Source organism: Myotis yumanensis, unplaced genomic scaffold (genome assembly GCF_028538775.1).
Source record: "Myotis yumanensis isolate MYYU_CA2020_CCGP unplaced genomic scaffold, mMyoYum1.0.hap1 SCAF_5, whole genome shotgun sequence".
NCBI classification, from domain to species: domain Eukaryota; kingdom Metazoa; phylum Chordata; class Mammalia; order Chiroptera; family Vespertilionidae; genus Myotis; species Myotis yumanensis.
Genome location: NW_027223756.1, coordinates 98,928,548 through 99,066,240, shown reverse-complemented (window position 1 = coordinate 99,066,240; position 137,693 = coordinate 98,928,548). Strand labels below are relative to the sequence as shown.

General features: G+C 50.7%; 9 protein-coding genes and 1 pseudogene across 24 annotated transcripts; 6 read left to right on the top strand and 4 right to left on the bottom strand.

Moving 5' to 3' along the window:
* Positions 1–6,553: 6,553 nt before the first annotated feature.
* On the bottom strand, positions 6,554–9,510 carry LOC139009985 (CD209 antigen-like protein C). 5 transcript variants are annotated; one of them, XM_070414113.1, is made up of 8 exons: positions 9,378–9,510; positions 9,213–9,290; positions 9,002–9,088; positions 8,630–8,689; positions 8,283–8,348; positions 7,880–8,031; positions 7,346–7,458; positions 6,554–6,954 (listed from the first exon to the last, which is right to left on the bottom strand). In XM_070414113.1, exons 1-8 carry the CDS (start codon positions 9,484–9,486, stop codon positions 6,813–6,815), a joined length of 807 nt encoding a protein of 268 aa, XP_070270214.1. In that variant the 5' UTR covers positions 9,487–9,510; the 3' UTR covers positions 6,554–6,812. The 5 variants fall into 5 exon arrangements, with proteins under 5 accessions (XP_070270214.1, XP_070270215.1, XP_070270216.1 ...); XM_070414114.1 differs by having other exon boundaries at positions 9,423–9,510; XM_070414115.1 differs by having other exon boundaries at positions 9,456–9,490.
* A 27,267-nt stretch (positions 9,511–36,777) lies between these two features.
* LOC139011523 (large ribosomal subunit protein eL36 pseudogene) lies at positions 36,778–37,328 on the top strand (annotated as a pseudogene).
* A 4,935-nt stretch (positions 37,329–42,263) lies between these two features.
* Positions 42,264–75,653, top strand: EVI5L (ecotropic viral integration site 5 like). Of its 5 annotated transcripts, none has more exons than XM_070416689.1 (20): positions 42,264–42,411; positions 53,802–53,985; positions 58,431–58,620; positions 59,052–59,276; positions 59,390–59,464; positions 60,132–60,257; positions 61,705–61,848; positions 61,969–62,058; positions 63,130–63,227; positions 63,311–63,371; positions 67,399–67,452; positions 68,317–68,349; positions 69,386–69,526; positions 71,305–71,433; positions 73,084–73,224; positions 73,326–73,481; positions 73,574–73,720; positions 73,803–73,898; positions 73,975–74,070; positions 74,210–75,653. In XM_070416689.1, exons 2-20 carry the CDS (start codon positions 53,834–53,836, stop codon positions 74,486–74,488), a joined length of 2,433 nt encoding a protein of 810 aa, XP_070272790.1. In that variant the 5' UTR covers positions 42,264–42,411; positions 53,802–53,833; the 3' UTR covers positions 74,489–75,653. The 5 variants fall into 5 exon arrangements, with proteins under 5 accessions (XP_070272790.1, XP_070272788.1, XP_070272787.1 ...); XM_070416687.1 differs by lacking the exon at positions 42,264–42,411 and adding an exon at positions 44,108–44,133 and having other exon boundaries at positions 69,392–69,526; XM_070416686.1 differs by lacking the exon at positions 42,264–42,411 and adding an exon at positions 44,109–44,133.
* Positions 75,654–78,015: 2,362 nt separating this feature from the next.
* Positions 78,016–82,455, bottom strand: PRR36 (proline rich 36). 2 transcript variants are annotated; one of them, XM_070414111.1, is made up of 6 exons: positions 82,289–82,455; positions 81,470–81,747; positions 81,257–81,368; positions 80,860–80,972; positions 78,970–80,766; positions 78,016–78,788 (listed from the first exon to the last, which is right to left on the bottom strand). In XM_070414111.1, exons 1-6 carry the CDS (start codon positions 82,309–82,311, stop codon positions 78,277–78,279), a joined length of 2,835 nt encoding a protein of 944 aa, XP_070270212.1. In that variant the 5' UTR covers positions 82,312–82,455; the 3' UTR covers positions 78,016–78,276. The 2 variants fall into 2 exon arrangements, with proteins under 2 accessions (XP_070270212.1, XP_070270213.1); XM_070414112.1 differs by having other exon boundaries at positions 81,257–81,353.
* Positions 82,456–88,149: 5,694 nt separating this feature from the next.
* Positions 88,150–96,426, top strand: LRRC8E (leucine rich repeat containing 8 VRAC subunit E). 4 transcript variants are annotated; one of them, XM_070414106.1, is made up of 3 exons: positions 88,150–88,209; positions 91,393–91,535; positions 93,287–96,426. In XM_070414106.1, the coding sequence occupies exons 2-3, from the start codon at positions 91,398–91,400 to the stop codon at positions 95,528–95,530; spliced, it is 2,382 nt and encodes a 793-aa protein (XP_070270207.1). In that variant the 5' UTR covers positions 88,150–88,209; positions 91,393–91,397; the 3' UTR covers positions 95,531–96,426. The 4 variants fall into 4 exon arrangements, with proteins under 4 accessions (XP_070270207.1, XP_070270211.1, XP_070270210.1 ...); XM_070414109.1 differs by having other exon boundaries at positions 88,187–88,209; positions 91,397–91,535; XM_070414107.1 differs by lacking the exon at positions 88,150–88,209 and adding an exon at positions 90,992–91,066.
* A 1,388-nt stretch (positions 96,427–97,814) lies between these two features.
* Positions 97,815–108,259, top strand: MAP2K7 (mitogen-activated protein kinase kinase 7). 3 transcript variants are annotated; one of them, XM_070416681.1, is made up of 13 exons: positions 97,815–98,013; positions 99,793–99,840; positions 103,668–103,809; positions 103,984–104,050; positions 104,160–104,273; positions 104,361–104,480; positions 104,630–104,737; positions 104,814–104,993; positions 105,095–105,175; positions 105,288–105,430; positions 105,986–106,031; positions 106,149–106,279; positions 106,358–108,259. In XM_070416681.1, exons 1-13 carry the CDS (start codon positions 97,890–97,892, stop codon positions 106,410–106,412), a joined length of 1,359 nt encoding a protein of 452 aa, XP_070272782.1. In that variant the 5' UTR covers positions 97,815–97,889; the 3' UTR covers positions 106,413–108,259. The 3 variants fall into 3 exon arrangements, with proteins under 3 accessions (XP_070272782.1, XP_070272783.1, XP_070272785.1); XM_070416682.1 differs by having other exon boundaries at positions 106,149–108,259; XM_070416684.1 differs by lacking the exon at positions 99,793–99,840 and having other exon boundaries at positions 106,149–108,259.
* A 113-nt stretch (positions 108,260–108,372) lies between these two features.
* TGFBR3L (transforming growth factor beta receptor 3 like) lies at positions 108,373–112,230 on the top strand. The gene is made up of 7 exons (XM_070416685.1): positions 108,373–108,925; positions 109,748–109,884; positions 109,964–110,254; positions 110,649–110,657; positions 110,890–111,010; positions 111,112–111,270; positions 111,400–112,230. Exons 1-7 carry the CDS (start codon positions 108,856–108,858, stop codon positions 111,543–111,545), a joined length of 933 nt encoding a protein of 310 aa, XP_070272786.1. The 5' UTR covers positions 108,373–108,855; the 3' UTR covers positions 111,546–112,230.
* Positions 112,231–113,020: 790 nt separating this feature from the next.
* SNAPC2 (small nuclear RNA activating complex polypeptide 2) lies at positions 113,021–115,325 on the top strand. Its single transcript, XM_070414105.1, has 5 exons — positions 113,021–113,229; positions 113,686–113,805; positions 113,941–114,009; positions 114,325–114,583; positions 114,675–115,325. The coding sequence occupies exons 1-5, from the start codon at positions 113,047–113,049 to the stop codon at positions 115,004–115,006; spliced, it is 963 nt and encodes a 320-aa protein (XP_070270206.1). The 5' UTR covers positions 113,021–113,046; the 3' UTR covers positions 115,007–115,325.
* Positions 115,326–117,594: 2,269 nt separating this feature from the next.
* CTXN1 (cortexin 1) lies at positions 117,595–119,031 on the bottom strand. Its single transcript, XM_070414104.1, has 2 exons — positions 118,880–119,031; positions 117,595–118,548 (listed from the first exon to the last, which is right to left on the bottom strand). Exon 2 carries the CDS (start codon positions 118,526–118,528, stop codon positions 118,280–118,282), a length of 249 nt encoding a protein of 82 aa, XP_070270205.1. The 5' UTR covers positions 118,529–118,548; positions 118,880–119,031; the 3' UTR covers positions 117,595–118,279.
* A 429-nt stretch (positions 119,032–119,460) lies between these two features.
* Positions 119,461–136,418, bottom strand: TIMM44 (translocase of inner mitochondrial membrane 44). 2 transcript variants are annotated; one of them, XM_070416679.1, is made up of 13 exons: positions 136,349–136,418; positions 132,575–132,676; positions 130,062–130,232; positions 129,031–129,111; positions 128,154–128,282; positions 126,484–126,623; positions 126,109–126,194; positions 125,356–125,448; positions 125,124–125,248; positions 123,659–123,709; positions 121,293–121,382; positions 120,389–120,499; positions 119,461–120,019 (listed from the first exon to the last, which is right to left on the bottom strand). In XM_070416679.1, the coding sequence occupies exons 1-13, from the start codon at positions 136,391–136,393 to the stop codon at positions 119,900–119,902; spliced, it is 1,344 nt and encodes a 447-aa protein (XP_070272780.1). In that variant the 5' UTR covers positions 136,394–136,418; the 3' UTR covers positions 119,461–119,899. The 2 variants fall into 2 exon arrangements, with proteins under 2 accessions (XP_070272780.1, XP_070272781.1); XM_070416680.1 differs by lacking the exons at positions 120,389–120,499; positions 121,293–121,382.
* Between the last annotated feature and the right edge of the window lie 1,275 nt (positions 136,419–137,693).

The window sequence follows — 137,693 nt, the reverse complement described above, 5'->3', positions numbered from 1 at the left end:
AGGGAGCACATCTTAACATGATAAAGGCCATATATGACACACCTACAGCAAACATCATACTCAATGTACAAAATCTAAAACCATTTCCCCTAAGAACAGGAACAAGACAGGGATGTCTGCTTTCACTACTCTTATTCAACATAGCACTGAAAGTCCTAGCCACAGCAATCAGACAAGAAGAAGAAATTAAAGGCATCCAAATTGGAAAGGAGGAAATAAAACTTTCATTATTCACAGATGACATGATATTGTACATAGAAAACCCTAAAGACTCCCCCAAAAACTACTAGATTTAATAAATGAATTTGGCAATGTAGCAGGATACAAAATCAGCACCCAAAATCTATGGCTTTTTTATACACCAATAATAAATTTTCAGAGAGAAACTAAACAAACAATCCCATTTACCATTGCAACAAAAAATTATGATACTTAGGAATAAACTTAACCAAGGAGGTAAAGACTTGTACACAGAAAACTACAGGACAGTGAAAAAAGTGATTAAGCCAGACTGGCGTGGTTCAGTGGTTGAGCATCAACCTATGAACCTGGAGATCACCATTCAATTCCCAGCCAGGGCACATGCCCGAGTTGTGGGCTCAATCTCTAGTGTGGAGAATGCAGGAGGCAGCCAATCAATGATTCTCTCTCATCATTGATGTTTCTCTCTCTCCCTCTCCCTTCCTCTCTGAAATCAATAAAAATATTTTTTTAAAAAGGATAAAAAAATAGAGGAAGATATAAACAGGTGAAAAATATACCAAGTGTAATGGATTTGTAGAATTAACATCATTAAAATGTCCGTACTACCGAGACAATCTACAGATTCAACACAATCCTTATTAAAATACCAATGGCATATTTCACAGAGCTAGAACAAATACTCCAAAAATCTGTATGGAATCAAAAAAGACCTGGAATAGCTGCAGCAATCTTGAAAAAGAAGAACAAAGTTGGAGAAATCAAAATACCAGATATCAAGTTATACCACAAAGCCACCATAATCAAAACAGCCTGATCCTGGCACAAGAACAGGCATATAGATCAATGGAACAGAACAGAGACCCCAGAAATCAACCCAAGCCAATATGCTCAATTAATATTTGACAAAGGAGGCAAGAGCATACAATGGAGTCAAGAGAGTCTCTTCAATAAATGGTGTTGGAAAAATTAGACCAAAAAAATGAAACTAGACCACCAACTTACACCATACACAAAATAAACTCAAAATGGGTAAAAGGCTTAAATATATCTTTTTAATATATTGCTGGATTCAAGCAGCAAAATCTCAGACATCTCTTGTAGCAATATGTTTATGGATACATCCCCTAGGGCCGTGGTCGGCAAACCGTGGCTCTCGAGCCACATGCTGCTCTTTGGCCCTTTGAGTGTGGCCACGAAGTTTCAATTGCACTGTACGTGCTTGCCCGCACGTGGTATTTTGTGGAAGAGCCACACTCAAGGGGCCACAGTTTGCCGACCACTGCCCTAGGGCAAAGGAAACTAAGGAGAAAATAAACAAATGGACTACATCAAAATAAAATGCTTCTGCATTGCAAAAAAAAAAAAAAAAAGCCATCAACAAAAAGAAAAGGGAGCCTGTTATATGGGAGATCATATTTGGCAATGATACATTTGATAAAGGGTTAATATCCAAAATATATAAGAAACTCATACAACTTAACAAAAGGAAGAACAAAAATGGGTAAAGGACCTAAATAGACACTTCTCCAAAGAGGACATAGAGATGGCCAAGAGACTTATGAAAAAATGCTCAAAGTCATTGATCATCAGAGAGATGCAAATTAAAACTACAATGAGATATCACTTCACACCAGTCAGAATGGCTACCATCAACAAACCAACAAATGACAAGTGCTGGCGAGGATGTGGAGAAAAGGGAACCCTAGTACACTGCTGGTGGGGATGCAGACTGGTGCAGCCACTGTTGAAATAATTTTTGGAGTTTTCTCAAAAAATTAAATATGGAACTGCCATTTGACCCAATGATCCCACTCCTAGGAATATATCCTAAGAAACCCAAAACACCAATCAGAAAGAATGTATGCACCCCTATGTTCATAGCAGCACAGTTTACAATGGCTAAGATCTGGAAACAGCCCACGTGCCCATCAGTAGATAAGTGGATAAAAAAGTTGTGGTACATTTATACCATGGAATACTTAGCAGCAATAAAAAAGAAGACTCTCTTGCCCTTTGAGACAGCATGGAGGGACCTGGAAAGTATCATGATAAGTGAAATAGGTCAGTCAAAGAAAGACAAGTATCACATGATCACACTCATATGTGAAATCTAAGTAACAAAATAAACTGATAAATGGAGTGGGTCCAGAAACATGGAAGCATGGAACAGAGTGCGGAATCTTGGAGGGAAAGTAGGGGAGGATGGGCAGATGGGGGGTACTCAACCAAAGACCTTGTATGCATATATGCATAGCCCATGGACACAGACAATAGGGTGCTAAAGGCCGGAAGGGGTGCGGGGGCAGCCTGGAGAGGATCAATGTTTTGGGGAGGGGACATGTGTAAAGAAAAAAACAAAACAAAAATTTTAAACATGGGTGTTGGATTTTGTCTAATGCTTTTTCTGTGTTTATTGATATGATCATGTGATTTTTGTCTTTCAATTTGTTTATGTGATGTATCACATTTATTGGTTTATGAATATTGCACCAGCCTTGCATCCCCTGAATAAAGCCCACTTGGTCATGATGTATGATCTTTTTAATATATTGCTGGATTCATTTTGCTAATATTTTGTTGAGGATTTTAGCATTTATGTTCATCAGGATATTGGCCTGTAATTCTCTTTCTTTGTAGTGTCTTTATCTGGTTTTGGAATTGAGGTCATGCTGGTCTCATAAAAAGAACTTGGAAGTGTTCCTTCCTCTTGGATTTTTTGGAGAAGGTGAAGAGGGGGAAAGGCAGTTGTATTTTTTTTTTTTACTCCCTTAACAAATAAGCCAGCCGTCTCAAAGTGCTTTTCATTAATTCTGGGAATGCCACAACAAAGTAAAAAGGGAACTTGAGAATTAATCTATACCAAGATATTCAACAGGGGAATTTTGATACCTATAGACAGGAGGGTATATAATGCCTTGAATCCCCACCCAACTCGCTCCTCAGATTAGCTGAATGATACCTATCTACACTCCAAGCCGGATGAAATGAAATAGATTCACTTGCCTTCCCTCTTTAGTAAATTGCTTGCTTTAATAAGTTGGCATTATCACAGCACAATCAGAGTCTATTATTTAAATTCATTTATTCAAGAAGACAACAACAGGAAGGGGATAGCCCTCTCCCTCTGACTCAGGCGGCTGTCCAATGACACCCTTTCTAGAGTCTCTGAGCTGCCTGTAACAAAGCCATCGTATTGGTTACTTTAGGTCATTGAGTTTGTAAGGCCGCCATGCAGGCCTCCCTTGAGGTTGACAAGTTTAGTATGTGGCCACACTATCTTGCACCCAAGTAACTGCTGTTGTTCCAGAACTTCAGGAGGAGGTCGGGGAGAAGAGAGTACAAGGACATGATTAGTCACTCTTAAATGTCCCAATCTGGGCCCCAGTCACTGAGCCACTGCTGAGAACTCAGCAACCTTCCCCTGCGCCCCCCTCACGTTCTGCCTGCTCCTTCACACACACACACACACACACACACACACACACCCTCTACTTCAGCCTTCCACCAGCTGTTCTACCAAGGAAAAGAAATCATGTCATATGTCCGCTATCCAGAACCTCCACTCTTTCAACCCCTTTGCTGATGCAAGTAGGGCGATACACCCAAGTTACTGCTTTTGTTCCAGAACTTCCAGCCAGCCCTGAGGATTATACTCGTTCAAGAATTCAACAGGAGCATTTGAGATCTTGCTCCCCAGCATATGTCATCAGTTTGGCTCGAATAAACTCTTAAGAAATCCTCAAAAAAAAAAAAAAAAAGAATTCAACAGAGAAATCGCAGAAGACCCTTACTATTGTCCAAGGGCTCACTGATGATTACAATCAAAAGAAACTAGTTGAGACATTTAAGAAGAAAATTGCCTTCAATGGTACTGTAATTGAGCATATAGAATATGGAGAAGTAATTCAGCTACAGGGTGACCAGTGTAAGAACATATGCCAGTTCCTCATAGAGATTGGACTGGCTAAGGACACCAGCTGAAGGTTCCTGGGTTTTAAGTGCTTTTGGCTCACTGAAGCTTAAGTGAAGGTTTCCTTGCAATGAGTAGCATTTCCCTTCTGTCCCTTGTCAAAAGTTTAAAAACTCACAGTTTGTATAATGTAACCATTTTGGGTCTGCTTTTAACTTGGACTAGTGTAACTCCTTCATGCAATAAGCTAAAAAGAGCCATAAAAATAGATAGATGCTGAACCGGTTTGGCTCAGTGGATAGAGCGTCAGCCTGCGGACTCAAGGGTCCCAGGTTCGATTCCGGTCAAGGGCATGTACCCTGGTTGCGGGCACATCCCCAGTGGGGGGCGTGCAGGAGGCAGCTGATTGATCTCTCTCATCGATGTTTCTAACTCTCTATCCCTCTCCCTTCTTCTCTGTAAAAAATCAATAAAATATATTTTTTTAATAAAAATAAATAAAAATAGATAGATGATAAATCAGTGATGGCAAACCTTTTGAGCTCGGCGTGTCAGCATTTTGAAAAACCCTAACTTAACTCTGGTGCCGTGTCACATATAGAATTTTTTTTATATTTGCAACCATAGTAAAACGAAGATTTATATTTTTGATATTTATTTTATATATTTAAATGCCATTTAACAAAGAAAAATCAACCAAAAAAATGAGTTCGAGTGTCATAGGTTCACCATCACTGTGATAGATGATAGATAGATGATAGATAATAGATTATAGATAGATAGATGATAGATAGATAGATAGATAGATAGATAGATAGATAGATAGTTAGATAGCTATCCCAGTCTGGAAATGACATAGTTCATCCAGTCTCTGCCCATCCATTCATCAGGCATGGTTCTAGCCCACATAAACACATAAACACAACCTGAATTTACTTCAGTTCCCCTGGATACTGAAGACAAGGATTTCAATGCAAGCTGTATCATCCTCAGACAACACCAGGAGGGAAGTGGGAAAGTGACACAGGGAAGAGAAGGACACCATAAGAAAGAATTGGCATTATTGAGCAGGTGACTGCTAAAGGCATCTGGGGCAATCATGTGGAACATGCCTCGGAGTTTTCTAGGTCAAGAGCAGAGACTGTTGGGTTCTTGTCCCCTAATTCACATCTGTCATTGAGATGTATCCCATTCAGCACAACAATAATAACACAATATGGTGAGCAGAATAATGTCCCCCTAAAGATGCCCATGTCCTAATCCCCAGAACCTGTGGATGTGTTAGCTACATGGAAAAATGAGAGTGAAGGTTGCAGATAGTGTTATACTGTAAATCAGAAGATGCCTTAATCAATAAGCCAAATTTATTTGGAGTCCTATTCATTTTTGCTAGCCCTAGCGGGCCCAGAGGAACTCTTGCTTCTCAAATTCTGGGACCCAATATAGTGGAAGTCTTTTCCATTTATATGTTTTTCAGCTCTTTGTTTTCCAAATTTGGAATGAGACTTCCGGACCTTCTGAGAAAAAGTCCTGTTTGCTGGGACAGAGCTGTGAGACCATATCTCAAGGCCTGGCCTGGCGCCAGCACTGACAACTCTGTCTGGGGCATATTTTATGGCCTCTCTGGAGTGGGGAGTAGTCTTATTTTACCTATTATTTAAGCAATCAAATGTTTACAAAGTAGCAGGGTTAAAATTTTAAACAGCAATTTTTACCCAAGATGGAGGTGACTATACTTCAATAGAATTAGGGTTCCTAATCCACTGACCTTAAAATAGTAAGGTCATATGAAATTATCCAGTGGCCCCAATGTAATAGCAAAGGTCCCTTAAATGTGGAAGAGGAGGCAAAGGGTCAGTGCAAAGTAAGAAAGATCCATGTCGTTGTTGGCTTTGAAGGTGTTGGAAGGGGCCACCAGCCAAGTAGCGCAGGCCGCCTCAAGAAGCTGGGAAAAGCAAGAAAACAAATTGTCCCCAGAACCTCCAGAAAGAAACACAGCCCTGTCAACACCTTGATTTCAACATTATCAGACTTGTTTGGGTCTGACTTCCAGAACTATAAGATAATGAATTTGAATTGTCTTATGTCAGTAAGTTTGTGGTGATTTGGTACAGTATCAATTGAAAACGAATGCACATACCTGAAATAATGTTTTTTCAAAATGCATATGAAGAAAATCATAAAATTTTGCTGAATAATATTTTAAAGGTACCTGAATAAATAACTGGTTCATGAATGAATGAGTAAATAGACAGTCAGACATATACATACACATGTATATCCCCCAGCAAAATTGCAGACTGATTCAGAATTGTATCTAGGAAATAAAATGCGCAGTAGTAGAAAGAAACATTGAGAGAAGACAATGTTGTGGTGTAAATCAACTATATTATAGAACTGTAGTAACTAAAACATTGGCGAGTAAATTCAATGCAGGCATAATGCAATGTGTGACTTTATTAAGAGGATGTCGTGGGGGCTGACTGGGGGCACTAAGACTATCAATAGAAGAGAGATGGTCTATAGCTTTTGGAGGGAGAAAGGGTTCTTAGAATCTCAAGATCTCAAAGATTTCAGTTCAGGAGGAATAAAAACAAAAGTGGGTGGGACCAGAGAGGATCTAGCAAAGGGCATGGCCAAATTGCCTGATCCTGGGGACTGAACAGGGGGCAGGGGTGAGAGTGGGGGACAGTGGCCCTCAGAGGCCTGGGCACAGAGCAGAGGGCTTCTCGCAGATCCAGAAGAGTTCTTCACTACATCTGTTATCATTCCAGCCATCACCGGACAGTTCCACACAGTCCTCCTCTCCTTGATTGTTAGGTTCCCCTCTTTTCCAGAAGCTGTGAACACCATCAAAGCTATGAGTTCCCTCCCCGACCCAAAGCCAACTCCCCAACCCACCCTTAGACCAGCTGGTCCATGGCCTTTGGTAACAAATTTCTAAGAATCAGCTAGAAAGGATGGTGAATTCAGAGACAGGGTTTTCAAAATGTGGGTTCAAATACCACCTCCCTCAATCAGTGCTAGCAAAATAAAAATACAGATTCCTGGGCCCATACATAGACTTAGAGAATCAAATCCCCCACCCCACCATGGTGGACTCAGGACTCTGCATCTCAACCCACTTTTTCGGGTGATACTTTCCAACCCCAGAGTCTGAGCAACCCTGGCTTTAGGTGCAGGTCTCTTCCCTACCTTCCCACTCCCAGGCCATTGTTGCTGGCAAGTCACCTGAGATGTAAGTGGGTGTTGTCCACCCATTGCCAGGACCCTTCATTGTGTTTGTCACTGAGGCCGATCCAGGTGCTTTTATCATTTCTGATATCCCAAGATTTCAGGAATTTCTAGGGGTGGGGGAGGGATGGGGTATCAGGAGGAAGATTAGTGAAGGCCACCCATCCCATGTCTGCCCACATTCTCATGGTCCCCTGCCTCCCACAGAAGTCTTTCTGTGTCCTAGACTGCATCCCCTACTTAAGTTGTATGCATTCACATGTGCATTAATGCTGTGGATGTGTGGAAATGTATTAATTTATTTCTCAATTCACTTATGTGTCAAGGGAGAAATTACTCTGAGTTTCCTTTCTTTACATACATAGACAGCACTTTTACATGACCTTCCCAAGTCCATCATGGTTTCTCCTCTAGGAAGCCTTCCCTGACTGCATCACCCCCCAAACCTCCATCTCTCGAAGGGCAGAAGAGAGTGGCAGAAGGCTTTTTGTTGACCTGGCCCAGCCCAGACAGGAACCTTGCCTGGCATACCTGCTCCTCAGCATTGTTAATGACCACTAGCTGGGCCCTCATGTCCTCACAGGCAGAGACAGAAGCATCCCAGGTGCTCTGAATCTTGGAGAAGATATAACAGCTTCCCTGGAAGAAGTCCCAATTCCAGGGGCAGCGACGGCACAGGCCAGCTGGGGAGCAGGGACGAGGTTGGGACAGTTGGGGAGACAGGTTGCTAGGCTCCCAGGCCCCCAACACAGGCATCAGATATGGGAAATCCAGGGCCAGGCCCCTTTGTCCAGCTATCAGCTCAGTCTCCAAGAAACCCATGAGAAAGACCCCATTCTGCCCTGCCATTTTCAGAATGGCAGCCACGGGAGGTGAGCCTCAGCCCCACCTATGACCCCCCACCTCCCTCCTGACCTTGATGTCTGAACCTTACTCAGGGTGGCATTCATCCTGCTCAGCTGATGGAGGATCTCCTCCAGGTCTGATTGCAAAACAACCACTGGAAGAAGAAGACTTCAGTTATTAAGCACCTACTGTGTGCTCGGTGCAGAGAGGGCCCCGTGATTTCTGCATCTCATGGTAACCGCAACAGCCCATTATACAAACAAGAAAAGTGAGCCTTAGGCAGTGACTTCCCAACATCCTGGCCCCCGGGACCGCACACAGGGATCCAGTCTCCTCCCCCACTCCTGCCTGCCCTCTACCTCACAGCGGTGGCTCGTCCAAGGTCACGCAACTCAGAGCCCTCCCCATTCCAGAACCCAGCCTCCAACCCCTCACCCGGGCTGTGGCTCTCCTGATCATCCACCTCTCTTGGCAGGGATTGTTGGATCCTGGAGACTACAAAAGAGCAGAGAATTCCCCTTAATTGAGTGTCTACAGTATGTCTGATCCTGTGCCACCTTTGGTTTCAAGATCTGAGAACTTAACCCTCACCCCACAAACCCACCTGGAGGAAAATGAGCTGCATTTCACAGATAAGGAAAAAGGCTCAGAGAGAGGTAGTAACCAGCCCACAGTCACACAGGAGATGACAAAGAGTCCAAATATCCCAGCCCTAGTGGTTTTGAGGACTGTGGAAAAGGGAAAAGTCCAACCCAGAGGGAAAACCCCAAGAGGCTCAGGACTCGCAGCCTCTAGCCCCAAACTCACCTTGAATCAGGGTGATCAGCATGAGCATGAAGAGACCCAAAGAGATGAGGAGCAGTATCAGAAGCAGAGGGGCCCGGGTTAGACACTCTGTGACGGAATGGGCAGAGCTGGGAGCTAGGGACAGAACCTGCCTCAACCCACCCATGCTGGAGGTGGCCTCCCAGCTGCCCCCTTCCCCAAGTGCTTGCTCCTGAACCACCCATCCCTGTACCTGGCAAACTTCTTGAGCTCCTCAACAGCCCAGGGTCTTTCTCAGATGATCTCTGGCCTTGAAATATCTCCCTCTCCTCTGAACAAGACAGAATGTATTCATCTGAGCTTCAAAGCCCTAATGGAGACCATACCCTCTTCCCTCCTTGCAGGCTGGAGGACAGACCTGGACTCCCCCAGGACCCTGGATCCCTGGCCTCCCCACCATTACCCCATAATGGGGGCTCAGCCTCATCAGGGCCACCTGGTTCCTTGGGGACACACATCTCTGCCATCCTCTTCTCCTCTCTGTTCTTCTGTCCAGCTCCTCCCTGGACTATGGTTTTTATAACCTCATGAATTTCCTCAGCAGCCCCTCCAGGGGCTATTCCTCCCAAAGTCAGGAAGAAGAATGAGGAACTATGTGGGGACACCACTTCCTCTTGGAAAAGTTTCGGGTAGAGATGAAATGCCTGACACAGCTATGAGAGAAGTCATTTAGGGTGGGGCAGAAGCTTGAGGTCAATGCTAGTGTCAAAAGGCACTGCTCCAACCCCCACCCAATCCTGGGAACTTCGGCCCCACCTTATCAGAGCCTGTTTCCTCATCTGTAAAATGGGACAATTACTCTGCTTCATACTGTTAATGTGAAGTTTAATACAGTGCACTAGTAATGGTTATAAATTTCCTATCTCAATGATAAATACTCAGTAGTAATGGCACTTAGCACATACACACCCCAGAACCCTGTGCTGTCCATTCTACCTTGCTGCAACAAATAAGAAACCACAGGTGTGCTCCTGGTGGTCTTTGGTTGAGGAGCACTGACAGAAAAAGGTAGTTATTATCCTGCTTTAGAGATGAGGACAGAAATAGAAAGGGCAGAAACTGCCTGAGGTCACACCGCCTATAAGTGATGGGCTGGGAGTTAGAACCAGGCAGGTGGACTTCTGAGTCCCTGCTTAACCACTGCACGGAGCAGGTACTCTTTCCATTTTGTAATTACTGTCTTGTAGAGAGTTTCTTTGAAACTATGTGTATCAAGTTTCAAATTTATTTATGTATGGACTCCTGATTTCCTATCTGACTCAGTCAGTTTTATGTTACTATCTTTAATTTTTTAAGTATACTTTTATTATTGATTTCAGAGAGGAAGGGAGAGGGAGATAGAAACATCAAGGATGAGAGAATATCATTGATAGGCTACCTCCTGCATGCCCCACTCTGGGGATCGAGCCCACAATCCGGGCATGTGCCTTGACGGGGAATCGAATCATGACCTCCAGGTTCATAGGTTGATGCTCAACCATTGAGTCAAATCAGCTGGACACTATCTTTAATTTTAATCTAAAGTGAATTTCTTTGTCCAATAGTGGGGCAAAGGTGTAATGGCTACTATAAGGAGAAGTTCTCTTCAGACCAAAGAACACAGCAGGCAACTCCATAGAAATAACAATTTATTATAGGATTATTTACTTACAGGGAGATTAGGCTGGAGCAGAGCAGACAACCCAGCAGTCTGTGCAAATTATTCTTTATGTCCTAACCGGTTTGGCTCAGTGGATAGAGCGTCTGCCTGCGGACTGAAAGGTTCCAGGTTCGATTCCGGTCAAGGACATGTACTTTAGTTGTGGGCACATCCCCAGTAGGAGGTGTGCAGGAGGCAGCTGATTGGTGTTTCTCTCTCATCAATGTTTCTAACTCTTTATCCTTCTCCCTTTCTCTCTGTAAAAAATCAATAAAAAATATATTTTTTAAATTATTCTTTAGCCCTAACCAGTTTGGCTCAGTGGATGGAGGGTCAGCCTGCAGACTGAAAGGTCCCAGGTTCGATTCCGGTCAAGGGCATGTACCTTGGTTGCAGGCACATCGCCAGTAGGAGGTGTGCAGGAGGCGGCTGGTCAATGTTTCTCTCTCATCGATGTTTCTAACTCTCTATCCCTCTCCCTTTCTCTCTGTAAAAAATCAATAAAATATATTTAAGAAAAATATATTCTTTACTACCAGACCCCTTTCACAGTACTTTTTTATAGTATAACTCAGGTACTGATGATTGACAAGACAAAGGGACAAAGAATGCAGTAGTGCATACCTCCTGATGGTCTTGTGACAGGTGATTTCTTAAATCAGTACTATCACCAGTTTGATATTTATCTGTTGTCATGCCATTGTGGCCACTACTAACAAAATTTTATGGCTACATTTTAAAGAACACATATAATCATCAACTAGAAGGCTTTGATGTGCTTGTTAAGGATAGTGAAGTTGATCACAGCATGAAACTTAAAAATGAAATGAAATCTGGATGCAGAGATGGAGTTGGTTTTGTTCACATCTAAATCTATGTACTCTATAGACAGCATATAATTAGATCATTTTTATCCATTCTGTCAATCTCTGCCTTTGAATTGGAGAGTTTAATCCATTTATATTTAATGTAATTACTGATAAGGAAAGGTTTATATCTGCCATTTTGCTATTTGGTTTTTATATCCCCTACTAGAGGCCCCGTGCATGAAATTCGTGCATGGGTAGGGTCCTAGACCTGGCCGGCGATCAGAGGCGATTGAGGCCTTCTGGCTGCCAGCTGCTGGCCCGGGCCTTCCTTTCTTCTATGCCATCCCCTAGTGCAAGTCATAGCGAGTGATCGAACTCCTAGTCTCCCAGTCAAATTCCCAACGGGACAATTTGCATATTAGGCTTTTATGTATATAGATATCTTTTTCTTCTTCAGTTCCTCCATTACTATCTTTTTTTGTATTAAATAGATATTTTCTAGTGTGTCATTTAAATTCTCTTATTTCTTTTACTATATACTTTTTAATTATTTCCTTAGGGTTTGTCCTGGGATTACTTTTAACATCTTAATTTATAACAATCTAGTTAATATTAATAACAACTTACTTTTAATAGTATGCAAAACTTTGCTCCTATATAGTTTCATTTCTCCCCGCCCTTTATGCTGCTTTTATCACAAATTACATCTTTATACATGTGTGCTCATGAACTTTGGTTTCTAATTATTGCATTATACAGTTGTCTTTTAAATCATATGGGGGAGGAAGGAATAACAAACAAAAATGTTTTATATTTACCTGTGTAGTTACCTTTATTGGTACTTTATATTTCTTCATGTAGATTTGCATTATTGTCTAGATTCAGATTTCATCCTGAAAGACTCCATTCATTTCTTTTATTGGTAAAATACACATAACATAAAACTTACCATTTAAACTATACAGTTCAGTAGCATTTAGTAGATTCATATGGTTGTAAATGTTGTGCAGCCATCACTAGCTAGTTCCAGAACATTTTCATCACCCCAAAAGGAAACCTCATATCATTTAAGCAGTTACTCCACATTCTCACCTTCCTCCAGAGTCTAAAAACCTAATCTGTGTTTTGTCTCTACCAATTGACTTATTTTGTATATTTCATACAAATGGAATCATACAATACCTTTTGTGTCTGGCTTCTTTCATTTAGCATAGTGTTTTCAAGGTTCATCAATGTTGTCACAGTACTTTATTCCTTTCTATGGCTGAATAATGTCATTTTTCTGGATATGAAATTCTTGGTTGACAGTTTTTTTCTTTCAGCATTTCATATATGTCTTCCCACTCACTGCCTTCTGGCCTCTGAGCCCTACTGGAGACCAGACCCTCTTCCCACCTTGCAGGCTGGAGGCCAGACCTGGACTCCCCCAGGACTCTAGAGCCCTGCCCTCCCCATCACCCCAGAATGAGGGCTCAGCCTCATCAGAGCCACCTGGTTCCTTGTGTGAGAATAAACAAGTGATCTTTTCTGTCAAAGAAGTTTAGAGAGCTGCCATTTTGGCTCACGTGACTTGGCAGCCACCATGTTGGCCGAATGACTTGCAGCTCCCCTGGGGGCCGCCATCTTGAAATGTCAAAGGTCAACCCCTTCCTTTGAATTAGCCAATTGTGAAAGACTGTGAGCCTGAGCTCCAATCAAGAGTAAGGGACTGGGGGCGGGGGGCGGGGGGGGGGGAGAGACATATGTAATACTCTTTGTAATACTTTAAGCAATAAAACAAAATTAAAAATAAATAAATAAATAAAAAGAAAATAAGATTTCCTCTTCACTTTTGGGGTCAAAAACAAGAAGTACCAAATTTGCTTAAAACTGAAAATCTCACCAAACATTCTCTGTAATTGACTGTCAATTGAGTCTGGGAGAGAAGAGAAAGAGTCAGGCAATAGGCAATTTTCTCTGCTGAATTTCCACCCCTGAACGTTATCTTCCAGAAACAAAAACCCAGTCTTTCCAGCTTGCCCGGGACTCTCTGAGCCGTCCTGATCCCTCAGACACACCCTGGATGCATCTCCACTATGCCAGGACTTCACTCCACTTCCACAGTTTACTGATGCAGCCATGCACAGCCATGTTGCTCAGAGAAGAAAAGAGCATAGTCTTCTTAGAGGCACTCTGTGATTTCTCCTGCAGCTGCATGCTCTCTATCCTCTCTCATTCCATCTCATGGAACCAGGAAGTTACAGCAGTGGTACTCAAATCAAATGTCGCATACAACATAGTTTTATGACAAACCTCCAAATTTCTACAAGCAAAAGCACAAAAGAAAACTTACAGATTGACAAATAATTGTAATTGTGGTGATATATGCATCATTTGGGCTGTGTTACTCCTTTTGATAAATCAGAAACAGCCTCCTAGAAGGTGGGCCAGGGGCAGGGTTTGAGGGGTATTAGTAACTGGGTCCCCTGACCTTCAACCAAACTCAGACATTTCCCACTACCATTTGCCTCTGTGCCCTGTATACATGACCCATAACTTAATGCTAGAAAAGGCTGAATCAAATATGCCCAAGACAGCTTTTTTAAATTTTTTTTCTTTATTGATCCAAGACATCTTTTGATTAGTGTTTACTCCTTATCTAGAACCATCAGGTATACAGTAATCTGTTTTTCTATGTTTTTTATTTGATTTGGCTGCTGTGAGACTTACACGTATTTCTTAGGTACAGAAAGTTCATGGATTGCATTTTAATGCTGAAATTGCTATTGCACTAATAGATCCTCCTAGGGGTGTTGGAGAATGCTGGTGAAGAGAGATAGATATCAAGTCATTTCTTTTTCTTGTGTCATCTTAAACTTTTGGAAGAGCAAAGTGAGAGTTATTGCTATGTAGTTTCTTCATCTTCATTACAGTATCATCATACATCTGGTGCCTCTATGTGGTTATTCTATTAAGTGTGTTTTTACTAAAACTAATAAATTGATACTTTGAGAAAAAAATAGAGTAAGGGACTCGCCCAGCCAGTGTGGCCAGTGTTTGAGCATCAACCTGTGAACCAGGAGGTCACGGTTCTATTTCCAGTCAGGGTACATGCCCGGGTTGCCAGCTTGATTTCAAGTGTGAGGCGTGCAGGAGGCAGCTGATCAACGATTTTTTTCTCATCACTGGTGTTTCTATCTCTCTCTCCCTCTCTGAAATCAATAAAAATATTTTTTTTAAAAAAGCCCTAGCCAGTTTGGCTCAGTGGATAGAGCATCAGCCTGTGGACTGAAGAGTCCCAGGTTCAATTCCGGTCAAGGGCACATGACTGGGTTGCGGGCTAGGTCCCTGGTAGGGAGCATGCAGGAGGCAGCCGATCAATGACTCTCATCATTGATGTTTCTATCTCTCTCACTTCCTCTCCTTTCCTCTCTGAAAGCAATAAAAATATGTTTTTTTATCAAAAAAATAAAAAATAAATAAAAAAGAGTAAGGGACAGCTCACGTGCATCAGGTTTATAAAGCCGAGCAGACTGCCTGTTCAGTGTGTGGTGCTTCCAAACCATGTGCGTGCGCACCCTCCTGCAGGAGTAAAGATATATTTGCCTTGCTGCCTGGCTCCCGAGTGTGCTTTGTGTTCTACCAGGACCCCTGAATTTGAGGACTCACCTTGTTTCTAACACTTGGGGACACACATCTCTACCATCCTCTTCTCCTCTCTGTTCTTCTGTCCAGCTCCTCCCTGGACTATGGTTTTTATAATCTCATGTATTGCCCTCAGCAGCCCCTCCTCAGGTCCATTCCCCCAAACTTAGGAAGAAGAATGAGAAGCTATGTGGGGACACCACTTCCTCTCAGAAAATTGGGGTAGAGATGAAATACCTGACACAGCTATGAGAGAAGTCATTTAGGGTGGGGGCTGAAGCTTGACGTCTATGCTAGTGTCAGAAGGCACTGCTCCAACCCCCACCTAATCCTGGGAACTTCGGCCCCACCTTATCAAAGCCTCAGTTTCCTCAGTATAAAATAAGCTGTTAATCTTGTTAAGGATCACTTGTACATGATGAGACACTTGTCTCTTGCTGCTTTCAAGATTCTTTCTTTGTCTTTGATGATTAGGTATCTAAGTGTAGACCCTTTTCAGTTTATCCTACTTGAAATTCTTTGTAGCCTAACACTTTCATCAAATTTTCAGTTTTCAGCCATTACTTCTTCAAGTATTCTGTCTTTCTCTTTTCATTCCTCCTCTCCTTCTGATACTCACATTATGCATATGTTGATATGCTTGATGGTGTCTTTCAAGTCTCTGAATCTCTGCTAATTTTTCTTTATTTTCTTTTTCTGTTCCTCAGACTGGATCATCTCAATGGAACTATGTTCAATTTTTACTGGTTCTTGAGAGCTAAAATGGCGGCGGTATAGACGGACCTGTCCGTGCCTTGTCCTGGAGCAGATAGGGTGAGCAGCTGAAACAAGGAACATCCAGCCCGAATAGGCAGAGTAGACTCAGCTGGGAGACAGTTTGCAGCCGGGAAAGGCAGAGGCCTCCCGGAGAAAGGGGACTGTTGGAGACTGCCGGATCAGACTCCCCTAACCGGGCAGCCTCCACTGCTGCTGAAATCTCTCCCGGAATGCTGGCTCAGCCGTGGAGACCACGCCATCTTGAGTGGTTGTTATCGGAAGCGTATACATCCAGAAATCCTGCAACCACGGCATCCAGGGATTAGCTACTAACTCAGAAACACCAGATCTCAAGCAGCGCGAACACGTGGACTCAGAGGAGCCCTGCTCCTCCTCACAGAAAGGTCAGATTTCGCCTAGATAAAGATGCGGTTTGCAATTCAAGTTGGAGAGAGGAATGCACACGGGGGTAGTTTGCGCCCCACAAAGTCCGCGGACCGTTGGGGCCAGCGTGATCCGCGAGTGTGGAATGGGCCCCACAGGGCTGCTGGCAGAAGGGAACTCTAAAAATAAGCCCATAGCTGGACTGGATGCAAAAAGGCCGGCTGCTTAGTGCCAGGGGAGAGAGGACATGCGGAAGAGACTGCACACAGAGCTGGACAGTGGAGGGTTGCGAATTCGCACACCTTCTCAGGCTCTTCTTTTTTTCTCTCCCCCTTAAATCTTTGTATTTGATTATTAAACCCAATACATAGGATCGCCCAATTGGGGTCACTCACAGAGACTGCAGGGGAAAATTGTTTTTGTGGAACCTGGGAAACAGAGCAGGGAGTAATGATCAAAGAACCAGCTCTGGGCAATTGACTCTCCCAAATCAGTATTAAGTGCGATAGGGAACACAAAAACCTAACTACTGGCTAGAGAGGACTTATAGCCTCGGAGGTCAATCCAGAAACACTGCCACCCAGGGGCTGAACCACAAACTGTCTCTTCTGTAAACACAAATAAAGGCAGTCTGGGAAAGAAATACAGCCTGCTTTAAAATCAGGACTGTGGTTTACAACACAGAGGAACAGTGTATCGCAGGGAACTTCAACATTCTCGTGAATACCTGACAGAACTAAGGCATGCCAGACAGAAGAATAGAAGTGAAGGACCTTCACTACTACACATTTTTATTTTTATTTTCACCTTTTAATTAAGAAACTAATTTTTCTTCTTTTTTATCACCTGATTTTACCTTTTTAATTACTACATATTTCTTTTTAACCAGTATTATTACTACTACCATTTTACCTTTTTTTAAGTGTCATTTTATTTTCTCTTTATTTTATTTTGGGAATAGTGTTCTACATTCTATTTTCATCTTTCCTTTAGCATCATTTTCCTCTACTTCAACTTTACCTTTCTGCCAAAACTCTCTTCCTCACTTTTCCCCTTTTGTTGTCCTATTTCTCTTACCTTATTCCTGCTTTAGATTTTCCCTATTCCTTCTTTTTACCCCCTGTTAAAATTTCACCCTACTTATATATCTAATTTCCAATCCCCTGCTCTAAGTCCATATACACCTCTCTCTTATCTTTCTTCATTATCCAAATTTTTTTCTATCATTTTGTTGTTGTTTGCTTGATTGTTGAGTATATTGGGTTTTTTTATGCTTGTTTGTGAGATTGTTTTGCTTTTTCTTTTTATTTGTTTGTTGGGTTTTTTTCCCGGTTATTTTTTTGCTCCTGTTTTCCCTCGCCTCACTTAATATTAGTTGTTGTTTGTAGAATGTATTCATCTCCAGGGATCTGTTGCTAGAATTTGTTGGGATTAGTGGCTGTTCTATTGGAGTTTTCTCCCCATATAAATAGTTTCTTCCCCTCTTCTATTTCCTTCCCTTTCCTTTCTCTCTTACTTTTTTTTCCTTTTCCCAATTTCATTTTTGCACTCCTTTTTTTTTCTTTTTCTCTTCTTTCTTCCTTATCCCCTAATTCTCTTTGCTCTGGTGGTCACCTTTATTTGGGGTTGTTAGTATCGTGAATACATTTGTGTTCAGTGCATTGTGCCTTGTTGTGTTGTATTTTGTGCCTTTAAATCAACACAGCAGAAAGAGAACTACATAACCAAACACCTGGAGAAGAGAGATCATGGGGAGACGAAGAAACAGCCCGCATATGAAAGAAAAACAGGAATCACCAGAAAAGGAAGTAAATGAAATGGAGGCAATGGAGGCAAGCAACCTGTCAGAAAAAGAACTCAGAGAAATGGTCATAAGGTGGATGAAAAGAATGGAATACAAATTCAACAATATGTGTAAGAACCAAGAGGAAATGAAGAAGAACCAAGAAGAAATGAAAAATGACATCACTGCTATAAAGAACTCAATAGAAAGCATCAACAGTAGACTAGAAGAAGCAGAGGACCACATCAGTGAGTTAGAAGACAAGGTAGGAAAAAATACCCAAGCAGAGCAGCTTCTAGAAAAAAGAATTAAAAAGCAGGAGGAGAGCCTAAGAGAACTTTGGGACAACACAAAACAAAACAACATCTGCATAATAGGGGTGCCAGAAGGAGAGGAAACTGAGCAAGGAATAGAAAACCTGTTTGAAAAAATAATGACAGAAAACTTCCCTGATATAGGGAAGAAAAAACTCACACAAATCCAAGAAGCTCACAGAGTCCCAAACAAAATGAACCCCAAAAGACCGATGCCAAGGCACATTATAATTAAATTGGCAAACAGCAATGACAAAGCAAGAATCTTAAAAACAGCCAGAGAGAGACAGAAAGTTACCTACAAAATATCCCGCATCAGACTAGTGACTGATTTCTCAACAGAAACACATCAGGCAAGAAGGGAATGGAATGAAATATACAAAGTCATGCAAAAGAAGGGTCTGAATCCAAGAATACTGTACCCAGCAAGGCTATCAATCAAAATTGAGGATGAAATCAGGAGCTTCACAGACAAAAAAGGAATAAGGGAGTTTATTACCACCAAACCAGCAATGCAAGAAATGCTAAAGGGTCTGCTGTAAAAAGAAGAAACAGGAAACAAAGAAAAAAAACAGGGGTAAAGAATAAAAATGGTGGAGAGAACCAAGATGGTGGCATAGGTTAACGCCGGAGTTTGCTGCCTCGAACAACCACTTCAAAAATATAACTAAAAGACAGAGCGGACATCATCCAGAACCACAGGAAGGCTGGCTGAGTGGAAGTTCTACAACTAGGAGGAAAGAGGAAACCATACGAGACTCAGAGGAGGCGCAGTGCTGAAGTGAAATACTAAGGTGCGGAGTGCATGTGGAGCGGGCCGGCGGCGGAGGGCGTGGTTGTTGTTTTCAGTCGGGAGGGAGTTTCAGACTCTGAGCTCCAGATCTGGGCGAGTCTCTAGGGACCCAGACTCAAACGGGAGAAGCGGGAAGGCAGCTTTCTCTCCGAGGTTTGCAGCGGTTGCAGAGCCGCTGGAGACGGAACTGAGAGCAGCCATAACTGCTCGCTCCGCCCGCCCTGTAGATCCCCTCGGGACCCGCCTCACCCAAGCCCTGCACAGAGGCATTTGCCGGATAGCCTCAGGCAAAGGCTAGATTAGCACCGCCCTAGAGATTCAGCACAGAAGCTCTCCCACTGCAGACACAGCTGACTCTCATAGCCAGTTAGCCTGGAGGTCAATTCACCCCCAGTACTGCCGACAACAATCAAGGCTTAACTACAACAAGACTGCGCACAAAGACCACAAGGGGGTGCACCAAGAAAGCATAATAATGAGGAGACAAAAAAACATGACAGAAATGGAGGATATAGAGCTAAAAAATGCACTTTTAAGGGCTTTCAATAATTTTCTAGAAACTGCCGATAAACTTGATGAGAGCCTCAAGAAAACTAATGAGACCCTCGTTGTTGTGATAAAGAACCAACTAGAAATTAAGCATACACTGACTGAAATAAAGGATATTATACAGACACCGAACAGCAGACCAGAGGAGCGCAAGAATCAAGTCAAAGATTTGAAATGTGAAGAAGCAAAAAACACCCAACCGGAAAAGCAAAATGAAAAAAGAATCCAAAAATATGAAGATAGTGTAAGGAGCCTCTGGGACACCTTCAAGCGTACAAACATCAGAATTATAAGGGTGCCAGAAGATGAGAGACAGCAAAACATTGAAAACCTATTTGAAGAAATAATGACAGAAAACTTCCCCTGCCTGGTGAAAGAAATGGACTTACAGGTCCAAGAAGCGCAGAGAACCCCAAACAAAGGAATCCAAAGAGGACCACACCAAGACACATCATAATTAAAATGCCAAGAGCAAAAGACAAAGAGGGAATCTTAAAAGCAGCAAGAGAAAGAAAGTCAATTACCTACAAGGGAATACCCATACGACTGTCAGCTGATTTCTCAACAGAAACTTTGCAGGCCAGAAGGGAATGGCAAGAAATATTCAAAGTGATGAATACCAAGAACCTACAACCAAGATTACTCTATCCAGAAAAGCTATCATTCAGAATTGAAGGTCAGATAAAGAGCTTCACAGATAAGGAAAAGCTAAAGGAGTTCATCACCACCAAACCAGTATTATACGAAATGCTGAGAGGTATCCTTTAAAAAGAGGAAGAAGAAGAAAAAGGTAAAGATACAAATTATGAACAACAAACATGCATCTATCAACAAGTGAATCTAAGAATCAAGTGAATAAATAATATGATGTACAGAATAAACTGGTGATTATAATAGAATCAGGGACATAGAAAGGGAATGGACTGACTATTCTTGGGGGGGAAAGGGGTGTGGGAGATGTGGGAAGAGACTGGACAAAAATCGTGCACCTATGGATGAGGACAGTGGGTGGGGAGTGAGGGCGGAGGGTGGGGTGGGAACTGAGAGGAGGGGAGTTATGGGGGGAAAAAGAGGAACAAATGTAATCATCTGAACAATAAAGATTTAATTTAAAAAAAGAATAAAAATGGCGACAAACAAGTATCTATCAATAATAACTTTAAATGTAAATGGATTAAATGCCCCAATCAAAAGACATAGGGTAACTGAGTGGATAAGAAAACATGATCCATATATCTGCTGTCTACAGGAAACCCACCTCAAAAAAAAAAAAAGATGCACACAGACTGATGGTGAAGGGATGGACAAAGGTTTTTCAGGCGAATGGAAACGGAAAAAAAGCTGGGGTAGCAATACTTATATCTGACAAATTAGATCTCAAATTGAAGGACATAAAAAGAGATAAGGAAGGCCACTTCATAATACTAAAGGGAGCAATCCAACAAGAAGAAATAACTCTGGTAAACATACGCACCCAATATAGGAGCACCCAAATACATAAGAAAACTTCTGGAGGAGATCAAGGGAGAGATTGACAGCAATACAATCATAGTAGGGGACTTTAACACCCCACTATCACCATTGGACAAATCCTCTAAACAAAAAATCAGCAAAGAAACATCAATCCTAAATGACTCACTAGATCAGATGGAATTCATCAACATCTTCAGAACATTTCACCCCAAAGCCACAGAATATACATTCTTCTCAAGTGCACATGGGTCATTTTCAAAGATAGACCATATATTGGGTCACAGGCAAAGTCTTTTTAAATTCAAGAAGATAGAAATCATATCAATCATCTTCTCAGATCACAATGGCATAAAACTGGAAATCAACTACAATAAAAACAATCCAAAAAATCAACATTAAACAATGACTGGGTTACCAGAGAGATTAAAGAAGAAATAAAAAAACATCATGGCAACAAACGACAATGAAAACACAACAATCCAAAACCTATGGGACACAGCGAAAGCAGTCTTGAGAGGGAAGTTCATAGCTTTACAAGCCTACTGCAAAAAAACAAGAAACAATGATAATAAATTACCTAACTCTAAAACTCAAAGAGCTAGAAAGAGAGCAACAAGAAAAGCCCAGTGTGAGCAGAAGGAAGGAAATAATAAAGATCAGAGCAGAAATAAATGACATAGAGACCAAAAAAACAATACAAAAGATCAACAAAACCAAGAGCTGGTTCTTTGAAAGGATAAACAAGATTGATGAACCTCTAGCCAGGCTCACCAAGAATCAAAGAGAGAGGACCCAAATAAACAAAATCAGAAATGAAAGAGGAGAAATAACAACGGACCCCACAGAAATACAAAGGATTGTTAAAAAAATACTATGAACAACTCTACTCCAACAAACTAGACAACCTGGAGGAAATGGACATATTCCTAGAAAAATACAACCTTCCAAAACTCAATCAGGAAGAATCTAAAAATCTCAATAGGCCAATAACTATGGAAGAAATTGAAGCAGTCATCAAAAAGCTTCCAGCAAACAAAAGCCCGGAGCCAGATGGCTTCACAGGGGAGTTTTACCAAACATTCAAGGAAGAACTAAAACCTATCCTCCTCAGACTATTCCAAAAAATTCAAGAGGAAGGAACACTTCCAAGCTCATTCTATGAAGCCAGCATCACCCTAATACCAAAACCAGATAAAGACAACACAATGAAAGGGAATTACAGGCCAATATCCCTCATGAACATAGATGCCAAAATCCTCAACAAAATCCTAGCAAATCGGATCCAGCAATATATCAGAAAGATCATACACCATGACCAAGTAGGTTTTATCCCAGGGATGCAAGGATGGTACAATATCTGCAAATCAATGAACGTAATACATCACATAAACAAATTGAAAGATAAAAACCACATAGTCATATCAATTGATGCAGAAAAAGCATTTGACAAAATCCAACACCCTTTCTTGATAAAACTCTCAGCAAGGTAGGAATAGAAGGATCATACCTCAACATAATAAAAGCAATATATGACAAACCCACAGCCAACATCATAATCAATGGGCAAAAACTAAAACCATTTCCCCTAAGAACAGGAACAAGACAGGGATGCCCCCTCTCACCACTCCTGTTCAACATAGTATTGGGAGTACTGGCTGTTGCGATCAGACAAGAAGAAGAAATAAAAGGCATCCAAATTGGAAAAGAAGAAGTAAAACTGTCATTATTTGCAGATGACATGATACTGTACATAGAGAACCCTAAAGACTCTATCAAAAAATTATTAGACTTAATAAATGAATTCAGCAATGTAGCAGGATACAAAATTAAAGCCAAGAAATCTATGGCATTTCTTTACACCAATAGTGAACTTACAGAAAGTGGACTAAGAAAGCAATCCCATTTACCATCGCACCAAAAAAATTAAGATACCTAGGAATAAACTTAACCAAGGAGGTAAAAGACTTATATGTGAAAAACTACAGGACACTGAAAAAAGAGATAGAGAAAGACAAAAACAGATGGAAGAACATACTGTGCTCATGGATTGGTAGAATTAACATCATCAAAATGTCCATACTACCCAAAGCAATCTATAGATTCAATGCAATCCCCATCAAATTACCAATGGCATATTTCACAGATCTAAAACGAAGATTCCAAAAATTCATCTGGAATAAAAAATAGACCTCGAATAGCTGCAGCAATACTGAGATAGAAGAACAAAGTAGGTGGGATCAATACCAGATATCAAACTGTATTACAAAGCCACTGTTCTTAAAACAGCTTGGTACTGGCACAAGAACAGACATATAGATCAATGGAACAGAATAGAGAACCCAGAAATCGACCCAAACCACTATGCCCAATTAATATTTGACAAAGGAGGCAAGAGCATACAATGGAGTCAAGACAGTCTCTTCAATAAATGGTGTTGGGAAAATTGGACAGATACATGCAAAAAGATGAAACTAGACCACCAACTTACACCACACACAAAAATAAACTCAAAATGGATAAAAGACAAACGTAAGACGGGAAACCATAAAAATACTAGAGGAATCCACAGACAGCGAAATCACAAACATATGCCGAAGAAATTTCTTCTCTGATACTGCTCCTAGGGCAATGGAAACTAAAGAGAAAAATAAATAAATAAATGGGACTACATCAAAATAAAAAGCTTTTGCACAGCAAAGGAAGCCATCAACAAAACAACAAGAAGGCCCACTGCATGGGAGAACATATTTGCCAATGATATTACCGATAAGGGTTTAATCTCCAACATTTACAGGGAACTTATGCAACTTAACAATAGGAAGATAAACAAGCCAATCAAAAAATGGGCAATGGACCTAGATAGACACTTTTCGAAAGAGGACATACAGAAGGCCAAAAGACATATGAAAACATGCTCAAAGTCATTAATTATACAAGAGATGCAAATCAAAACGACAATGCGGTATCATCTCACACATGTCAGAATGGCTATCATCAACAAATCAATAAACAAGTGTTGGAGAGGATGTGGAGAAAAAGGAACCCTTCTGCACTGCTGGTGGGAATGCAGACTGGTGCAGCCACTGTGGAGAACAGTATGGAGTTTCCTCAAAAAACTAAAAATGGAACTCCCATTTGACCCAATGATCCCACTTCTAGGAATATATCCCAAGAAGCCAGAAACACCAATCATAAAGGATATATGCACCCCTATGTTCATAGCAGCACAATTCACCATAGCTAAGATTTGGAAACAGCCTAAGTGCCCATCAGCAGAAGAGTGGATTAAAAAACCATGGTACATCTACACAATTGAATACTATGCTGCGGTAAAAAAAGAAGGAACTCTTGCCATTTGCAACAGCATGGATGGAACTGGAGAGTATTATGCTAAGTTAAATAAGCCAGCCAGAGAAAGATAAATACCACATGATCTCACTCATTTGTGGAATATAGAGAACAACATAGACTGATGAACAGGGACAGATCCAAAGACAGAGAAACAGCGATCAGACTATCAATCCCCAGAGGGAAAGTAGGGGAGGGTGGGGGTAAGGGGAAGAGATCAACCAAAGGACTTGTATGCGTGCATATAAGCCAAACCAATGGACATGGACAACAGGGTGATGAGAGCATGAGTGGGGGGTGGGGGAGGTTGGGGGTTAATGGGGGGGATGAGGACACACTTGTAATACCTTAACCAATAAAGAAATTAAAGATTAAAAAAATAAAAATAAATTTAAAAAATTTTACTGGTTCTTTCTTCTGCCTGAACAAATCTTTTGGACTCTAGTAAAAAAAATTTTCAGTTATTGTACAACTCCAGAATTTCTATATGGTTTATTTTTATAATTTCTCTCTTTATTGATATTCTCTATTTGGTGACATTGTTCTCAGACTTTTCTTTAATTCTTTAGAAAAGATTTCCTTTAAGGCCCTGAGCAGCCCCACCACCACTGCTGACCTAGTAACCATCACACCCTTGGAGAAGCCACAGCTGTTGCAGCTGGCCCCAGTCACCATCACCACAACCATGAGCAGCAAGACCAATATCCAACAGCTGCTTACCGCCCTGACCCTCAGTGCTGCCAACACCAGCCCAGCACCACAGGCAGCAGCACAGAGAGCGGTGGCCTGGGAGACCTCACATCAGCACACCTGTGGACAGGGAAAAAAGGGTCATCACAAAGAAGGTTTGAGGAACAGTAAAATGGTTTAATGTAAGAAACAGATGTGGTTTCATCAACAGGAATGACACCAAGGAAGATATATTTGTGTACCAGACTGCCATAAAGAAGAATGAACCCAGGAATTACCATTGCAGTGTAGAAGATGTAGAGGATTTGTTGAAGGAGAAAAGGTTGTGGAGGCAGCAAATGTTACAAGCCTTGGTGGAGTTCCAGTGCAAGGCAATAAATATGCAGCAGACTGTAACCATTATAGATGCTGTCCATGTTGCAGGGGTCCTCCACACAATTACAAGCAGAATTACCAGAATAGTGAGAGTGGGAAAAGAATGAAGGATCAGGGCTGAGTTCCCTCCCCCTTTGCCGCCAGTCCACAGACCCTGGCCTGGCGGGGCAATGCTGGGTGAGCATTAGGGCCTGCGGGTGCACTGACCAGGAGCTGGGAGCAGCAGCCACGCCGGCGTGAGTGGCTGGCAGAGGCAGAGGTCGCGTGGGGTGGCCCTCCTTGCTCAGCATTATGGAGCCAAGCTTTTTGAGAGAACAAGAGCTGTTCAAAAAAACGAGCACTTTCCACTTTTGTAGTATGTTCAGTATCTTCTGAGTCATCAACATCATCATCATCGAAGAAGAAGAAAGCAAAACTAGAACATGGAGGGTCATCAGGCTCTGAACTGGTCTGTCTCGCTGGGACTAGTGATACCTAAATAATAATAAACACACTGAACATCCAGGTCTTGGTTTCTGAATTCCATACTATACTTAAAACCAACCAGGGTATGTGGTGTGATCGTGATTTAATTCATTTTTTCCATATAAATCTACAACTGTCCCAGCAACATTTATTGAATTGTTTAACTGCTCCACAATGATCTGCTGTGTCAAGTCTGCATGAAATAAAATTTCCAGTATGCTTGGATTTGTTTAAAAAACAAAAACAAAAACAAAAACCAACCAGTCTAGGCCTAGAAAAGCAGCAAAACAGATGGGTGACACCAAGACCAGCTGCAATGACTAACAACCCCACCAATCAGTGGAGACCACAACCCTGAAGGAGCACACCTAGAAAACTGATGAATGTTCTGCTGAAACCCTCCCCTAAGGCCTCCCCTAAGATTCCTGCCTGCAAGAGACATAAAAACCTCAAGACAAAGGACCCAGTTGTGCTCTCCTTCCAGGAGCATGCCCACACCTCCTCCCACCCCATCTTCCCCCACAGGCATGCATCTCCTAAACTCTAAGGGACCCCACGAGGTTTGTAACCTGGGCAGCAATGGGAAACAGCAGTTCATCCCAGATAAACCCCCTGAACCTGTCCCCAAGGCCCCTTTTCTCTGACTTCCCAGAAAGCCAAGCAGATCAGTCTACTAGCCTCATTTCCCCAGCCCTTTCTTGTTTCACTGTCATCAGCTTTAATAAACGTCATCTAAAATTCACCTGGACTCATGAAATTTTTCCTGCAATAAGTCAAGAACCCACACACTACAGGCTGGCCCTAGGTAGACCCATTCAGGAGCAGATTCCCTTTCCAGTAACACCAGGACCTCTCGTAGATAAATGGGAACACACAGACACACACACACAAATATTTCTCTATAGTTTTTTTCTAGCATATTTTATTTGTTTTTATTGTTGAGTGTGTTAGGTCTGATCAAATAATTGAAGGGACACACCCTCCCCTGGGAACTGACCTTTATATCACTTCAGAACCGACATTCCCTTTTGCTTAGCACTTGCTAAGACCACATTCCACTTGCTAAGACCATTATCTTTCCCCTCAGGACCTGCCCAGAGAATTCTCCACCCAGAAAAAGCCTGCCTAGAGTCCTTTAAAATCTCTGAGTCCCTGTCCCTGGGTGCTGGGGCCGTTTTGGGGCTCAGCCCATCAGGCTTTCCAGAGGACCTAATAAATTCATAATTCTTTATCCCTTTTGGCCTCATGCGTTCCTCCTTCGGTGAGCCTAACAGAGAGTATTACAAATGTCCCCTATTTTCTCCCCTTTGCCCTCCTCCACCTGGTTCCTGTCCCACCCCAAGCCTTCATAACACTATTGTCTGTGTCCATGGGCTATGCATATAAATTCTTTGGTTAATCTCTCCCCATCCATCCATCCACATCCACCTGCCCTCTGAAATTCATCAGTCTGGTCCAAATTTCTATGTCTCTGGATCTATTTTATTTTGTTTATTATATTCCACATATGAGTGAGATCATATGACACTTATCTTTCTCTGACTGGCTTATTTCACTTAGCATAATACTCTCCAGGTCCCTCCATGCTGTCTCAAAGGATGAGATCCATCTTTTTACAGCTACATAGTATTCCATCGTGTAAATGTAACACAGTTTTTTTATCCACTCATCTACTGATGGGCACTAGGGCTGTTTCCAGATCTTAGCTATTGTAAATAACGCTGCTAGGAACATAGGGGTACATATATTCTTTCTAATTGGTGTTTTGGGATTTTTAGGATATATTCCCAGAAGTAGGATCACTAGATCAAACAGCAGTTCTATATTTAATTTTTTGAGGAATCTCCATACTGTTTCCATAGTGGCTGCACCAGTCTGTATTCCTACCAGCAGTGTACTAGGGTTCCCTTTCCCCCATATCCTCATCAGCATTTATTTTTTTGTTGATTTATTGATAGTAGCCATTCTGGCAGGTGTGCGGTGATATCTTATTGTGGTTTTGATTTGTATCTTTCTGATGATTAGTGATGTTGAGCATTGTTTCATATGTCTATTGGCCATCTCTATGTCCTCTTCGGAGAAGCATCTATTCAAGCCCTTTGCCCATTTTTTAAATCGTTTGTCTCCCTGGTGTTGAGTTGTATGAGTTCTGTTTATTTTGGAAATTAACCCCTTATTAGATGTATCATTGGCAAATATGTTCCCCCATACAGTGGGTTCCCTTTTCATTTTGAGGGTATATGCTTCCATTTGTTTATATCTTCCTTTATTTATTTTTTCAATTTCCTATAGTTTTCCAAGTACAGGTCTTTTATCTACTTGGCTAAGTTTATTTCTAGGTATCTTTTTGTTGTTGTTGCAATGGTAAGTGGGGTTTGTTTTGTTTTTAGTTTCTATTTCTGAGAGTTATTGGTGTGTAAAAATAACCTATTTCTGAATATTAATTATGTATCCTGCTACTTTGTCAAATTCAATTATTAGATCTAGTAGGGTTTTTTTTTTTTTGGTGGAGTTTTTAGGGTTTCCTATGTATAATATCAGTTTTACTTCCTTCTTTTCAATTTGGATGCCTTTTATGTTTTTTTCTTATCTGCTCACTGTGGCTAGAACATCCAGTACTATGTTGAATAAGAGTGATGAAAGTGGACATTCCTCTCTTGTTCCAGTTCTTAGGGGTAATTGTTTTAGTTTTTGCCCATTGAGTATGATGTTGGCTGTAGGTTTGTCATTATATTGAGGTATGATCCCTCTGTTTCCACTTTGCTGAAAGTTTTTATCAAAAATGGGTCTTGGATTTTCTCAAATGCTTTTTCTACATCTATTGATATTATTGTGTGACTTTTATCCTTCATTTTGTTTATGTGATGTATCACATTTATTGATTTGTGAATATTGCACCAGCCTTGCATTCTCAGAATAAATCCCACTTGGTCATGGTATATGATCTTTTTCATATATTGCTGGATGTGATTTGCTAATATTTCGTTGAGGATTTTAGCATCTATGTTCATCAGGGATATTGGTCTGTAATTCTCTTTCTTTGTAGTATCTTCATCTGGTTTTGGAATTAGGATAATGCTGGCCTCCTAAAAAGAGCTTTGATTTTTTAATAGTTTGAGGAAGATAGGTGTTAGCTCTTCTTTGAATGTTTGGTAAAACTTGCCTGTAAATCCGTCCGATACAGAACTTTTGTTTGCTGGGAGTTTTTTTATTACTGCTTCAATTTCATTAGTTATCTCTCTATATATGTTTAAGAGCATGAGTTTACACCAACACTTTCAATTAAATACAATAGAGTTCATTGTAATTTTTTCTCTATTCATCTTTGTAACATCCTTCTCTAATGGTGAAAATCCTGAATCAATCCCCCTGTATATAACCAATCTCCTTTTTCATCACCATCCCCTACCTTGTGTGGATACCACCTCACTGTGCTTGGACATTTCGCTCTCCCACTAGGCAGACGACCCCCATACTGTTATCCTTCTTACCTCATTTGTGATCTCACAGCCCATAGTAGTAGACCATCCTCTCATGTGGATGCTCTCCTCACAAGAACTGGACTCCAATACCATTGTGAACACTTATTTACTCTAACCCTAATGGTCTCTCCATCCATGCAAGCCCACCCATACTCAGAGCCAGAGTCCGCCTGTTTCTTGGTATGGAAGCTGCCACTGTTCTTGGCTCATTTTATCTCTGAAATCCATCTCATTAAGGCTTCCTTGCATTCATCATCTTAACTAGCCCTGATGTAAAGCATGGATTTTCCTCTGGTTTTTTCTACTTGTCACCATGGAAGTGAGGGTCTTTGTGGTCCTTCTGCATTCCAGGGGTGGGCAAACTTTTTGACTCGAGGGCCACAGTGGGTTCTTAAACTGGACCAGAGGGCCGGAACAAAAGCATGGATGGAGTGTTTGTGTGAACTAATATAAATTCAAAGTAAACATCATTACATAAAAGGGTACGGTCTTTTTGTTGTTGTTGTTTTATTCATTTCAGACGGGCCGGATCCAGCCCGCAGGCCGTAGTTTGCCCACGGCTGTATCTAACCAGAGGCAGAAATCCTACCAGCATTCCTCGAGCACTTCTTTTGTGCTGAATATTTTTTGGACATGATTTCAGTTAATCCCCATAACACAGCTATTAGTGTCCTCATTGTACCTATGAGCAAACAGGCTCAAAGATTACTTCACCTGCCCATAGTCCATCAGCTTATAAATGCTACAGATGGATTCAAACCATGAACGCACATTGTTTTTCATTCACCTCTCTGCCCCCAACTCAAACCAGTTCAAAATAAAGTGGGGGTAGAGGCTGATAGTATTGTCTCTCATATTTGGGAAGTCCAAGAAAGAGAGGGAAGCGCCCAAATTCAGGCTTAAAATTTATCTGTTTACTATCTGTCCCCCACAATGCAACCGTCTAGACCCGTGGTCGGCAAACTGCGGCTCCTGAGCCACATGCAGCTCTTTGGCCCCTTGAGTGTGGCTCTTCCTAAGCCTTAGGAGTACCCTAATTAAGTTAATAACAATGTACCTACCTATATAGTTTAAGTTTAAAAAAATTTGGCTCTCAAAAGAAATTTCAATCATTGTACTGTTGATATTTGGCTCTGTAGACTAATGAGTTTGCCGACCACTGGTCTAGACCAAGGGTTGACAAACATTTTCTGAAAAGAACCAGATAACAAATATTTTTTGGCCTTGTGGGCCATAAAGTTTCTGTCACATCTACTCAACTCTGCCACTATAACATGAAAACACCACGGATGATATATCAGTGAATGAACAGGGGTATGTTTCACTAAATTACAGTTGGCCTTTGAATAATTTGGGCTTGACTGCACGGGTCCACTTATACATGGATTTTTTTTCAATAAATACCTGTACTGTTTTTTATCAACAGTTGGGAGTTCACAGGGGCAGAGGAATGACAGTATGCAATGATCTATGCCATTATTTTTATTAGGTCATTTTTTAATTGATTTTAGAGAGAGGAATGAAGAGAGAGAGAGAGAGAGAGAGAGAGAGAGAGAGAGAGAGAATCAATTGAAGAATGGACCTTGAAAGAACTGACTCCGTCCCATCCCCTTGCCCTCTATCTAAACTATAGACATCCCATTTTATTCCCATAAATTTTGTTAGGACTGACTTTCAGGCACAGATGGTCCATTAACCTGTTAATTCCAGGGTATAACTAAACCAGATAAGTAAGCTATTTCTAGCTTCTGTAAATATGCTTGCTTGAATAATGGGAAAATAAAAGGCGAGGGGGCTGGAAATCTGAGCCTATGGCGGGAATCTGGTGTACATTCTTATCAGTTTATGGTCTGCTCACTGCTCCCTCTTAAATTGTCTATCTTGGAGGACCTGTTTGCTTAATCATATTGAAAAGGCCATAAACTAAAATTCAGACGGAGTTGTCAGGGCTGGCACCAGGCCAGGCCTTGAAATAGGATCTCATAGCACCAATCCTAGAGTTTTTCCCCTCTTTTTGCCTTTATAAGCTTACCCCTAACTTCTGTTTGGGATTGTGAGGTTTAGAGTGGCAAAAAGCCCTTTGTGGTCCCGGTGTGTCAGTTTTGAAATAAAAGCTCCAAAATTCGACCCTCTGGCTGTGGTGTCTTGCTGAATTTCAATACAACACAATCAGTTGCCTCCCAAACGTGCCCTGACCAGGGATTGAATCCAAAACCTGGGTATGTGCCCTGACCAGGAACCGAACCTACCACCTTTTGGTGAATTGGGTAATGCTCCCACAAACTAAGCCACACTGGCCAGGGTGATCTATGTCATCTACACTAATAAAAGAGAAAGATGCAAATTGACCATATCTTCATGATACCCACCAGCCAATCAGGAGTGAGTATGCAAATTAACCTCATCTCCTCTGTGGAGACTGACAGCAGGGAGGAGGCAGCTCCCAGCACAGCCTGCTTGGCCATTGCTGTGGTGACCTGGGAGCAGGCAAGCACCGACTACAGGCAGCACCCAGCATGGCCTGCTTGGCAGTCGCTGTGGTGTGGAGCAGACAGGCCCCGCAGAGAGCAGAGAACCACTGGGAGCAGGCCTAAGCCATCAGTAGGACATCCCCTTAGGGCTCCCAGATTGGACAGGGTGCAGGTCAGGCTGGGAGACACACACACACACACACACACACACGCACAAATTTCATGCACTGGGCCTCTAGTTTTATATAAGAGACTAGAGGATCTGTGGATTTTGGTATCCACAAAGGATCTTGAAACCAACCCCATGGATATCTAGGTGCAACTTAGAAGTTTTGGGAAAGTCAAAGTTACCCGTGGATTTTGACTATGTAGGGTGTCAGCACCCTTAACCTCTGTGTTGTTCAAGGATCAACTGTTTTTATAAAAAGAGCTGGGGACTGGCTGTTCAGAAGGAAGAGACTGGGTCTATTTTCTTCACTGCTATACCCCCAATGTAAAGAACACTGCCCACCACATAGTAGGCACTCCATCAGTGTTTGTTAAATGAATGACTAAACAAATTATTTTTGTTTGTATGTTGTTGGTGGAGAAAAGGTGACATGACCAGAGTGAGTGGTGCTGGTGGATTTGTTGAACAGACATTGCAAGATCCAACTTGGAAATATGTTACAGGTCTTCTGGAGGAGTTTTATTCCTTTAAGAAGAGGGAAAGAAACAATTTTTATTTGGCATCTGTTTGGTGCTAAGGACCTGTTCTTTCTCATGACAGCCCTATGAGGTAGTTTTATGCCAAAGACTAAATGTTTGTGTCCTCCCAGAATTCCTATGATGAAACCTAATCCCCAATGTGATAGTATTTGGGGGTGGGGCATTTGGAAGTGACTAGGTCATGAATGAGATGGCTGTCTATGAACCAGGAAGAGGATTCTCACCACAAATGGAATCTGCCAGTGCCTTAATCTCAGACTTGCAGCCTCCAAAACTGTACAAACTAAATGTTGGTTATTTAAGCCACCTAGTCTATGGTGTTTTGTTATAGCAGCCTGAATGGATTAAGACAGTCTGTGTCCCATATTACACTGGGGAAACTAAGGCTCAGAGAGTTGAGAAGACCTGCTCCTGGCTGCATGGCGTGAGGCAGAGCTAGAGTCCCCAGCCAGGTCTGTCTGATTTGGCATACTCTTTGTGCTCGGCAAAACTTCCTGGGAGGTGGTGGCTTTTCCATCTCCAGAGGCACATCAGCAAAACTGGAACATCAATCCCTCAGGAAGGCCAAAGATGATACTCTCTCTTGGGTGTACTATTCCTACCAAATTCATTATTAACCCTTCTGCCTGGTATTCCATACCTTGTAATTAGATCCCAAACTAGCCATCTAGTTTTTCTTCCTAAGGCCCTAGAGTCCTGCTGAAAACTTTCAGTTCCTCTAGGGAGTCACGTTCTCTTTCATTTCCTAATCTTTGCAGGTGCTGACCACTCTAACAGAAACACTCCTTCCTCCACCCCATTTCAACACTTCATTCTTCAGAATGTAACCCTTACCCTAGAATGTAACCTTCTGGAAGTTCTGGCATGTTTTCCTATATCACCAAGCAATTCTAAAATTCTTGGCCATCCCTGACTGGATGTCCTACAAATTTAAGTCAATTCGGACATTATCAACCTGGTTATAGCATCAGAGCTATTTTAAAAATTCAACTGAGCCCTAGCCGGTTTGGCTCAGTGGATAGTGTCAACCTGTGGACCAAAGGATACTAGGTTCGATTCTGGTCAAGGGCATGTACCTTGGTCGCAGGCTTCTCCATGGCCTGGGTCCTGGTCAGGGTGCATGCAGGAGGCAACCAATCGATGTGTTTCTTTCACATCAATATTTCTCTCTGTCTTTTCCTCTTCCACTCTCTCTAAAAATCAATGGAAAAATATCCTCGGGTGAGGATTTAAAAAAAAGTTCCACTGAGTGAATTTTAATGATCTTATTGGCTTTATTCAATGATTTGTGAATCAAATGGCATCCAATCTAGCAGTTAGAGCTCTGAAGAGCTATGCAAAGCAAGAGATTTTAGAGAGAGGGGAACAGAAACAAGGAAGTTGTACAATGCAGAAAAAGTGGGTTGGTTATTGCAAGGTTACTTTCCCTACAGGGGATGGCTAGTGCTGATCTGGCGATTCTTGGTTAAGATTCCATTTCTGGGAGAGACGAAACTGTCATTAACTTAAGTCTCAGTTTGGTGACATAGAGCTTAGCATAAGCGACTCCATTTGGGGTCTGTTGTCTTGTTTTTAACAGATCCCTCAGTCCCACAAGACTGTCCCCAATTTCAGACACCAATTGAAAGTCCAGGCCACCCATATTTCTGATGGACTGGCTATAAATCAGAGGTTGTCATGTCACCCTCCTCAGTCCAATAATTTGTTAGAACAACTCATAAAACTCCAGGAAACATTAACTAAACTTATGTTTACTATGTTTTTTTTAATGTTTTTAATTGATTTTTAGATAGAGAGGAAGGAAGAGGGAGAGATAGAAACATCAATGAGAGAGAAACATCCATCCTGCATGTCCCCTACTGGGGCTCGAGCCCTAAACCCAGGCATGTGCCCTGACCCAGAATCAAACCAGTGATCTCTTGGTCTGTGGGATGACCAAGTGCAACCCACTGAACCACATCGGCCAGGCAAATAATTGGTCTTACTTCTTTTGTTTTTTAATGTATTTTTATTTATTTCAGAGAGGAAGGAAGAGAGCTAGAAACATCAATGAGAGAGAATCATTGCTTGATTGCCTCCTCACACTCCCTACTAGGGATTGAGTCAAAAACCCCGGCATGATCCATATAACCATAACTAATGGACATAAGACACTGGGGGGTAAGGGAGGGCAGGGGCTTGTCAAGGGTGGGGGGGAAAAAAGGACACTTATGTAACACCCTTTGTAATACTTTTAGCGAAAAATAAAAAAAAAAAAATTAAAAAAAAAAAAAACCCCGGCATGTGTCCTGACTAGGAATCGAAACATGACTTCCTGGTTCATAGGTCAACACTCAACCACTGAGCCACACCAGCCAGGCTTACTAGTTTATTACAAAGGACATGCTAACGAATACAGATAAACAGCCCGATGAAGAGGTACATAGGATGAGGTCCAGAAGGATCCCAAGCACAAGAGCTCTGTGTCTGTGGAACTGGGATGCCTCACCAGCCAGCTCATCAACTCATATTTCAAGAGTTTTTGTAGAGCTTAATCTCCAACCCTGTAATCACTTGACCAACCTAAGACTATAAAGTGGCCCTACTCTGAGTCATCTCATTAGCATAAACTCTGGTGTGATCAAAAAAGACTTCTTATGCCCTGTCAGTGTGGCTCAGTGGTTGAATGTCAACCTATGAACCAGGTCACAGTTCGATTCCCGGTCAGGGCACATGCCCAGATTGCGGGCTCAATTCCCAGTGTGGGTTGTGCAGGAGGCAATCGGTCAACGATTCTCTCTCATCATTGATGTTTCTACCTTTCTCTCCCTCTCCCTTCCTCTCTGAAATCAATAAAAATATTTTTTTTAAAAAAGAATGAAACCCCATGCTTTAACATCTATCTCCCCCTCTAGACTGTGAGTTCCACATGGAGAAACTGAGTTCAACAAATGTCTAGTGAACAAATGAAGTGAGTGAGCAAATGTTGGCTCATTCCACTGTCCAGTTAACTTCTACATTATATACAGACACATCTTTTTTAAATTTTTTTATTTATTGATTTGAGAGAGAGAGAGAGAAAGGAAAAAATCAAATTTTTTGTTGTTCCACTTATTTATGCATCCATTGATTGATTCTTGCATGTGCACTGACCAAGGATCAAACCAATTGGGCTACCTGGCCAGGGCCCAGACACATCTTTTAATACCACCTCCTCCAGAAAGGCTTCCTTCCCTATCCACTTGGAGTTCTTTTCCAAACTAGTTGAGCTGCACAGACTCTGTCACACCCTGTAAACTTTGATTGGCAGCAGGAGTTTTTCCCCAAGTCAAACTGTTAAGGGCAGAAATAGACTATTGGGGACTAACTATAATTATAAGAAATATTAATCATGCTCTATTAACCATGATGGTTCTGTTCTGATTAGGGAAAGCACATTCTCACCTGGTTGAGAGTTGTACGCCCTGGGACATGGGAGCTAACATCAGAATACAGTCCATCCTCCTGTCCCAAGAACTGCCTATAATTATGGAGAGACTTACAACCTCGTGGCTGAAAGAGTCTAGTCCCAGAGGTGCCTGCCCTCTGCGACCCCCACCAGCCCACATGGCTTGTAACCTGTAATGATTATACTGTGCCTACTTTCCCAGGCCTGTAATTCCTACTTTCCTGTGTAATCATTGTACTTCTACCCAATATAACCATCTGGCTTACAGGGGGAGGCAGAGCAGAATTTTGTGGATGACCTGCTGCTCTCCCATACTGCCCCATTTTTGGAATAAACGCTCATATATCATTCAACCCTGACTCTGCGTAATTGGCTCAAGTAGTGACAGGCAGTCTGAACTCCTCGGTTATCTGGTTACAAGACCGCACTTAACTCCTCAATTCTTAGACACAAGCCACCTGCTCCTTTAGAGGTATGTCTCTCCTTCTTTGAAATGTGAGACAGGCTGGGCTGGCCTCTCAGAAACTTGCCCACAATGGAATTACAGAACCTCAGCTAATATCCACTGATCAGAAAGAGACCCCCGTGGGGCTGTGCACAGGAATCAAAAAACAGGACAGCAGCGGTGCCAGCCCTTTCACCGTGGCAGCCATTGAGGAGCAGAAGCCATGGCTTTGTGCTACCCAATGGCCTTGGGCCTCAACAAGGGCCACATGGTGACCAAAAACATGAGCAAGCTGAGGCACAGCAGAGGCACAGCCACCACTGCACGCACCTCACCAAACACACCAAGTTGGTGCAGGAAATGATCCAAGAGGTGTGTGTGTGTGACATTGCCCCCCATGATAGGCACACTATGGAGCTGCTCAAGGTTAAGGACAAGAGAGCCCTGAAATGTGTCAAGAAAAGGGGACACATGCCCTACCGGCAAAGCTCACTGGTTGAGCATCGACCTATGAACCAGGAGATCAAGGTTCGATTCCCAGTCAGGGCATATGCCCTGGTTGCAGGCTCAATCCCCAGTGGGGCGTGCAGGAGGCATCCGATCAATGATTCTTTCTCATCAATGATGTTTCTTCTCTCTCTCCCTCTCCCTTCCTCTCTGAAATAAAATTTAAAAAAGAAAGAAAGAAAGAAAAGGGGACACACATCTATGTCAAGAGGAAGAGAAGAGCTGAGCAATGTCCTTGCCATGAGGAAAGCAGCAACCAAGGACTGAGCCCCATCCCCTCTGTGTGTAATAAAACCTGTTCAGGAAAAATAAATTTAAAAACAGGCAGCTTGTTCGGGTGTCTCGCCAGGCTAGACAGCGCCACCCAGAGGTTTGAGGTGGCTTCAACACATGTTTACAGAACAGATACCAAACTTTCCTACCTCCTTGCCTTAGCAGTGGCTAGAGCCGCTAGAACCTCTGCCTGGCATGCCGCCCTTCTCCCACCTCTCCGACATTTTACCTGTTCTTGAGAGTGATGTCACGGTCCTCCAGATTTGCTCATTTCCCTCACCTTGCTCCTTAGCCCCTCCTGGTCACTGTTGCCCTGGAGAGCCCTGGGAAGGAGGGTATGCCCAGACACCTGCCCTGCAGTAGTTGGCTCCTGGGTCAGCTGCTGTTTTCAGCCCCAAAGGCTCCATTCCTTGTGTTGCAGATGCACTGTGCCCCGCATACTGGAACAAGGAGACTTCTAGGAACTTGGTTATGCTTCTCTCATCTTTGGGGAAAAACCTCCCCAGTCCTCTAGGTGTCACCAAACAACTCAGAAAAGGGTTGTCCTCATTCCTGCCATCACCTCCTCTCTCTTTCCTTCTCCTGGCTGCTCTACCTCCCACCACTCTCCAAAAATGACCAATGACAGAATTTACCTTCCCCCTGAACAAACCAACAGATCCATTTTTGTCTTGGTCCTACCCTGATAGGGACAGCCATTCCCTTCTCCTTGCTTGAGCCCTACTCTCACCTAGGACTCTTCCTACCTTCCAGGCTGCTCCCGCTCCACCTCTTTCACAGGCTCTTCTGCCTGACAGCTAACATCATATTTCTTAAAAAAGAAAAACAAAGTCAGAGAACTCACGCTTTCCAATTTCAAGAAATAATATATATATATATATATATATATATATACACACAATATATATATACAGTAAAATCTTGGACATTTCTTATAGCAATATTTTTTCTGATATATCTTCCTGGTCAAGTGAAACAAAAGAAAACATGAAAAAAATGAGACTACATCAAACTAAAAAGTTTTGGCACAGCAAAAGAAACTATCAACTAAATGAAGAGACAACCAACCCACTGACTGGGAGAACATATTTGCCAATGATACATCTGATAAAGGATTACTATCCACAATTTATAAAGAACTTATAAAACTCAACAGCAAAAAAACAAACAATCCAATTTTTTAAATGGGCAAAGGAACTAAATAAAAACTTCTCCAAAGAGGACATACAGATGGCCAATAGATATATGAAAAGATGTTCAATGTCCCTAATCATCAGAGAAATGCAAATCAAAGCCACAATAATATCACCCCACACCTGTCAGAATGACTATTATCAATAAATCAACAAATAACAAGTGTTGTCCAGGACATGGAGAAAGGGGAACTGTCTTGGTGGGAATGCAGATTGATACAGCCACTGTGGAAAGCAATATGGAATTATCTCAAAAAAATAAAAATGGCCTGGCCAGCGTGGCTCAGTGGTTGAGCATCGACCTATGAACCAGGAGGTCACAGTTCGATTATCAGTCAGGGCACATGCAGGGGCTGTGGGCTTGATCCCCAATAGAGGGTGTGAGGGAAGCAGCTGATCAATGATTCTCTGTCATCATTGATCTCTCTCTCTCTCTCTCTCTCTCTCCCTTCCTCTCTGAAATCAATAAAAATATATTTTTTAAATTATAGCCTAATTTGCTCTCTATGCAACAAGCATGAGGTGCAACTCACATTAATCAATATTTACAACAAATGAATTGAGTCCAGAAAGTTTAACCCAGAAAAAATTTTTGATTGTGCTAAAATTTGTTATGGCTGAATACTGAGAGAGAGAGAAAGTATTTCAATAAATTTAAATATGCAAAACTTGACTCTGAGGAAATGACAATTACACAAAAAATCACAGTGATAGAATCAACAGTTGGTAAAAATTGGACAAAGGAGACTGCTTGATGAATCAAATGTTTACTTAAAAAATCACATGAGCCGAAACCGGTTTGGCTCAGTGGATAGAGCGTCGGCCTGCGGACTGAAAGGTCCCAGGTTCGATTCCGGTCAAGGGCATGTACCTGGGTTGCGGGCACATCCCCAGTGGGAGATGTGCAGGAGGCAGCTGATCGATGTTTCTCTCTCATCGATGTTTCTAACTCTCTATCTCTCTCCCTTCCTCTCTGTAAAAAATCAATAAAATATATTTTAAAAATAAATAAATAAATAAATAAATAAATAAATAAAATAAAGGCCTAGAGAATATCAGGGCTAAAAATAATAATACTTTAAAAAAAATCACATGAAAAAAATGTTCCTCATCAAATTATTTCAATCAAGTAAAAATGAACTTTGAGAAAAATTTGGGAAGGGTTTAACTGCACTGAATAGAAAAGTGATCTAGGAATCTAATTGGCTAAGTGCAATTTATGATTCAAAAGTATTTTCCAACAAAAATTTGCTGGATTTTTTTTCCATTATGCTTATTAAACTGGAATCAAATTGTCCCCAGAATTAAACTATCCTTTGTGTGGAAATGGCAGTATAAAAATGAGAGGGTTAAATATCCTGTGCATCTTCCTGGTGTTCGACTTTTCAAAATATATTTTTATTGATTTCAGAGAGAAAGAGAGAGATAGAAACATCAATGATGAGAGAGATTCATTGATGGGCTGCCTCCTGCACACCCATGGGATTGAGAATACAACCCGGGTAACCCCACCGGAAATCGAACTGTGACCTCCTGTTTCATAGTTTGACACTCAAGCATTGAGCCACACCAGCCAGGCTGGTGTTTGATTTTATCTCCTAGCCACTAGATGTCCCTATCTCCCAGGCAAGGCCCCAGAACAAACTGGTTATGACCTCTTTCTGGGGGGCCCTTGTATCTCTGCAGTTCCCACATCTTGGCTACCAGTCCAGGTTTCTCTGTTCCTCTACAGTTGTGTCTCATACCAAACTGTTCTTTCCTGAGAGACAACCTTTGGGAACAAGGGCAAACCCTGAGACTTTGGCCCTCATGATGGCTCCTCAGTCTTCCACGCTCAGGGATTGTCCTTCCCTAGTTACTTGGCCCCCACCACATCCTGATGTCACCCTTGCCCTCCTGACTCAACACCCTTGTCCCATTTCCAACCATGTCCATGGGGATCTGTGACCCCCTCTCCTAGGCCCACCCAGAAATCAGGAGACAATGTCCATAAATTCATTTCAACTTCAAACTTACTAAATCCAAAGTCACCTTGTAACTGTCAGGACTATAGAATGCCCAACACAAAAGCTGACTTTTAAAGGAAGGAGGTAAAGATCTGTTCTTTCAGGGGGAAAAAAAAAGGAAGAAGAAGAAAGAAAATGAGGGAGGGAGCTATGGGCTTGTGAGGGAGACAGAATGCATATTTATTTTTACCACCTGAGTTTTTAGAAATATGTTTTGGGGCTTTTCTTAACAGTTCCAGAATTTTCATAGATACAATGTAGGTAGTAAGAGAGAGGGAGACAGGAAAGGTATAAAGAGGCAAAGGAAGAGTAGAGACAGCAGCAGAGAAAGTGTAGACAGAAACAAAATGTAGATGGGACAGAGTGTAGAAAGATGGTCAGGGACAGGGAGCAAAGGATGTCAGTCATTGCTCCCCAAACCAGACAGAACGTCCTACTATTTAGAAGGTTGAGATCTAGACCTTAGAAGGTCCTGGAACGTCCCACTCTGGTCCCAGTCCTCCTGTTTCCAATTATCAGTCTCCATTCTGAATTTATGATGTCACCCTCTTATGACAGGGTCATTCCCTGCCTCACCCTTGCAAGGCCCATCCCTGCATCTTGGGGTGAAATATATGTCCTTTTTGCTAAGTCTTGCCTTCTGTCAGTGACTGTCCCTACATATCCTCCCCAGCTGAGTGATCCCTCCCACCCCCACCCCACCCCCGCTCTTCCCTTCCCTGTCTTGGGCCCGCTATTCATTTAATCATTCATTCATCAAACATTTATAAGCAGTTCCCATGTGCCAGGCCCCTGCTCAACAGTGAGACCTGACTTAGGCCCTACATGTCCCCTAATCGCCACCCCCCCCAACCCCCGCAGCCATCAGTCTGGGGAGGGTGGGGGATGGGAGGAGTGCAGCAGTGACAGCACAGCCTCGGGGAACATAAGGCAGTGTAAGCCTCAGAGAAGATACTTGACCCGGCCAAAATAGACTTGGGCAGGGGACCAGCCTGAATCTTCCGTGTGACCCACCCCCTACCGCCCCGCCCCCAGCACAGGGTCCGGCTCCAGGAAGATGCATCCCATCATCTCCCCTTCAGGGATTTCGGGCAAGGCCTCTCCTCAGACGCAACCCATAGCCCCTCCCTTATCTGGCCCCGCCCCATCGTTGTCTAGCCACGCCCCCAAGTCCCTCCCCTATGTCATTCAATGTAGGTTTCAAGTCCCACCGCCCAGAGGTTAGCCGCACACCAATCTCACGATCCCATTGGTCACAGAGTGTTACTTCATCGCCCTCCTTCAGTTGTCAATCTTCTTTATATAGTCCCAACAGTTGCCAAGGCTTGGTTTGAGGGACAGACGATAATGGACATATCAGGACGTCTCTTTATTGGGCGAAAGCCGGTTATGGGCGGGGCTTAGTACCAAAAGCTTGACTGCCTCTCAGTAGGGGGTTCCTCAGGGCCACAGCCTTCTCTCAGAGACACACCCCTCTTTTCTCGCTATTGGCCACGACAGGTGTTGATCAACAGGATTACACATTCCGATAGGCAAAAGCACCCATCCTTCACTACTTCCCTAATTTCGATTCGCTTCTCTCCTCAGAGGCGGCAACCTTCTGGCCGTAGTCAGGGCCTTCCTTACGGAATGGCCAAATATACCGTCACTCCTGGCCTGTGGGCGGAGCCATGGTAACTGGGGGCGGTGAATTGGTTGACTGGGCTTTGGGGGCGGGGCAGCGGCTCCTGTCAGCGGGTGAAATGGCAGCTGCGAACCGGCCGGGGCAGCGGTCCCGGGGGGCGGCTAAGGGAGCTGGGCCAGGGCTGCGGGGCTGGCAGCTGTGGGGCTAACGGGACGGCAAGGCTCGGCACGGCGATGGCGGCGCGCTCGGCGCAGGTAGGGAGGCGGGGTGGCCCGGGCCTCCCGGGCCCCTTCACAGGCAAGTGGCTTCTCGCTGCGGCCCGCCGGGGCCAGGCAAGACCGGGAGTCGGGCTGCCTCGCCCCAGAAGCCGCGCTGGGAACCCTCTGCACTCCCAGCACGGACCCTGGTTGTCAGCCTCGGGCCGGACCTCCACCCACTCTCGTTCCCGACGCTTCCCGACTTCTCAGGGCCCTTCCTCGGACCCTTTCGGGCGCCTCCCACCTCCACCCGCCCCGCCCAGGGAGTGCCCCAGGCCCGTGACCCCCGCCCACCCTCTTTACTGACCTTCAGGACCCCTCCCAGGACCTTGCATGGCCTCCCCAGCCCCGACCCCCGCAGACCTTCCCCCTGCGCGCCCAGGACACCACCCACCCCTTAGGATCTCTCCCATCTGCAGACCCCTTACCACCCTGCCCCTCCTCTCACTTCCCATCCTCTCTCTGGGCCTAGACCCACCCCCATCCTCAGGGATACCAGCCTCAGAGTCCTCCCTGCCCTTCCCTTCTGACCCACAGGACACTTGCCTAGCCTCTGTAAATTAGGATTCCTGCCCACAGGCCTCACCTCAGCCTGCTGGCCATCTCCTACTCTCAGCACTCCTGGGGTCCTCCCTGCACACTCCAGGAGCTCCACACATACCCCTGATCTTGACTCATCTTGATCCCTGTTTCCTGGAAGTCCACCCTCACCTCATGCTCAGCACTCCCCCCCAGTTGTTCTGAGAGCCACGCACAGCACACACATACTGCCAACAGTTCCCAAACAGAGAATACCCATGAAACCCCTCCCACCCACCCTCCAAAAAACATTCAGGCACACATCAGACACTTGGATCCCCAACATACACAGAGAAACTCAGACCTCCAACACAGACCAGGCAATTGGTACCACACACACACACACACACACACACTCTCACACACACACACACACTCACACACACTCTCACACACACACACTCACACACACTCACACACACACACACACACACACACTCACACACACACACACACACTCTCTCTCTCACACAGGGCTCTTCAACACCCCTTCTCGGGCCTTCCCTTCACAGGTCCTCCTGGAGTCCCCAGTGCTCCCAGCTCTGGCAGAGACTCAGATGTGTGAGCTGACTGCCCTGCCCCAGGCAGCCAGTCTGTCCAGCCACACCAACCTACCTGAGGAGCATCCCCACTGGAACCCTGGAGGTGGTTGGGTGACCCAGAATCTCCCAACCCAGTGGACACCTGCTGCAGGCTTCTTCCCCTTTATCTGTCTCTCCCCACTTTGCCCTTCTTCCAAGGGAAGGACACTCACTCTCTCTCCTACACCCGTCCCCCTAAAAGAACCGCTGCCTGGCCCCTAATTTATCCCCACCCCCTGGCGAGGAAGAGGAGTTCAGACTGTTCCTGGTCCTGAAGTCTGACCAGACTGGTAGGACCAGCATGCTGACCCCATCACACCCACCTACGCAGATGGCAGGGCCAGTGCTGGTGCCCAGGGGCAGCCCAGCCCCTGACAGTCCCTGTGAGTTTTTTCACCCACAGGACCCCAGGAGTGCTGAGAGTAGGAGATGGACAGTCCTGTGAGTTCTTTCACCCACAGGACCCCAGGAGTGCTGAGAGTAGGAGATGGACAGTCCCTGTGAGTTCTTTCACCCACAGGACCCCAGGAGTGCTGAGAATGGGAGATGGACAGTCCCTGTGAGTTCTTTCACCCACAACCAGTATGTTATGCCAAAATGAAACAGCTTCCTCCTCTCCTGGCATCTGGGACCCCGCGTGTCTGGGTTTGGGCCTGTCAGAATCAGACAGCTCTTTGTTAAGGAATATTTTCAGAAGGGGGAAATGGGCTGTTTTTTTTTCCTCAGCTAGGCTGTGATGGAGCTAAAAGCCCCTGTGCCTGTGTCTTTCTGGGTTGTGTTGTCTCTTCCTGTCTGTTCTGCCACCCCACCACCCTCGCCCTTGGGTCCAACCTGTGGGTTCCCCTGAGCTTCTGCGGTTAACTGCTGGTGGTTTGAAAAACTGCAGGTGGCTTGGCCCTGGCACAAGAATGAGGTGAGATAGAGAAGACAGGAGATTACAGAACTGGCAAGCTGGCATGGCCAGTCTGCAGGGAGTAAGGAGGGGACCCGGGCCTCCCCCCATGCAAATTTCCAGATCAGTCCAGCCCTAGCATTGCCCATCGAAGTTTCTTCAAGCTACATAAGCATCCCTAGACAATCCCAAGTAAACAGGACCAGGCTTCTTTGTGGGTGTTCACCAGTGTATTCTGGATGGCCTAGAAAAAAGCACATCTTGGCTTGGGACTTCAACTTCTCCACCTGGAAAATGGGGAGATAAATCCTTAGAACAGTAGTTTGTACTGCATGGGAGCCAGTGAGGTTAGGATGTGGCTTTGACTGTCTCTGGGCACGGTGTGGAAGGAGTCAATGGAGTTCAGGAGGGCAGTCACCCATCTATGGGTGCTAACAGAAGCACTAGCCACCCTGGTTTCCTGGTTGTAATTAGTTGATGCCTCACTAATGAATATCTCTGTGGCCATGCTGCCCCTCAGGAAGCCAGCTTGAATCAGGGCTGAGAAATAGTCTACTGTGTTGGGGGACAGAGGGCAGTAGGAGGCCTGCTTGCTGGCAGTGCCCACCCCCACCCCCTACATGGACCCCTGATGCTGGGTAGGGAGAAGTTTGTTCTACCCACTTGCTGAAGGGAGAAAGTGAATGAAAAGACTGCTGAAGGTCATGAGGTACACAAGAAATGAACCCCACAGGCTCCCCAGGGTGGGACCTTGTGTGGAGGCAGTGAGGTCATAAGGCTCCCAGGGAGGGCTTGTGGACAACAGCAATGCACTTTTACCCTAGACTGGAATACAGGTCTATGTTTTTGTGTATGTGCTTTGATGGGTACAGGGGCCAAGGGGGAACATGATCTCAACTTTCTTATGCAGAATATAGATACTGATCATTCTGGGGGAAGCCCCATCCTGGAAGTTGAGTCAGATATTGGGGTCTGAAGGAATGTCAAAGGTGGTCCCTGCTCTGCATCTAAAGACCCTCTCTACAACTCAAGACAAGAGGTAGAACCACTAGTGCACACTGATCACGCCCATGCCATGTCCTAGGCCAGTGATGGCAAACCTATGACACGTGTGTCAGAGGTGACACCCGAACTCATTTTTTTGGTTGATTTTTCTTTGTTAAATGGCATTTAAATATATAAAATAAATATCAAAAATATAAGTCTTTGTTTTACTATGGTTGCAAATATCAAAAAATTTCTATATGTGACACGGCACCAGAGTTAAGTTAGGGCTTTTCAAAATGCTGACACACCAAACTCAAAAGGTTCGCCATCACTGTCCTAGGCCCTGTGCCAAGCGCCATTTACATAGTATCTCATTTAACCTTCCAGGCAACCTGGAGAAACTGGGATTTCGGCACTATGCCCTTAACATCACATCCTGCTATCTCCTGTGTGGAAACTTGAGACAGAATTATGTACGGTGTGCTGCTGGGGGAGTGCAGAAAAGGGCCCTGAGCATTTCTGGGGTGTTAGGGAAGGTGGAGCAAGTATGATATATGGAGCATTCTAGGCAGCCAGAGTGTTTGGACAGAGGCCCAGGAAGCAGGAGCAAACATGATGCATTCAGGGAAGCGTACCTCGTTTGGTGGGCCTCATCCTATAAGCCTTCATGTTTCAAAGGTGATCCATGAGACACACACTATGGAAACTCCCTGATCAGAGCAATCATAGTTGGAAGAATCGGAAAGGCAGCAAAATCCACCTGCCTGGGGGAGCCTGCAGTACACATGCTCTAGAAGCCAAACGAACACAGTGGAAGGAAGGAGGTTTAGTTAGGAGAACTAACCCACCAGAGCTAGGAAGAGATTGAACCCTACTGGGAAAATTTCCAAGGCCCTGTTGGCATGACTCACTACACTTTTCTTCCACTTTACAGTGCACCACATATGTTTGTGAGATTGTCTCATCTGTGTCTCTCTCCCATACCAGCCCATGAGACCCACAAGAGCAGGGCTCGTATTTGCTCACAGTTGAGTTCCAGGCGATTCTAGGGCACATAGCAGATACTCAGTAAGTGACTGGTTGGTTTAGAGCTGTCATTCTTCTCTAAACACTTGCTTTTGAATTCTAGCTACTCTCCATGTTACCTAGGGGGGCAGCTGGCCCATCAGTTGCCTACTCCTTGCCAAGGAATAGGACCTGAGACACCAGGACATTTCCCCCAAAGTTGGAGCCAGGCAGGGCCATGATGGTCTGCTGGACAAATGGAGTCAGCTGTCATCTTTCAAGGCTTCAGATTCAGAAATGATTTTGTGTCCCCATAATCATTAGAGGTGGAGGATCAGAAGCCAGGGGGAGAGGAGAAGGGAGCCAAAATTAAAGGACACTTGAGGCCTTTATTCCTGCCTCTGAAAATACCAGCCCCTGAAAGATGGTGCATACACACTCAGTAGCTTTCCCTGTTAAAAAGTAGTGACTGTGGCCCTGGCCGGTTTGGCTCAGTAGATAGAATATCGACCTGCGGACTGAAGGGTTCCAGGTTCGATTCCAGTCAAGGGCACATGCCCAGGTTGTGGTCTCCAACCCCAGTAGGGGGTGTGCAGGAGACAGCCAATCCATGATTCTCTCTCATCATTTCTCCCCCTCTATCTCTCTCTCTCTCTCTTTCTCTCTCTCTCTCTCTCTCTCCCTCCCTCTCTGAAATCAATAAAAAGAAAGAAAGATTGAATCTTTTAAAAAAGGTCCTAGGTTCAATTCCAGTCAAAGGCATGTATTCTTGGTTTCAGGTTCCTCCCTGGCCAGGGCCCTGGTTGGGGCGTATGCAGGAGGCAACCAGTTGATGTGTTTCTCTCACATCGATGTTTCTTTCTGTTTTTGCCTCTCTCTTCCACTCTCCCTAAAAATCAATGGAAAAATATCCTCGGGTGAGGATTAACAAAACCAGTAATCCTATATAATAAAAGGCCAGCCACCAAAAGCATAACGACCAGAATGACCAGAGACCAGACCGACTACGGCCCCTCGCCGGGCTGGCCCCGTCCCCAAGCAAGCAGTTAGGGGCAATCAGGTAGGCAGACATCCCCTTGCAGGGCTGGCCCCGCCCCCCAGCAAAGAAAGAGGGAGGCCCAGGCCAGCCAAGCCATCACACCCCTTGCCTGTCCCTTGCAGAGGGAGGCTACCAGTGGCAGGGGAGGGGGGAGCAGCGCTGCACAGATGGCAAGCAGTGGCAATGGCGGGGGTGGGGCCAGCTGCCTGCAGCCGAGGGGGGGGGGGGGGGACCCTGATAGGCCTTGATCTCAGGCCAGGCCTAGGGACCCTACCCAAGGGGTCCCGGATTCTGAGAGAGTGCATGCCAGGCTGAGGGACTCCTGAGTGCACGAATTTTCGTGCACCCGGCCTGTAGTAGTAATAATAATTACTGCCCACTACACTCAGTGCTTCATGTATATTATTTCTAAAGTAAAAGAATGCGGAGAGATTGGCAGCACAGCAGATCAATATAGGGCAGAGGCTCGGGAGTCAGAAATCCAAGTGTGAATTTTTCTTCCCCTACAGCCTAGTTAAGGGACCTTTTGAATGACCTTCTCTCAAGGTGACACCTCTCATGTGTTAGACCTGTCCTTTACTTTTCTGTCTACACTGGTATATAGTCACTTTTTTATCTTTAAAATAGACTTTATATTTTAGAACAGTTTAAGATTTACAGAAAAAGTCAAAAGATAGTCCAGAGAGTTCCTGAAGACTCCATACCCAGTTTCCCCTATTAGTAACATCCCAGGTTAGTCTGGTACCTTTGTTATAATTAATGGACCAATATTGATTTGTTATCATTAACTATACCCCACACTTTATTCAGATCTCCTTAGTTTTTTCCTAATATCCTTTTTCTGTTCCAGAACCCTATCCTGAATCCCACACATTTCATCATCATATCTTAGGCTTCTCCTGACTGGAACAGTTTCTCAGACTTCCCTTGTTTTTTATGACCTTGAAAATTTTGAGGACTAGTCAGAATTTTCTAAAATGTTGCCTAATCAGGATTTGCCACCAGTTTTTCTCATAGTTAAATTGGGTGATGTTTTCTGGGGAGAAAGACATAGGGGTGAAGTGCCCTTCTCATCTCATTATATCAAGGGTACATGTTCTTAACATGACTTATTACTGTTGATGTTGACCTTGATCCGCTGCCTGAGCAGCACAGATATTTTTATCTTCATTTATTCAGCAGACCTTTATTGAGCACCTAACTAAATGTCAGTTGCTGCATTATGGGCTTGGAGTAGAAAATTAAGAAAACAGGCCTTATACTCAGAATGACCCAGTAGGGCAGGCAGGCATATATAGAAGTAATTGCCATAGAATATGTCTTGGGCTGGGGTATAGGGAGTAGGTATTTTCAGGGAGAGAAAAGAGAGAAATGAACCAGGACACGAGAGGCGGGGTTTGGGCAGGAAATATTTCACAGAAAAAAACTCAAACCAAGTCTTGGAGAATTCCTTTCCAGTCAAAGGGAACAGCATGTGCAAAGACAGGCAGGAAGAAGTAGGTGCTCCTTGTGGGTTAAGTGCGGAGGGACTGTGATATGGGAGGAGGTGAGGTTGGCAGGGGTGTGTGCACCATGCAAAAATGTTGGGATTCCAAGATTCCAATATTCCAAGTCATATTAGGGAGTGGCTAAAGGGTTTAGAGCAAGCACCAGGAGGGTAGTACCAGGCCTTGCCTGAGCCATTGGGCGGCAGCATCAGGGACCCAGGTAGGCCAACCTGCAGCAGGAGGAGGGGCTGGCTTTAGTCAGGAGAGAGTTGGCTTGGAGGAGCATCTTCACACTGCAGGTCAGGAGAGATTTCCTAAAGTGCAAGCCCAGTCAGGTTGCTGCCTTGGTCCACAATGCCCTGTGGGGTTCTGGCCCCTGCCTAGTCACTTCTTGAGTTGCACCCACCCCTCCCCCACTGCTTCTGCACCAGGTCCCTCTGCCAGCCTACCCCATCCCTTACCTTCTCTTAACTGGAGTATAATTCACATATGATAAAATTCACCCTTTTAAAATGAACAATTCAGTGGATCTTAGTATATTCACAAAGTTGTGCAACCTCCACCACTAATTCTAGAACACTTTATTACTCCAAAAAAATCCCATAAACAGTTTCTTCCCCACCCCATTCCTCCCACTCCTAGGCTCTAGTTCCTGGCAACCACTAATTGACTTTCTGTCTCTAAGGATTTACCTATTCTGGACATTTCATATAAATGGCATCATGTCACTTATGGTCTTTTGTGTCTGACTTCTTTCACTCTGCATGATGTCTTCGATGTTCATACGTATCAGAGCTTCCTTTCTTTTAATATTCCATTATATGGATGGACCACATTTTATATATCCATTCATCTGCCAATGGACACTTGGATTATTTCCACTTGTTGGCTATTAGGAATAATGCTGCTATGAATAGTCATGGACAAGTTCACATGTGGATGTGTGTCTAGGAGTAGAATTGCTGGGTCATGTGGTAACTCTTGTTGAACTTTTTGAGGAACTGCCAGACTGTTTTCCAGTCTACCTTATCTTTTATTCCAAGCATTTGTCTCCATCTGTAGTAGGAAGTTTGGGTGGCCATTTCTTAGTCTCTTCCCCTGTATGCTCTGGGTGGGCAGGGGCTGTGTCTCTTTGCCCACCAGCCTTCAGTCCTCAGCATAGTACCTAGCACCTGGTAGACATCCAGTAAATATTGGTGGTTGAGCAGGTTGGTTCAATTCCTCAAATATTTATCAACTCTTAGGTTGTACCACGTCCAGCGGGGGACACTCCAGTAGCAGGGACCCAGACAATGACAATTCCTGCCCTGGCCAGGGGTCTGATGGAGATGTTCAGGAGTCATTTGGCAATCTGGCTGGTTCTCAAGAGAAAGGAAAATCTGGGAATGGAGGTGTCACAATCACTGACATATATTCAGTCATTTAAGCCGTAAGAGTGAGATCACCAACAACATGAAGGGACAATGGCCCAGGCAGAGCCTATGGAGGAAGAGGCACCATGTGGGAAGCTAAAACGGGCAAAGAAGCAGGAGACCCAGGAGCCCAGCCTCTTGGAAACTAGATGGGAGAGGACTTCAAGAAGGAAGAGGAATGACTGACAGTGTCCAAAGTTCCCTAAGAGGGAGAGGGAAAAGAAGGAGGGAGATGTCTGGCAACTGGACTTCTCTGTCCCCACGCTCTCTGCCCAGCTCACCAGCAGAGTCTTCTTCCCACCCCTCTTGCTTGGCTCAGCTTTCTAAGCCATGGGAGCAATGTGGATGGTGGTGCCAGCAGGAGCAGGGTTAGGTGGCTCATTGCCTACTCTGCAGGAGCCAGGACCCCCCTTCAGGTGGCTGAGTTAGAGTAGGGGCAAATGGCATTGAAGTTGGGACCCCAGACGTAGAGGGAACCTGTGTGTGGATTTTAGAGGTATGGCCCCTTGGCCCTAGAGGGGACCTGCCTTGTCTCTGCATCTCTGAGCCCATTTAGCAAGGTAGAAATGGCTGCATACCCTGTGGAGTTGTGTTCTCGTCACCTTGTTCCACTCAATGCCTAGAACAGCGCCTGGCCCTCAGTAAGGGCCAGGAAAGGAATGGTTGAAACAATAAGAGTCATGGCACTCTGGGGAGGGAGGTGAGGTTGCTCACAAAGCTAGGATGGCAGCAAGCCAGTGTCCATCTGAATCTACTCAATTCCAAGGGTGGCAAGGTCTTGTCAGTGCAGAAAGCATGCATGCCTGTGTGCGTGCAAGAGTATGCATGGGTATGAGATAGTGTGTGCATGTGAAAGTGAATGTGTATGAGTGTGTGTCTACCTGTATATCAAGTGTGAGTTACATATAAGTGTGAGATTGTGTGTGAGTGTGTATATCTGCCTATATGAGTATGTGTCTGAGTGTATGTATGTACATTCACCAGGAGATGGCTTCCAGGGCAAAGCAGTGTTTAGAGAGTCCAGGGATGAGTCAAAAGAAAGTTCCTGAGGGATCATTAGTTTCTACCTTTTGGACTGCAAATTTCAGCCCTATGCATTGAGTCAACTTTATTTTCTGAATGAAATACACATTACTATATGATAAATTGCTGAACACACTCTCCTGGTGGATGGTTCCTGGTGTGGTTTTTAATTTTTAACAGAAACTCAGACCTGAATCATTTTCTCAGGCTCTTTAGGGGAGAGGGTGGGCCAATTATGCTCTGGGCTCAGCAAGGAAGAGGCATGACTGAGAGAGTGTCCCAGGTCATGACCCTAACTACATGTAGTCTCTTTCTCTGTGGCCCCCACTGCTCCATAAATCCAGGTGTGCTTTTGAGGCTCCTCCCTATCTCCCAACTCTGAAGCTGGGAAACCCATGCAGCCTTCCCAGCCCCTTCCTTCACAGAGAGATCCTTCTAGGTCAGCACTTCTTGTCCACAGACTTTGACTCTGCAGGAGGCCTTGGTGCAGCCCCCACTGTTCCTCTGTCAGGAATGATTAACTCCTAGCTAGGTGGTACATGTTGCTTGATCTTTGGAGCAGGTGGTCCCTGGCCAGCCGGTTCTGCCAGGACCTAGAGTTCATACCACTCACCGAAAGTCAGAGCCCTTAGTACCCAACAGGCTAGGGGAGCTCTCAGGAACCAGAGGCAGAACCAGTGGCCCTGGGGAGTCTCAGAGTCCTGGGGAGGGAGGGTTCTTGCCCACCCCCTTAAGGTGAAAGCAGAATAGTACCCCCGTGACAGGGCAGCATGAGGGAAGGCAGCCAGAATCAAGTGCATGGCTAGGATCAAGTCCAGCCAACCCCTGAGCCCTTGGGTGTTGGCTGCGGGCTAAGCTTAGACTGCAGGAAGGTGCCCAGTGACCTGAGGTGGCCAGGCAGGTGTGATAGTTCATTCTGTCACTATCCCCTGCTGCCCAGGGGACCAGTTCCCACCTCGCCAGAGACCAGGCAAGGGCCCCTATGCAGGCAGAGCTGTCAGAGCCAGGTCAGGTGGGGCCCAAGAGCACATAGTGGACTCCTGGTACAGAGCATGCAGGAGAATGGGTGGGCATGAAGGGACTGCCCACAGTGGCAGTACGGGAGCAGGATTTTCTTCCTGCCACCATGACCCTGGGGATCACTATTTTCTTAGACCCTTTGAGCTAACGTGGGCTCACCAGAAGCAGAATGACTGAGTAAAAGGAACACTATCCCCAGCTCCTAGCAGCCTTCCCTTTCCTAGCCATTCCTGATGACTAGAACCTCCTATAAGGTGATGCCAACCCCCACGGATGTCCCACAACAGGCATAGCGGAACCCCGAAGCCCTGGTTCCCAGCTAGCCCTCAACCTTGGCCCAAGGATAGATAATAATAGAATGTTTATGGAATGATCACTAAATATCAGGCACTGTTCTCACACACCACGTGCATAGCATACTCAGTTCTCACAGTCACCCTCTGAGGCCTGTGAGACTCAGAGAAGCCTACACAGCTGGTTGAGAGGGTGCCACGCTTTAGGCACACGTCTATCTGAGTCTGGAGCCATAGCTTTGGGTATGGTGCTCAGCTGCCTCTCATGACACTGGCAGAAGGTGAGAGGCCAATGTCCTTGGAGCCCCCCAGGAGGGTGGGGCCAGACCATCCCCAGGAAAAATAGGAGAGATGGCCTGACATCTGCATGGCACACGGCAAGCCAAGATCAGGATACCCATCAGAACTTAAAGCTCTTACTCTATATCCACCAGGGCACAGACTCCCAGAACTTTGATGCATCCCTGGCTTCCCAACCCAAATGTAGTCAACTCTTCTGGCAATTGGCAGCACCAGACAATTAACAATAAAGAATAATTGCTTCTGGCTGTGCTAGCAGCCCACTTTGGTTGATGAGACAAGGAAGATCAGATGCTGAGGCAGGCCTCCCAGGGCAGACCACAGCAGGAGACAAGGACCAAGGCTATCAGAAAGGGCCACCAAAGTAGGGGCTCCTGCACCTCAACGTCCCAGCAGGGATCTTGAGTGACGGAAGTCTTGGCCTCAGGCTCTGCTGAAGACTCCGGGGTGTAGAGATGAGCCTTGGCCTTCATGCCCATGGACAACAGGACAGCTTGGGCCCTGCCGTGGTCCTATTGTATCTGTCCAGGCATCTGGAGCACACTGGCAGGGGTCCTGGTAGTCAGCATCTGGAATAGAAGGTGCTGGCATGGCCATCACCTGAACTGGGGTGCATGGGGATGAGGGGTACACCAAGTGTACAGAGCAGAAGTGGGAGCCCAGAGTGAGGAAATGTGCACAGGTGAACAGCAGGCTCAGCTGGCCCAGAGCTGGCAGAATGAGGTGGAAACCCAACCCAATGCTAACCATGTATGTCTCTGGCCCCCAGACAGAGCTGTGACCTGGCCCTGCTTGCAGTTGATGAGCCTGCCCACCATGGCAAGCCCCACTCTGAGCCCTGACTCCTCATCCCAGGAGGCCCTGTCAGCCCCCACCTGCTCCCCCACCTCTGACTCTGAGAACCTCAGCCCCAATGAGCTGGAGCTGCTAGCCAAGCTGGAAGAGCAGAACCGGTGAGTTGGGGCCTGGCGTAGGAGGAGGGTGTGCAGGGTACAGCTTGGGCCCCAAACAGAAGCTCCTGGATGCTCCCTCACACTCATGCCTGAGTCTGGTCCTGGGCAAAGTAATAGCTCCCACCAGAGGCAATGTCATCCTCCTAACCCTGAGTAAACAGACAGTTCCCCATTCAGATGAGAAGACCAAGGTTTCTAGAAGCAGAGTGGATCTTGGAACCTGGCTGTGTTTCTCAAGCCATTGTTAGACAGAAGAGTAAAGCCTCTGACTCTGGAGTCAGGCCTTCCCACCTTTTTTTTCTGGCCCTCCCCTTGTTTAAAATGTAGGTTTATTCCCTACTAATTGGAAAGAATATATGCACCCCTATGTTCATTGCATGGTTATTTACAATAGCCAAGATATGGAAGCAACTCAAGTTCCCATCAATAGACAAATGGATAAAAAAGCTGTGACACATGTCTCAGCCAGTTTGGCTCAGTGGATAGAGCATCGGTCTGCGGACTGAAGGGTCCTGGGTTCGATTCTGGTCAAGGGCACATACCCAGGTTGCGGGCTCTATCCCCAGTAGGGGGCATGCAGGAGGCAGCCGATCAATGATTCTCTCTCATTGATGTTTCTATCTCTCTCTCCGTCTCCGTTCCTTTGTGAAATCAATGAAAATATATATTTTAAAAAAGCTGTGATATATATAAAAAGAATGAAACCTTACCATTTTCGATAGCATGGATGGACCTAGAGGGTATTATGCTAAGTGAAATTAAAGTTGATCAGAAAAAGACAAATACCATATGATTTCACTTATATGTGGAATCTGAAGAACAATGTAAACAAACAAAACAGAAACAGACTCATAGATACAGAGAACAGACTGATGGTTACTACAGGGAGGGGAATGGGGACTGGGTGAAAAAGGTAAAAAGATTGAGAAGCACAGATTGATTGTTACAAAATAGTCATGGGGATGTAAAGTATAGCATAAGGATTTGGGTCAATAATCCTATATAATAAAAGAGAAACATGTAAATTGACCATCCCTCCACATTGCTCACCAGCCAATCAGGAGTGGGTATGCAAATTAACCTGACAAAGATGGCAGGTTAATTTGCATACACAGGCACCAGGTGGAGAGCAGAGCGGGAGAGCTGGCGAAGAGTGGAGCGGCTTGGGGAAATTGGCTCCCCAAGCTGCCAGACAGAGAGCAGAGAGGGAGAGCTTGGCAGAGTGGGAGGCCATGGGACCGAGACAGCAGGAAGGGAAAACCAAGATTGCCGGGAGCACCAGGAATTCTGGGAATAGTAGTTTTGGTGGCAGCCCCAGGACCAGAAGTGGAAGCCCAGAGCATGGGGAGCACCAGGAATGCTGGGAATCATAGTTCTGGTGGCAGATGGATCTCCTAGACACTAGAGCAGTGGTTCTCAACCTTCCTAATGCCGCGACCCTTTAATACAGTTCCTCATGTTGTGGTGACCCACAACCATAAAATTATTTTCGTTGCTACTTCATAACTAATTTTGCTACTGTTATGAATCATAATGTAAATGTCTGATATGCAGGATGTATTTTCATTGTTACAAATTGAACATAATTAAAGCATAGTGATTAATCACAAAAACAATATGTAATTATATATGTGTTTTCTGATGGTCTTAGGCGACCCCTGTGAAAGGGTCGTTCGACCCCCAAAAGGGTCGCGAACCACAGGTTGAGAACCGCTGCACTAGAGCAAAGTGAGCCTGGAGCAAGTTACTGTTGCGGTGGGGGATGGAGGAAAAGCAAAGGTGAGAGACATAAGTAAAACCAGAGTGTCTAGGAAAAATTAAAGGGAAGATATCCTAAAACTTCCAGGAAATCTCCACCAATGAAGCAAAGAAAAAAAATGCCTCTATTATTCTGTGAGCAACAAACCAAACTGAGTTGGGGTCTCAGACAATTCGCTCATATGATTGCAAAGACAGACAGAAACTCCCAGATTGGAGAGGGTTTCCCTGAGGGCTCCCAGATTGGAGAGGGTACAGGTTCAGGCTGAGGGACCCCCACAACCCCCAGTGCACGAATGTCGTGCACCAGGCCTCTAGTATTGTAATAACTATGTATGGTACCAGGTGGGTACTGGAAATATTGGTGGGAACACTTTCTTTTTAAAAAAAAACTATTTGGGGGGGAAATGGGGGGATAAAGACACATATGTAATACTTTATTAAAGAAAAAAATTAAAAATAAATAAACTCATTTTTAATTATGTTTTTATTGAGTTTTAGAGAGAGAGGAAGGGAGAGGGATAGAGAGATAGAAACATCAATGAGAGAGGAACATCTTCGGTCAGCTGCCTCCTACATGGCCCCTACTGGGGGCTGAGCCCGCAACCCGGGTATGTGCCCTGACCAGGAATCTAACTGGTGACCTCTTGGTTCCTAGGTCAATCCTCAACAGCTGAGCCACACCAGCCATACACTTTCTAAAGTATATGATTGTCTAATCACTATGCTGTACACCTGAAATTAATATAAAATAATGTTGAATATAAACTGTAATTGAAAAAATTAAAATTTTTTAAAAAGGGAGTCAAATTGATGCTTAGCAGACAAGTACTCCTTGAAGCCCTTTAAATCTGCTCTGGCTTTCCTCCTTTGACATGTAAGTACTTTTAATTTTCCATAGAGTTGTAGAAGAAGAATAATTACATTCATGAGTATGAGTATTTATTAAATGAAAGGTGACTAAAATAGTAACACTTTCTCAGTGTGTGCTTAGTGAACTTTTCTGGAACAGAGGCAACAATTGAAACTACTTTTAAATAATGGTTCTTGAGCTTTTGAAATGAACCTGTTATATTACTTCTTTTTTAAGATTTTTTATTGATTTTTAGAGAGAGAAACATCAATATGATAGTAAAACATCAATCAGCTGCCTCCTGCATGCCCCCTCCCTGGGATCAAGCCCACAATCTGGGTATGTGCCCTGATCAAGAATTAAGCCAGCAACCTTTTGGTCCATAGGACAACACCCAACCAACTGAGCCACATTGGCCAGGGCTGACCTCTCCTTTTTCATAAACAATGTATTTTTTGTTGTTGCTGTTAATCCTTACCAGAGGATATTTCTTCCATTGATTTTTAAAGAGTGTGGAAGGGAGGGAGGGAATGAGGGAGGGAGAAGAGAGAGAGAGAGAGAGAGAGAGAGAGAGAAGAGAGAGAGAAAAACAAACAAACAAACGAAAAACATCGCTGGGAGAGAAACATACTGATTGGTTGCCTCCTGCATGCGCCCTGACCCGGCCAGGGATCAAACCTACAACCCAAGTATGTGCCCTTGACTGGGAATTGAACACAAGACCCTTTAGTTCACAGACTAACGCTATAACCACTGAGCTACATCAGCCAGGGCAACAATGTTTTATAACAAGATAAGTTTGTAAAAAAGTTACTGTATTAATTTAATTGTGATTGAAATTTTAATCAGTTATGTTTTCTTATTTTTAAAACTTACCCCTTTTTTCCAGAAGTATAGCTTTGAATTTTAAAAAAATATTTTTCAAATATTATTAAAAAATAAAATAAAATGTAGATTTATTATCATTCAGCTATGACAAAGCCAACAGATCAGGAGAGGACTGCCACTGAGAAGACAGAAGCAGGAGGCAGGGCACACCATGCAGGGCCACTCAGGGAGGCACGAGGGTCAGTCAGGAGGCAGAGGGAGCCAGGGGGAAATGCAGGCAAGTACTTCTACTGTGGTTTCTGAAAGAAGGAATGGGCAAGGCAGGGTAAGCAGGCCTGTGTTGGGCTAGTTTGAATCATTTCAGCCTGCTTTGGGGCATAGGGGTGGCCTGTGGTGATCAGGACACATAGTAGCCCTGAGTGTGAGAGCCTGGTAATGGAGACTTGGTGGGTTTGTGGGTTCTGGATTCATTGATTTGCACATGAAAGATGCACTAACAGGTGAGTCCTTCACTAACTCTAGGAATTAGCTAGGCCTGGGAGGGACAGGCCCTCTAGAGTCAGCCAGGACCTCGCTGTCAAAGCATCAGAAACCCAGGTTTCATAAAGCTTCTCATAGGCTGAGTACTCCCAGCCACCTGCTCACCCTCTCTGACCCTCATCCATAAAACATGATTCTTCACAAAACCTGCCCTTCATGGGTGGTACAAGACTCAGTGAGCTAATCCATATGTTTCTCAGCCCAGTACAAGGCACAGATTGAGACAAACAAATGCAGCCTCTGCAGTGACCCAGGGAAATGGACCATAGCTCAGAGAGGTTAGGGCTCTGGCCGAGGTCACTCGGCAAGAACAATTAGACCAAATCCCTGGTGGCCTCTGGAATCCCTGAGAAGAGGTGCCAGGCTCCTCAGCAGCTACCTGTTCCCAAGGAGTCACTGAAGCCCAGGGACCAGGGTGGGCGGTGCCTGCAGCCCAGAACTGCCTCTACCTGCCCTCCCTACCTAGGCTCCTGGAAGCCGACTCCAAATCAATGCGCTCCATGAATGGCTCCCGGCGAAACAGCGGCTCCTCTCTCGTATCCAGCTCCTCCGCCTCCTCTAACCTGAGCCACCTGGAGGAGGACACATGGATCCTATGGGGCCGAATCGCCAATGAGTGGGAAGAGTGGCGGCGTAGGAAGGAAAAGCTGCTTAAGGTGGCAGGGATGGTGGAGGTGGGTGGGCGGTGGGAGGGCCAACAGGGACAGACAGCAGGTCACACTCCGCCAGCACCAGGGCCCCAGCACGGGCAAAGGGACAGAAGTGGAGTTGTGCAGGCACTTTCAGGGGGCCTTGCCAGGTCAGGGGGAGGGAGGGAAGAGAGTGTGAATGGGGCTGGCCAGGTAAGTAGCTGTCACACTGACGTCTCAGGCACCTATTTGTTTCCTGCCCCACTATGTTCTGTGACAAACTGGGGGAAGTACATTATGCAGTGTGGTCTCCGTCTGCAGTGCAAAGGCTCTGCGGAGCTCTGAGCCACATGCATGGCATAGGCAAGCCCCATCTTGGGGGCTGGACTAGGTAACCCTGGGGAGACTGCACTGGGCCAGCATCCAGTCTGGCCTCCTGCTGCCCACCCCGTCCCCAGGAGCTTATCCACAAGGGCATCCCGCACCACTTCCGGGCCATTGTGTGGCAGCTCCTGTGCAGCGCTACAAACATGCCAGTCAAGAACCAGTACTCAGAGCTGCTCAAGATGTCCTCGCCATGCGAGAAGCTGATCCGCAGGGACATCGCCCGCACCTACCCAGAGCACGAGTTCTTCAAGGGCCAGGACAGCCTAGGCCAGGAGGTCCTCTTCAATGTCATGAAGGTGAGGCCCCCACTGCTGAGACCCCCCAACCCTACATGAAGAAGCACTGTCCACATTGCCTGCTGTCACTGAGCCTGGCAGGACCCTGCCCTGACACTCACGTTCCCTTACAGGCATACTCTCTGGTGGACCGGGAGGTGGGCTACTGCCAGGGCAGTGCCTTCATCGTGGGCCTGCTCCTAATGCAGGTAGGTGGCCTGGGGCCAGGCTTATGGCAGGGCCCAGCCCATCTAAGCTCTGCTTCCAGGAGGTGGACAAAAGCAGAATGTAACCCTCTATCCAGTGTTCTACTGTCAGAGTCTACCCCTGCATCCAACTGTGACCTCTGACAGTCCCCAGGCCGAGCCCCCAGTGGGTGAACACAGAGGGGCTGACTGCCTGTTATGTCCACTGTACTGTCCAAGGTCTAGAGGGGCAGGCCGTCCTACTCAGTCATCTCCCAGGGTTGGACAGGGAATTCCAACAGAGAGCTTAAGTTAGCCAGTGTGGAGTTTATGGGGGCTGGGGTTTTGTCCAGAGAATTCAGCAGGCTTAGGAAGAGGAGAACAGAGACACTGAGAGTGGACCAGTTGGTGTCCCAACCATGGGCTCTGGAGGTGGCCAGACCTGGGGATCAAGTACCTGCCAGGTGGCCTTTGGTAGGTGACTTCAGCCTCAGGAGATTTTCCATCAGTAAACAAGAGTGACCAGAGGTTCATTGTGAGAGTTCAGACAACCCACACAGTCCACGTTCATTAAACTTAAATAGAGCAGAAACAGGCCTAGCACAGTAGTCCAGGTCCAAAGGAAGAGCAGTAAGCATCCCCTTCCTACCCTGCCCACACTCAGCCCCCTGCCCACCTGCCCATCCCTCAGATGCCGGAGGAAGAGGCTTTCTGTGTGTTTGTGCGGCTGATGCAGGAGTATCGCCTTCGGGAGCTCTTCAAGCCCAGCATGGCTGAGCTGGGGCTCTGCATCTACCAGTTTGAGTACATGCTGCAGGTGAGTGGGGCCGGGGTGGCCCATCACCACCCACTCCTCTGCAGCCCACAGCCATCCCAGTGGGTCTATTTAACTGAAAATTCCAGGGCTGAGAAATCATATCCAGAGGTCCCAGCTCAGAAAAGGGCTCTAGTCCCCAGGGAGCCATGTGGCATTGCCCCCAAGCACACTTCCAGGGATAGGACAGAGCCAGGCATTTATAGTGGGGGCTCCTGAGAGCTCTGGGCTTCCAGAGTCCAAGGGCAGAGGGGTCAAGGTGTCTTTTGCCAGACACACCCATAACGCCCTCACTGTCTGCTCCTAGCGTGGTATGGCAGAAGGAGGGAAAGTGTTGTCTGCCTGCCTTTGATGATTACAGGAGAGCCGCAGACCTTTCTGTTTATAAATAGCAGTCCCCACAGGGCACAGGGGCCACTCTTGGCTGGCAGACAATTTCCCTGTGCTTGCAAGGGAAGAACACACACACACACACACACACACACACACACACACACACGGCCTGCTCCAGAAGTCTGTCACAGATGGGGCTGTGAAACTGCACAGCAGTTGGGGATGAGAGTTGAAGGGGGAATGGGAGGTAGGCCCTGGGATAAGCCTGGTCATAAAAGCCCCATTCCTCAGGCCTGGAAAACTGGGAGGTGCTGTTGGTCAAGGGGACCTGGTAGTGCCAACAAGCAAGGGGCCAGGGCCTGCAGAGAAGAAGTGGCCCTGCCCAGGCTGAGTAGCTGAGAGCCCCTACAGCACAGTAGCCGGACAGTGCCAGGGAGCTCCTGGGTCTGCAAGGAAGCCTAGGGCAGGTTGCAGGAAGGGGTACCAGGGTCCCTTCTTCTAGTAAATGACATCAAGGGGGTCCTAATACTTTCCCCAGCTTATTTCCCCAGTTTCTGTCACTTTTCAGCAATCTGAAGTTCAGGCCAATCAGACCGGCATCTCCTGAGCATTCCTGGGCACAGAGCATCATGAGGGGGCAGTGGGGAGACACAACGACTGGCAAGTCAAGGAATACAGGTTGACCAGCAGTAGGTTTACACTGCACCCCACCGCTCACTCTCTGAGTGACCTTGAGTAGTTAAGTAAACCCACCCCAAGCCTCAGAAGCTCCCTGTCAGGCTGATCATGAGGATCCTATGAGCAGAAAGGAGAGCAGATGGGCCACTTCCTACCCAAGGTGCACATCCTGCACCCATGAGCTGCTGCTATTCCTGTCACCCCTGCCTATGTCCCCACCTCATGCTACTCAGAGTTCTGGAATATTTCAGCCTCACCCAAACACAGTGCTGAGGGCACACAGAGGAAGGGACCCAAGGGCAGACCAGAGAAGGCTTCCTGGAGACAGAAGCACCGAGACTCAGCACTTCCAGGTGGAAGGAGCCTGTGGGCACAGACAGCTGTGCCTGGTGCCCACAGGCTCCTTCTCAGTGCTGGGCCTCCTCCTCTGACCCCTCAGGAGCAGCTCCCGGACCTGAACACTCACTTCCGCTCCCAGAGCTTCCACACGTCCATGTATGCCTCGTCCTGGTTCCTCACACTCTTCCTGACCACCTTCCCACTGCCTGTCGCCACTCGTGTCTTCGACATTTTCATGTATGAGGTCAGGACCCCTTCACCCTCTTGCTCTCCCAAAGGCCCCACACTGGAAATAAATTTCAACCAAGGAAGGGCCAGGGTTTGGGGAGGGATCCGAGAAGCACTGTCCCCACTGCCTTTGCAGGGCCTGGAGATCGTGTTCCGGGTAGGCCTCGCCCTGCTGCAGGTGAACCAGGTGGAGCTGATGCAGCTGGACATGGAGGGCATGTCCCAGGTGGGCCAGGGGCCCAGGAAGGGTGGGATTGCCCCCCACCCAGGGTAGGTGAAGTGAGATGCTTGGAGTTCCTGAGCAGCCTGATCCTTTTCTATCCCCTGTGACCCCTGAGGCCTCCCTGGAGAACCAGGCTGGGCACTAAGGAGCTCCAGACACAATCCAGGGCCAGCAGCCTGGCAGTGGGGAGAGAGGATGGCCCAGGCCCTGGCTCTGGGAGGTTTCACTCCCCTTTCTTTTGTCCCCAGCTTTGTGTCCCCCAAAATCTTTGTGGTAAATGATTATACTAGCCAAACCACGGGGCCTTGGGTGTGGTTTTTGGCCTAGGAACTGGGCCAGGTGAGGACAAAGGAGGGAGTGAGGGGTCTGGGCAGCCTCACTGGCCTACCCAACCCTGGCTTCCCTGCTTCTCACTGCCATGTCCCAACCATGCAGGCCCCTGCCCCCTCCCAGTGTCTTCCAGCTGGTACTTCAGAGAAGAATACACAAAGGCCACAGTTGTGTCCACAGACACGAATGTTCATTGTCTGCAGCTGCTAGAGCGGGCCAGCTGGGCTGGGGAGCAGGAGCCAGCCTGGCCCCAACCAACAGCAAGCTGTGTCCACCAGTGGCTCACACTTAACCCTTTGTAGAGGCCCCAGGCGAGCAGACCCACTGAGGGGTCTTCCCTCCAGGTTGCTCCTAGCTGTCCCAATTCTACAACCTTTTCAGTATCCTCTCACCGCCCTGGGTGCAGCACGCCTCCCCCTTCCTCTAAGAAGGTCCCCTGTGCTCAGACCCTACCTCAACCCACCCCCAGGCCTTTGCTCCTGCAGCCTGCTTTCCCCCTGCAAACTGAAGTCCTGGCTGCTGGCAGCTTCTCTCCAGATGCCTTCTCACACTCACTTACTTGCTCCACAATGATGGAGCACCCACAACAGGCAGGCCAGGCACTGCACTGGGTACATGGTGACATCCCAGGCAGATCTGCTTCTGCCCTCCCTCCCTCCTCCAGGGCAATGGGCACAGCAGACACAGAGGGGCTCAGGCGCCCCCCTACACCCTTATAATCAGTGGCTGCCTGTGTTTCCACAGTACTTCCAAAAGGTGATACCCCATCAGTTCGACAGCTGCCCGGATAAGCTGATCCTCAAGGCTTACCAGGTCAAGTACAATCCTAAGAAGATGAAGAGGTCAGTACCCAGCAGCCAGGGCGCTGGTGGAAAAGAGGTCCCTGGTGGTGGGATAGTGACCGTGTCAGCCTTCTCCTCTGCAGGCTCGAGAAGGAATACGCAGCCATGAAGAGTAAAGAGATGGAGGAGCAGATCGAAATCAAAGTGAGTTCCTAGGGAAGGGGGACAGGGACCAGAGGACCTTGGGAGCTTCCATCCCAAGGCAAGAAGTGGGTGGCCACTAGGGGGCAGCCCTGCCCAGCACATGAGGCACACCAGACTGCCCTTAGGCTCTGAGGGGTTGACTGTGTGAGCGAGGGCTCACCTGGCGCTGGGGACACAGAGGTGGACAAGGTGGACCTGGCCTTGTGGGGCTCCCATTGCAGTGAGAAGACAGTCAGTGAACCAATAAGTATAGAGTATGAACTCTAGAAAGAACTCTGGATAAAATGTGTAGGGGAGATTGCTGCAGGTCCAGGGAACTGAGTGCTAAAGGCCCAAGCAGCCAGAGGCCTGAGGGGCTAGAGGAACATCAGGAATGCTGCCCTCAGTGGTGGGAGCCCCGAGGTCAGGAGTAAGGGGGAGCCCCAAGGTAGGCGAGGGCCATATGCAGGGAGGATAGGCCAGTGTACTGCACTCATGGCCCCTGGCCCCCCCTGGTGCCTGGCCAGCCAGCCCTACTAGGTTTGGGGGTACAATTCTGTCACCAACTCCAATATGTGGGGTTTTTCCCCACACCACCAAGCAATTTTCCAATGCCAGCTGAGTGTCCTACAATTCAGCTCAATTCTGACACCATCTACTTGGAGATGATGTCAGATCCCACAGGTTAAGGGCATTGTCTCACAAGACTGCCACTCCCCCTTCAGAAGCCAATCTCAAGTCCAGATTGTCACCTATGCTTCTGGCCAGCTGGCTGTAGATCACAGGTTCCTGTGATTCCCTTCTCGGGTTCGATTAATTTGCTAGAGTGGCTCACAGAATTCAGAGAAATATTACTACTAGATCACTGGTGTGTTATAAAGGATTTAGCTCAAGAACAGCCAGATGGAAGAGATGCATAGGAACAGGTTTGGGGACAGGGCACAGAGCTCCCTGCCCTTTCCATTTATACCACACTCACAGAACCTCCAACCGTTCATCAACCTGGAAGCTCTCCAAACCCCATACTGTGGGGTTTTATGGGATCTCATTACACAGGCATGATTGATTACATCATTTGCCATCAGCAATTTGTTCAACCTCCAACCCATCTCCTCTCTCTAGAGATCTGGGGATAGGACTGAAAGTTCCAACTCTCTGACACATGGTTGGATTCCCTGGGAACCAGCCCCCATCCTTAGGTGGCCAAGGGACTTTCCAAAAGTCCTCATTAACATAACAAAAGACACCTTTATCTCTCTCCTCACTTAGAAAATCCCCAGGGTTTTAGGTGCTCTGTGCCAGGACTGGATGAAAGACCAAATATATATTTTTTACTGTAAATCATATCATAAGGGGGTTTTTTGAGTGTGCAGAGTCTCTGAACCCAGTCTTCCCTCCTCTCCCCCTGCTTTCATCCCTCCACACGTGATTTTAGTTATTCATTCAACAAAAATTTATTGAGCACCTACTTTGTGCCAATCACAGCAGAGAGTGAGGGTCCTCAGTCCAGTGGGGGTAGGGGGACAGACATAAACACAAACCCCAACACAGCCTGGCTCTGTCCTCTGTCTATAGACTGGCAGACTACCACAGTGGCTGAGACTGGAGTCCCGCAGACCAGGGTTCAAATGCCAGCTCTACCACAGACCAGCTGTGTGACCCGGGAAAATGAATTCACCTCTCTGATCCTCTCAGTGTCCCTTTCTGCAAAATGGAAATGATACTTACTCTACTGTTCAATTTATTATTATCACCACCACCACCACTATCATCATCATCCCCTCATCCCCACGTCCTCTGAAAGGCAAAGGCAAAACCTAGATTAGAATCCAATCCTGCCACCCATTCCTGAGTGGGAAAGAGAGCATCATTGTTCTGTCCCTGGTTGTAGGATTTCCAGAAATAGTTTTGTGTCTTGAATTTTTTAGCATCTCTGTTTCTCAGAAGTGGCACCCTGACTGATGCACTAGTCCAAGCTGTGTGTGTGTGTGTGTGTGTGTGTGTGTGGTGTGTGGGGTGTGTGTGTGTGTGGTGTGTGTGTGTGGGGGGTGTGTGTGTGTGTGTGTGTGTGTGTGTGTGTGGTGTCTTACTCATACACAGACAAGGCCTGCTCCCATCTGGTGACTATGAGGGCTCAGCATTAGGTAGGTATACAGGAGACCATTGGACCACATGTTCAGCTTGGAAATTTCCCATGAGAGGAGGTCTTAAAGGATTCAGGCACGTGCCTTCTCCCTTAGCCCTGTCCTTTGCTCTTTCACCTTTAGCCTGTCTTAAAATATACCTGGGATTTGTTTTAACTGCCTTTGAAAGAAGAGTTTATTACAGTTTCAAAGAGGCAGGGCACACCAGGCCATGAAAGGCCATATGGGGAAGCATCAGGGTTGGTCAGGAGGCAGAGAGATCAAGGGGAAAAATAGGGGCCAGAGCCTTTATTGTGGTTTTCAAGCAAAGGAATGGGCAAAGCAGGGTGGGCAAGTTTGAGCAAGTTTAGGATTGACTAGTTTGAATAATTTCAGGGGCTATAGGAGTGGTCCCTAGTTGTCCTGTGACGATTTCAGAAGGGAAATATTGGCTTATATGTGAGAATTAGATAAGAAAGGTGGAGGGGTGGGGAGGGGGCACACTGGATTGGCTGGTTTGCCTTGTCAAGCAGGTTGTTTACTATCTGTAGGAATTAGCTAAATCCTGGGAGGGGCAGTCTCTCCAGGATTAGCAAGGCCTAAGGATGTCCAAGCATCAAAAATACAGAAAAAAATGTTAAGCTCTTACTAGTACATAGCCCCCCATAGTTTTTGCACACTCTCTCTTTCTCTCTCTCTCTCTCTCTCTCTCTCTTTCTTTCTCTCTCTCTCTCTCTCTCTCTCTCGCTCTCTCTCTCTCTCTCTCTCTCTCTCACACACACACACACACACACACACACACACACACTTTCCCTTTGGAGTAAGCAGGAGAGAGGTGAGTTGTCTGCAGGGCACATCCAGCTCCTCCAAGGATGGCTGTGTTTATGCCAAAGAAATCCAAGGTCATGGGTCAAGACTCTGGGTTCCAGATCACTTTGAGGGACAGAGACCTACCCTCTGAAACAGCTTGGGAGGCTCAGGCAAAACACTGCCTCATTCCAACTCAGTTTTCCCATCCATGATATAAATCAAAGGTCATCAATCAAGTCTGCCATCTCTCCGAGCAGTTGCTTCATAGGAAAACCTAAAACCACAAATATCTAACCAGAATCCACGAGCACAGGATGGAAGACAAAAGCAAGGGAGATGGCCTCCCCCTGGCTGGGGGGAATTAACGATTGTTGGGCACAGCTAGCTGGCTGTCAGTGGGTCACAAAGATGTAGTTGTCGAGCCGAAGGAAGTATGGGTGTTCAGCAAGACCTCCTACCCTGGACCCAAATTCTGAGAGGAGTTTGTCAACTGAAAATTGAACTCTGAGGCTGGAGGCAAAGCAGTGAAGGATGGGGCCTGTCTGATAGCAGCTTCCCCCAAAATGCAGAAGCCTTTGCCCTGTGGGAAGTGGACAGGCCCGAGCATGGAGTACTAGCAGATTCCCAAGGAGGGCATGGGTACAGACCACCCACCTCACACGCATTGTGTATCCACAAAAGTGCTCACATTATTTTTACTGAACTAAGGCTTATTTAAAAAAAAAAAAAAATCTACCCAACTGGCATGGCTCAGTGGTTGATCATCGACCTATGAACCAGGAGGTTACAGTTCGATTCCCAGTTAGGGCACATGCCCAGGTTGTGGACTCAATCCCCATTGCGGGAGCTGCAGGAGACAGCTGATCAGTGATTCTCTCATCATTGATGTTTCTATCTCTCTCTCCCTCTCCCTTTCTGAATCAGTAAAAATATATTTTTTTAAAAATTTAATGGGCCGTTCTGAATGGGAATTGGCCCTGTTTTTTGGGATCACTGACCCAAAATGTAAGCCTCTAGCTCTGTCCTTCTGGGAGTTGGCCTGGCCCCATGGGGGACAGACCTCTGTATAGAAGTGGAAGGCAGGATCTTATATGCTCTCCCCTCTCCCCATATAGAGGCTTCGAACAGAGAACCGACTTCTGAAACAGCGGATTGAGACCCTGGAGAAGGTGAGGGGTATGCCACCTGCCTGTCAGACCCTGAACTCTCCAGGCCCCAAGCAGGACCCAACAGCCAGAGGGCCAGCAAGCCTCCTGCCCTAGGCCTTACCATGAACCCCACTGATATTTGAGCTGCCATATAATCTGACCTTGGGGGAAATTAGCTTGGAGCTGGAGGTTGAGTGATAACCTAGTTAACTGCAATCACCACAACCCATTTGTGTCCGGTACCCTCCAGGGCTGTCTGGGTGGAGAGGAGGAGGTAGAACTGCTACTTTGACTGAGGTGCCTGGAACTGGGCCACAAGACACCCCACCCTGTAATTTGAAAGCCTTGCCCTCAAAAGGAAGGAGATGGGAGTGAAGGAATAGGGGGTGGTCTTGCCACTGGATCCATGATGGGGTGCCACAACCTTGACCATGGCCCCAATCTTGTTTTAAAAATGAAAGTAGAGTTGGAGGCCCCTCTTTCTGCTCTACCCTCATTTTCACTTGACCCTGCATGGACCACAGGTTGTCCACAGGATTTTATTGCCCTTGCCCCAAAGCCTCCATTCTTGTTCAGCCTCCAAATCAAAGTTGCTGAGTTTTCCCAGTTGACCTTAGTTGGTCCCAGTCGTGAGCCCCCCTGACTTCCCACTCAGCTCACACACAGACCCCTCTCCTGGAAGGAACTGGCTCTGGCATTGGTCTTCCTCCAGGTCCTGTCCTGCTGGTTTTCTGGTTCTCAGGTTTCACTCCTGTCTCCCCTGCTTCTAGACATAGTTCACTGCGTTAGTGACAAGTGGTTCTTGTCTGTCTCTCCCCTTCTCCTGTCCCCGCACCTTCTGCTCTGCCTCCTCCCCCTGTTGCTGGGAACTCCCTCGCCTGGTAGGAGAGCGCTGCTCTGGCTGATAGGTTAATCCAGGTACTGTAGCTTTTCTTCTGACTCTCCTGTTTCCTTCCTAGTCTCTACACATGACAGCCAATACTGCCTCCTCCCTGGTTGCTGCCATGGGTGAGGGGGACAGGCCTGGCACCATGCATGGGGGTGGCTGGGGACTGCTTCTCAGGAAAACAGAGGTTCCATCTAAAGGAGGTGGCTGTGCGTGTGCAAACGTGGCAACCGAGGGTATGTCTCTGTGTCTGTGAGTGTGTGTACACACACAGGGACACAACGTTTCCTCCCTCCAGGGGATACGGTGGGGACCAGGAGGGCTCAGGGAGCCTGAGGGTGCATCAACAGCAGGCCTTAGTGTGTGCATTGCTGAGCCTCCCCCACCCACACATACACACCATCCCTTCTGGCCTTTCACACTCTCTGCTTCCACCTGCAAGGCCTGCCATCTTCTCTCATTCACCTGCTTCTGCTGCTGCCTTATCTTGAATGGCTTTATCTGGAAGCTTCTGCCTGCCACCTGGTGGCTCCAAGCATGGAATGGGGGGACCCACATTGGATGGGGTGAGGGGATGAGGCTGGGTGGGGTAGATCAGAAATGAGGAAGGCCAGGGGAGAGGCATATTCCACCTCCCAACCCTGCCCTGGGGAGCCAGGCCTCAGCTGCCCCACCCTCACCAGCAGAGCCTGAGCTCTGGTGTGCCATCACCCTGGATAAGGACTTGCTTCTCCTCCCCTGGGACAGAGGTCAACAGCCAGAAGTCAGGAGGGGACAAAGCTGTCAGCAGCCCCAGCCTGTGGCCCCGTCTTCATTTAAGCGCCACAGAGCTTGGACCCCGGGTTGAGAACCGGTGTCTTCCTCCAGGCTCCTCCTGGTGTCCTGTACCTGCCTACCCCTCACCCTTGTTCCGAGGTCCCGTGGGCGCCCCATCCCAGACTCTGAGTGAAGGAGGCCTCACCCCTCTCCCACTACTCCTCTGCCCTCCTTGGGACTCACTCTAAGGTGGGCCTGAGGCAGGGCCTGGCGTGTGAGCAGAGAGTCATGCCCTATCCTCCATCGGCTCAGGGACAGGTGACACGGGCGCAGGAGGCCGAGGAAAATTATGTCATCAAGCGGGAGCTGGCGGTGGTGCGGCAGCAGTGCAGCTCAGCAGCAGAAGACCTGCAGAAAGCGCAGAGCACCATCCGGCAGCTGCAGGAGCAGCAGGTACCAGCAGGCCACCGTGGTGAGGCCACACTCCAACCCCCTGCTTGGGTGGGGAGAGCACTCAAAGCTCAGTGCATACTCTCCCCCAGCCCCACCCTCAGCAATCAACCCTTGACCCGAGGGAGAATTCTATGGTTTCCATGTTCCACCACCCTCGGGGATGCTTGGCAGGACCCTCTTCCTGGCACAGGCATTCAACCTTGACTGATGGGCCTGTGATTCCTTGGTGTCTCCTCAAGGTCTTCGGAGCTATTGGGCTTCCCCAGGGGTCAACCATGAAGGGTAGGAGCTAGGATGAGGGACAAGGGAGGGGGCTCCCTTCTCCAGTACCCAGGACTTTGCCCTCTCAGAGGAGATTCTGGTCTATGCCCACTACGCTGAACTGGCAGGGTTGGCATGAGTGGGCAGTGCAAGTCTGTTATGGGGTCTTGAACTCAGTGGTGGGAAGGGCTCACAGGCTAGAGCACTGTGCAAAGATCTGCAGAACCTTCCTTCAGATTTACCCAGCAGGCTTCTTCCTTATCTATTGACCTGCCAGCAGCTGCAGCCCCCAAGTTCAGAATGCACATGTGCACACATGCCCTGGACGGACAGAGAAAGATGCTGTAGGTTCCCTGGGCCCCTACACTACAATCCAGACCTGATCCCAACAAAGCCTGGCAGTGAAGTGGGCTCCCTGATTTGGAGAAACCTCAGGTGTCAAGAAACAATGGGTGGAGAGAAGGAAGGGTAGTTCCCTGGGAGGACCTCTCACCCAGGCCTGGAGACCTTGGCTCAGGCTTTAGTTCAGGAATTTAAGTTGATTCTTTGTCCCTGGAGACAGGGACAGAGAGCTTCACCATTTCTCACCTGTGTCCACCTCCCACCCCTCACCTGCCAGTGCTGTGGCCCCCAACTTGCTCTGAAGCAGCTGGGCCAATGGGGAAACTGGGGCTGGACTCATCCCACCACTGGGATGCCCTCTTTCAGGCTAAAGAGACACCTGCCACTCCTGAACTCTGTCCTTTGGGGGATGCAGAGATGGGTGAGGCAGGTAGTGCCATAGACACTGGCCCTTGAGCACCATCTCCTTGGGTGTGAGCAGAGGGTCAGCCTGGCAGGGCTGGAGCTTGGTATGAGGCCTGAAGCCCGCCTGGGCCAAGGGAGGGCCACTGGCACCCATGGATGTCAGAGGCCCAAAGTGGTCGGGGGCAGCAAGCAGGCCTGGGTAGCTGGACAGAAGGCCAGTGGAGGGGGTGGGGGGTGGTAGTAGAGGGGAGGGGCCACCTTCCAGAGAATGCCCTGCCAGGCCACCAGGGCAGTGAAATGGGGACCCAGCAAACTCTTTTCCCATCCTTTCCTGTTTAGATATGGGGGAAGAGAGAGGAGAGAGGTGAAGAAAGAGGGCCCAGAGTGCCATAGCCCTGAGCCCCACCCTCTCCACACCCACCCAGCAATCCTGGGAACCAGCCATTATCATCTCTCAGGGAGTATCCTGAGACCATGGAAGGTCCCCTTCAGTAGGTTCCCTCTGTGTGACTTTCTCAGGAAGGAGACTAGGCCTGGTCATCAGGGTCCCCATGATGGGGTTCCACTCTCTTCCCATGAAGGCAGAAGGCACAGGAAGAGGATCCAGTTTTTCTCCTGATTCCTCACTCTACCCACAGCCTGAGCCCCCTCCCAGCCCTGGGACTCTGGAGAGTGGGAGGCAAGTCCTGAGCTCACAGCCAGCTGGCAGGAAGGCTGCCCACCCTCCAGCTGCAGCCTGGGAACTGATGCAGCTCTCCATCTGTCCCCAGGGTAACCCTCGCCTCACCGAGGACTTTGTGGCCCACCTGGAGACTGAGCTGGAACAGTCAAGGCTGCGGGAGATGGAGACATTAGGGGCCCTACGGGAGATGCAGGACAAGGTTCTAGACATGGAGAAGGTGCAGCTGGGCAATCTGGTGTTTGGGAGACTCTGGGGGAGGGAAGGTGGGGTGATGCATGCACTTAAGGAGGTACATAATCAGTCCTGAACAAGGAAAAGGGGCTGCCAGGGGAACCATGGGGGAGTGTCCTGGGATCAGATCCTCCTGCTTCAGCAGTCCCAAGGAACCCAAGACTGCTTCCCCCATGGTCTCTACGGGAGGGTCTGGGCAGATAGGAAGTGGGCCGCTCACCCCTAGGACCTTCCCAAGTCCTAGAGGCACACACACACACACACACACACACAGAGAGAGAGACACACACATATCAGGGCACGCCCACCATCATGCACCAGGTAGAGAAAGCAGTGTACTGGCTTTCATGGGCTTCCTGGCTTTCATGCCCCCCCTCTCCCCCCCCCCCCCCCCCCCCCCCCGCCTCAGGCCCTAGGTTCCAGGAGGGAAGGAGGGGAAGGGAAATCCCAGGTCCAGCAGAGCTGCTCACCCCACCTGAACCTCCATGGAGACTTCACCAAGGGGGAAATTAGGGGCCACCCTCTCCTGCCTGCAACCCTGAAGGGGACCCCAGGCCTCCTAGGTCAATCCCCAGCTGCTTTCACACTGACTATTGACTCAGCTTCTACAAAGCTGCCAAAAGAGGGCAGGCAGCAGGACATAGTCACTCTGGCAGAAGCCGCCCACCCACTGGAGCCTGCACTATTCTGGGTGCCTCCCAGGTGTCTCTGCCACAGCCCTCAATCCCCATCAGCTATCCAAGAGCTGGGCTTCCCTCCACATTGGAGGGAAATGTGTACCCAGTAGATCCTGGCTCTCTCCCCTGATTCTGACCCAAACAAGGGTCAGTGAGGTCCTAGGGTGGCAAACTGGATTTTGTTCCCAAAGGCCAGAACACAAATCTCTCATCCCTGACCCTTGGGAAGCCAAGACAGGGCCTGGGCTGACCCTAAGTGGGTTCCCAGGAAGAGGGGCTACCTGGGAAGGAGTGGGTACAAGGTGCCAAAGTCCAGTCTTCTCAGCTTCTGCTGGGGCAGGTCCTGGCTCTGGCCCCATATGAGTGGATCTGAGATTCCCAGGTGGGAAGGCACTGGTCCCAAACCCAGCCTGCCTGGTGTCCTCAGCAGTAAGATTTATGCTGTTGCCCTAAGCCAGTCCTGTGAGAGAGCAGGTACTGTTTTTATAGCCATTTTATTTTTATTGATTTTAGAGAGAGGAAGGTGGGGAGGGAGAGAGACAAACATTGACATAAGAGAAAAATCTATGGGGGGTGCAGGTGGAGGGAGTCAATGAGGAAAAAAGGGGGAACATCTGTAATACTTTTAAAAAAGAAAGATCAATCTGTTGCATGTACCCCAACTGGGGTTGGATCTGCAACCTGGGTATGTGCCCTGACCAGGAATCGAACCCACCACCTTTTGGTGTACGGGATGATGCTCCAACCAAATGAGCCACACCGGCCAGGGCTCTGGCAGCCATTTTATAGGTGAGAATCTACAGCGGGGGCCACAGAGGTGGATCTGCTCCCATGGGCCTCTCCCAGCTGGGCTACCCCAAGTAGAGCCCACAAGAAATAAGGGAAGGCATCTTGGCCTACAGGAAGGGGATGCATGGCTACTAGCTGCCCTAGGCTCTGACCGCTCCTGTCCCCCTCAGAGGAACAGTTCACTGCCTGATGAGAACAACGTGGCCCAGCTACAGGAGGAGCTCAAGGCACTCAAGGTGCGGGAGGGCCAGGCGGTGGCCTCTGCAAGGGAGCTGAAGCTGCAGCTGCAGGAGCTCTCGGACACCTGGCAGGTGAGGCCCTCGCCAATGGACAGGAAACTGCGGTGCAACCAGGAGGTCGGCCACCCTCCATGCTTAAGAGCCCCTGGCTGACCACCAGCCTCTCTTGGCAGGCCCATCTGTCCCGCGGGGGCCGCTGGAAGGAGTCCCCACGGAAGCTGGTCCTGGGCGAGCTGCAGGATGAACTGATGAGCGTGCGTCTGCGCGAGGCCCAGGCTCTGGCCGAGGGCCGAGAGCTGAGGCAGCGCGTGGTGGAACTCGAGACGCAGGTGGGCCGCAGCCGCCCTCTCAGGGTCTTGGTGTTCATGGCTGCTTCCTTGGGTAGGCCATAACCCCCGCCCGCACGTCCTCTCTCCTCCAGGACCACATCCACCGCAACCTTCTGAACCGCGTAGAGGCAGAACGCGCGGCTTTGCAAGAGAAGCTGCAGTATTTGGCTGCGCAGAACAAGGGGCTGCAGACACAGCTGAGTGAAAGCCGCCGCAAGCAGGCAGAGGCCGAGTGCAAGGTGCCCCCTTCCCGGATCCTGCCTTCCCACCCCAACCCCTGCCTGCCTCGGTCTTGACCAGCCTTCTTCCCACTGCCCTCAGAGCAAGGAGGAGGTGATGGCGGTACGCCTGCGAGAGGCAGACAGCATGGCTGCGGTGGCTGAAATGCGGCAACGCATTGCAGAGCTGGAGATCCAGGTGAGGGGTCGGGTGGGGTGAAGCATGCTCCAGGCCTGGATGCTGCCTGACCCCCTGTAACCTGGCTCACCCACAGAGGGAGGAGGGCCGCATCCAGGGCCAGCTGAACCACTCAGACTCTTCGCAGTACATCCGGGAGCTCAAGGACCAGATAGAGGAGCTGAAGGCCGAGGTGAGCGCGGGAGAGACCTGAGAGCCCTGCGTGTCCTCATTTGGTGTCCAGCCAGAAGTCAGTGTCTGCCTGGGGTGCGGGAGAGGAGGGTGCCCAGGGACAGGTGGGTCCACACATCCAGTGTGCCGTCCGGCCCCAGGTGCGACTACTGAAGGGCCCGCCATCCTTCGAGGACCCACTGGCCTTTGACGGGCTACATCTGACACGGCACCTGGATGAGGACTCGCTGCCATCGTCCGATGAGGAGCTGCTGGGCATGGGCGTGGGCGCAGCACTGCAGGATACACTCTACCCGCTGTCCCCCCAAGACGCTCGCTTCCTCCGCAGTCTGGAGCGGCCAGCCAAGGACAGTGAAGGCAGCTCAGACAGCGATGCCGAGGAGCTGGCCACACCCTACAGTCAGGGCCTGGACAACTGAGGCCCTGCCCTTGAGCCTAGAGCTGGGAGTGGGGGAGGGCCTCCAGGGCCACACTTAAACTCCAAACCCACTCCAAGGGACACAGCAGGATGCAGAGGGTAGAGCTGGAGCCTGAGGATCCTCAGGGTACCTGTCATACCCACCCTCCCCAGCACTGTTTAACCATCTTGGTCAGTACCCCTCTAGGCCCAGTTGCCTGGAAATCTGCCCCTCTTAACAGAAAGGGCACGAGAGGACACAGAGGTCCCAGGACTGGTAACAGAAAGCTCCCTCCTCCCACCAGGCCTGGGTAACAGGAGGGTAGCCCTGCTGGGAAGGGCCAACGAACTGGAGGAGGCCTGAGGAAGAAGGGGCCACTCTGGGCTGGATGTCAACACCTCACAATGTTCCTGGGGATCCCTGGCTTACAGGGACAGATGGCCAAGCTGGGCTTTCCTGCCTGATGCAGGCCTCATGGCCCAAGCAGAAACCAAAGTCCCGCTTACTGTGTACAGGGTCACCTGGGGTATGCACAGCCAGCAGGAACCAGGCCAGGGCAGTGCCTGTCCCTGCTTCTTGGGAGGAGGGGGCCAGAGCAGCTGAAAGGATGTCATGAGACCCAGGTCGCCAGTGCCCCTACATCTTCCTCTGTGAAGCACCCCATCACCCCATCTTGACCAGTGATGGAAGGGCTCCGCCACCCAGGCTAGCCTCCTCTCCAGGGGTCCCCAGCCTCCACTTCCCTTCCTTCCCTGGGTTCCCCAGCCCCACCCTTTTGCCAGGTCCAAGCCCCAGGAGAGGAGGCTGCCCAGAGGAGTGGCATCCCCATGCCTCCTTCCTCATGATGGTCCTGTGGTCTCTGCAGTCAGAGCCAAGAATGGTGCCAAAGTCCAACAATGCTCCCCCAGACCCCTTCCCTTTCAGGGCCTTTTGACTCTTGGGGCTCCTGGAGCCTGAAGCGGCCTCCTCGGCGCCTCCTGGAATGGGGATTCATGCTCAGCCCCCCACCCCTTCCCACCTGCCCACTTCTCAGTGTTACAAAGCCTGGGGACCAGGGTGGGCATCGCGGGGCTCTTCCATGTGCCTCTCACACTGCCCACCACCATTTTGCACACTGCCTGTTCACACTCCACATGTCGCCCAGGAGGGGATAGAAAATAAAGTGTATTTACACAGTCACAAACAAGGGACACTGAGTAAGGAGACTGCAAACAGCCTGAGGGCCACAACCCCTTGCCCAGCTTAAAACAATAGGGAGAGGAGCAGGCTATCCTTGTCCTTGGGAGCCTCCCAGAAAGGTAGAGGTTATAGCAGAATAGCAGGGGTGCCAAAGAAGTGCCCGGGTTGGGGTGCAGCATGAAGAGGAAGGAGCACTTGCTGGTTCAGAGTGAGCAACTGTGTGAGGTTTGGGAGAGATGGTTAGTATGGGGAACAGGTCACAGAGGACTTGGATGTCAGGCTCACAGATGGACCCTGATAGCCTGGTATTTTCACAAGGGTGGCTCGAGATGGTGAGGACAAGGGGCATGATTTCCCTCCTGGGTGACCCAGCTTGGGCCTCTCCTGAGAGATGTGGAGCAATTTGGGGTCTCGGAATCTGATTGTGTTCATTAAGCCATAATTCCTGAGGCCCTCCTGGTGCTCTGCCCCGTGTCTGGCTCTAAGGGATCCCCAGGATAGTGGAGGTGACAAACACTGGTGTGAGAAAAGGAGTTGAGCCTTCATGCTGATGTGACAAGTGATCAGTAGATGAATGAGCAGGAAGATCAGGGAAGGCTTACTGGAGGAGGGTGCCACAGTCAGTTCCAAGGGCAAAAGCATAAAGGCAAGACATGGCAGGGACTAGCAGGAAGCACATGATAGAAGGAACAGGAGAGAGTTGGCATGGCCAGACCAGGAAGTGGTTCCTCTAGTCAGAAGCCAAGTTTGCTATTTGAACTGAGGGCAGTGGGGAGCTATGGAGAGCTTAGGTGGGGGGAACACCATCAGATGGACCATAGTGTTGGGGATCAGTGAGGAGGCCAGGACAAAGACCAAACTGAGTCGGGCAGTGGGGAGAGAGAATACGAGCTCCCCTCAAGGAACCGGGACTGCTGAGGAGCAGGGCAGGATGCTGTGATGCACTGGGACAGCCAAGTTCCGTATATTGTCCCATCACTTAACAAACAGCTCCTGTGGGCCCATGCACCATTCCCATCATACAGAATTAACACTGAGACCCCCAACAGTTACTCTGTTTCCTGCTTTCATAGGATAATTCCACCCCACTGGCTTCCCAGGTGGGGTAGGGCCCCAGGGGAAACTGAGGTTCTGCCCTGCTCCCTCTTGGGGCTGGCCCTGAGGTCCTGACTGCACAGTAGGTACGGAACCAGCACCCACCTTTGGGTTTGTCTCTCATTCTGGAAGGAAAGACTCATGGGTCCTTGCCAGGGCTCAGCTAGAAAGAGAACCTCTGTTTTGCCATGGAACTCGACCTTGAATGAGGGAGCATGCTATGTGCCCTCAAACAACATGTTGACTCTCAGGGGTGGAGGTGGTAGGGTCCTGCTGGGATAGGGCCCATTTCTCCTCAGACCCTAGGTTGGGAGGTCACCATATCTGGGGTGGGGACAGGCAGAACTGGGTGATCTGTGTCTGACAGGAGCCTGGCTGCAGGGTGGACTATGAGGACTGGGTCTATGGGCACAAAAAGGTCTGAGGACCCAACAAGGAGTCCTGCTCTGTCCTTTTACCTGCCCTGGGGATTGTGGTCCTTGCCAGGCCTCCATCATTCTTGGTGTGAAGCAGGAAACCCTTATGGAAGGAGGAAAGGCCTGGGAGTGTTTCCTGAAGGAGCACTTAGGAAGAAGGCCTGGGCTGGGGCTTGAGGAATCCAGGGTCAGGGTGACTGGGTTATGGGAGGAAGGGCAAGGAATTATGATCAGGGGAGACAAATGAAGATATTGGTTGGCTCTAGTGAGGACCCCTGGTTTGGGGAAAATACCCTAAGTTGGGAGGATAAGTGAGGTCCCTGGGTTGTGAGCCATAAAGGGGCATGGTGAAGACTCCCTGGTCTCCCACCCAGCGTTGGAAGAGGTTGCCCTACAGGCACTTCCCCATACTGTCCCAGGAGGGTCCTGCTCCCTATAGGAGGTCCTTTTGAGGAGGCCCCTGCACTGCAGCCTCCTGGGTAAGCAGAGGGCAGTGTGCCCTGAGTAGGGAGTCCCCAGAGGAAACAAAGCAATCCCCCTCTCCCTCCAACACACCAGGGCATGTAAGGTAAGGGGGTGCACACTAGGAGGAGGGGCCCTCCCACGTGTCTTCCCCCTCTTCCAGGAGTTGCTGGCTCCCCTGGCCCAGTGTGGGAAGAGCTTGAACGCACTAGTTCACCCTTGGGACCCTCCTAAAGTTTCCAACCGAAGTCAGACAGGGAAAAAAACCTACATTCACGCACATGGGTGGGTGTGCCTGGCTAGACCACACTCGGCATCGCCCAGTCCCACCGCAGCCTCAGCCTCGACCCCCCCCCCCCCCCCCCCCCGCAGCGACAAAGACCCACAGGCGGCAGTGTCCCGGCTTTATTGCAAACTATACACATGGAATGAGGGAGGAAGCGGGGCTCCTGGGGAGCGTGTCCCAGGCCAAAGGGGCGAAGCTCGAGGGGAGGGCCTTGGCAAAAGGTGTGAGTGGATCGCGAATTTGGGCCAAAATTTTACGGAGACCTGGATTCCAGAAGGAGGAGACCAGGGTCTAAGACCAAGAGGTGTACCGGGAGGGTCAGATGCTAAGGCGGGGGTGGAGTGTGGTGGGCGGAGTTAGAAGAATCTGACTCAGTGGAAGGTCTCCACCTCCACGACGGTCCAGTCACCCTGCGGGGAAGCCACGTCATCCGGGGAGAAGCTGGTGACAGAAGTGATACTGGCGCGGGACTCGTCCAGAGGAGACAACAGTTCGGCCCAGCGACCCAGTTCAGCATCGCTGAGCGCAGTCCGGGCGCCGCCCGCGCTGCCACCACCCCCAGCGCTCCCGGGGCCACAGCCGCTGTCGCCTGTGGCACCTTCTGTCGCCGCTAACAGCAGCGTCCGGCTCAGCAGGTGCTGCACGACGCTCGCCTGCAGAGCCCCCAGTGGCAGCTCGCCCAGGCGCGCTGGCTTCACGCCGCGCGAGGCCACCCGCGTCCCTGTCCCGGCCGCCACCTTCCCACCACCCGCGCCGGGTCCGGGCCCGGGATCCAGCGCTCCTTGGGCGGCGGTCGCCGACTCAGGCCTTTCAGCCTCGTAGATTGTGCACAGGCCGTCAGCAGAGCCAGGCCCAGCAGCTGGAGGCCAAGGCAGGGGCACTCCTGCAGCGGGAAGAGCCAAACTAGCCAGAGGGAGCGATAAGCCCCGCCCCGCCCCGGCCCTCAGCTCCGCCCCGGCCCCAACTGCCCGCCCCGAGCGGCGAAGCCTCGCCTTCCACCCGCCCATCTACATTCCAGTGCCTTGCCCCTCCCACAGCTCCGCCAGGTCCCAGAGGCTGCTCACCCGGGGTGCGGCGGGCGGCCAGCGGCGGAGCGGGCCCTCGGCTCCAGGCGGCCGGATGGCAGGCGGCGAGCTCCGCGTCGGCGGGTGGGGAGGCTGCGGCGCCCTCAGGCCCGCTGTCGTAGCCGCGCAGCTCCTCCGGGGTGCTCGTGGCGCTGCTGCTGTGGCCCGCCAGGTCCGGGCCGCTCAGAGTACTGGACGGGCTGCGCGAGGGCGGTGGCGGCGGGGCCGAGGCCAGCGCCAGGGTCAACCGTGGGCCCGGGATCGGGGCATCGGGACCCGGGGTTGGCGGGCGGCGTGGAGTCTGAAGAGGGGGTGAGGCAGGGGGAGAGGGAAGGGCCTGCAGAGGGGACAAGACTAGAGAACGTGGAGCCAGAGGAGGGGGCGTGGCCATTGGAGGGGGAGGGTCTTGCAGAGAAGGCAAGGCCAGAGTTTGGGTTTGCACAGGGGCCATAGCCAAGAAAGGATTGGACGGAACAGGAGTAGCCTGCAAAGGCGGTGAGGCCAGAGAAAGTGAGACCTGTAGAGGGGACAGGGTCTGAGAAGAGGGAGAGACCTGTAGAGAAAGTGTGTCCAGAGAAGAGGGACTCTGTGGAGGGGGCGTGTTCAGGGGAGGGGCTTGAAAAGCTGGTGAGGCCAGAAAATGTGGGGCCTGTAGAAGAGGCAGGACCAAAGAGGGAGCGGCCTGAAGAGGGGACGTGACCAGAGGTGGGGTCTGCATTGGGGGCGTGGCCAGTGAAGAAGGAGGAGCCTGCGGAGGGGATGTGGCTAGAAGAGGGTCCTGCGTGGGAGGTATGGCCAGTGTATAGGCCGAGGGCTGAAGATGGGGCGGAGACAGAGGACTGGCCAGTGCGGGGGGAGTGGTCAGCGCAGAAAAGTCCTGCAGAGGGGCTGTGGCTAAGGGAGAGGGTAAGTTCCGCAGAGACCTTGACGGAGAAAGAGGGACTCGTGGAGGGGGCGTGGCTGGTGGCAGACCAGCTGACGAAGGTGGTGTGGTCAAGGGAGAGGGGAGAGTCGGAAGAGAGGGCAAAGCCGGAGAAACCTGGGTAGGGGACGTACTCTGCAGAGGAGGTGAACCTGAAGGAGAGACTGGAGCTAGAAGAGTGGCCGTGGGAGAGGCGGGTGCCTCTGGAAAGGATGTACTCAGGTGTATGAGTGGAGCATGCAAAGGGAGTGTGGCTGGCGGAGATGGGAGGTTCTGCAGAGAGAGTGAAGCAGAGGGAGGAGGAGCTAGTGGAACGGACGTGGCCAGAGGACCCGTAAGGGCCTGCGAAGGAGGCGTGGCGGGTGGAGATGTAAGGGGTGTGTCCCGCAGAGTAGTGGCTGTGATAAGGACAGGCGGTTCCAGTTGTGCGCTCTGAACCCGTGGCGATGAAGTGGCCAAAGGGGGAGAAAGGCTCTGCAGGATGGCTGCGCCCTTCCTTGAGGGTGGGGCCTGTGGGGGGCGCAGAGCCTGCAGCCCTTTCGACTTGGCCTGCGAGGAGTGCCCCAGAGCCCGGGGTGTTCCACCCAGCGAGGCCGGGGAGCGGGCTGGGGAGGACAAAGGGGTGGCGCTAGAGCCCAGGAGGCGTGAGGCTGGCCTCTGGAGGCCCCCGCAGGAGCTGGGTCGTCTCCTGGCAGCAGGGCTCGGCTCCACGGTGCTGTGCTCCGGGGCATTGCTCACTGATTTCCTGGGGGCTTCCGCCAGGGGTCGTGGCCGGGCATTCGAAGCTGCCCGAGGGAGTCCCACATCAGCACCCCCACCCCGAGACCGATGGGAGATGGCTGGGAAAGGAGCGCCTAGGGTGGGACCGGAAGAGTCTAGGGACAAAGCAGAAAGCAAAGGGGTCATCGATACTTACAGGCTGGTCCCCCTCACTGCCCAGGAGCCCCACTCCTCCCCAGATCAGGTACCTCTCCGTGTCTCCACACTCAGGGCACTCATTCTGGGAGTTTCTGGGGGTTTTCCTCTGCCCCTAGGTTCCTCAGCTGGGAGCTGGAGTCCTTTCTGCCCAAGAGGGCCTAGCCTGAGGGTGGGGAGGGCATGCTCAGGGCAGAGCCCACCTCCCCACGCCCCCCCCCTTTCCTTTTTGACCTCCAAAGTCCACATTTTCTTCTTCATCTGTGAAATGGGGCACATGGACCCTCTGCAGCCTTAGAATGGCTTTCACCCAATTTGCACCCACAAGTGTTCATCTGCAAGTGTTCCCACATCCCAATTCATATGTAAAATGATTCCAGAGAGTGACACTGACCCTTACCTAGGAAGGCAAGGGGGGGGTGGGGAGGGGGCGGTGGGTCGAGGAGTTACCTGGTGGTACCGCTGGCTCGTCCAGGGCTAGAGATAGAGCCTGGGCCAGGGATCTTGGCAGGGGTCCGCTCCCCTCTCCCTGCCGCGAGCCTCGTGGCTGCCCGGAGAAGGCCTAGTTAACAGAGTGCCCCGGAAAGTAGAGGAAGTCTGATAACTCAGAAGGAAACAGGTACAGAAAGATGGGATCTAACTCGGAGAAAGAGGCTAGGATACCTGGGTTGCTGGGGCTTGTCCCGGTGCTCCGCGTGGGTTCCACCGCGGAAGTAGCTTCAGAAAGAGCGGCTGGCCGGACGCCGACCCCTCGCTCGGCCAGGGGCCCTCGCCCCGCAGCTCCCCCTGCTCCCAGAGCTCTGAGGGCCGCGGGGATTACTGGTGGAGGGGGTCGAGGAGACGCTGGGGGTCTGGGGGTTTTCCGACGGCCAGGAGGGTGAGAAGCCGTCGTCCGCGCAGCGGCCCCTGCCCTGGCCTTGTCTCTCTTGTCCATCCCGCACCTGATGAACAGACGGCGTCCCCGGTCTTGGACCATTATGCAGCCTGCAGGAACCTGGGTTCTGGCACCTCGCTGCCCCTTCCCCAGCATCGCCACCCACGGGCACGCAAACCTCGGCCTCGATCCACTTCCCTCCCACCCAACCACCCACTCACCAGCCCAGCTGCTCAAGGTTGCCCCCAAGTCCCACCCTCATCACCCTCCTCCAGGCCCTGCCTACCCCAGCCCATCCCCCTTGTCCTGTCTCTGCTCCCTTTCAGAACCCGAGATCCACGCCCCTACCCCTCGCTCCCTAGGGACCCAGACGACCAGCCTCTGGGACAGGGGAATCCCACAGGCTCCAGATGGGGTCGGGGGACGGGAGCGCACACCCGGGTCCCCTCGCCAGCCTCGAGGGACGCCAGCACCTGCCGGGAGGAGGAGCGGTCCCAGCCGCCCGCGCACCAGCTCGGAGAGACAAAGAACCGCGTCCCGAGCGAGATGCCCTCGCCCAGCCGGGCTGAGTCCGCGCCGCCCACTCCACCTGCTAGTGCCGCACTCACCTCCAACTCGGCCTCCCGCACATCCACGCAGGGTCGCCTGGGGTGGGGTTGTACGGCAGCGAGGAAAGGGGGCTGCGGGGCGGTGGCGCCCGGAGCCGGGCCCGCCCCTCCACCGCGGGCTCAGAAGACAAGGGGCGCACGCGCCAGATTCAGCCCAGGAAGGTGGCGGGAGCGCGCCGAGGGTTGTGGAGAGGCGCGCATTGGAGGAAGGGGAGGCTACTCTGCGCGGCGCAGGAGCACGCGAGACCGAACCCGAGGGGATGGGGGAGGGAGGCGGGAATCCCTCGAGGTCACGCATCTGGCCTCCCCACCACAACATGCACAGGGCCCTGGCAACCAGGGGACCGGACCGCACCTCCGGCCCCATGGACCAATACGGCAGTTCAGTGTCCCTGGTCTCTGTCCTGGCCTTTGGGACCTATGAGGCAAGGCCCCCCTGGGTCCCTAGAAGCATCTGTCCCTGTCATACCCAAAGGCTTTCCCAGACCCCAGGAAAATCCCTACCTAGTGGTGGAGAGGACTATTGGGAGAATGCAGCCCTGGGAATTTAGGGACAAATCCTGAATTTGGGGGAAGAAAGGAAGGGAGGTCAAGAAGGAGAGAGAAACTGAATATGGTGAGAGGTGGCCCAGCCTTCTGCAGGACAAGGCACCCCCAACCTCCACACCCACCTAAATCATATGAAGCGGAGAGGTCAGGAAAGGCTTCCTGACAGAGATAGGATTTGGGGTGGTCAAGATTATGGGAGGTTATGAGGTGTCAAAACAGGTACATGAAGGAGCTGAGAAGATCCTGTCCAAGGTTGCCCAGCTGGTAGGAGGTGTCATTCTGGTGACTTCATCAACTCATGCAAGTGGTCTCAGTAGAGGAACTTGGTAGGGGACTGTGGCATGGAAGGCATAGGAGTATGAAGAGGGAGATGGCCATCCTCAGGTGTCCTGTGCTGCTCAACTGATGCCACGTGCCCTCCCACACCTCTGTGTTCCCCCCACGTACATCCTGTGCTTTCTCCCCCTTGCCTGATCTGTCCAAATGCTTAGCCCCATCCCAAAGAACCAGCTCCCTCAGCTCCATTCCTTTCCCTATCCCATGCAAGTGTGTCCCCCGCCCCGCCCGACACACACACACACACACACACACACACACACTGATTACAGAAGCAGCTCATACTTGCCTGAGACTTAGGAGGCTTCCAAGCACAGGACCAAGAAGGGTGGCACTTGACACCAGGGTAAAGCTGTCATGGAGGGAGGGGAAGACGATGTATGTGAGCCATGAAAGTTGGGTTTTTAAATTTTTGGTAATGCAAGGGCCTGATTAAACTTTCATTGTAGAGGCAGCCATCTCAAGGATGGCCATCTCCAATAAACACACTGCCAGCCACACAAGTAGATGAAGAGCCAGGCTGTCTTCCCCACTAAGGGTCCTTTGTTTTAGAGATTTTGGTTGACCATTTGAGCCATTTTTTTTCCTTTCCATGCTTTAAATTCACCAATAAAGAGTGAGTTCATGAAACCCTAGGCATCACCCTCTACCCCAATAACAAGAATCCCAGGCCTGCCCTGGCTGGTGTAGCTCAGTTGGTTGAACGTTGTCCAATGCACTGAGATTGCAGATTTGATTCTGGGTCAAGGCATATGCTCAGGTTGTGGGCTTGATCTCCAGTAGAGGGCATGCAGGAGACAGCCTATGGATGTTTCTCTCGTCGATATTTCTTGCTTTTTAAATGTTTTTTATTAATTTCATAGAGAGGCAGGGAGAGGGAAAGAGGGATAGAAACATCAATAATGTGAGAGGATCATTGATCGGCCACCTCCTACATGACCCCTATTGGGGATCAAGCCCACAACCTGTGCACGTGCCCTGACCGGGAATGGAACCGCAACCTCCTGGCTTACAGGTTGACACTCAACCACTGAGTCACACCCGCGGAGCTCTCATTATTGTTTTTCTCACTCTTCTTCCCTCCTTTTCTCTCTAAAATCAATAAAAACATATTTAGTCTGGTCGGAAGCAGAGGCTTGCATTTTCTTGCTTCAGTAGTTGTGTCCACAGTTGAGGTTCAGGAAATGGAAGAAAAAAGAGAGAAGCCAGGCTCAGAACTGAATACCTGCTTTGGCTGGTGAAAGCCTATCTTCAGAACCCATCCTTGCAATGAACCCTCCCTTCAGCCTGGAGAGGTGCTCCTCAAACACCCCTCCTCATCACTCCCCCCACCCCGCCCCCAGGGCACTGCCCTCTGGATTGGATCATTCTAGGCCTCTCTTCATCCCCAGGTCTATTGAGGATCACTTGTGTGAATGAATACTTTCTGGCAGTACAGCAGCCTGCTTCCCCTGCCTGCCTGATTATCCATTCACCAGCTGTGCCCTCCTGAGTCATAGCTGCCTGCCCAGAGCCCTGCTCTGCTGTCTTCTTTGGTGCAAGGGTCCCTCCAAGGCTAAACTGACTCCATCCTGCATCTAATTGAGATCTGGATTCTGCCCTCATATAAGACCATTCCCCAAATTTGGTCCATCAACAAGGGGATGGATTACACAAACCAAAACATACCCTGCAATCCCTACAATGGAATACTCTTCAGCAATAAAACAAACAAACAAAACAAAAAACAACTACCAAGACACTCAAAATAGGGGCAAATCTCAAAAACATTCTGCTGACCAAAAGAAGCCACACACACACACACACACACACAGACTTCACTGTATGATTCCATTTACAGAACATTCTGAAAAATGAAAGCTAATCTATAGTGACAGAAAACAAAACAGTAGTTGCTGGGAGCTGGTGGGGGAGGGAGACTGTTGGACCACCCCATGTAGCCACTCTCAGATTCCTGACCCTCAGAAACTGCAAGACAGTGAATGCTTGTTTTAAGCTGCTAGGTTTTGGGGGGTAATTTGTTATGCAGAACTAGCTAACTACCTCAGGTTCACAAAACCTTAGAAGCTGGGTATTAAGTACAAGTGTTGGTGAAAATGTGGAGAAATGGGCAATCATCTGTACTGTTGGTGGGAATGTAAAATGATGCAGCTGTTGTGAAAGACAATATGGATGGTCCTCAAAAAATTAAACAGAGAATTTCCATATAATCCACCAATTCCACCCAAAAGAATTGAAAGCAGGAACTCCAAGAGATATTTACACACTTGTGTGTAATTATTCACAATGGGCAAAAGATGGAAGCAACCCAAGGGTTTCTTGATGGTGAATGATTAAACAAAATGTGGTCCATCCATACAATGGAAGATTATTTAGCCATAAAAAGGAAGGATATTCTGACACAGACTAAGATATGGATGTAACTTGAAGATATTATGCTCAGTGAAATAAGCCAGTCACAAAAGAACAAGTACTATATGATTCCACTTATATGAGGTCCCTAGAGGAGTCAGATCCACAGAAACAGAAAGTAGATCCTGGGTGCCAGGGCCTGGGGGAGGGGGAAAAGGAGTAAATGTTTAATGGGGATAGAGTGTCAGTTTGGGAGAGTTTTAGAAATGGATGGTGGGGATGTTTGCAGAACACTGTGAATGTACTTAATGCCACTGAACTGTACACTTAAAAATAGTTAAGATGGTAAGTTCTGTTATCACCTTTTTTAAAAAAGTTGGGTGTTACTGATGTGAGAAAATTTCACCCATTCTCAATGGGAACATAAAGTGAGTAGTCTTTCTGGAGAACAACTGGAAAGATTGTATGTGTGTCCTATGACCCATCTATCCCACTCAAGCGTCAATCCGTGCAGCAGATGCCTAAAGCCCCCTCCATATCTCCTGAGCACCCATGGTTCCCACATGCCAGGAAAGTCAAAAATACCAGGGAATTAATGCCCCTCCATTTCCCTTCTGCAGAGCATCCCTCAGCCAAGACAAACAGGATCTGATATATTAGTACTTCAACTTCAACAACTGGGAGGTGTCTTCCACAATCTCCCAGAGTCCCCCAGAAGAATGGAGCCCTAGTTGCCCACAGTGTCAACCTGCTCATTCATCCTCATTGATGTACCCTCATTAAAGCTTACTGGCTTCTCTCCCTTCCCACTTTCATCTCCCCACTGTCTCACCATTAGTGCTTGTTGGGATCACTTCTCAGATAAGCTATTTACATCCAATTCCTTGTCTCACAGTCTGCAACTAGAAGAGCCCGAATTAAGATAACAGCTCAATCGTCCACCCACTCATCATTAACTGAATGTGCACCCCTGTGTGCCTGGCACCATTCCAAGTGCTGGGGACACTGAAGGGAGCAGCAGAGACCCCTGCCTGGAGCTAATAGGGCTTCCAGCCCAGTGACCTCAGACCCTTGCATAAGTGTGCCATGCTGGATGCTTATTCCAGAACAAAGTTGGGAACAAACCTCAGGGCATAGGTATCAAGGAGCTTCTCGGGAGGCAGGAAGAGGCCACTGAAGAAGAGGGAGAAAGTACTTAGTTTAAAATGGCTCCTCAGAGGGAGCCCAAGACTTAACAGAGGTGGAGTACCAGAGGGTGGAATGCATTATAGGGTTTCACAGAGGAATCTAAGCTATGGGAGTCCCAACCTTCAAGGTTTCAGGGTCTCAGGAAGCCTAACATGGTGAACTCTGGGGCTTCTTTGTCCCAAGTTAGACCAGTCCCCATTCTAGTCTAGATTCCCTTGGTTGTTTTTTTTTTAAAATATATTTTATTGATATTTTACAAAGAGGAAGGGAGAGGGATAGAGAGGCAGAAACATCGATGAGAGAGAAACATCGATAAGCTGCCTCCTGCACATCCCCAACTGGGGATGTGCCCGAAACCAAGGTACATGCCCTCGACCGGAATCGAACCTGGGACCCTTCAGTCCGCAGGCCAACGCTCTATCCACTGAGCCAAACCGGCCAAGGCCCCTTGGTTGTTTTTGTAATCAAAGCAGATCAAGGTTCAACTGCCTATACCCCCAGGCTGAATTGGGCAATTGGCTAGTCCAGTGGTCGGCAAACTCATTAGTCAACAGAGCCAAATATCAACAGTACGATTGAAATTTCTTTTGAGAGCCTAATTTTTTAAACTTAAACTATATAGGTAGGTACATTGTTATTAACTTAATTAGGGTACTCCTAAGGCTTAGGAAGAGCCACACTCAAGGGGCCAAAGAGCTGCATGTGGCTCGTGAGCTGCAGTTTACCGACCACCGGGCTAGTCTAAGATCCAACCCAGGCCTCCCTGTGGGAAGGAAAGGGTGGGCATGGGGAGACAGAGTCATCCTTCTAGAAGCTGGCCTCCCAGGCTGGACTCTAGCCCCAGCTTTTAGAGCCCTCTGACCCCTGCACCTATCCACGGACCACCCAAGGACCTGGCAGCAGTGTGCTCCCTGTCTTACCCCAGTGGAGGGCCAACCTCAAGGCTGGGCAGGGTCAAACATGTAAGCACCCCCATTCTACTTAGCTCCTTGACTGGATGGTCAGAGCAGGAAGTGGGAACCCCCTTTCTCTTCTCTGGACCTTGATCACTGGTTCCTTGGTTGGGCCTCAAAGCCAGGTGGCTGCACCTTGCGGTGGGCGAAGGAGGAGACCCCTTCTCTTTTTCTGACTCCATCTGTACAGTTTGGTTCCAAGGAGAGCACCCCCGCGGGTGCGCAATGCCTCGATCCTCATCAGTATGTCTCAGGCCAGGTCCAAGCCAATGGCAGCAGAGCCCAGAGGTCAGGGCCCCTGCTCCTAAGGCCGGCCGCTGGACCACCTTGGGGAGAGCAGGTCACCCTTTTCTGCGATCCCCGGCGCCAGGAGTCAGGGGCCACCTGGAAGCACCCGGAGGGAGGCAGGGCTGAGACGTCAGGTGGGCGGGGCGGGGCGGCTCCTGGTTGCGGTCCCGCCCGCCCTGATTCACCCAGCCTGGCCCGGGAACTAACTCTGCCGGAGCAGGGACCCAGGAGTTGGGCCCAGCTCCACCCTGAGCGGTGAGTAGGTGGCTCTCTCCACCGCTGGGAACCAGGTTGCTGGGTGGGGGTCGGGCCCACAGGAGGACTGCCCCAAATATGGCTGGCACAGTGGCCTGAGCCCACCGCCACCGCCTGGGGCACAGGGCAGCTGAGGAAAGGTGGGGGCAGAAAGAGGGTAGGCCCTGCTCAGGCCAAGGGTACAGGGCAGGAGGGCAGGCAGACCTGGCCAAGGACAGAGTGAAGATCAACAGGCTGTGGGCGACCTGGGGTGGGAGTGGGGAGAAAGGGTCTTCATGATGTTTCCCTCTCCTTGGCCTCTGAGACAACAGCAACAACTCATCTCTGAGCTCCATAAGGCCCCAGAACCACCACTTGGGTTCTTCACGAGGCTGCCCTCTCTGGGACTCTTGAACCTAGACCCCCAAGTCCTGGCAGGGCACCTTGGAAAAGTACTAGGTTGGGAGTTCCCAGGTGTGCCCCCGCCCCCCCCCCCCCCATCTGCTACTAAGTCCCATCCTCCCCCACCAAGGCCTCAGTTTCTCCCTTATGTAAAAGTCAAAAGGTTGGACCTTGTGCCCTCCAAGGCCTGTTCCAGCGCTGATAACTGCTGCTGTGTTTTCCTTTACTCTTAGCATGGACTGTGGGTGGGGATAGGGGCTAGATCAGGAGTCCTCACCACCACGTGTTTTTGGAGGCAGGTTAGAGGATTGGGGAGGGCCTAAGAGAGGAGAAGCAAGGGTCAAGTGTGGATGGGTGGAACTAAGACTGGGTAGGGGACATGTACCTATCCTAGGCTGACAGAGACCCCTTCTTCAATCTGGCATGCAGAGCAGCCATCCCACCATCTCACCTCCATATTCCCCTACTGAAGTTCTTTTGACAAAGATACTAGTCTCTGCCAGAGGTTTTCTCTCAAAATGGAACAGAATGGATGCAATCAGGCATTTGTAGCTGTGAAAACTTGAGCAAATTATTTCTCTCGTTTTGAGGCTGGAAAAAGAGAGTTCCAACACCCATGCTCACTGAGACATGGTGGCTGTAAGTTGTGTGTGTGGCCCCATTATTGTTTTTCTAAGGGTTTCCCCCATCCCGAAAGTCCTTTTCTCTGGACCCTCCCACTAGCCCTGCTCAGACATAGGGGGGGCATTGTGTCTGTGGAAGCTTAATGGCAGGTTCCAACAATCAAGTCTGAGTCATGGAGACACATAATGATAACCCCTCGTGTCTGCCTCTGATGGTGTTGTATATGCACCTTGTTCCATGGGAACCACTGAGCAATCTGCTGGGGACCTTAGGGGTCTCTTTTTGCCTGATTGTGGACCCCAGAAGTGAACTTCTGCCATTGTGAGATGGATCCTGAAATGTAGCAGGAACTCAGGTAGGAAGTCCCCTGCTGCAGTCCCCAGAGTTCCTATTTTTAAGTTAAGCAACTGAGCAGTGTCTCTTACAGGGACAGGTAGCCAGGGCAGGGGGAACCATAAGTGGCAGGGACTGGAAAAGGATGTGTGGTGTCTCCCTGGTCCTAGGTCTCCCCTCAGCTCAGTGTTTGTGCACTTAGGCCTACATGCACAAATGTGCACACTTCAAAATGCCCCCAAGTGACCCTTTTGGTGGCTGCAATGTACTTTTGGGTGCTTGGGGCTGTTAAGATGCCCTGGGTATGTTTCTATCAGATCCCCTGGTGACCAAGACTGACTGGGATGCACTGGGGCATTTTTACTTGGCTTTTTGTTTAGGATGGTATAAAACAGTATGAGGAATGAGCCATTGCATAAGGGATCTTGTGTTCTTTGTGCACCTCCTTGCGTGTGCCTGGTGCTGGGTGAGTCAGGGCCTGAGTCAGGGAGCCCAGGAGTCTGGGTGTGAGCAGACATGTACCCATCTTGCTAGCCTATCCCCATCTTGGTACAGTGGTGGGAACCTCTGATGGGATTAAGTGGGTGGGGCCTGCATCCTCTATCTCCACCCACTAAATCCCCAAGGCTTTCAAGGGATGAGGGGATGGGAAAGGGAGGTGTCAGAGCCTTTGGTGCAGGTGTGGGACTGGGTCAGGTTCCCCCTGAAGGTGGGTGAAGGGCTGGAGGACCAGCTGGTGGCCCAGATGCTACTACCTTCCTTGCCCAGCCTGCACCAGTGAAGCTATCAGGATGAGGCGAGCAGGCTCCAGAAACCCATTGGGAGAAAATGAGGCCTATATATTAGGAACCATGGATGCTGGGAGAGGTGGGTGGCCTAGGAGCCCCCTCAGAGGCAGTGGCAGCCTTGCTACCTCCCTCTCCTCCCACCTCCAGCCTCAGGGATAGAAGAGGGGGGCTCCTGGTCCAGGCTTGTGGCTTTTGTGTGACTTTCACCTGGCCATCTGTATCTGGAATAAGGATACCTTGGTCTAAAATGAAACCCAGGGACAGGCAGTGGGCTGGCCGCCCAGTCCTGTCTCAGTCATAGATGTCACACTGGCTCTCTCCCCAAATTTTTCATTTCCTGATCCTCTGCCACAGCCTCACTCACCCTGGCACCCCCTGCCCTACACTTTCAGAGCCTAAGTGTCTTTTTCTGCCTCAGATTCTGGGTACATTCCCTCTATAAACCCAGGTGTCCTAGCCACACACCCCAAGGGCTGACCAGCCTTCAGTTTTGCCACTCCCTGTCCCTGGGGCCTGTAATCGGAGCCAGGCTCCAGCCGGCTTTTCCGGTTGGAGTTTGGAGGTGGTGCCCCGAGCTCCCCTCAAGGGGGTGGCAGGGCCCACGCCCCGGAAGTCCTGAGCCTTGAGCCATCCTCTCATCCAGTGGTGGAGAGCCAGTCCTGACACTCAGACACCCAGTGTCTGGAGTCAAAAGAGCTGCAGAGGGATTTTTGCCTGGCTCATAGTTAAAGGTAAGAGACGCCCTGGTTCTGAAAGGACACACAGGCTAGCTGGGGGACAGTGGCGCCGGGGACAGCCCTCCTGAGCCCTGAAAGGGCAGGCAGGTTCAGATTGGTGCAGAGGTCCCAGGGAGCAGAAGTAGTGAGAACATTAGTTGCTTGGCTCCAGGAAGGAGGTGAGGTCTGGGGGAGAGGGAAAGGGGACGCACAGCTCCTGGGTTCTGCCAGATTTCGGCAGGGTAGAGTGCAGATCCGGAGCAGTGTCTGGCTCCTAGGGGGCCCCACCAGCAGATGCCACTGCCTGAGGTCTCCGCACCACACCTCCTCCTCTCTCATAGGCAGGATGATTCCACTGGCCGAGTTCAAGCAGTTCTCAGAGCAGCAGCCTGCCTTCAAGTTGCTCAAACCCTGGTGGGACGTACTGGCTGAATACCTCACAGTGGCTATGCTCATGATCGGGGTCTTTGGCTGCACCCTCCAGGTAAGGGAAGGGGCAGGGCGGGGCCTGAATGAGGGGATAGGAGAGGAGTCTATATAGGGGCGGGGCTCTAGAGCAGTGGTTCTCAACCTTCTGGCCTTTTAAATACAGTTCCTCATGTTGTGACCCAACCATAAGATTATTTTCGTTGCTACTTCATAACTGTAATGTTGCTACTATCATGAATCGTAATGTAAATATCTGATATGCAGGATGGTCTTAGGCGACCCCTGTGAAAGGGTCGTTCGACCGCCAAAGGGGTCGCGACCCACAGGTTGAGAACCAGTGCTTTAGAGGGTGTGGCCTGGGGAATTTCGGAAATCTTCCTCTTATCCAAGGAAGGAGAAACCAGAGCCCCCTATACTTACAGACCAATTCTGAAGCCTTCCCATCTTCTCCATCAGCACCAAAGTCCTGCACATAGCTATGGTAGTCCATATTTTTATAATACTTTTGTCCCTAGAACCTAGTAAGAACTGCAGTTACCTTATTAATTTGCTAGGGCTGTCATAACAAACTATCATGAACTGGGTAGCTTAAACAGAAAATTTTTATCTTACAGTTCTTAAGACTAGAAGTCTGAAATCAAAGTGTCAACATGGTTGGTTTCTTCCCAGGGCTGTCAGAGAGAATATGTCCCATGCCTCTTTCCTAGGTTCTGGGGCCTTGATTTATAGATGATATTCTCCCTATATCTTCATAGCATCTTCCCTCTACGTGTGTGTGTCTATGTCCAGATTCCCCCTTTTTAAAAGAACACAGTCACCCTGGCTGGCGTGGCTCAGTGGTTGAGCATCAACCTACAAACCAGGAGGTCACGGTTTGATTCCCAGTCAGGGCACATGCCCAGGTTGTAGGCCCAATCCCCAGCGTGAGGCATACAGGAGGCAGACAATCAATAATTCTCTCTCAAAATTGATGTTTCTATCTCTCTTCCTCTTTGAAATCAATAAAAGTATATATATTTTTTAAAATATATTTTTATTGATTTTTTACAGAGAGGAAGGGAGAGGGAGAGAGAGTTAGAAACATCAATGAGAGAGATACATCGATCAGCTGCCTCCTGCACACTCCCCACCGGGGGGTTGTGCCCACAACCAAGGTACATGCCCTTGACCGGAATCGAGCCTGGGACCCTTCAATCTGCAGGCCAATGCTCTATCCACCGAGCCAAACCGGTTAGGGCTAAAAGCATATTTTTTTTAAAAAATATATTTTATTGATTTTCCACAGAGAGGAAGGGAGAGAGATAGAGAGCTAGAAACATCGATGAGAGAGAAACATCGATCAGCTGCCTCCTGCACATCTCCCACTGGGGATGTGCCCGCAACCCAGGTATATGCCCTTGACCGGAATCGAACCTGGGACCTTTCAGTCCGCAGGCCGACGCTCTATCCACTGAGCCAAACCGGTTTCGGCTAAAAGCATATTTTTAATAAATCAATCAATCAATAAATAAAGGCAGTCATATTGGTTTAGGGCCCACCCTAATGACCTCATCTTGACTCCATGTGCTCTGGAAACACTGCCACATTCATGGGTATTGAAGATTAGGACTCCAACATCTTTTTGGGGGACACAATTCAACCTAACTCTTTTTTTCAGACAACGACTGATGCTCAGGTTTACTGACTCTTCTAAATTCATCAGAGCCAGCTGGGGACAGTTGGGGATCAGGGCTTTCCACCTCAGCCTACTTCTCTCCCGATTCCCCAGATCCCTCACCCTCTTTCACCCTCTTCCCTATTCCATAGGTGACACAGGACAAGATCATCTGTCTGCCCAGTCATGAACCCCGGGAGAACTTATCTGAGGCCCCGTGTCAGCAACTGTTGTTGCAGGGGGTCCCTGAACAGATGGAGGGTCTCCAGGAAGTGAGCGGCCTCAAAAATAACTTGGACCTGCAGCAGTACAGCTTCATTAACCAGCTCTGCTATGAGAAGGCCCTTCATTGGTACCCCAAGTACTTTCCCTACCTGGTTGTCATTCACACACTCATCTTTATGGTCTGCACTAGCTTCTGGTTCAAGTTCCCTGGCACAAGCTCCAAGATCGAACACTTCACCTCTATCCTGGGCAAGTGTTTCGATTCACCATGGACCACACGGGCTCTGTCTGAGGTCTCGGGGGAGAACCGTAAGGGCCATGCCACTGGACGAGCAACAGCAACTGTGGCTGCTGAGGCAGGGCCAGGGAAGGTGGGGGAGGGTGAAAAAGAGAAGGTGCTGACAGAGCCTGAGAAGGTGGTGACTGAGCCACCAGCTGTTACCCTGTTGGACAAGAAGGAGGGGGAACAGGCCAAAGCCCTGTTTGAGAAGGTCAAGAAGTTCCGTGTGCACGTGGAAGAGGGGGACATTTTATACACCATGTACATCAGGCAGATGGTGCTCAAAGTCTGCAAGTTCTTTGCCATCCTGGTCTACAACCTCATCTATGTGGAGAAGATAAGCTTCGTGGTGGCCTGCACAGTGGAGACTTCAAGGTTCACGGGCTATGCCAGCTTCTGCTGCAACCACACCAAGGCCCACCTCTTCTCCAAGCTGGCTTTCTGCTACATCTCTTTTGTGTGTGTCTATGGGATCACCTGCCTCTATACACTCTATTGGCTCTTCCACCGACCCCTCAAGGAATACTCCTTCCGCTCTGTTCGGGAGGAGACTGGCATGGGTGACATTCCCGATGTCAAGAATGACTTTGCCTTTATGCTGCACCTCATCGACCAGTATGACCCTCTGTACTCCAAGCGCTTCGCTGTCTTCCTCTCCGAGGTCAGCGAGAGCCGCCTGAAGCAGCTCAACCTCAACCATGAGTGGACACCTGAGAAACTTCGGCAGAAGCTGCAGCACAACACCAAGGGCCGGCTGGAGCTGGCGCTCTGCATGCTCCCAGGACTGCCTGATACCGTCTTTGAGCTCCGTGAGGTCGAGGCACTCCGCCTGGAGGCCATCTCTGATATCACTTTCCCCCCAGGCCTGTCACAGCTGGTGCACCTGCAGGAACTCAGCTTGATCCACTCTCCTGCCAGGCTACCCTTTTCCTTGCAGATCTTTCTGCGGGACCGCCTGAAGGTCATCCGTATCAAGTGTGAGGAGCTCCGAGAGGTGCCTCTCTGGGTGTTTGGGCTGCGTGGCCTGGAAGAGCTGCACCTTGAGGGGCTCTTTCCCCCAGAGCTGGCTCAGGCAGCTACCCTTGAGAGCCTCCGAGAGCTGAAGCAGCTCAAGGTGCTATCTCTTTGGAGCAATGCCGGCAAGGTCCCAGCCAGCGTGACTGATGTGGCTGGTCACCTGCAGCGGCTTAGCCTGCACAATGATGGGGCCCGCCTGCTGGCCCTTAATAGCCTCAAGAAGCTGACGGTACTACGGGAGCTGGAGCTGGTGGCCTGCGGGCTGGAGCGCATCCCCCATGCAGTCTTTAGCCTAGGTGCACTGCAGGAACTTGACCTTAAGGACAACCACCTGCGGTCCATTGAGGAGATCCTCAGCTTCCAGCACTGTCGCAAGCTGATCACGCTCAGGCTATGGCACAACCAGATCGCCTACGTCCCCGAACATGTACGTAAGCTGCGGGTCCTTGAGCAGCTCTACCTCAGCCACAACAAGCTGGAGGCCCTACCCACCCAACTGGGCATGTGCTCTGGCCTCCGCCTGCTGGATGTTACCCACAATGGGTTACACTCCCTGCCACCTGAGCTGGGTCTCCTGCAGAACCTGCAACACCTGGCTCTCTCCTACAATGCCCTGGAGACCCTGCCTGATGAGCTCTTCTTCTGCTGTAAGCTTCGGACGTTACTCCTGGGCTACAATCAACTGACTCAGCTGTCTCCCCAGGTGGGGGCCCTCAAGTCCCTCATCCGCCTGGAGCTCAAGGGCAACAGGTTGGAGGCTCTGCCAGAAGAACTGGGCAACTGTAGAGAGCTAAAGAAGGCTGGGCTTCTGGTGGAGAACAGCCTTTATGAGGGCCTGCCAGCAGAGGTTCGAGAGAAGATGGAAGAGGAGTAAAGCCAGGGAGGGGCAGGTTGCAGTAGAGGCTTTCTGGATGCTTCCATCCCAAAATCTCTACCACTGTCTTTACCACTGAGGTGGCCAGGTGAGCCCAGGCCAGGAGAGGAGAGGAGGAGCAGACATGTCAGCCCATGGGGCCCAGGCAAGATCTTGGGACTGGTTTATCTGGGGAGATGGGAAGCTGTGGATTTGGGGTGGAATGACATGGAGAGATTAACTCAGTCATAGATTCTCAGACCAAAACCACATCTGTGTCTTGTCTGGCTGGCCTGCCTCAGCCCTGGGCCAGAACTTCTGCCCTCCCCCTGGACATCCTAGCTCAGTCAGTGCCACAAAAGGGGGTGAGGACACAACCCGATAGGATTTCAATCTTCTCCCCCCTACCAAAGCTGACATCGGGGGTTCTCTCCCAAGGTGTCACAGACACAAGGGACCAGCACACACTGCCCTGACTTGATGTTATTTCTCTTATTTGGCAATGCATCAAAATCAACATTCCCGGAAAACATCACAGGTCCCACCCCTGAAAGTCTGACTCAGGAGCTTTGGCTCGAGGCCAGGAACTTGCCTGTCAATAAGTGCTCCAGGTAACCCTGATGCCTGTGGTCCTAGACATTTATGTTGGGAAATGCTGACCTACAGAGGAGGTATCTAGAGCAAGAATTCTGAACCCTTTTTAGGTCCCTAGACCCTTGGAGAATCTGATGAAAGCTGGACACCTCTTTCCTCAAGAAAATACCTGTGTACACATACATGCACAATTCTGTAAACAATTTCAGGCAGTCAACTCCCCAAGGACTATTCATGGGTGTCCTAAGGATTGTAGACCCCAGGTTAAGAACACCTGCTGTGGAGGATACATTTTTAAAAATAAATAATACTAATTATCAGAACTATCATCCTGATTTCCTGTGTCCACCCCTCTTGTCTAAGCCATTTCATGAGAACAATTATAGGCAGGTAGCCACAGTGCCACAATAAAGGGTATGTGTCTCTGTCCTGGAGACCTCAGGTAATCAGGAGAAATTAGGTAGCATCTCCTGATTAGCTTTTTTCTTGGAAAACCCATCTTCTTACACCTTCCCTGTTATTCTCCTGACTCTATACTTTTTTAAAATTTTTATTTATTGATTTAAGAGAGAGAAGCATCACTTTTGCTGTTTCACCTTTCTATGCATCCATTGGTTGCTTCTTGTATGTGCCCTGACTGGAGATCGAACCCACAACCTTGGTGTATCAGGAAGATGCTCTAACCAACTGAGCTACTCCGCCAGGGCTGACTCTATACTTTTGTATCTGCTTCACCTGTCAGTCATCACCAGAGGGGTCCCCTTGGCTGGACCAGCAGGGCACTTGGCTCAGCCTGCCTGACCCTGACCTCCTGGGCTCCACCTCCTAGGTGTCTGCTAAATGCAATTTTCCTCCTGGCTCCTAGAACAAAGGCAAGCTACTCTCCAGGGACCCATAATTTCAGATGGGGACATTTTCCCAGCACCTTCAGACGAGTTAAAGGAATTTTTAGGCAGCAAGGACACCAGGCAGAGGCATCTAACCCCAGGGCCAGTCTTCTGCATTGTCAAGGAGTAGGGCTCACATTCTGGGGGCCGGACAGATGGGGGAAAGTCTTAAAACGTCCCAGGCTAGTCTGACCTGGACCTCTAGCCTTGACCTTGGCCCCATCGCTGAGGTCAGGGGTCACGCCGCTGGGTTCCCAGGGCCCCCATCTCTTCCTACCCCCGCCTCTTCCTCCTGCCCTGGGCTTGCTGAAATGGAAGGGGCTTCCCACGGCTGCCTAATTATGAGGAGGCAGCAATTATGCATAACGGATCATAATGAAATCTGCCCGAAGTGAGAACGGAGTTCTGAGAGGGCATGGGTGCCAGAAATGGCCCAGCCAGAAACAGCGTAGACTAAGGACACAGCCGTGGGGACCACCCACGACAGCGCCAGAGCCAGAGCCTACACAGCAGACCTCGTCTCACCTGGTGTGCGCTCGCGCGTCGCTCCCCCGGACCTCCCCCGCGCCCCCTCCCCGCCCCCCATTCGCTCTTGCAGAATGCGGAATGTCGTTTCCATACAGCGCGGCTCACCAGGGCGCTCGGAATTCGCACAAGAGCTTCTTGGCGGGAGGTTTGCACATTGCCAGCCTCAAGCTCTAGGTGGCGTCATCTCTTTGGCTGCGACGCCGCACGCACGCACGCGCGGAGCTCCGCACCAGGGAACCGCGGGCATGCGCTAAGCGGGAGGAGACGGCGGCTCGGCGGGGTCACCCAGACGCAGGCGCAGTGCGGTGTTTGTCTGCCGGGCTGACGGGCGGCCGGGCGGCCGGCGGTGCTCGGCGGCGGCGGCGGGGAAGATGGCGGCGTCCTCCCTGGAGCAGAAGTTGTCCCGCCTGGAAGCAAAACTGAAGCAGGAGAACCGCGAGGCCCGTCGGAGGATCGACCTCAACCTGGATATCAGCCCCCAGCGGCCCAGGCCCAGTAAGCACAGCGACGTGGGGGAGGGGGCGGGCGGGGGCGGGGCGCGCTCTGCGGGAGGCCCCGCCCACGTCTCTAGGCCCCGCCTCCTCTGCTGGAGTGCGCTCGCTTCTCCTCACTGCCTCCGCCAGCTGTCTGCTCGCGTGGAGCGGGTCACGGTGACCCCGCGCCTAGGGGCTGGCGGGCTCCCGGACGGTCCTCCTCCAGCCTGGGGGAATGCACCTCTATGGGGCCTGAGAGGCTAGGTACCCGGCTCCAGGTGATGTTACCCCACCGGATGACCTGCCCCCATCACCGTGATCTGCGGAGCCTGTGTGACCTACTGTGAGCCGTGCTTCCTCTACCCCATGCGACTGTGACTACATGCAGGTCCCCAGCAAACTCGCACTCGTCCCTTCTGACCAGATGGTTCCACTCCCTCCATCTCAGTGACTGTTCAGAGAACCCTACCCCCACTCCACTCCTGGGTCCTTGTCATCAGCTTCAAGGGGTGATCCACTCACATACTCACACCTGGTCTGGGGACACCTGAGGTCACTTGATCACAGATAACCCCCCTTTTTCCTCTGACCTGATGGTTCTCCCACTCCCTCCCTGTGACAGGATCCCTTCTCCCCAGTCGGACTTTGTCATTGGGCTCAGCAGCCCCCTTCCACACTGTACACATACACCAGGCCCCTGCATCCTCCTCTGACCAGTTTCACTACCACCATGTTGGTGTCTGTGTCTAGCCCCCAAAATACACACCCAATCTCCAGTCTGAGGACTTGGTCATTTGGGCTCAGTGACTTCTTCCCCACACACCAATACTGACGTGGCCTGGGGACACCTGAGGCCACTGTGGTAATATCTAGCATCCCAGCACTCATATACCTCTCCTCTGATTCCTCCATCTTAGTGCCTACCTTCCTGGCATCTTGTCATCTGGAATCAAGAGTTGTCCCTCTAATACCCCCACCTGCCCTGGGATCACCATGGTTACATTTAGTCTTGTTATGTCCCACAGAACCCCTCCTCAAATCCTCTCGCAGCTGGAGGGCATCAGATTTCCCTCTTCACACAGACCTAATGAACAGCACCCCACAACACTTTCTGTGTCTTTCTTGTCGTCTTTAGTGTCCTCTCTGATATGACCCTTGTAGCTTATGTAGCTCCCATGTCATCATCCTGACAGAAAGAGGAAGACACCCTATGTCCGGGTACTCCCAACTACCCGCTGCTCACCCAGCCTGACCTTCACAGCCTGAAACCCACCCCAGTCCCTGTGTAGGGCCCACTCCCCATCCCTCCCTTCCTGGGTCAGCTTGGGTTCCTCCATGAGAAGGTCTCCTGGGGGCCCAGAGAAAGCCTTGAAGCGGCGATGCTGGCATTAGACACTCCTGGCCTGGGGCAGGAAGCCCAGCCAGGACTGGAGGGTCCATGCTGGGCTCTGCAGTGCTGCATGGTCCCCTCCCCCCCGACCCTTCAGCATGAACAAGACAGAGTTGGGTATGGGGCCTGAGGTGCCTTATGGGGGTGGCTATCCCAGGTGCAGAATGACGCACAGCGAGACCCAAGGCGGGCAGGCCCTTGAGGAGCCTCACTCTAGGCATCTGTGTCTGTGTCAGCTCCATCCCATCCTTCCAGTCCGCCCATCTGTCAGTTTCTACCCATCTCTGCAGTTTGGTGCCTTGCACCTCCCCCTCCTCCTCATTATGATTTGATTTCTTTTCTTTTGGACAAATCGGTTGTTTCTGTTGTGATTTATCGTCGTGTTTTTTTTTCTTCCTTCTCCCCATCCAGTTATTGTGATCACTCTAAGCCCTGCTCCTGCCCCGTCCCAACGAGCAGGTACCAGCCTTTTTATCATCGCTGCTTGGACATCTGCACCATTGACTTAACTGCTGCCCCAGCTGCAGAATCCCATCCCTCATCCCCCCATGCCGTGTGCGTGTGTGTGTGTGTGTGTGTGTGTGTACACACATACTAGCACACACCTTCTTGAACTCTCTCATTCTCAGTCTTTCTCCCTCCACGAGATCCACATCAGGCCCATTCCACCTCTTCCTCTGTGTTCTCTCACCTGCCTCCCCCACTTCCCTTTCTCTCAGAGGCAGGTTTGAACTCCCTAGAGGAGGAACTGGGCTCCCTCACCGACGAAGTATATCACTTGTGAGGGAATCACACGTGTGTATGCAAGTGTGTGTGTATCAGTGAAAAGGAGAGGAAGTGAGACCAATGGGTCAGCTGTGCCTATGTATCTACTTCAACAATTCAGGGAACATGTTTTGGCCCCTGTGTGCTATGTCTCTTCTAGGCTCTAGGAGCACAGCAGTTAATAAAATGGACCAAGTCCCTCTCCTTGTGCAGCTGATGCTCCACTAGAGATGGGGTGGATTATGAACAATGAGCAAACTCTTAGTCAGGGAGAGCAGGAGAAAGCTATGAACCGTGGAGAAAAGGCAGAGTAGAGTAGGGATGAGGGTTCTGCAGCAGGGTGGTTGAGGAAAGCCTCTGGAAAAGGTAGGATTCTTTTAACAATTAAAAAAAACACACACCTGTATTATAAGTTCAAAGCATGCTCGCCCTGGCAGGTGTGGCTCAGCTGGTTGGGCATCGTCCCATGCACCAGGAGGTTGCTGGTTCCATTCCTGGTCAAGGGCACATGCCTGAGTTGTGGACTACATCCCTGGTAGGGAGCATGCAGGAGGCAGCTGATCGATGTGCTCTCACGTAGATGTTCCTCTCCCTCTCCCTTTCTCTCTAATAATAACAATTTTTAAAATATATTTTATTGATTTTTTTAAAAATATAATTTATTGATTTTTTACAGAGAGGAAGGGAGAGGGATAGAGAGTCAGAAACATCGATGAGAGAGAAACATCGATCAGCTGCTTCCTGCACACTCCCTACTGGGGATGTGGCCGAAACCAAGGTACATGCCCTTGACCAGAATCAAACCCGAGATCCTTCAGTCCACAGGCCGACGCTTCATCCACTGAGCCAAACCAGTTAGGGCAATAACAATTTTTTTTTAAAAAAATTATCAGAAAAGTAAGTTCCACCAGCACAGGATTATAGATGACAAGGCCCACCATGTCATGGAGGATTTCTCTGTTCCTGGATACGTGATGATAAACAAAACCACTTCTATTTTACTCAATGAAAATACATGGAGAGCCTCAGGTTATACCTGGGTGGTGGGCTGTCCATTATTTTTGGTGTCTTGTGCATGGTTCCAACTGCCTGTCACTTGGGGAGACTGTAAAATGATTTCTTCTGGAAACAGAGTCTTGTGGGAGGTGGGGGGAGCAGCTGAATGGAGGTAGAATGGCTCTGCCAAGGCCTTAGTGTAGGTGCCAGTGGGTCTGGGAATGGATGTGTATAGCACAGGCCCAGTGTGGGTGTGTGTGAGAGACCAGGCTGGAGGCCTGGTCCTGTTGGCCCTTGTGGGTAAGTGGGACTAGGTTAGGCAGTTGTATGTGTACCACCTCGTGTGTGTGTGTGTGTGTGTGTGTTGGAGTCTCTGTTGCATTGTCTGCTTGTCTGCATGTGTGTGTGGGTTTATGCCATGCTGTGTGTGTGTGTGTGTGTGTGTGTGTACACGCGCGTGCGTGAGCACTGGCTGACAGCCTGGTACATCTATGATTCCTGACAGCCGCATGCCCCCATGGTCTCTTATTCTCTCTAATTCGTTCATCTCTCTCTCTCTCTCTCTCTTTCTCTCTCTCTCATTCAATTTCATGACCTCCCTCTGTCCTCCTGACCTGCTTCATGGCTCATCACCACCTCAGAGCTCACTGACCACTCTGGGACTTTATGTATCTCCCCCCTCCCCACCACCACTTCAGATCCTACTGTGCTTCAGTTTGCAGGGCTGGTGGAAGCCTCTGTTTCCTGAGGCTCTGGGGCAGCTCAAAGGCCCAGTGGTCTATTTGAGGGAGGGGACCCATGGGGCACCAAAAAATGTGGAGAGGGCAGAGATGTGGTCCTCCCCACAGAGAGCTGACAGTGCAGGGCAGAAAAAGGATCCAGATACTTCTCCGGGGATGAGAACCTGACACTGTCTCAGGAGACTCCATGTGCAGGGGGAGTACAGAGCGAGGTTGTTGAGCCAGAGAGGGAAGGCTTACGACCCTGGTTCAGGCCATGGCAGAGCAGAGGTATAAGGATGCCACAAAGCTGGGGCAGGATGGGGGGCATGGAAGTGGAGGGTTCTGGGCTTGACTATGTCTCCGGAGTCTCCAGAACTCTATCTCTATTCCTGCCAGGCCCTAGCAGGACCAGTACCCCTTCTAGAACTGCAGGCCAGGGTCACATACTTGTTCCCTCACTCTGGCTCCCTCACAGCAGGGTCCTGGGGCAACAGGGCAAGGAAAGTGCTTGGACACCAGCAACTCAAACATATCCATTGGTCACTGGGCCTGGGTTACTGGATGCTCACAGAACTGTGGGAAGAAAAAGTGGGCTGGAGTAGGAGGTGTGGAGAGAGGAGGGACATCAGCTGGAAGCAGGCCCCATGGGAAGGTGAACCTGGGAGGATGCTTGTAGCCAGTCCCCTCCCAAGCCAAGGAGCCCCTTCCAGAGTGCCAGGGCCTCTCAGGTATAAGGGTTCAATGGAGGATTGTGTGTCTCTTCCGCGGGCCACAACAGCCTCTGCTCCTTCAACCTGTTGCCAACCCAGCCAGGGGAGGCTCCCACCCCCTCAGCGAACCTACTCTCCTGTCCAGGCCCCTCTCTGGCCTGTCTCTGCAGCACCCCAACTCTTGGGTAGCTGGGCTCCGGTCTTGGCTCCCGTCTGTCTCCTGCCCTCCCATCCCCTAACGCTGCCTGCCTGTCCTGGGCTGTCCGCTGCTTGTCCACTGCCTGCCTGCCTGCAGCATGTTCAAAGCCATCTGCATGCAGGCTGCTGGAAAGAACCAAACCCCTGCCTGGCCTAGCACCCCCTCCAAATCCCACCAGTCCTGTATGGGCTGTGCCAGCCGGAACCCCTCATCAGCAGGACACAGGCCCAGCTGGGGTCCTGCCCCTGCCACTGTCCCTGTTGGCCCCAGCTGTGCAAGCCAGGCTGGGAGGCTCACAGATGAGCCTGCTGGCCAGAGGGTGGCTTTTCCTTACTCTGGAACAGAACACGGGGTGGGGGAACCCTGGGTCCCTCGCCCATTGTCTCCCCAGGATGGTCTGCCTCACTCTTGTTAGACCAAGTTCATTGCAGCCCACAGGACCAGAGCGCAGGCTGATCCTGGCTGGCAATCCTTCTGAACATGGTCCTGAGCATGGGCGCTGTGGCCCTGGGCCTGCTTCCTGGGTAGACGTGGGGAGGAAAGGGACATGCCAGGGAGGACGCCTGTCTGAGGGATGCCATCAGCCTCCAGGACTCATTTTTCTGACAGCATTGACTTGGGGATGAACCGTTGGCTTCTGGGGACCACGATTCCCAGCCAGCCCACTCCATCTCCTTCCAGGGGAGGGAGATGGGAGAGGTACCCTGAAAGTGGTTCCAAGGGTGAGGCGCCAGTTCATCCCACCCAGCAGGTCAGGTGGCTGTGCTAGCCTATGTGAGGATTCCTGGGAGGGGAAATCAATGTCCCTAGCCCCCAGATGCCAGCATTGGAGGTGGGACCAGCTGCATGCCAACCCTCTCCATGCCTCTGCCTCTCACCCCCCCCTCCTCCCAGCCCTCCAGCTCCCACTGGCCAACGATGGCGGTAGCCGTTCACCATCTTCTGAGAGTTCCCCGCAGCAACCCACGCCCCCTGCCCGGCCCCGTCACATGCTGGGGCTCTCATCCACCTTGTTCATACCCCGAAGCATGGAGAGGTGAGCCTTCAGAATGGGGCCACTGACCTTTGGGAGGTCAGCTTGGAGGGCTGCTGGGCTAGCCCCAGGGAGGAGGTGGTGAAATATGTGGGAAACCCCTGTGTGTTGGGAGCTGGGGTGGTCTCAGGTTGGTCAGGACTCCCCTCCACTCACACCCTCACCATGTTCCTCCAGTATCGAGATTGACCAGAAGCTGCAGGAGATCATGAAGCAAACAGGCTACCTGACTATTGGGGGCCAGGTAGTACCCTTCCCCCAGCCCCTGGGCGGTGGGGGAGGACACAGTGGGGCTAGGTCTACATGGTAGGGCAGAGGCTGGGCAGATCCTCAGTCCTGATTCTCTTCACCAGCGCTACCAGGCAGAAATCAATGACCTGGAGAATTTGGGGGAGATGGGCAGTGGCACTTGCGGCCAGGTATGGAAGATGCGCTTCCGGAAGACGGGCCACGTTATCGCTGTCAAGGTGAGCACCCACCCCGCCCAGGTGTGTCCCATGCCTCTCAGCTCTGGTGCTAAGGATCTCCTCTCCTCCCCGCACTGTCCTGTGCAGCAAATGCGACGCTCGGGGAACAAGGAAGAGAATAAGCGGATCCTCATGGACCTGGATGTGGTACTCAAGAGTCATGACTGCCCCTACATCGTGCAGTGCTTCGGGACCTTCATCACCAATGTGAGCCTGACTGCCCCTTCTTTTCTGCCCACTCCCTTGAGTCTCTCTTGCCACTCTCTGAGTGTGCCCCCCAGCCCCTCTTTTCTTTCCCTGATTGGGGTGGGCAAGAGGGTATGGCCGCCCCCAAGCCATGCCTGCTGCCCTTGCAGACGGATGTCTTCATTGCCATGGAGCTCATGGGCACCTGTGCGGAGAAGCTGAAGAAGCGGATGCAGGGTCCCATCCCTGAGCGGATCCTGGGCAAGATGACGGTAGCGGTGAGTGGCCAGGCTGGGGCAAGAGGCCCAGGCCCATCTCCCCCGCGCCAGTCACAGTGGTCCTCTTTCCTCGCAGATTGTGAAGGCACTCTACTACCTGAAGGAGAAGCATGGTGTGATCCACCGGGACGTCAAACCCTCCAACATCCTGCTGGATGAGCGGGGCCAGATCAAGCTCTGTGACTTCGGCATCAGTGGCCGCCTTGTCGACTCCAAGGCCAAAACACGGAGCGCTGGCTGCGCTGCCTACATGGCAGTAAGTGGGGGCCTGGGTGGCCTGGGCAGTGAGCCTGCTCCAGCCACAAGGGTCCATTCTCCCCTTTCCCTGTCTACTCTTCCCCCACCTCTTCCCTACAGCCTGAGCGCATTGACCCCCCGGACCCCACAAAGCCAGACTATGACATCCGGGCTGACGTGTGGAGCCTGGGTATCTCTCTGGTGAGTTGGGGCCCCTCTTCCTGAGGGCTGGGGTGACCCATTTCTGGGGTATGGGAGGACAGCAGGGAGGGCAGGAGTCTGTTTTCGACCACTCCAGCCCATGTCTTCTCAGGTGGAACTGGCAACAGGACAGTTTCCCTACAAGAACTGTAAGACGGACTTCGAGGTCCTCACCAAGGTCCTGCAGGAAGAGCCCCCGCTCCTGCCCAGTCACATGGGCTTCTCGGGGGACTTTCAGTCATTCGTCAAAGACTGGTGAGGAGCCCCTACCCAGGCCTTCCAGGAGGGGGGCAGATCAGGTGTGGCCCCAAGCTCAAGGCAGCCAGGGATGTTTGGGGTGGGAGGATGGAAAGCCTGCCCTCATGGGGGTGGGACAGCTGTGGGTCAGAAGGGGCTCAGGGAGGAGTCAGAGCCTTGGAGCCATGACTTGGGTTTGGACTTGGCCTGAGGTGACAGCTGGCCCCAGGGCATTTGGCTGGGTGGCCTGGGGTTTCACCTCAGGAAGTTTTAAACAAGCAGAGGGGAGAGGGCTGTGAGCATCCTGCACCAACAAGCAGAATTATGTAGGCAGGATGTTTATATTGGATTCTCCCTCAGGAAAACCCCTCCTACTGGCACCTTACAACATGGTTCAGGCCCCTGTCCTACGTGGGTGCAGGCCTTGGTTCCTCTGAGGTATCCCAGTTGGTGACACAGGGCAGGGAAGATGCAGTAGCTCTTCCCCACAGGTTTTGCAGACCACTGGCTCAGCAGGTAGACCAGCGGAGTCCCTCCAGGCTCTCACTTCCCTTTCCTCCCTTCTTTCTCCAGCCTTACTAAAGATCACAGGAAGAGACCAAAGTATAATAAGCTACTTGTGAGTACCTGAGGCCCTCCCCACCCTCACACCCTACCGCCTACTCATCTGGACACCCAGGGCCTGGGTGAGGCCAGCAGCTGCCCTTGTTCTAAGCTCCCCACTCCGGTCCTGCAGGAACACAGCTTCATTAAGCGTTACGAGACGCTGGAGGTGGACGTGGCGTCCTGGTTCAAGGATGTCATGGCGAAGACCGAGTCACCGAGGACTAGTGGAGTCGTAAGCCAACACCACCTGCCCTTCTTCAGGTAGCTGCGTGGCGGTGGCCAGCCCCACTCGGGGGGGCGGCCAGAGAAGTGGCCACAGGTCCCCTCTTCCCTACCCAGCCACCCAGCTGCCCGCCACGGGAGACCTGGGAACTGGATGGCCGCCGAGGGCTGAGGACAGAAAGTAGGGGATGCCAACCCAACCCCGACTCCCTACCCAGCAGCCATGGACAGATGGGCCCACCAGGCCCTAGCCCTTCCAGTCCTGGGGTCAGCCGGCTGTACACGTCCCCCCAACAGACACTGTGAACAGAAGACAGCAGCAGGCCATGAGCAGACTTGCTATTTATTCAGTTGTAATCCCTGGGCTGGGGTGGCCACCAGGGGCCAGGAGAGAGTTACCCTTCTTGCATCCTCCCCATGCTGTCCCTTCCACCTTTGTGGTACACATGCTCCCTGTCTCTATCTGCCTCTGTCACCTCCCTTGATGCCTTTCTGGTTTTCCCTGTCTCCCTCCCTGTATCTGCCTCTCTCCTGGCCCAAGCCCAGGCTCTGTTACCCACAGCAGGACTCCTCGGTCCACTTAGGTCTGTGGTGAGCAGTGAGTCCTTTGGCTGGCATCCTCGTCCCAGGAAGGCAGGCTGGGCATTATGACTGCAGCTGACCCAGGCTGTGGGGGCTCTGGCGCTTGTGCGCGCGGCTCTCTCTCTCTCTCCCTCTCTCTCTCTCTCTCTCTCTCTCTCTTTGATCTCAGGGGGTCCTTTTTGGAATTTATTGTATTTTATTGTACTTGGTGGGGTGTTTGGGGGATGGGGGAGGAAGAAGAGCTTGTTCTCATGGGGTTTGTCAGTACCTTCAGAAACTTTTACCAAAGTCATGTTTAGCTGCTGTGGTATAGCCCTCAAGCTCCTGTGGGCATTGGGGGGTTGGAGCCAGGTAGAGGCCTGGGCCACTGTGCCTTGTCAGCCTGTTCTGGAGAGACTATTCCCAAAGGTGGGGGCTGGGGGTGGGGCTCCTCCCTTGGGGCTGGAGACTGGCCACAGCTTGGGGTGAATTGAGGACCCCAGGCTGTGTGGAGGAGCCTACAGGGCTGTGGCCACACAGGGTGGCCTTCAGGGAAGGTGGGTATGGGGCATGGTGGGAGGCAGTACATGCTGCTATGGCAGGAGAAGGGAGTGAATGACAGTAGTGGGGGTCACAAGGCCCAGGGAGGCAGGGATTGAGTGTATAGGGAATGGATGTGGGGGTTCGAGGATGTGTGACAGGGACAGAAGTGGAGCGGGCCTAGGGCTGGGGGTGTGAAGGCAGTCATGCCCTCACAGTGCCCCTGAGCATCCCTCAACTTCCCCAGAGCTGGCCAGTCCCCAGCCCACCTTGAGGATAGGCCATGGGGCCCCTCTCCCCCCAACACCCCTCAGCAGCAGTCAGAGCAGGAAGGGGGGTGTTTCCTTTTTTGTTGGTGATGCATGCAAATCAGTGGACAAACATACACACACCAACCAACGCCAAAGGTGATGAACTCCCTGGATGTAGCTGGAGCAATGTAGACTCAGCATAGGCATCACTGTAACCTCTCTCTATCCTATTGACTCTTGTTACTCTTAACATAGTCACAAAAGGCCGCATGTTTAAAAAGTACTCCTTGTCTTCTCTCTGCTCCCCCCAGGGGGTTGGGGTGGCCACCTTTCTTGCCCAAATCCCCCTTGTGACTGGATGGGGCAAGGTAGAGGTAGGTGAGCAACAGGCCTGGCTCCACCCTCGGCGGGGGTCCCAGCCACGGGGGCTTTTGCCCATAACCAGAAGGTCAAATGGCTCGTTCCAGGGCCAGCAAAGGTCAGAGGCCGGCTGCCCGGTTTATTTTATTTAACTTAATTTTGTTTATGAGTGTGTGTCTGCCTGTCCCTCCCCTTCAGTGTTAAGTGGGAGCCCTGAGGGAGCCTCTCCTCCCCCCACCCGCCTCTCCCCTGTTTCCTCCCTCTATCTCCAGTCACCAGCCGTCCTTCTGGACCAGGCAGAGGGTTGAGCGGGCAGGCAGGAGCCTGGGGCGACTTGGCCCAGCCCACCAGCCCATGACCCCTTGTCAGGCCACCAGTATTGTCCCTTCCCTTTTTAAAATGAAACACCCTTGTTTGTAAATCCTTAGATGCTTGAGAATAAAACCCCTCCCTTTTCTTCCACTGAGTGTGTGGTGTGACCTGAGCCTTGGCAGGATATGGCATGAGATGTGGGAAGGGTCTGTAAGCCCTGACCTTGAGGTTGGAGGGCTGGGAAGTGGTGAATTCTGGTGGATAAGGTCTCTGCATCAAAAGGGAAACTGAGGCAGGGTTGTGGCTGGGAGGGTGGTCTTTGTAGTGATTTGCCCAACATCAAGCAGGCAATATGGAGGGACACCCGACCCCCAATAGCCAGAGGTCCTGCTGGAGAAGAGCTCTTAATCCCTGGCAGGCCTTGGGGAAGGGCTCTGGTGTCAGCCCCTCAGTCTGCCACCCCCGCTCTTTGCTTCCCGGAGTGGCTGCCCAGCCAAGGACAGGGACACCTGCTTACCTGCTGGGCCTGGGTGCTCCCTGGACTGGTGCCTCTGCCTCTGGCCCCCACACACTTACCGCAGCCAGTCCAGCATGCTGGGTACCATGGTCCTACTGCTGGCCCTGCTCCCAGGGATCTCCACCTTGCGCAGCGGGCCGCCTGGTATGTAGGGATTGGGAAATATATATGCCTTCATGCTCCCATTCCTCCGCCACCCTTTCTGAACCTCCATCTATCTTGCCTTGGGAAATGTGTGGGTGGGCAGTGGGGTCTACCCCTGTCCCCCATTTCCAGGTTCTCTGGGATCCCCAACTTCAAAGTTCCCAGCAGCCACGTGAGGCCAAGTACTGTGGGAGGGGAGGGGTCTGGGCAGATACTTTTAGGGAATGTGTATGTGGGCCATCATGAAGCAGACATGTATGCACTGCATGTGCATGTCCTCACTGATTAGAAGACCCCTGTTGGTGTTCCTGGTGCCTCTACCTTTACTGGGATGCCCTCAACCTGAGAGTCAGGACAAACGGAAAGCCTGGTGGCCTGGCTGGGCTTGGGCTGTGCCAGAAGGGCTGTGGAAGAGCACCCCTCTTTCCTTTCCCCCCTTCCTTTGATGACAGCACCTGTCTCTTCCTAGAAAGGGAAGGGTAGGGGCCCCACATTCCTGGCCCTGCGGCAGCTCCTGGGCTCCTCAGCCCCTTCCCAGCCTGGAATTCCCTCGCTCACTGTGGGGAAGGAAAGCAAAGCCAGGAAGGGGAGCCCCTCAACCAGGGGCACACAGCTTTGTGCACAGCCTCGCTGCTGGGCTGTGATGCCCCAAGGGTCTCCAGGGAATACATCATAGCTGGTGTCCCACCTGCCTGAACGAGGAGCCTAGCGTGAGTGAATTCTCCACGCAACATTTTCCCGAGGCTAGGAGATTGAATCATTTGCTTGAGGGCCTAAGGGGCAGCCCGCACTCCCTCTGTGCCACTCTTTCTGCCCCGCCAGCAACCCCCTTTCCAGTGGCGCCCGGGTTGTGGCTGCGTCGACCCCTTTTCAGTCTAGAGCTGTCAGACGCACAGGACGCGTTCCACCGCCGCGCAGGGCCGCTCGAGGTCCCAGCGGACAGCCGCGTGTTCGTGCAGGTGCGGACAGATGTGGGGCAAGCCGGGCCGGTGGGCAGGTGGGCGCAGCTGGATCCTGAAGGCGACACTCCACCCCCAGGCGGCCCTGGCCCGGTCCTCCCCGCGCTGGAGCCTGGCCCTGCACCGCTGCTGGGTGACGCCCTCCTCACGTCCGGCCCCAGGACCCACCCTGGCGCTACTGCGAGGGGGCTGCCCCGCCGATTCCTCGGTCACCTTCCCGCCACCACGCCCTGGGGCCGCCCGCTTCAGCTTCCGTCTGCGCCCGGTCTTCAATGCCTCTGTGCAGTTCTTGCACTGCCAGCTGAGCCGCTGCCGCCTCCGGGGAACCCACCGGACTCCTGAACCTCTGACGCTGCCGCCCCAGTCGCCGGTGTGCGGGCGCAGGACAGGGAGTCTGGGCTCCTGAGGCCGGTGTGGGGTGGGCAGGATCACCTCCAGCATTGGAAGGAGGAGCCTCTCGGGTTTGGGGAATCTTGGGGTCAGGGCGCTTTGGAGCCTGGGGCACGGGTCCCTTGGAGCTGGGGGTAGATACTGGGTCTCTCCCAGGCCAGGCACAGTGGCCTTGAGGGGCCCCAGGGGCTCCGCACAAGGATTCCTCAGTGAACAGGGAGTGTAGGCACTGAATTCCTTCATGGCCATAGCACCAGGACCCCCTTGGGTGGGCCTCTGAGGTCCCTCCAAGGCTGGGTGGTTGGATAAAAGGCACTAAGGGGCCAAGTCTCTGGGTGCCTAAAGTTAGAATCCACGATTAGGTGCTCAGAGAGCCGGGTCGTGTGACTTCCTTGAAGGGCTGAAATTTGGAGTCTGGGAGCTGTGCGGCTGGCTGCTTGTATATCTAATGGGCTGGGCTTGGGGACCCCCCAAGGGGTCGGATTCACAGGGATCTAGTGGTGGGACTCCTGGTTGCAAAGAGATCTCTCGGGAGCCCTGGGGAGGAGCTCCTGGATCCCGGGGCCCTCACATCCCTGTCCCTTCCCTCTCCCCCCTACCCCCACCCCGCTGCAGTGTCTGCCTCAGGAAGAGGCGTGTGCCAGCAGTGGCAGCGGCGAGAGTCTGGGTGCCAACGGCCCCCACCTGCACACACTGACGCAGCCCATCGTGGTCACGGTGCCACGGCCGCCCCTCAGTGAGCGCGAAAGTCCTCTGCGGGGGGTCCCTGGGGCAGGAAAATTGGGGTGGGAGGACTTCTGGGGCCTGGGCCTAGTCTCCGCGTTGTGCTCCCCACAGGGCCACCTAAGGGCGTCCCCGGCATAGCCGTACGCCCTGAGCCTCCTGCGCCGGCCCCGGTGTCCCTGGAGCTCGCACCGTTGGTGGCGCTGGTGGTGGCCGCCTTCTTGTTGGGCGCCGCGCTGGTCGCTGGGCTCGGCCTCGTGTGCGCGCATTCAGGTACCAAGCTTGGCCCGCTCAGATCTTCGCTTCGCCCCCAGAATATTCCAGTGCCTTGGGGTCCGGGTCACTGCGTTCCCAGCTTGCGGAGTCTGACCATCCTTAGACCTGCCCCCGTTATGCCCGTAGCAGCTCCCAGGGGGCGCCCCTGCACCGGACCAGCGTTCAGCAACCCCTACTGCTCCGGAGCCTGCCTCTCACTTCCAGCGCCCCCACCTCCCAGCCCACCCCTGAGAGCCTCGCCTAGCGATCCGCAGCCCAGAAGACCCCAGTGAGGCAGGTAAGTGTGTGTGCGTGTGCGTGTGTGTGTGTGTGTGTGTGTGTGTGTAACAGGGCCCATAGGAGAGCTGGAGGAGGGAGGTGATGATAATGACTTCATAGCGGTTTCTCTGTGCCAGGCAGCCTTCTGAATGTTTACTAATTTAATCCTCATAAAAACCTTTTGGTAGATACTATTAAAATCCCCATTTTAGAGAAGAGAAAAATGAGGCACTCTCTGAAGTTAAGTAATTTATCAAAGGTCACAAAATTTGGTGGAGTTGGGATTCAAACTCAGGCAGTGGGTCACCCGTGGTAGCCTGCGGGCTCTGTCTGACAGCACCATGATTCAGACCTAGCATCCTCACCCCCTCACACAGACTAATGAGGGAAGCCATCATCATCTGAGAGGGAGGTAGCTTTCCTGGTGTCCTCTCCCTAGGGTGGCCTGGGTCGCCCCTTCAAGGGATGGCGCGCCCCCAGCAGAGTCCAGGGACGCACCCGCCAGACTTATGTCGGAGCAGACTCACTAGTCTGGACCGCAGCCTTCGACCTCGGACCCCACGGGATCACGATCCCTGCACCCCGCCCCCTCACTCCTCCCACCTGGACTCAAAATAAACATCTGGTCTGACATGCAGAGCTCTGAAGTATGCTGTGCGCAGGGCTGGGGGTGCGGAGCAGGAAGCGGAGGCTTGGTATCTGGACTGGGAGGGTTCTGAGCTGGCAGGGGCCCAGACTGGAGAGGTAGAGCTTGGGGGCGGGCTCATACACCCATATGCTTGAGTGCAGATAGGGGTCCGGGGAGACCCAAGGGCGTTTTGTCCCAGACAGAAAGGGGCACCCGACCCCCACAGGTTAAGTTTTAAATTCCGCTTCCTTCCTCCACCTCAGCACCGGACCACCTGCCTCTTTAGCTCTTCCCAGATCCAGGCCTTCTCCGCTCTCCACTCGCACCGCCTGGACCCTGCCCTCGCTAGGACCCCGACCTCCGGCCTCTGCTCCTGTCTCCTCTCCCTTCTGGTCTAGAGCTCCCCAAATCCTGCCCGAGCTTCGAGCTCCCCTGGGCATTGACAAGTGCGAAACGACTAGCTCCATTTTACAGATGAGGAAACGGAGGCTGGGTACAGCTAAATCAGTTGCTCAGGGTCCCCAGGGTTGGGCGACCCCACAGCCCAGGCTCTTGGCTACGACTGGGCGGGCAGCTGCCCTTCCGGCCTCTTCGAGAAGCAAATCACACCGCAGAAGTTTCACAAGACTTAGTCCAGAAATGGCGGGAGGGCACGAGATCTAAGTGGCTCCAGTGTACAAATGGGATAAAATGCGGACGGGGTCGTGTTCGCCGCCGCCAGTTCGGATGCTGGCCTCCCTCATTTCGCAGCCACACCCCGCCCTCTACCTCCCAGCGCAGACCACGCCCCCGTCGGCGTCCGCTTCCGCGCGTGCTTTGCGGCCCCAGCGGCCTCCGTAACCCCGCCCCCAGGGGCGGGGCTGGCCGCCAACTCCGCAGACACCGGCATGAAGCCTCCACCGAGGCGACGAGCTGCCCCGGCGCGCTATCGGGGCGAGGTGGCCGGCGGCGCCGTCTGGAGCGCCCTCGAGAAGCGGCAGCTGCTGCGACTCCTGCAGGCGCGGCGGGGCCAGCCGGAGCCGGACGTCGCCGAGCTGGCCGGGGAGCTGCCGGGCCGGAGCGAGGCCGAGGTGACGGGATCCCGGAAGGGAGAAGGCTGGACGCGGACCTGAGATGTGTCCGGGGAAAGGGGGCACCGCGAGTAGGACTAGTGGCGTGACGTGGGCAGGACCAGCGCGAGCCTGGGGGCGGGGCGGAGGCAAAATCGAGGGGCGGGACGCACTGCGAGTGGACTGAACGGAGACCCAGACTGGGCGCACGTGGCGCACTGTGCAGCGGCGCTAGGCGGGAATGAGGTTGAAATATGAATCAGGAAATGGGGTGCAGCGGCCGAAACGGAGGTGAATAGGGTAGGACTGCAGGGAAGAGCCAGATGGGCCTGGACCTTACATTTTTATGAGGTCACCCTTGGGTCTGGGCCCCAGACCCCAGGCAGAGTCGCTGTAACCCTTAACGTTGGGCTTTGGCCTCTCCACCCAAGCCTTGGGTTTGTAGAAAGCCCATTTGGTCTCCTTTCTCTTCCCCAGATTCGGGATTTCCTCCAGCAGCTCAAGAACCGTGTGGCCCGGGAAGCCATTCAGAAGGTGCATCCAGGTGGCCTAAAGGGTCAAAGGCGTCGGGAAACACAGCCCCCAGCTCCCATCGAGGTGAGGCAGGGCCAAGCTCCCTGGAAGATGGGTGGGAGTTGGGAGGATAACTTGGTCAGAGGATCCTCAGGAAGGGGGGGACTCCTAAGAGTTGATCCCTAGGCTGACCAGGTACTTTCTCGTTGCCCTACCCAGGTGTGGATGGATCTGGCTAAGAAGATAACAGGCCCACTGGAGGAAGCTCTGACTGTGGCTTTCTCACAGGTACAACCATCCCCTAGGGAGGCCAGGGGTGTCCCTAGGGACAAGGTCATACACACACACACACACACACACACACACACACACACAAGAGCGTAAGTAAGGTATGGATGGATCTGTGTCCTGGGCCCTTCCTCTTGCTAGCTCTGGCCAATCACTGGACACCTTGAGCCTCAGTACCCCTCCTCTGAGGCCATCTGCTGTATGTGACACCTTCCTTGGGTGAGCGGGTGGAGAGCTCAGCACAGTTAGCAGGGCGGGGGTGGTGACTGAAGGGAGGACTTATGCTTTTCCCTTCCTGATCTGTCTGCCTGTCAGGCGCTCACCATCATGGCCGTGGAGCCCGTCAGCCTCCTGTACTCCAAGCCGTCCAAGCCTACACAAGCACATGGAAAACTACTGCCCCTTAACACCCCTAGCAGACAAGAGAACCCGAGCCCTGAGGCTGCTGGCCCCACCCCTGAAGCAGCTGCTGGCCCCTCTGCTGAGGGAGACCTCGAAGTGGATTTTGAAAAGATCTACAAGTACCTGTCATCCATCTCCCACAGCTGCCATGGCCTTGAGCTTTCCCCAGCTGGTGAGAAGAAAGGGGGAGGGGGCTATGATGGTGGGGTCCAGGCAGCAAGTCCTGACCTCCTCTTACCCTTCCCCTCGCCATCCACCACCAGAGTCAGCTGTGGTCCTTGACCTGCTCATGTCACTTCCTGAGGAGCTGTCTCACCTGCCCTGTGGAGCCCTGGTTGAGCATATGATGGATACATACCTACATCTGATGACCCCCCAGTCTGACCCCAGCGGTGGGAACCTGGGACCAGGAGCTGAGGTTTGTGGGACTGGCTCTAGGGAGCAAGAGGAGTCCAGTCAGGCCACCCCCCAGGCCCCTGAGAATGCCAGGCCTAGCAAACCGAGATCTGCCTGGCAAGTAGTTGGCGTTTGCCCCCTGAACCCATTTCTGGTGCCCCTGGAGCTTCTGGGCCAGGTAGCTACCCCTGCAAAGTGAGGGTCCCAGCAGACAGAGCACACACCAGACATCTGTGAGCTCCTGGCCTTCAATTCTGCTTGGGCTGGCACTGGGTATTCATGAGGATCTGGTCCTGGTGGAAAGTCCCTCACTCAGTGTGCAGTGCCAAGTGGCCTTTAGGACATTCCAAACAGCAGGGGTTTCAGAAATGGAAGCCCATTTGTACAGGAGTTCAGCCACAGATCTTAAGTGGGGGCAGCCAGATGGCTGGGATAAAACCACCATCAAATACTGCCTCTCCTCCTCTCCTGCATTCTTTTGCTTATACCCTATAACTGAATAAAGTTGTCAATCTGTCTCTTTTTTTTTAAAGTTGATTTTAGATAGGGAGAGAAACATCGATTTGTTGTTCCACTTATTTATGCATTCATTGGTTGATTCTTGTATGTTCTCTGACTGGGGATCGAACCCGCAATCTTGGCATATTGGGATGACACTCTAATCAACTGAGCTACCCAGCAAGGGTTGTCTCACTCTTTTTTCTGTGACTTAAAGGTAGCAGAGCCCTGGCCGGTGTTCTCAGTGGTTAGAGTGTCGACCCATGCATCTAAGAGTCATGGGTTTGATTTCTGGTCAAGAGTGCATACCAGGCCCTGGTTGGGGCACGTGCAGGAGGCAACCAATTAATGTCTCTTTCCCTTTCTCCCTTCCACTCTCTCTAAAAGTCAATAGATAAAATATCCTCGGGTGAGAATTAATAGCAACAAAAAAAGTGGCAGTGGTGGCTCAGAGTACAGAGGGAGATGTTGGAGGTAGGAGAGAGCTTAGGGTCCTGGGGACCGAGGGGCATGCCAAGGAGGAGGGTGCAATCACCAAACGCTACCACTGCCAGGCTTGCTCCAAAGCTGCTTGGAGTGACCTCAGTTTGACTGAGGGGACCCGTGGTGATTATATAGAAGGTCAAGATAAGCCTTAGCTTGACAGGTGTCAGGGGAAGGTTTTCTGATCAGGGTGACCTTATATCATAAAGATGGAAGGGGGGAGGGCACCAGCAGAGTGAGGTGAGGCTGTGTTGGGCAAAATGAATCTTTGTACTTAACCCAAACAGTCACCAGGACCACCAGTTCACCCCAGAAGGGGTGGGCCCATATCACCGGAAAGGAATGTTCTTGCATCACAAGTGGGTCTGTTGCCACTCGGCTGTCTATATCACACTTCCCTCCCCTGCTGGTGTGAGCCACTTCTGTCCGTAAGTTCCCTTATAAACTCTTTAAAAAAATATATATTGATTTCAGAGAGGAAGGGAGGAGAGATAGAAACATCATAAGCATAACCAATGGACATAGACACCAGGGGGGTGAGGGCATAAATGGGAGTGGGGTGGGGGGCAATGGGGGGATGACACATATGTAATATCTTAAATAAAAAAAAAAATATAATAATTGCTGGGCCTCGGCCGGGCCGGTGTGGCTCAGTGGTTGAGCATTGACCCAGGAACCCAGAAGTCACCTGTTCGATTTCCTCATCAGGGCACATGCCCAGGTTGTGGGCTTGATCCCCAGTAGGGGGTGTGCAGGAGGTAGCTGATCGATGATGTTTCTCTCTCATCGACGTTTCTATATCTCTATCCCTCTCCCTCTAAATCAATAAAAATATTAAAACAAACACATCAATGATGAGAATCATTGATCAGCTGCCTCCTGCACACCCACTACTGGGGATGAAGCCTGCAACCAGGCATGTGCCTTTGACCGGAATCCTTCAGTCCACATGCCAACGCTGTGTCCACTGAGCCAAACCAGCTAGGGCCCTTAGTAAACTTGATGTTGCCCAAGGCTGAGGGACCCCAGGGTTAGGGGTGTGCTGTCCCATGTTGCAGGTTAGAGAGAGGGTCTTCTGAGCTAGCCTTGGGGAAGCAAAGGGAGGAGGAGCAGAGCTGGGGAGAGTAGGGAGCTGGAGTCCCACCTGTTGTCAAAGGCCCCAAATTCCTGGAGGTGCTTTTGGGTTTCCTTGCAAGGGGGTCCCCCCTCTACAGCCTCCAAGGGTATGGGTTCAGGGGAGGGCAGGACAGGAACCAGTGTCCTTCCATGGAATGGCATTCCCCCAGGCTTAACTAGTCCTCTGAGAGCCCCAAATTTTCTGTTCCAAGAGTCTGTGCATTCACTCAGCCTTCCTTTTATAGAAACCCTCACTTCTCCCCACACACATTGCACACGGCTCTCCTGGGACACACAGCACATTTCCTAGGTGGGTTGTGGAGTCAGCCCACTCCATGATTGGGACCCCCCTCCCCCCGCCACACACACCAGACCCACGGGTTCCCAAGGACACATGATGATGATCGGAAGGAGGGACCAATGTCAGGGGTTTGGAGCTGAAGATGTAATCATCGCAGCAGGAGGCCATGCCAGTTCTTGTAGGGCTGGCTGAGGGCACCCCATCCCCACTGCACTCAGCTAAGTCCATTCCCCAGAGTCTCCCTAAGTCAAGGGAAAGAGGAGGGTGTCTTGGCTATGCCTGAAGCCAGGGGTATTGAGGTGGTAACACACCAGTCCCCCAAAGTATGGGTCTGAATGTCTTTGCAGCACTGGGCAGGAATGCTAACTCAGCTTTCTGCTTGGCTCAAGTAAGCACTCAACAATAGCTTTTATTATCACCATCTACTCAGAAACAGGAAGAGTAAGAAGGCATGAGGAGGGCATGGGGGGGGGGGGGGCAGGGGTAGGTGTCAGTATTGCCAGTGACTGGCATATGGAGGTGGTGACCGAGGGAGGGGTGTGCAGATTACTAACAGGCCTGGGCGGGGGGTGGAAGTGAGTCTGCCGGGCTTTGCCCCCACGGAAGGTGCCAAACATCCTGGACACAGCAGCCATTGTTGCTCTTCAGGCTCGGTCTCAGGGCAGGCAGCACTGGGCATATTCTACCCCAAGGAGGGGTTCAACACGGGGGAGGGGCGGGGGATGGAGTAGTGGGATGGCCAGACGACATGGGAGGGGGGAGACAGAGGGGTCCCCGCATCCAGGAACGCACATACCATTTATGTTGGAGGCTGGACAACAGCAGAGCCACCTACACACAAGGGGGGGTGGGGGGGTGGGTGTCAGTGAGTTTTGGGGCGAGGACAGGGAGGGATAAAGGCACCAAGTGGGGCTCAGGCTTGTCCGGGAGGGATGATGGGAGAGGCCTGCGAGTATGGAAGGTGTCTGGGCAGGGAGGGGCTGGACTTCTCATGCACTCCTCCTTTGGCTGGGCTCTGGGGTGGGATCCCGAGCGCGGTCAGGCCGACAAAGGGCCACCCAAGGGTGCCTTGGCTCAGACCAGCGCGTAGTCGAATTGGCCACGCTCGAGCGCCTCCTTGTGGTCGGTCCAGGATGAGGCGGGCATGCGGCTGTAGGGGTCGAGTAGGATGCGCACGCAGCGCACCATCAGCAGCACCAGCACCACTAGCAGGCAGAGCACGAAGGCGAACACTGTGCGCTGCTCAGCGTCCAGGCCCACGCCCGCCGGGGGCCCCGTCGACGGCGGCAGCGGCTCGGGGGACAGCGTCCAGGTCGTGCTCATGGCTCACATCCCCGCGAGTCCTGCGGACAAGAAGTCGGCCCTGGGCGCGGGGATGAGGCTGTGCCTTCCCACATCGCCCTCCTCCACCCACCTTGCCCGTTCCCCCTCTCCGGTCTCCAGGCAATGCCCATGCCCCACCAGTAGGCATATCACCACGCGGGGACCCAACTCCGCACAGGTTGGGGAGCTGAGAGCGGAGACGGAGCCCCGACCTGGCCAGCCAGCACACAACAGGTGCAATCGCGCAGCCCTGGGACGCGGCATGGGATCCTTCCCCGTGCCCTGCTCGCTGTCATTGTTCTCGGAGTCCCGGGGACTCCTTTGCCCCCCCACCCCTGCCTTTCCCCTCACCCTGGCCTCGACCGCGATGGGGACCGAGCGCCTGGCAGCCGTGTTCTCCTCCGGGACCCGCGCCGACTCTGCTCTCAGCCTCTCCCAGGCGGTGGTGACGGCAGTGGCGGTCGGGACTCAGCCCACCCTACCAGCTCCAGAAGCGGCAGAGACCGAGGCGGGCGAGGCGCGAGTGAGCCTGGCCGCCGCTGCTGTTTCCATAGCGACGGGGGCGGAGGCTGCGCAGGGAGCGGCGCACAGCAGCGACCCCGCCCCGGCCTCAGGATCACTTCTCAGGCCCAGCTCAGCTGCAGGCATCCAGGATCCCCACCCCTACAAGTACCCCAGATGCTCCGCCCAGATCTGAGACCCTGCACTCCCTCAGCCCTAGGGATCCCAACCCCCAGACAGTTCATGGGAAAACTCCCTCGCTTTTCTTCTCACTGGTCCCCCCACCCCTACCCCCACCCCCCAGGAGTGCAAGGTCCTAACCAGACAAGGCATCCTTCTAGGTCCACAGTTTCTTCAGTGACCTTGACTGCTTCCCGTGACCATCTTGCCCACCCAGCCACACCAGTGACAGACATCTCAGACCACTCAAGTTGCTCTCCTGCACTTTGGTGTTTTATTATCACTTCCAAATCTCAGTCATACAGGTTAATAAGGGCACTGTTAAATTTTTTTTTAAATGAAGCTAAAACGGCCTCGATGATATAGCCAGTGGGCCCCACCACCTGTCCCCAGAGGAGTCCCTGGGCCAGAGCCTCTTCCTCTTGGCATTGTCTGGCCAGTGTGCCTTGCTGACTTTCCCTGCCAGCAACCCCTGAGCAGCAGAGGGGGGTTCAGGGGCTGGCACTGTGGGGAGCAGCCCTCTACAGTTGCTGGCCATTCCCGGTCCAGCTGGTTCTACAACCACCCTAGCAGAGAGCAGTCCAGAGCTGACAGTCGTCCCCAGAGGTCTATTGCCACAGGTGGACATTCCCACCCTGTGCAGCTGCCCTGCGATGTACAGCCTGGAACCTCCGGTTGTGGCTGCCAAGCTCAGAGGACCTGCTCTGTACTGGAAGCGGAGATGTCCAGGAGCCGCCAGGCCGCATAAGGGTTGAGCTCATCCTGGTCCCGGCACAGTGCCCACACGTACAGCATGCGTAACACCTTGTCCTGCAGGAGTGGGAATGGGTATGAGCCTGGAGGCAGAGAGCAGCACAGCAGAATGAAGCTGCCAGGTCAGGACATGGGGGACACTGGGGGGACCAGGGAGAGGTGTTGGAGTGTGGGTCTCGGGTCCAGAACAGAGGCTGGGACAGAGGCTAAAACTCAGGACTTGGTAAAACTGGACAAGTCAGTTGCCTTCTGACCTCCACCAGACCCAAAACAGGCCCTGGGACTTTTCAAGGTGCCATCCTGCTATCCCCTCCCAGTCACAGAACTTCCTGGCTCTGAACTGCCACCTGTGTAGGTGGCTGGCCACTGCCATCCAACTGGTCCTGGGCTGGCTGCCTGCCCTGTCTAGCCCCCTCCCTCACTCACCGGGTTGCCCTCGACCACCTCGCCTTTGGCGTTCTTGATCACCATCACCAGCTGGGCGTGGAAGGTGACAATCAGCACGGGGCCCTGCTCCATCATCTTGCCCATGGCCAGCTGTGGGGGGAGCCAATGGGGTGGATGGGTATCACTGAACAGTTCCCCACCAATTCCCTGTTGCTCCCCTTGATGTGGAGACCCCCGTGTCCTGGGATGCTGCCAGGAGGAGCAGGGCACCTCAACATCTCAACTCATCACCCTGGAGGGACTCCGAGGAGCCACCCCAATCAGTACTCCAAGCCTGTCACCTCCTGCTGGCCTGTTTCTGTGTAGGCATTTCCCAGGAAACCCTTCCCATGGACAAACCAAACCCTCTACTGTGAGATGGAGTCTGAACTTCTGAGAACCCATGAGGGCTCCCAACACCCTGGCAGCCTCTTGGTCCCCAGACTGGGGCTGTGCGGGGTGGGGGGTGGGAGGGCAGCACACGCAAAAGGACCTCAGAGTTGGGTACCTCATACACAGGTGGGGGGAGGGAGGTTGGCGCTGGCATGCTTTTAGCCCAGAACAGGGTGGAAATGGGGGTGATTGTGGCAGAGCAGGTCTTTGGCAGCTGAGAAGTCCTGACAAAGCCCCCACCCTTCCTCGAAGGTGCAGGCATACCATCACCTTGGGGGACTCTGGGACCCTGATATCTGGGCAGCAGCAGCCCTTATGCCTACCACTTTCCTGAGAATATTCCAACCATAGGACTATGGAAAACTTTCACTGCAAGGGATCCTTGAGATCATTTAATCAAGGTGCCCACCCGTGATGGAACTCCTCCAGGGATGGGGAGCTCACTCCTCATGCTGATCAGTATGCTTTCCCAATCCCAGGGGATACCCAGCCCACCCGGAAAGTCACTTACATCGACATTGTCAATGTCCAAGATACGGGAGTGGAACTGGAGGCCCAGCGCCTTGGCCTGCTGGATTGGGTGGGCCAGCTGGCTGTAGGTCTGCAACAAGAGGCCAATGTGCCCATCTGAGGACCACCCAAGACCAAGCCACACCAAGGCGCCACACCACAAGAGAGGGCTGGTGCACTGCTAATGCCTGCCCACCTTGGGCAGGTGCCAGCCTCCCAGAACATGCTTCCTGCAGGCGGCTCACGAACAGAATTTCCTGATTTCAGCTCTTGCACCTTCCAGAAATGGCCACAGTGCCTGGGTGTGCTACGCCAGGAGCAGCAGATGCCAGGAGCATGGGTCCAAGTACAGAGGCTGGAGCCACCCATTGCTGGCCCAAGTCACACACTTCCTTCTTATTATAAAGACAGAGCTGTCAGGACCACCAAATGAAAGTGGTATTAATCAGCGCAGTAGGTAACTCCTCTGGAAAGCCACCTGAAATGCACTCCAGGGTTAAGTAGAGGCCTGCTTGGCTGATCTTAAATGCTCCCACATTTATCTCACTCCAAGTCTTGGCCTGGAATCAAACACTTCTAGGATTTGCCCTAACCCATGGGTGGCTTTGAAACTAACTGCCTTGTTCTCACTGACTAGCCCTTTGTAGGTAGCTGACCATCGCAGGCAGCCTGTTCTCCCTACGGGGACAGTGGCGCCCCAAGTGACACTCTTAATCCCCTCGTGCCTATTCCCACACCCAAAACACAGCCTCTGGGACATGTGCTGCCTCATATCACAACAGGCAACCACAACAGAAGACATTCCAATAGAGGGAAAAATATGGGGCTCTTAAAGATGACATTTAAAAAACACCTCTGTGAGCAGCTATAATCTCAGCTGTGTTCCCAGGGGCACCAGCAGCTCTCTGGCAAAGAGAATCCGCCATGTCATAATGGTTCCAAAGCAAAAACAAAAAACAAACAAATAAACAAACAAAAAACACACCTTGTACTGACTGCTGGATTAGTCACCATGCAGGGGTGTGTTTAAAAAGAAAATCTAACAATTTCTCTGCTTTTTCCAAGTTGTTTTTGAGCTGGCACAGAACAGAATCGACCAAAAAAAGCCTCTGGATTGCTTAAAACAAAGAAAATGGAAGCAAACACCCCATGAAGACACAGGTCAGGAAGTGAGCAGGGTAAGGCGAGGTGGTGGAAGAAGATGGAAACCCTGAGGAGATGAGGCGGTTGCCAGGAACAGGGCAGACAGTGTAACACCTGACCCACCTCCTCATAGTCTAGCACTGCCTGTGGCCCTGGGACCCCTAACCCTGACCCCGGGGGAGCAGTGGGGCCTCATCAGGACCCATGGCTCCTCCCCAGGCAGGAAATTTTATCAATGTTTATTTTGATCTGTGTTCTGGGATCTTGAAGCAAGAATAGCTAATGAACTCATCTGGTGCTTTGTGTACCCTGGAACACTGCTTCTGTGTTCAAGCTGTACCCCACGGAACGGGGACAACGGTGTGACTCTGGCTCAGGAAAGGAGGTGACGGAGGCCATTGGGGCCTCCAAATGCTCTTTCTCCAGCACCCATGGGCTCTGGGGGAACAGCTAATGCAGCTCAGAGTTATTCATTGTCCATTTCCACCTGACCCCTGGGCCCCCAGCCTATACCCCAGGCCATCCTGGCCACGAGACCTTGCTACATGTCACTTAGGGCCACCTAAAACAGGGCAGATAGGCCACACTGAAAACTCACCTTACTCAGATGCTTCTCTTATCATCACCTTTCTCTCCTATGAGCCTTCTTAAACCAGAATTAGGATGGAGGAAGGGTTCTGGATGACAAGGCAGGAGGACTAACCTAGTCCCAGGCCATCCTTTAGGCCAAGTAAGGGAAGAAAGAGCAAGCTGGAAGGACCATTCCTGACTAGTTTACTCTAGAACAGTGGTTCTCAACCTTCTGGCCCTTTAAATACAGTTCCTCATGTTGTGACCCAACCATAAAATTATTTTCGTTGCTACTTCATAACTGTAATGTTGATACTGTTATGAATTGTAATGTAAATATCTGATATGCAGGATGGTCTTAGGCAACCCCTGTGAAAGGGTCGTTCAACCGCCAAAGGGGTTGTGACCCACAGGTTGAGAACCGCTGCTCTAGAAGGACCAGCCACCAGGCCCTCGGTGAGTCTTGCAGGTTATGTGGTATAATGTGCATAAGGGACAGAAGGATCTGTGCCTCTGAGCATGTCAGACATAAGAACCTCCCTTTAACCAGGACACCAGGCCCTGTCATGCCTTTTCCAGACCAGCTGCTTAGCAGATCTCCTCCAAACTGTGATTTCTATTTAGGCCTAAATAGAGAAAAAGAAAAGTACTCACAGCTTCATAGCACCAGTCTTTGAGAATGTCAAGCTCTCCAGAAATCATGGCCTAAAAAGGAAAAGACAAAAAAAAAGTAAGAGAATGAGAGTGGGCTTTTGAGGCAGAATATTGAAGGATGTTCTCCAATGAGATCCTTTCCTCAGCAGACCCCTTTGTGGTGGGGTCTGGTTGAGGAAGGATGGGGAAGTTGAGTCAGGCTGCAGCAAGGGGTGCCATCTCCCCAGGCCCCTGGGAGCAGAGCCTCTGCATGTGGCCCAGGGTGGGTCTCCAAAGACCTGGTAGAAGGAAGAGGAAGGTGGCAGTATGCCAGGCTCTCACCCTGGCAGGGAAATTGAACCAAGGAGGTGAGAAGCTGCTTTCTGCTTCCCCTGGGTATAAAGCTTTGGATGGTGAGGCTCATATAGGGAGGGGGGAATAGGGGCTGATTCCAGGAACCTGGAATCAGGGCTGAGAGGAGCGCAGAAAGGGGAGTGGGGGCCAGGTGCCTGTGGGAAACTATAGGTAGGCCGAGTGCTGAGCCACCCTTACCTTGGAAGAAACTGCCTGAGCTTGGACTGCTGCTTTCAGGAATCACCCCACTCCCACCTCTGCCCAGCCCAGCCCAGCCCAAAGTGGCATGAGGGACCTGGGCAATCAGAGGAGGGAGAGGGGACCACATGGAGGCTGGTGGGAGGGAGGTGACAGGTAGAGAGTACAGGCATCCACATGAAATGAGGGCTTTTCTTTCATCCTACTAGGGGCCTCCCAAAGGCCTGGTTTGGCTCGGCTAGAGGTTGGGGGCTGTAAATGGGTAGAGAAAAGGCAGCTGACAGGGACAGGGGCCTCATGGAGGGTGGGACTTTGAGCAAGCCACCCCATCCTCACTTCTGAGGCAAGAGGAGGTGCAAGGGGAGCAGAAAATGGGATTCAGGATTCCTAGGGAGACCTACAGGAAGAGGGAAGAGAGCCCCCTGCTGCCACAGTAGCCCTGGTCTGGCTCCATGTCTTGAAGATCTGGTTGGAGCTCACATGCATCCCCCCAAGCCTTCCTCATGGCTCACCCCAAGAGCCAGCAGCCAGCTTCTCCCTGACTCCTGAAAGGCCTCTAGCATCTGGAAGACAAACACCTGACCCCTGACAGCCACAAGGGAATAGCTTCAGGCAGAGAACATGAGGGAAACGAAAAGGAAAGGGAGACTGAGTCCTAGAGGCAGACACATGCCGTGGGTCAGGGCCACCACCACTAGGACCAGAGGGGGCTATGGGCAACAGATGCCTTCTCAGAGGTATTTGATGGACAAGGCCTGGGAGTGGGGGTGCTCAGGCTCTGAAGACTGAAGCCTCATCTCTGCTGAGAAAACACTCTCCTTAGCTAAACATCCCTGGGGGAACTTTCTGATCTGGTCTCAGGTTGGTGGTACACCAAAGGCAGGGCAGTGAGGAGAGGACACCTGAGGACTGGCCTTCAGGGTTGGGCACCCACCTCCAGGACGTTGGGGATGATGTCATTCTCACACTGCTGCAGGAACCGCTCCTTGTCAAAGGCCGGATCCACACGTAGGATCTCCGTGAGCACCTCGGACATCTCTGTCTTCGAAAACAGACCCCCTGGGGGCAGCCAAGCCTGGAGTAAGTAGGGGTGCTGGGAACCCCTCCCTGCTGTCAGCCCAGCGGTGTGGGGATGGGGCAAGATGGTCCTGAAGCCACCCACTCACCCAGCAAGTCTGTGACCTTATCTGTCAGTGCACGGGAGGCCCGGATGAGTGTGTTGTCACTCTCGTCATACCTCATCTTCATCTCGAAGAACCCTGAGGAGACGGGTCAGGGGTCAGGGCTCCCTTCCAGAAACATATGCCTCGGCCTGACTTCTGGGAGCTCCTCGTGGTCTGTGTGACTGCTCCAGACACAGGCGGGGTAAATGAGAAGACCACTCTTGAGCTTGCTTCCTCAGCTATGCAGATTGGGCAGCCAACCTACCTCAGGGGCTGCAGAGACCACTCAGTGTGGGCCTGGGGGTGGGGGTGGGGGATGCAAACAAGGAAACACAGCCTCTAGGATGGTGTGGCCCCACTATGTCAGCATCTGGGAAGCTCCATGCGTCAGCAAGAGCAGATAACTCCAGGGCCCCGGGTAGGCTTGGGCTCTATCTGGCCTTCCTAATGATGAAGTGTCTCTCAGTATCCACAGCTACATCATCAGGGAGGACACTGTGCCTAGTCACCCTGCTCTGACAATGGCCAAGAGGGTGACCCAGCCCTAATGGCAATGTCCCTGCCCACTGGCCACCTCGAGGCCAGTGCCCCACTGCTCACTCACTGAGTAACCCTGCAGAAATAAGTGGTCCTCTCTGACTCCAGTCTCCTCCTCTGTAAAATGGGGGTCGGCTGTGCCAAGCCTGAGGAGTGCTCAGGAAGTGTCCCCTGTCACAGCCTTGCTGTCAGCCATGTGTTGGTGACATGAACACTCACGGTTGAACACCACATTGTTGTCCCTGAAGTCCTTCCACTGCTGATACCACTTGGAGTCCTTGTGCAGCACGACTCCCAGGGCATCCCTGGAGAAGATGGGGTGGTTGGTGAGCAGTTGCTGGGGAGTCACTGGGCCCAGGCCCATTGCTGTGGGGAGGAGGGCCCAAGCTCAGGGGCTTTGGTGACCCCATCCTCATCCCTCAGCTTCCTGTCTTCTCTATTCCCCTTCCCACCTCCTACCCTCCCACAAATTCTCTCAAGGGAGCCAGAGAACCTGGAGCAGAAAACAACTCAATAACTGACTTGTGTGGAACTTTTGTGAGCCTGAAGGGGAGGCAGTCAGGAGAATCCCGGGCCAGGTGGCCTGGTACCTACTCATTGGGCTCAAACACTTTCTCTTCCTTGAACTTCTCTCCAGCAAACTCCTTCCTTTTCCTGAGCCGTTCGGGCCTGCGGTAGGGCCCGGTCTGGCCCAGGACACTTTCATCGATCTCCTTTTTCACTGACTCCACCCCCTGGAGGAGAGTAAAGCTTGGGGTGGGTACTGGGGACCTTCCTGACACCCACAGATCAGTCTCAGTCAGTGCACAGTTGTGTCTAAAGTCAGGGAGTGTATGCTGTGAACCCCAACCTCAGGCCCGATGGTACCCTGGGGCCTCCCCTTCCCCAGGTCTTTTGGTCACCTGGCCCACATCATCCACCTGGCCTAGCAACAACATGCCTGAGACTCCAAGGGCTGACTTCTGCCCCCTCCCCTTCCAGGAGCAGCAGACATGCCTTCCCCCACACCCAGATGACCCTCAGATTCTGAGACCCATACCCCACTCTCCCTGGAACCAGGCGGGCATCCTAAGTTCTGCCTCTGCCCCACTCTCCTGATTCAAGCAGACCCAAAGTCTGTGGGTCCACCTCCCCAAATCTCTCGAACCCATTTCCCCTCCCTCCACCCCAAGGGCAGCTCCATCAAGGCCTCCCAAGACACTCTCAGGACTCCTCTGTGCCGGTACCAGAGTCCAGGCTGGAAAGCTGTGCCTCTTCCACACCCAATACAGTCATACTTCAGTTTATTGCACTTCACACATATTGTTTTTTTTATAAATTAAAGGTAAGACCCTCTACCAGTAAAAAGATTACAACTTGCTGAAGGCTCAGATAATGGTATTTTTTTTAGCAATAAAAAATTAAGGTCTATACATTGTGATTTGAGACATAATGCTATAGCACATGTAACAGATTACAGTACAGTGTAACGTAACTTTTGAATGCACTGGGAAACCACACCACTTCTATGGCTGGCTTTATTGTGATATTCACTTTAGTCAATGGCCTAGAACCAATCCTACAATATCTCTGAGGTCTACCTATATCCTTCTTTGGTTCCTTGTCACTTTCTGGAGGAAACCTTAAGTCCTCTGGGTGGCCTGCAGGACCGTTCCAATGGTCTCTGCTTTCCCTTGGCCTCCCTCGGAGACCCCTGCATTTGCTCTGACTATGCCAGGTGGCGAGGGATATACCAAGCAGACTGTACTTGCACCCCTCCACAGGACCAGCTCCCTCTGTCTACAACCCCTTCCCTGTGTGTTTCTGTCACATGTCACTCAGGAACTGCCTGTCCCCTTTTCTGTCCCCCCAAACCCTTCGAGAGTCAGAACTCGGACTTTGTCTTCTGTGGCTCCCGTGGCCAGCAGAGGCCCTGGCGTGTGGTACGGTTCAATAACTGTTACTGGAATGAATTCAGGACCTCAGTCACCCCCAGTGCAACAGAACTCTGGGTTATGGACATTGCTTAGGGTGTTAGCAGTTGAGAGTGTGCGAGAGGCTCTCTCAGTGCATTAACCTGAAGCTCCATAGAGGCTGTGACTTGCCGAAGGTCACCCAGCCAGGAGGCAGCAGGACCTGAAACCTCAAGTGGGCTCTCCCCACCAATCCCACTGCACTCCCTTCAGTGCAGCCAGCCTTCTCTGGGGTTGAGCTCTGAAGTGGGAACCCTGGCTCTCAGCTTCAGAGAGGGCCAGAGCCCACGCAGGCCCCAGCATCTAACTCACCTGGGAGAGGGCTTTGAAGGCCCCACCCTTGGACACCGACTCAGCAGACTGCTTGGCAGTCTTGGCTGCTTCCTCCACACCCTCCTTGATTTTCCGGCCAAGGTCACTTTTACTGACTTCGTCAAGACTCTACTGAGACAGAAAAGGGAGAGGGTGTCAGCGCAGTACCCTTGGGAGACCCACAGGGGCGCCCCTGGAACCAAGGCCAGTCCCTAACCTCCAAAGGGTGGGTGGGAACAGGCACTCTGAACTCATCTGGCTCCTCAGGCCCCAAGACTTAGGCACACACATCTGAGAACACTGCCTACAATTTCCGGGGTGCTGTTCCCTGGGTCAACGGGCCTTTTCCCAGAATGGGAAGGAGCTCCAAGTCTTCATAGAATGCCACAAGAGCAGCAGTCCAGGGAGAGGGAGTGAGAAAGAAAGTGAGGGTGTGCCCAGTATTGGGCCTAGAACCTGCAAAGTCCTGCCTCCCCTCTCCTGCCCACAACAACAGAACCAATAAGAAGAAAGACCCCACACCGTGGGGGGGAAGGCAGGGAATCTCAACCTCATACCTATCTCCCCTGGGGGCAAACTATCCCCTCCCCTTCTGTTTTCAGGCAGGCAGAATAAAACCTTTATTTTACCCTCGTGTCCTGGCTGGTGGACCATTCACTTCTAACTTAAGTAGTAAACTGTCTGGCAGGTGGGCAAGTGTGACTTCCCTTCCTTCCTGAGGGGTGTTGTGTATTTGAACTCTGGAAGCCACCATGCCAGGCTGGCTCTCCCCTTGTTAGCTGCCCAGCTCCCGAGTCATGTCTGCATGACCCCATGGTGAGGCACAGATGGGCCATGGGGGCTATGGCAGGAAACTGAGGGACCCAGAGGCCATTACCTCCTTCACAGTGCCGGTGATAGCCCCCAACTTCTTCTTGATCACCTCACTTGTCCGCACGGTTTCGGATTCAATGGTTTTCTATAGAAAGGATGTTGTTTCCTTTTGTTACTATATAGCAGTTACCAGAGAGCCAAAAGACCAAAGAAACATTTTCTCAGCAGCCCCCACCTCCCCCAAACGTCACCTCTCCATCCCCCTCTAACCCACCCCACTGCCTGGTCTGTGGGTCTCAGTAGCTGAAGGCCAACTGGGACCCTCCTCAGCACAGGAGGCCTTGGGCCTGAATCTTTCTCTGGGTGGCAGGGACTGGTCTTGCCTGTCAGCTTGTCAGTATTCTAATTCCCCACTTTGCCCCCAACCCAGTCACCAGTCACTGCAGCATTTCCCACACCCCAGCCACCCCACCCAACCTTAGCCTGCTCTGCCCCCAAAGAACTCCTCAGCCCAACCCCGACTTTAATGAAAGGGTGTTCTTCCCTTGGGTTGAGTTCCCACACAGGTAGTCACATCTATTTGAGAGATTTGGGGGGACACTCAGAGGGAACAGGGCTTGTACACAGCCTGGGAGGGGGCCTAGGGCAGTGCACCCCCACTCAGTGCAGCTACTTGTTAAGAGGTGGAAATGGTAATTAGTAATTATACAAGCACCCTGAGGCACATTCTATCCATTTCACTCAGAGGACCTATGATCAGGAGGCTCTTAGGAGCAGCTCACCTCAAACCCAGTGCTTGAGGAGTCACAAGGGGTCTTTGGAGCTGGAGATTCTAACCCAGCAGGTAGAGAGGGCCCTGCATTTCTCACCAGCTCCCAGAAGCCAATGCTGTACTATGTCACTACAGAACTGGAAAGCTGGATGATCCATTCTTGTCCCCTAGGCAGCTATCATCACTGAGGTGAACTCAGCTCCACAAAAGCTGCTCTTCCCCCAATCACACCTGCACTGAGCTCCATGCACTGTCTGGGACCAGGAAAATCCTGGCTCTGAAAGTAAGTGCCCACTGAGGGAGACACAAGCAAAGGGACTCACATATTTCCTTCTGGCTTCCTGGAGTGCATCTGACTCTTCCAACTTCCGGGCCTCATCTCGGAATTTTTTTATACTTTCTTTCATTTCTTTGTTTTTGGCTAACTCTTGTTTGATATTATCTAGCAAGCCGGAGAGAAAGCCTTTTCGGTTTCCAGAAGAATAGGATTTGAACTGGAAAGATGTAAAAGGAATAAAGGATTTTTAATTTTCTCCTTTTTGTTTATGCAGGTTTAACAATACAAGACAAATTTAAAAAGTACAGACATCCAGACAACAAAGTATTATCCTATATAATAAAAGCCTAATATGCAAATCGAACAGCAGAATGACTGGCAGAACGACCAGTCACTATGATGCACACTGACCACCAAGGGGCAGATGCTCAATGCAGGAGCTGCCCCCATCCTGCTGGCCCCGACCAGCCATGGCAGTGTGGGCGGGCCAGGCCAGCCAAGGTGGGTGCCAGCGGGGAACCCTACCCATGCACGAATTTCATGCACCAGGCCTCTAGTTTAGCAACAAAAAGAAGTGAGCTATCAAGCCATAAAAAGACCTAAAGGAAACTTAAAAGCATGTTATTAAATTAAAGAAGCCAGTCTGATTCCAACTCTATGAAATTCTGGGAAAGGCAAAACTTTGGGTTTGGGATAAACAGACAGGACACAGGATTACTAGGGCAGTAGAAATTATTCTGTATAATACTATAATGATGAATACAAATGATTATACTTGCCAAAACTCATAGAATGTACAACACAGAGTGATCCTAATGTAATCTATAGACTTCAGTTAATAATAATGTATCCATATCAGCTCACCAGTTGTAACAAATGTCCCACCCTGATACAAGATGTGAATAACAGGGAAACTGTGCTGAGCGGGAGAGGAGGTATACGTGAACTCTCTGTACTTTCTGCTCAATTTTTCTGTGAATCTAAAACTGTTTAAAAAAAAAAAGTCTATTAAAAATAAAACATAATGCCAGGCTCCTTCTCCAACAGAGGAAACACTGGAAAAGAAACAGGAGCAGCTTGGAATCCTCCTGGGGATTCAAACATGCTCACCCAAGGCCAAGGTCAACACCAAAGGGGCTCATGACCCAAAACTGAATTTGAAGAATTCTGTGGCCCCTACTCCCAAAGGGGGCTGGCACAGGGCCCTGCTCTCCGGGCTTTTGGGGCCAGGTAACTTCTTCGTTTGGGGCCACTCCCAAGTTTCCATTTGGGACTTACATGTCACCCAAAGGCCTGCACACTGGTCCAAATCTCCCTCTCTTGGCCCATAGGATCACAGTCACCGAGAGCTCAAGCTCAAAATTCCCCTCCACCCAACACACCCAGAGGCCAGACTCTAAAAGAGGCCCTGCTCCAGGAACAAGCCACAGTGTTGTACACTGCTTAAGACACAGGGTCAGACAGAACCAGGTTTAGATCCCTGCTTTGGCACTTATGTAACTAAGAGCACGCTCAGAGAAGAGAATGCTTAAAGAATGATTGTGAGAGAGTCAAGTCATAGTGAAGTGGCTGAGTGTGCTCAGCTGCTCCTACCACTTCCACAATGTGTTGGGTATGCTGCCATGGTTGGGGGCTCACTTTACCAATTTCAAGAGCAACTGTCTCCCCGGCCCATCCAGCCCCAGGGAAAGTTTGACAAGCTCAGGGCTACTCCACAGGAAAGGCGGCCTGGCCTTGTCTAGATGCACCTGGCAGGCTGCTGTCTTATCTAGATGCACCTTGACCAGCCTTTCTCTCCACAGGACTCCAAGTTCTAAAAACATCAGGGACTATGCCACCTTGCAGCAGCCCTGACACTCGCTCAGGGGCTACAAACTGCAGTTGGGATTGGACAAGTAAAGGGAAGGGCCACAGGGCCTGTCCCATGCCTGTAACAGCACCAGGAGAGGATCAGGGAGATAAAGCCTGAGCAAGGCAGGCACAGGAAACTAGCTGTCTGCATGGACACAGCTGAGATGAGCCTGGAAAGGAGAGTGGGCTGCCCAATGCAGACTGGGGAAGAATGTCAGGTTTTGGGCTTTGCTCCCTGGTCGTGAGGCACCAACAGAAGCATGGTTAAAGGGGAGTGACAGGGAGGGCAAAGCTCTAGAAAATGCTAATGTGAAGAACAACATAAAGGATGGGGGAGATGTAGCCTGGAGAAACTAAGCCCCAGGATATGATGGTTGACACTCTGGAGTTGCTCAAATGCTTATAAGGCTGTCACCTAGAAAAGGAACAGCCTTGCGCAGTGAAGGACCCACTGGTAAAAACCACAAAGGACACCTTTCTAGCCATCAGGTGACACACTGTGCTACTTTGTGAGGCAGGGTTTCTAGCCCTGACAATGTTGAGCACTTTAGGGATATGGAGAAGACTAGGCATTTAGGCTCTGTAACTCCCAAGGCCTTAGATATGGAATGCCTGGCAATATGGGCAACATCCTGGAGCCCTCTTTGTTGTCAACTAGCTCTGATTTTTCAGGCCTCCCCCTCTGTCTGCTTGATCTGAGTTACTCACCAGGGGCAGCTCTCCATTTGGCCTGCATATCTGATAGGTACCACGGGGTATTGGCACTAGATTGTGGCTGGACAGAAACTGGACGCCACTGCCGAGGCATCTCTAATTGGGGGAGAAAAGAGAAAGATCCATTCAGATAAGAGGGTAACTAGGAAGTAAATAGGCCACACTAAAAGAGCAGGAGTTGCCTGAGACTCATTTGCCAATTTAAAAAAAATATATATTTTTATTGATTTCAGAAAGGAAGAGAAACATCAGTAATGAAAATCAGCCGCCTCCTGCACGCCCCCCAGTGGGGGTCGAGCCCGCAACCCAGGCATATGCCCTTGACTGGAATCAAACCAGGGACTCTTCAGTCTGCAGGATAATGCTCTAGCCACTGAGCTAAACCAGCTAGGGCTCGTTCACCAATTTTTATCCCATGACTGCCACTTGCTAAACGCTCCACAATCTTCCCAAATTCTGAGAAGCGAGTGGAATCTGGTGGGAAGAGAAAACACTGGATCTCCATCACCAGGGGCCATATCTACCCTCCCACCTCTGAACCTAGGGGAAACCAGATTGGTCCTAGGAAATGCCAATTTATGGTGGAACAAGGCTAAATCCCCAACTTAATCCCTTAGTCTGACAATAGGCAGGCTGAGTCTCAATGCTGATGGCAAGCAGTCTTTTCTCACAAGCCCACCCACTTCCACTGGCCTTGTAAGACCAGAGACCTGGGCATTAAGAGGTAAACACTGATAGCCCTGGCTAAGTAGCTCAGGTGGTTAGAAGAACATTGTCCCAATACGCCAGAGTTGTGGGTTTGATCCCTCGTCAGGGCATATACAAGAATCAACCAATGAATGCATAAAATAAGTGGAACAACAAATAGATGTTTCTCTCTCTAAAAAAAATTTTTAAAAAGAGCTAAACACTGATAACTTACTGTACCAGGCACAACCCTGGAATAAACCTACCATGTCCTGGTCCAGGGTCAGGCTATAAGCAGGGCAACTTAGGGAGTCACTTTGGCAAAGATGCTGCTAACCTAAGGGCTTATGCAGGTCCTGTTCAGTGTTGTATCTCAGAACCCAGCATGGAGCCGGGCACATTGATATCAATAGCCTGACAGAACCAAACTTTCTTCTTCGTTTTTTTAAAAATAAATCTTTATTGTTGAAAGTATTACTTATGTTCCCTTTTTTCCCCCAATGACCCCCTCCAGCCCACCCCTGTCCCCAACCCCAGGCCTTCACCACCCTATTATGTGTGTCCATGGGTTATGAATATATATGCATACAAGGTCTTTGGTTGATTACCTCCCACCCACCCACCCATCTCCTCTCTTCCCTCCAAGATTCTGCACTCTGTTCCATACTTCCATGTCTCTGAATCCACTCCGTTCATCAGTTTATTTTGTTAACCAGACTCCACATGAGTGAGATCATGTGATACTTATCTTTCTCTGACTGACTTATTTCACTTAGCACAATACTCTCCAGGGCCACTGCTCTAAACCCTGATTCAAAAGACAAAGCCAATGAAAAAAATCAGTCCAAGACAACTTCTTTCTCCGGCACTCAGATTCCAGTGGAATATTTTCCTTCCTCCAGAATCTGGCTCTGGAGTCAGAATGACCTCGGCTTTATGTTATAGCATAGTAAAAGCTAGGAAAATTCTAGGAGAAGCAGAATAGGGAAACTGAGACAGTTAAACAGCAGTTTGTGTCCATCTAGTACAGTGGTTCTCAACCTTCTTAATGCCGCGACCCTTTAATACAGTTCCTTATGTTGTGGTGACCCCCAACCATAACATTATTTTCGTTGCTACTTCATAACTGTAATTTTGCTACTGTTATGAATCGTAATGTAAATATCTGATATGCAGGATGTATTTTCATTGTTACAAATTGAACATAATTAAAGCATAGTGATTAATCACAAAAACAATATGTAATTATATATGTGTTTTCCGATGGTCTTAGGCGACCCCTGTGAAAGGGTCGTTCGACCCCCAAAGGGGTCTTGACCCACAGGTTGAGAACCACTGATCTAGTAAATCCTATCTCCTAAAACTAGGACACGTAAGAGTAAACAGTTTACACTTCTCTTCCCCAATCAGAGGGTAAATAGCTTAAATCACCTTACTAGAAATCCAATTAAATGCCATTTGCCAACCACACCCAAGGACAGATAAATTAAGAGAATAAATCTCATTTTGGTACATCAGCAAAAGCTGATGAATATTTTACTGATCTACCCCTAAAACCTCCCCTAAAGGCCCAGCCTTTAAAACCCCTGCAAATGAAAGTGCAGGAAGCACCCCAGTGCCACTCATTCCCTTCCCCTTCTCCTTCAGCACCCCCTCACACACACCCCCCCCTCACACCCCTTCTCACACACACACACCCTCACACACACACCTCACACAGACCCCCCCTCACACACACACACCCCCTCATGTACCCCCTCACCTCTAAGGGACCTCATGGGCAGCGGTAGCTCCTCCAAGGCTCCCTCCCCCTCTTTCCTCTGACTTCCCAGGAGCCAGAGCAGCCCAACCTCGGCTCTCCTATTGCTTCTTCTGTGCCCTTCCTTGTTGCACTCTCCTAAGTATATTTTTGCTGCGGTCAATAAATTTTTGCTTGCTTTTCTATACTTTGTCTCATTTTGTTTTGTTTTTGAATCCTCACCCGAGGATATTTTTCCATTGATTTTTAGAGAGTGGAAGAGAGAGGGAAAGACAGAGAGAAACATCCATGGGAGAGAAACACATGGATTGGTTGCCTCCTGCACTACCAGGCCGGGAGGGGCTGCAACTGAGGTCTGCGCCCTTGACCGGAATAGACCCCCGACCCTGGGGGGCGGGGGGCTCTATCCACTGAGCCAACCCCGCTAGGGCTCTACACTTTGTTTCTCGACGGAAACCTTTCCCTCAAGAAGAACTGAGGGCTCCTCTCCTCATCTGCCCGGTAACATCTTTTTGGTTTAAACCACATAACCCAGGAGTTCGGGGCCATTGTCTCTCTCAGCTGGCCGGCTCCTCACTGCTCTCTTGGAGTGTATCTTCAAGAAATCCCACTTGGCTTTACTTTCATTTTTGTTGACCTTAAAATCTTTTCTGCGTGGACGGGAAGGACGAGAAGAACCAAGGTCCCACCGGTAAGCCCAGTTGGTAGCACTCGGACGGGGTCAGCCCCCCACTAGCTCAGACTGTGGGCAGGTGCTTAGCCAGGTTGCCCCAGTGTCCTAACCTGTGAAACAGCGATAAGCAACAGCATCATCAAGTTCTATTTTCTGAGTGGATTTACACGCGCTGACCCCCACCGCCACTCCTGGGACAAAGTTCTTAGCAAGGCCAAGCTCTTCCTCCCACCCCTGCACTCGGACGGCCGGGAGGCAATGCAGGAGGTGCCCTCGGTGGAGGCGCTGGCATGTAAACGTGAGCCACGCTGTCACGGGTTTCTGCCTTCTCCTCGCTACTTCTCTCCTAGGCGCCAACCCCGTGGGGGCTGACCAGGAGGCGAGGACGGCGATCCGCTCCCGCCCCAGCCCCGCGCCACGCCGTTCCCGCCCGGCACGCTCGGCGCCCGCACTCAGGCCCAGCTCCGGGTCCCCTGCCCCGGCCTCAGCTGACCCACGATCCAACCCCACGCCTCTCGCGGAGACCAGGGAAAGGCCGAGGGGGCCAAAGGCCGGAGGAGAAGGGGACCCTAGAGGTCGTGGGCCGGGAGCTTCCTAAGATCAGCCATCCTCCAGCTCCCTCTCCCCCGGGCCCCACAGGTCTGCTCACCCGCGGGCAGCGGCACCAGCCTCTCCGCAGCGTCGCCGCCGCCATATTGGAGGACCCCGTGTGACCTTCTCTCCGCGCGGCCTGATAGTGTCATCCGTTGCGTCAGCCGGGAACGCCTAGGGCCTGGGACAAGCGGCCCTGATAGCGATGGTGAGGCGAGAAAATGACGCTGATTGGCTAGAACGCCCAGGGAGGCGGGCCTTGGAGTTAGGTCTCCGATAGGGGCGAGGCCTAACAGGGGGCGGGGAATTCCTGAAGAGCGAGGCCTCTGTTAGGACAGAATTTCGGAAGAGCGGGGCCTGCCGCTGGGTGTGGTCCGGGGGCGGGAGCTCCTGTGAGGCACAGACCTAGGGTTGGGTAAGACTACGAAGGGGCGGAGCCTGAGGCTGGGCTTCTGTCCGGCGCAGAGATTCCCCCTAAACTCGCTGGGTTCCAGCGGCCGGAAGGACACAGGGGCCGAATGACCTACCGCAAGAACAGATTCAGTTGGAATCTGACTGATTGGCCAGCGAACCAGCCAGATAGGGATTGACTGGCTCTCACTGATAATGACTGGTTGACTGACAGTGACGCCAGATGGGCAATTGAGTTGCTCCAAGAGCAAGAGCGAATGAGCCCACTTTTGTATAGCACTTTGGGAAGGCTCCTGGTGATTTTGGCCCAGAGCAGACGAGACCAGGTTGGTGTGGGTCACCCCTCCATCGATTCAGTGTGAGCTGAGACACCTTGCCCTGAAGAAGCTCAGGCCAGCTGCTATTTCCCATTTAGAGAATGCCGCCACCAAGCTATTTGAGGCTGGGGAGAGAGAGGCAGGGAGGGTCTCTTGGGGAGTTAATGTATGCTGCGTTTGTCCTATTTGAAGCTTTTTGCATAATTAAATAGTGATAAGGTCTATGGAACTTGAAAGAGTGCACATACACTCCCTGCTTCAGGGTTGGACTGACCTGTATTGGCTGTCCCTCAGGAGCCCCACCTAAGGGTGGGAGCAAGAGATATGTGTGCGCCACTCTGGCTTTGAAATGTTTTCATTCCAAGAGGAGCAAACTAGCTAAGAAGGTTTGCGCTTTTAGCTGGATTTGGGACCATGGAGCTGGCCTAGGGCACACAAGGAGAATGTGTCAAACAGGCATATCCAAGGCCTAAAGGTAAAATGGAGGGAGAAGAGCCCTTATAGGAGACAGGGCAGGACTGCTCAACAGGTAGGAAGGGAACCTGGAGGGCCTTGGAGAAGGCAGATGGGGTAAGCAGTAGTGAATGCTGCCGAGAATGCAGGCAAAGCAGACCAGGCCAGAACTCTATCCATCATCCTTTAACTTTTACAATATGGAGGTCCTTGGTGAATTGA

Coding starts and splice junctions, on each gene's coding strand:
- TIMM44 (XM_070416679.1), bottom strand. CDS start 136,393: ATGGCGGCGGCGACGCTGCGGAGAGGCTGGTGCCGCTGCCCGCGG. Junction 121,383..123,658: donor AAGACTGGTGCTATGAAGCT/GTGAGTACTTTT, acceptor CTCTTGTTGCAG/ACCTACAGCCAGCTGGCCCA. Junction 120,020..120,388: donor AGGTGGTCGAGGGCAACCCG/GTGAGTGAGGGA, acceptor CCACTCCTGCAG/GACAAGGTGTTACGCATGCT.
- EVI5L (XM_070416686.1), top strand. Junction 53,986..58,430: donor AAGCTGGAAGAGCAGAACCG/GTGAGTTGGGGC, acceptor CTCCCTACCTAG/GCTCCTGGAAGCCGACTCCA. Junction 68,350..69,385: donor TGGCTGATAGGTTAATCCAG/GTACTGTAGCTT, acceptor CCATCGGCTCAG/GGACAGGTGACACGGGCGCA.
- PRR36 (XM_070414111.1), bottom strand. CDS start 82,311: ATGTGCGGGAGGCCGAGTTGGAG. Junction 81,748..82,288: donor TGCGGGAGGCCGAGTTGGAG/GTGAGTGCGGCA, acceptor TCTGTTCATCAG/GTGCGGGATGGACAAGAGAG. Junction 78,789..78,969: donor GGCCGCCCGCCGCACCCCGG/GTGAGCAGCCTC, acceptor TTCCCGCTGCAG/GAGTGCCCCTGCCTTGGCCT.
- LOC139009985 (XM_070414113.1), bottom strand. CDS start 9,486: ATGGCAGAGATGTGTGTCCCCAAGGAACCAGGTGGCCCTGATGAGGCT. Junction 8,349..8,629: donor TCAGGAGAGCCACAGCCCGG/GTGAGGGGTTGG, acceptor TTCTTCTTCCAG/TGGTTGTTTTGCAATCAGAC. Junction 8,032..8,282: donor CAGGATGAATGCCACCCTGA/GTAAGGTTCAGA, acceptor CCTGCTCCCCAG/CTGGCCTGTGCCGTCGCTGC.
- CTXN1 (XM_070414104.1), bottom strand. CDS start 118,528: ATGAGCACGACCTGGACGCTGTCCCCCGAGCCGCTGCCGCCGTCGACG.
- TGFBR3L (XM_070416685.1), top strand. CDS start 108,856: ATGCTGGGTACCATGGTCCTACTGCTGGCCCTGCTCCCAGGGATCTCC. Junction 108,926..109,747: donor CTTGCGCAGCGGGCCGCCTG/GTATGTAGGGAT, acceptor CTGCCCCGCCAG/CAACCCCCTTTCCAGTGGCG. Junction 109,885..109,963: donor ACAGCCGCGTGTTCGTGCAG/GTGCGGACAGAT, acceptor CTCCACCCCCAG/GCGGCCCTGGCCCGGTCCTC.
- SNAPC2 (XM_070414105.1), top strand. CDS start 113,047: ATGAAGCCTCCACCGAGGCGACGAGCTGCCCCGGCGCGCTATCGGGGC. Junction 113,806..113,940: donor AGCCCCCAGCTCCCATCGAG/GTGAGGCAGGGC, acceptor TGCCCTACCCAG/GTGTGGATGGATCTGGCTAA. Junction 114,584..114,674: donor CCTTGAGCTTTCCCCAGCTG/GTGAGAAGAAAG, acceptor ATCCACCACCAG/AGTCAGCTGTGGTCCTTGAC.
- MAP2K7 (XM_070416681.1), top strand. CDS start 97,890: ATGGCGGCGTCCTCCCTGGAGCAGAAGTTGTCCCGCCTGGAAGCAAAA. Junction 106,032..106,148: donor CAAAGTATAATAAGCTACTT/GTGAGTACCTGA, acceptor CCGGTCCTGCAG/GAACACAGCTTCATTAAGCG. Junction 106,280..106,357: donor CACCACCTGCCCTTCTTCAG/GTAGCTGCGTGG, acceptor TTCCCTACCCAG/CCACCCAGCTGCCCGCCACG.
- LRRC8E (XM_070414106.1), top strand. CDS start 91,398: ATGATTCCACTGGCCGAGTTCAAGCAGTTCTCAGAGCAGCAGCCTGCC. Junction 91,536..93,286: donor TCTTTGGCTGCACCCTCCAG/GTAAGGGAAGGG, acceptor CCTATTCCATAG/GTGACACAGGACAAGATCAT.